The sequence below is a fragment of the Athene noctua genome, chromosome 20, assembly GCF_965140245.1.
Source record: "Athene noctua chromosome 20, bAthNoc1.hap1.1, whole genome shotgun sequence".
In the NCBI taxonomy this organism is placed as follows: Eukaryota; Metazoa; Chordata; class Aves; order Strigiformes; family Strigidae; genus Athene; species Athene noctua.
In genome coordinates, this window is record NC_134056.1 from 2645328 (window position 1) to 2786442 (window position 141115).

Genomic DNA, 141115 nt, shown 5'->3' on the forward strand with positions numbered 1-141115 from the left:
CAGTGTATTGATGTTAGGAAGAGCCTCAGGACTCACTGTGTATGAGAAGGGCAGAAACTTCTGGAGGCAAACTGGTTGTGCTGTGCCAGCCTCATGTTCTGCACTTGCACAGCACTGCTGCATAATTGTCCTTCAGCAAGAAAATACCTTGAAATTGTGCACAACGTCTGAAGGTAGTTGTTGTTAGCTTCAATCACTGCTTTCTGTTCATGAGAAGCTCAGCATGGATCTAATCTTGATTTGTGCAAGACGATTGACTCATACATTCTTTCACCACTTTTAAGATTTGGTCTATGGGTGTGTTGTCCTATCATCCAGGAAAACCACACAACTTGCATGTCTTTGAAAATCCAGCGCTGGTATTTTGCAGCGCTGTTGCTGCAACAGTTTTTGTTTTGGTGCTAAGATATAAACTACTCGCTAAGTGACTCGTACAAGCTTGAATCCAGCATTGAGGGTTAAGCTACAGGAGACCTGAACCAGACATCGGAGTTGAGATGTGATCTCCAAAATACGTCACATAAAGCCAATGCAGCTCAGCTTTATCTTTAGTCAGGATAAAAGGAGTCCTGCTGAGCACTGACCCCTTCAGCTGTGTGTACACTTCTGTATGTACTTGAAAGCCATGCTTGAAAGTTAGCCTTGAAAGGCAGGCAGGCAAGGGGGTATACTTCCATTTTGTATTTCCATTCCCTGGAATATAACATTAATCCAGCTGATCTGCATCTACTTACACCAGAATTACTGTTGGCCCAAATTTTCTTATATTATTAATAAGTTTAATCTGAAGGTTTGAAGGTTGTATAAATGCCAGTGAAAACATGATTTTGGGCTACCTATTTTACAAGAGATGAAGGAACTAAAAAAAGATAAAGAAGGAACTAAAAAAATAATTGACCACAGGGACATTTCTACAGACACCACAAAACTGAAATGGTAAAATATGAAAGAAGAACCTAGCAAGTCAAAATTAAAATACAAGTAAAGACTGATTAGTCATTTCAGACAAATCCAGCGTTAGGTGATCACCTCTTACAGAAGTATATTTCAAAATAGTTCTGTAAAATCCCATGCTTCTTCTTTCTGTAGTCGCCTACATAAACTTGAACAAAGCCAGAAAAAGAAGTTGGGGTTCAGAGGAGGAAGAGAGGCACACAAACCAAGTCTGAACAAACATACCTCACTTCAGCGACCTTTTGTTGACTGTGTCTGTGATGTGATGGTTTAAATTCTGGCAATCTGGTCATTGTTGCTCCTGGGTAACAGATTTTCCTAACTGTTGCTAGTTAATGCTTCCATGCTGCCCTGTAAGTGCAGCAGTGGTTGTTTTCTGTAGCTGTGCTTTATGGATCATTTCTATTACAAGATTTTTGCTGCACTGCACGAAGTAATATTTCCTGTAGGAAAAGCAAACTTGGGTTAGTGATAAGCAATACTGAGAACCTGCATTATGACTTCACAGCAGCTGTCGTGACTGCAGATAAGAATCTAGTGACTATTTGTTGGACATTTGCTTTTACTCTGAGTTGCTGAGCCTGCCTGCCACGCACAGTGTTCCCTAGTTTTTCCACACATACACAACGGTGGAAGGCCTACTTCCTCTGTGACTTCAAATGTATTTTTCTCTACCATTGTTTTCGGTGTTGTTGTCACCCCCTAATATTTTCAGATGCTGATGAACGCGTGAAAATTTCTGGGTTGCAACAGAAAGACAGATGCTCACTAGCTTAACGGGGCCTTGCTGTTATATCTGTGCACATGCACTCTGAACTGTGAAGGAATTGTAGGTCCATAGATACACAAAGTGACCGAGTAAATTAACCACCTCACAGGGACATTAAAAGATCTTTCTCATGGACTTTCTCAAGCTTCTTGTGTGAACAATGTTATAGATGTTTGTGATGTTCTGAAATATTGTTTTCCATTTTCTTTCTGAAAATGTATTTTAATAAGGAAGCTAAAAATTGACTGAGATATAATGATTTGTTTAAAGCAATGGTCCCACCGAAGTGGGAGCGTAGCCAGGGTTTGAACAGGGAGTTGGGAGCCAGAAAGCCTGGCTCCTATTTCTTTTCGGTGTATTTGTGTCCTAGGGCAAGGCCCTCAACCCTACTGGTCTTCAGGTTTTGTATTTGTAGCTTGGGGATTAGAATACTTCCCTTCACAGGAATCTTGTGAGGATTATGTTTTGCTTTGAAAGCACATACTTGGAGTTATGTAATAATAAAACCTATTACTGGCAAAACTATTAATTATAGTGTAATGGGTCAATCCAAATACATTTCATTATATCGAAGGTAGAGAATTTTGAAAATGTAAGAAGTAATGTTATGTTTTCAAAGAGCGTCTGGAACAATACCGGGAAAGGAACCTATTGTAGGATTAAAATAATATAGTGTTGACAGTTTTTACCAGTAGGGATACAATATGTGGAAGAGTTTCACAAAAAGAAATTGGTTGTTTAGAGCATTTTAAAGCAGTTTGTTGCAAAGGAGTCACTGAGCGTTTCTCTTAGGAACAGCTATAAAGCAGCTATTACAGACTCCTGCTCTGAAAGCTTGTAACGTGCTTTCTGCATTTTTCACTGTCCACTGGCCCTTGGGCTGTGTTAAAAAGGAGTGTTAGTCCTGAAGAAAGGCATGGTGACTCTTACGCCTCTGGTCTGCATTTCCTGGGAATGCCAGGAATCCAGGGAGCTGTATTTTGCCCCCCAGTAACTTTAGGAGTAGCAGGATCATACTGAGGTCACTGCCAACAGACCTTGGCGAGGACTGAGTAGACAGGGGGAGGACAAAAAATTCCCAGCTGGAGGTGTCTCTGTCCAAGTGGAGCAGTTAAAGCAAGCCTTTTTTCTGCTGTCTTCAGTAAAAGGGAAGTGTTTTGGATAAAAAATGTCTGCAACGTTCCGTGCTGCTCAATCCAACGTTCTTCATGATTGCTGACATGTAATTTAACCATTATTTAAAAAGTATTTTACAAGGATGCATTCTAAAACAAGGAAGCAGATATTATAGATCATTGTATGTAATTTATTTGAAAAGAACAGAATCCTCAAACCTTCTATCAGCTGTATTAACTCAGAGTCTTTACTTTTCCTGGGGTTTGTGGTAAAAAAATAAATCCAAGAGCAATCCTCATGTGACCAGAAAATTTGGATGCTGTTCTTTCTTGACAGAGACTTCAGAAGGAGACACGTAGAAGAGGCTTTTCAAGAGCAGGCTGTATTGACCTAGCAGAAATCCACAAAGCAGGGTGGGACAATAGGCAGTATTCCATCCTAGCAATTTGGTATTGTTACCAATTTAGTGGGTTTTAATTACTGTTGTTAGGTTCTGTCCAGATGTTCAGAATGAATAGGCTGAAGTCAGCCTTTTCTCAGTAACTGTTGCTGAAAAACTGCTGCAGGCTTTCAAGCACTGGCAAGAATAAAAGAATCAAAGAAGAAATGTAGATGCCGTTACTCAGTCTTCTGTCTTGTTCACATCTTTTGTGTACTTTAAACTTTATAGGAATATTTGATAAAAGCATACAAAACAATTCAACACCAGAAACTTTAAAGCAAATCTGTATTGCCTTTTACCTCATCGGAGAAATGAAGACAGTTTTATATAAAGCATGTTTGGGAGGAGATCACAGAAATACGGGCTTCAGATTAAAAAGACTGATCTTACTCATAGTCAGGTAATGGCTTCTAATTTTCTTTGTTGCAGATAACAGATAACAGTAATTATACTCCAAAACTTCTTTTCATTTGTGTTCAGGATTAAAATACACTCTCTACAACCCAGATTTTGGATTAAAGTGATTTTGAGAAGTGTTGAGTAATCCTGAAGATGTTTCTGTGGCCACTGGAGGGAACAGAGCCATCCTGTTAGCGTCACTGAAGAGGTGCAGTGTTCTGGCCTGGGGAAGCAGTTCTGGACGGGGTGGTGGGGTTACCAAAGCCCAGAGGAAAACCAGCCGCAGTGCGTGTGCCCGCAGCGTGAAAGGGCCAGCACTGCCCGGAATTTTCACTGGAAAAGAAGATCTCTCTCAGACCAGCTCCTTACAGCCTTTGCAGGCTGGGCTGTCTGTGTCCTTTCCAGGGCATCACAGGTAACGGTGATGATTACCTGCCATGAATTCCATCTTGTCAGAACAGCAAAGCTAACACCATTAGACTAAACTCTACGAAGACTGAGCCCTAAACAGAAGTCAATGAATGTTTGTGTGCTATTTTAACAATTTTTAATTTTAAAACCTGTTAAGCAAATGTTATAGTGTCTGTGTTAGCAAAACAATATTTGGGGAAATACCAAGTGCTTAAAGGAACTGTATTTTTTTAAAGACAGTAAACTAGACTGTAACTGGGTCAAAATAGTAGATCATTTTCCATTTAAAGACTCCCTCTTGTGGAAATAATTCTTACTGATTTGTTTTGACCTATTTTTCTAGTAAAAGTCACTCCATATAAGGTATTGCAAAACTTGAAAATGGTTCTGTGGCACGGTGTCATCTGTTTCAAAGTTAGGACCCTGGCAATAACTGACAGTAGTCGTACAAGTCATAGTAGGTTGCTAGCAGATATTATATCTTTCTGCTGAGTCCTTGTTTTTTATTACTCAGATATTTATTTATTATGTAGATGAAGAAAAAAATAATCTAATTGTTTTTTATCTGTGCTTTTCACCCTGTGTAAGAGCCTTCTGCCCAGATGGCGTGGAGCATCCAGTGCCTCCCTGGGAGGGGCTGAGCAATAATTAGGGGGTGGATGATTCATGGAAAGCAGCCTCTGCAGAAATCAGAGGATTCCCTCTACATTGTTACTAAGAAAATGGAATTAGTAATGTCATAGTAATGGAGATGGAAAATGCCCATTCTGGAAATATATTTCCATAGGCATGTTAGTATCAATGGCATGCTGTCTTATGGGAAGGGACAATTTGAATCTTGAACACTGATACACAACAGAATTTGATGGTTTTCATAGCGTGTGGAGCTGAAAAAAATCCTTATTGTCCTCCAGCAGCCTGTTAGGAGAGGAAATTACATTATTTAGATTCAATATCTAATATGTATTTGGGCAGGAAGAACCATTAGCTCTTTTCAATCACACTTAAGCCCTAATCAGTTCTTAATTCTAAAATAAGTAGAATCCCTCCACTTGCTTTAATTAATGCTCTTGGCTTTTGTGGCACTAAAGCTGACAAAGCGTCCTGTTCGTTCTCAAAAGCATAAATCATCCACTGAAAACATGCTGTGTGGCTGCCCTCTAGCAGCTCTTGTGGTAATTTTTCTTTAAATAGAGATGTAACTACCTTTAACAGGTTTGTAGGCCCTAAAGCTTTCAAAAAACCCACCCCACACTAATCTCAAAAAAGTTTTGGTTAAACACAATATAAAACTGAAAATCTGAATATTAATCTGGAATATCAGGGGTCTTAATTTTGAATGTCTGGACTCATTAACTGCTTCTGTAATTTCCATGTTTGTGTTAAGTTTGTATGTTGAGCTCAGAATCTGGGTAAGTCTATTGAATTGGAGATACATAGATTCCTTCGTAATGTTACTTTTATTAATTTTTTTCATCTCCTGAACCACTGAATTTTTTTTTAATCCCGTGAGCTGTGATTTGCGCAGCATCTTGCATTTTTAGGTCTTTAGTACTGCCTGCCACAAGTGATTAAAAAGCCTATTTAAAAGTAAATCAAAGCCCAAATTAACAAACTGCTTAGTTTTTAAACACTCACATTCCAGTAAGGATTAGCAGGAATTCAAACTGTACTCAGATCCTCGTTAGTTAGGTTAGTTATGACAAAGACACCAGATATAATACTAATTTTACTGGAAACGTGAAACAGCACTCCCTGCAGTTCCTTAGAGATTTTGGATACTGGACGACGCTGGAGCCTAAATGTCCCGTGTACCTGCACCTTCTCATGCTGTTGCTGTTTGTATCTTCCCCAGAACAAAGAACCGTACCTCGGTAACGGTCAGATTTCGTCGTTCAAGTGATACTGGCTGTGTGGGGATTCTGAGGCAGGACAGGAAACATGGAAACATCCTTCTAGATAGCGTGTGAAATATCTTGGAGTCTTTGTCTTTACGCTTTATTAATGTTCTTGGTTCTGGAGATTATCTAAAAATAGAAATTGGAAGAAAACTGTAGCGGTTCGGAGGCAGCTGCCGTGGTGACTTCTGAGGCGGGAACAGCGCGGGGCAGAGGACAGCACGGTTTTCTGGCGGGCTGGGGCTTCCGGGCGGATCATTTCCCTTTCCCACCGGGAAAAGCTGGGAAAACCGCGATGTTCCTCACCGCTACGGCGGCCACCGGCGGAGGCGCCCCCCGCGCCCGGCCTGAGGCGGGAAAGCCCCGCGCTGAGGAGCGGGAGGAGGCGGCGCCGCCTGAGGGGGGGGGGGGACGCGCTCCCGCCCCGCCCCGCCCCGCCCCGCCCCGCCCCGCCCCGCCCCGCCGCGTTCCCGCCCGCCCCTCGGCGCGCGCCCAGGCGGCGGGGCGGGGCGTTGCGGGCGCGCGGCCGCCTCGCGCCCCGCCCGGCCCCGCCCCCGCACGCCGGCGAGAGGGGCGGGGCGAGCCCGACCGCGCGCCCTCCGCGATTGGTTGCGGCGCGGCCTCTCGCGCCCACCTTTGTGCAGCCCCGGCGCCCGTCGAGAGTGGGAGGGGAAACCCCGTGCGAGGGGCGCCGCCATCTTGGATAAGGGGGGTGATGGGGGCGCAGTGGAGCCAGCGGAGCTGAGCCTGAGGGAGCCCCGGAGAGAGGCGGAGACCCGGCCCGGCCGTTGCACCCAGCCCGAAGCAGAGCGCTACAGTGCCCGCAGCGGAGGGACCGGGCTGCCGCCGCCGACAGAGCCACGCTGCACAGCCACCCGCTCCCCGAGCCCAGGTACGGAGAGGCCGGGGAGGGTCGCCCCTCCGCCCGGTCGGGCCTAAAGCACTAGGCCCCGCGCCGGTGCCCGGCCGCCGGCGGGGTCCACTGGGGCGGGCGCGCCGCCCTCTCGCCGGCAGGCTGGGGCAGACAACCGGTCGCCACCCGGGCTGGGTGGCGACACTTCCTCCTGCTACTGCCCGGAGCCGAGGCCTAGTCGGGGCCGCGCTCCCCTTCAGTGTGCCGCTGCCCACCTCCGAGGGCGCTGCGGGCTGGCCCCCGGGCTCGGCGGGGCTGGCCGCCCTCGCTCCCGGCGGCGAGCCGAACGGGGAGAGGGCCGCTAGTCCGTCTGGGGCCGAGGAGGGTGAGGCTGCCTGGGCAGGAGCTAGGCCGCTGCTGCACTGTTTGTCGCCACCGCCTCCCATTCCTCCTCTGCACTGCACACTCCCTGTGGAACACGCCACCATCAAGTACTCGCGTACATGCGGTGTATATCTGTGTGTGCGTGTGCCTCTTACTAGTAGTTGCAGTTGCACGTAGGGTGTTTACCGCGTGTGTATGTTGTGCTGTGTGTGTGGCCGATGTGCGGTGTTATCTGTACTTTTCATTCTTACGTTGACGTGTGCTGTCATGAACTTCGACAGGAGAATAATTTCCACGAGGGCTGAGGGGGATGCCACTTCCTAGTCGGGAAAGCAACAAAAGTATTCCAGACCTCTTCTGTGTTCTTTTGTCAGTGCTTATCCGGGCTAAACAGAAGAATGAAGTTCTGTTCTTTCACCTAGTTCTGTATTGCCTGCCTGGCAGTAGCAGAGGTTTCTATAACATCTGGGGATAGTTTTGTCTTGAATTCAAGTTGTACTGAATTATCCTTGCAGTGAAGCCAGGAGAATGTGTTGGTCTGTACTGAGGTCTCTCTGGCAATGGCTTTGTTGCTCAGGAGGTTATTTGATGTGGACTTTGTTTTTTAGATCTCTGAATCAGAGTGGATCTCCGTTGTATGCCATTTTTTCGCAAAGGTACCTCTTTGTGATCAAGTTTTACCCAGGTCATTAATCATTTCAAACCCCAGGTCAGAAGTCTGCATTTCCAGCAGCCAGATGTTATCATATGGAAGGCATTGGTTTTGGGATTGATTTCTATCATGGTTTGGATTAAGGGGCTCTTGTGCTTGGGCATTACTCAGGAATGGGAAGAAAATCCCAACCCTGAGAGACTTAATAACTAAATATCACATAGTTTAGTATGGATTAAAAAGGAATTTACTAGCTTCTTGTAGGGGTTTGAAAATGTCATAAATCTAAGTGGAAGGAAGAAGCTCCTATTCTTTTTTTTATGAATAACAACAAAAAATGTTACTGTGAAGGACAGTGGTTTGAAAACAAACCTGTTATACTGGAGGTACTAGCATTTAAAATGTGAAGAGATCTTTTAAAATGACTTGCTTACTCCAGTGCATTTAATGGAACCTGCTCATGATTGGTTCTCACTCTGCTGTGTCTTTCTGAAACAAAGGAAGTAGACCTTACTTCATCTTGTACTAAAATGTGTTTGTGTTTTCCAAGGTGATGACTCCAGACAGTTACATGTTCTGATTTGATAGACTGACAACAAACCTCTTCTGGTTTCTGTATATACTGTCCCTGAACTTACCTGGTACCTCTGGAACTTGGTTCTCCTGCTACAGATGCGTGCTACAGGTTAGGCTGCTCTATAGGAAGAGAAAAACAGGATAAATTAGGATATACAGATGGATAAAGAGCTATGGCTGAGAGAATGGATGTCAGAGAAAGTGCTGTTGCTAATGAGGACAGGTATGCAGTATTTAATTGAGCTATGGCGCTAGGGTGTGGTAGTAAGAAATGAGGTGTGTGCATATAAATGCAGGAAGTTTAGGAAACAAAATGGAGGAACTTAATGGAGCAGGATGTGAAACCATTAAAAGGCTAACCAACACGATGTGTGCATGGCCGGATAGCTGTTGAGGAAAATCAAAAAGTGAAGCTAGTATGATGTGTAGCGTTGATTTAAAATCAAGTCGGAGTTCTCATGTAGGAGGAGAAGTGCAGGCCTGTGATGAAGTCTTTAGAAATACTAGGCCTCAGGCTGAGTTAAGGTGTTTTACAGGATTAAAAGAATATAGCAAATGCATTTCGGAACAGCTTGAAACAGGGCTCTGCACAGTTGAAGTCTGTTAGTCTGAACCCGGGAGCATGCAGGCCTTGTGTGCTTTCAGAGAAAGTATCACTGGACTTGGCAATAACGAGGAGATGCACAGTGATCTTCAGCAGCAGATCCTAAGAAGTTTGCTGGGTTGTTGTCTGATCAAAGATCAGTTCAGCCACATTTACTGTCTTGTGCTAATCAGATGCTTTAATGAAATCCAAATGGGGAAAGCTGGAGAGGATGACTCGAGGAGCTGAAGAATGAGTAAGGAACTGGCCAGCAACAAGTGATGTTGTCAGATAGATGAGAAAGCATTGGGCTGCTAGCAGGCTGCTAATGAGAATCCTCAGGGATCAGTCTCAGAAGAGAGCTTCATGAAGACAAGCCAGCAAAAATAAGTAAATAGATAAACAGACCAGGGAGGCTGTGGAGCGAAGAAGTTCACATGGTTAGGAAGACCTAAATGTCTTTGCTGTGTGGAAGTCCTAGAACCACAATGAAATTTAATTGTATTATAACTTTATAGCATATTATAGACAACAGACTTATGGGAGTTTGCTGCCTGGGTGTATTGCTTGATAACAAACCTGTTGTTATCTTCCAGCATGGTATGAGGTCTTTTTTACAGAAGACCGCAATTGAAGCAATTAGACTGTATTTCTAGCAGCCTTCTAAAGTAAGGTATCAGTTAGACTGCATTGTCTTGTGTGCTTGACAGAAGTCTTCATCAGGGGAATAGTACAATTACGAATTGAAACAATTCTCCCTCTCCCTAGTTCTTTCCCTCTTATTGATCTCTTCTCTATATATTTACTTAGATGTTAATAAACAATGAACACTGAGAAGAGAAGGAAGACTATGCCCTGGGAAGGAGAATAACTACCAATTCGTTTTGTGTAGAGGTTTAGAAGCTGTTCTAAATGATGGTTATTGGTTGCATACAGTTCCTCTTGTACGCAACGAATATTTTCTTCCAAATGAAAAAACAGTTCATTAAAAGTTGTTTCCATTTATGAAGTGATATGATGGCATTACTTTTTATAGAAGGGAAGTGGACTTCAGCTGTAAGATCCTTTCTTGTTGCATATCCTTGAGGAATGCCCAAAAGAACACGTGGATAGGCAGATGCCTCTTGCTTCAGAGTAACTAAACAGTGGTTCTCTGGCTGCAGTGGTATGTTTTTAAGGGGAACCTGTAATAATGAGAGTCCTGAGGTGGAAGCTGATAGCTGTTTTCAGAGGTATCATCATCTCTGTGTGGACTGGCCAGCTGACTGTATTATCCACATGCAGTGCGTAATAAAACCTGTGCCTGCAGGTTCTAGTCTCTTCTAAGAACATACTGCTTCTTGCTGAGCATAAAGCTGTGAAATTTCTCTATGCAAATGATATCCAGTGAAGAGTTAAAATGGACTATGTCCTTGAGTTGAGCTAGAAGGAGCTGCATGGGTCTCACGAAAGCTGGTATGGATATGATATTTACAGTTATGTTATTCTGATAAAGAACGTTACGGCAGTGTGCCTGGAACAACCTTATCTCAGTTTGTACAGATGTGTGCTGATACTTGAAATAAGGCTTCAGTGAGATGTCAAAATACCTGTGTAGTGCTTGTGAATAGAGGAGGAAATGTGGGTGTACTAGTATCTCATTAAGGTCATCTGTAACTTTTTATTAAAAAAAGCTTCTAAGGGAGAAGTTGATATCTAGAAAATGGATTACGGTGACACTGTTCACTGTAAAATTTTTAGGCCTGACTAATACAGAAATTAATTCTAAAGGCTTTGAAACTAGAAGAAATCTGTGTATAGTGAAGCATGATCGTCTGGCCAGTTGCCATCCCAAAATAATGCTATAAACTCCAGGGGAAGTTTTACCTCTGAAGAGGGAGCCAAAACTTACATTGGCAGACTTTCCCGGAAGAAAGATGGCAGGTAGACCGAGCTTTCAGACTAAACTTCTTTTACTTTCTGTTAGCAGTAAATTTATGGTTGGTTAACTTTGATGTCATATTGTTTAATGTCAGCAGTGGCTGAAGGTGAGTTGCGTATACTTCGGTGCAGTGATCTCAGTCCTGTAGTTCTTGCCCCAGGCGCTCTCAAGAGGAAAATCCCCCCCCCCGTTGGGATTATTAAGATTTTAAGATTCGCGTGCCTGGAACAGAGGGCTGGGAAGTGGAGGTAGAACTCCACTTTCTACAGATGGGTGATGCTATCAACATATATATTAACCTCTAGCATTAACATGTAGCTAATATTTGTGTGTTTACTGAATGCTGTTGTGTGCTGTTCTTGTCTAGACTTCCTTCTTTCATCTGTAGTAAGTGCTGAGATTGTAAATTTTCTGAGGCTGAATTCTCACCATGGCTTCTGTCTTTAGTTTGTTGCATTTATTTTTTCCCTTCAGCACAGAGTCCTTCTGGAATATCAGTTTTATTCCAAGATCTGAGTACAGTTTGAATTCCTGCTAATCCTTACTGGAATTTGAGTGTTTAAAAGTTTATTTGGTTGTGGTCTTTTTTTTAGAGAAGTCATCTGTTCTCCAGAAAAGATTCCTGACCTTTAGTAATAATTTAGAGTATTTCAGAATCTTTTCTGTAACATGACCCTTGGAATAAATGTAATACCAAAGTATTGCTTTATTTTTTCAGTTTAACTCCCCAAATTGTGTTTAAGCTGTGTTTCTGCAAGATATCAGCAGATATGTCTATCAGACAGTGACTTCTTCAGCTGGGACTTGAGAGGGGGTCTAGACTCACCGTAGGAGTGAATTTCTCTATCAGTATTGCTGACTATAGATTAATTGCTGATTGCAGAATAATAATCTGTTTCTTTAAACTGTGGAGGGTGTGTGAGTGCTAGGTCTGGCTTCATGCAGGGGAGCATCTGGTATCTCTCACCTCCTCTAGGGGCCTAATGTCACTGTAAGAATGAAGATGAAGTTTTAACAGTAAGATGTGGCTTGAAGTTAGTTCTCCCCACCCATTTCAGGCTTTGTTGCCAAGCACAGAATTTGGTTTTCTCTCACTTTGAAGTGGGAACTGGTTTTGATGCATATGTTGCAAAGCAGTGACAGTTTCTTTTATATTGAAATGGCATAGTTAGACTTCTTTAAGTAAAGAATATAATGAATATTGACATATCCTGGCAAGCAAAAACAGTCTGTCAAATAAACAGAGATGTATATTTAGCAGAAAAGATTCTAGCTAAGAGATTCCAAACTCAATTTGTGATACAGCCTGCACAGAGTTCCCAGCTTATCCATTCTTTAGAAAAAAAGTCTTCCTCACCTTCCAGGATGCTGCGTACAAGCTTGGATAGTAGGATGTGTTCCCCTCACGTGTTATATACAGCAATATTGCGAAGTCATGTGTTCGGAAACATGAAACTCCTTTGAACATTTCTGAGTACTTGGCATTCCAGAGCCAACTGGTGTTGTGAAGGAAGAGGGGGGTCAGCTAGAACAGATTTCACAACCACACGAGTGGTTCCCTAACTTGAAGTTTACAATGCTGAATTTTTTTTAAAACCAGTGTAAGTTACTAGATACTACCATCCTCAGAACACACCATTGATCCTTCAAACTATCGAACTAGGTGCATATTAGTGCTTTTGGTGTCTTTGCCTTTATTGTGGCTGTAGCACCCACCTGTTTTCTGTAGAAAATAGTACAGTTCGTGCTGTCCTCCTGAAGTACTTGTATGTATCAACCGGCCTTCTCAAGCTTTTTGGTTTTGTACTTACATACCTTACAATCCTACAGTTTAACCTTGTCTGCTATCAAACTAAACTGAGCTGGGACCACAGCCCTCCTGGCTTTACGTAGAAGGCAAAGCACCAAGTGTCCTGTATGAACGAGTGCGTTGGATCAGAAGATGCTCAGTTTGAATGTTGCTGCTATTGGGACGTGCTGGAGGAGAGGAAGAACATAATGTGTAAAGATGTATTCAGAAGACACAAAGCATTGGGTGTTTCCAGTGACACACTAATTTTGAACTCTCTTTGCAGCAGTTACTTGTCTTTATTTGCTGGTGTTGAAAACAATCAGTGCACATACTGAAGCTGATACTGCAGCTCTGGAATCCTCCACTTCCAGGAAATAAGGCAGTAAAGTTGCTGCCTTGCTTGGTGCAGAGCAGTGCATTTCCAGGCATGGATGTGAATTCTTACCCAGTACTACAGCAGAAGTTTCCTCTAAAACTTGCTTGATTGACCTGGCTGTTCTTGGAACACATGCAGCACTTGGTGTGGAGCTCTCTTGCCAACAGATACAGGAGTTGCTGTCCAAAACTGTTGTTTGTTTACTATCTCGGATTAAACTTGGTTTATAGAACAGTGTGCATGTGTATATGTAGGATTTAGCATAGATACTTTGCATACTGCTTGGGATAGAAGGACTTGAGAGTTTCCATATCATGAGCCAAGCATGAATGAAAGGCAAGGTGACTGGCACACAGTAAACCCTTCTTAACTGCCTGTTGGAGTTGTTCCCTCTCCAAGGTCTAGATAAGAGTGTTTGCTCTAAACCTCTGCTGTGTGAAGTGGTTTGTTGGCTGTGTACTGTGAATGAGATTTGTTGTGAGTCACCTTCTTTCTTATACCTACAGTTCACTATTATGGATTAATTGTGGTTGCTTGGGGAAACAGTACTTTGCTTTTGAAAAAGTTACAGGCTTGTAAGCTTTCCTGTGTTTTTATTTCTTTACTGGTTTCATTTGTCATGTGAATGACACATGACTGAATGAAAATCTTTCTAGGCTAAAGCAATGTTCTTTATAAAATGTACCATGTTATTCTAAAGGCTGGCTATCTGCCATGCAGGAGCGGGAAAGGAAATGGTGAATTCCTAGTTGAAATTTTCCACTTGCTTAACTGATCACACTATATCTAGTTTAACTTAAAACCTGGGACGAAAGCAGGCAGTTTGAAGCCTTTATGTTAACAGGCAATATCTATCCTGTGTAGACTTGTAATCCTGGTTAACTGCTGTATTAGTTGGCAAGTCAGCTATTGCTTCGTGCAAGTTTACACAGCTGAAGCCAGCTCGTACATCTAGGAAAGATGGGAGAACTGGAATACTGGAAGTACTTATCTCCGATGTAATTGTGATTATCACTTAAAAAAGAGAAACTGCTAAGCCTTGCTGTAATGCCACTATGCTGACAAAGCCACAGAGATGTTAACTAACTTCCTGAACATCTGATTTGTGGCTTGTACTGCTCTTCTGACATGGACATGTAGCAGTGCAAACCCTAGTTAAAGCCACTGCAGCGTTCCTTTAAGTAATTCTTATCTGTTTGATGCAAGCTGCGCTCTTTCCTTTGTTCCTGTTACCTCACGCTTTTAAGATATGCAATAGTTCCAAATTGCCGGTTTAGTTAAACAGATTTTTCATTTGGAATCAGATTTTATTTTCAGTTCATGTATCAGCTGTTTGGCCAGTGAGTGCTGGTCCACGCGGCGACTGTACAAAACAAGAAGGTGCTGGAGCTTTTCAGCAGCTTTAAGATTTTCTGGATAAAAGTGCATGAGTATCAGTACTACACAGAGCATGCCTCTCCTTAATGACAGGGGTTCAGAGCAAACGGTGTGAGTTTTGTTGAATATCTCTGGCACTAATTCAGCAACCGTGGGGAAGTAACCAACTTGAACTGTGAACGAAAGGATCGTTGTGGGGGAGAAATGGGAAGAGGGTTTATTTGCTTATATGAACTAAATTAGATGAATTGGGTTGAGTTTGGTGAACAAATAGCTGCTCTGATGTGTCCTATTTTTTTTTTTTTAGTGCCACAATGGCAACCGCACCTTACAACTATTCCTACATCTTTAAGTACATCATTATTGGTAAGTACCCCTGGGCACCCACCGGGTCATGGCAGTGGGTCTGTGCACGACAGCCTCCCTGCAGTTGCATGCTACTTGCTCTAGAGTCGTGATTCCCTCACAGATCACCACGCTTGCTCTAAAGCTTTGGCAGCTGACAGTATAAAGGCAAATGCCTTTGGAGGCCACAGAATTAGAGCTGTGTGATTGGTGGCCAGTGAACTGGGAGTGGGGGCGAGTACCAGTGCCTGTATTGAGGTCACTTTATTGTTGAGTTACTGTTAAAAATAACCATTCTTCTTGACATACAGACTTCAGCATTTTTGAATGTCTTAACTGTTAGGGCCATAATGCTTAGCCCTCTGCATAGCACTAGAAAAAAAAGGTATTCTAAAAACGTGCATGCGGTCCTTTTCTTCCAAAATTAAGTTTATATTTAGAAAAATTGCTAAACGCATTGGAAATGGGGAAAAATCTTAATAGGCATCAACACAGCTGGGATGTTGTGTTGATTCAGGTTTGCTATTGCACTTCTCCTCTGCATCATTAGTCCCAAATGTTGTAGAATCTGTTGAAGACACAGGTGCTAATTGGAATCCATTGCTTTAGACGGGCTTGTAAACTTCTGTCAGGCTATAATTCTGTGTTTAAGTGTTGCTTTTAGCTTCAGCTTCCTTGGCTGTTTAGTCAGGGTCATGATTGCATTTATGACTATCCTGGAAGAACAGGTCTTGCTGTTAACTGTTTAATTCTTAATGATCTCGTGTAGGTGTAAGTGATCTGCAATCTTACTGTAAAGGTTTGTAAGCCAGGCTGCTGTGACAGTCACAGCCTGTGGAGAAGTTGGTTCTTAAAAGGTGTTGCTCTTTCTCTCTGTGGGCATTGTGGAAGTGAAGCAGTTTCTTGGTGTGTTCTGGTTGGCTGTCAGTATTTTTGAAGTCCTTACCAGTGATTGCAAGTAAGACAGGAGGAAGACACACACTCAAAAGGTGTATTTTACACTTCAGTTTTACAGGTCTCCTTTTCATAACCTTGTGAAATACAGGTGTAAAATCAGTAATACAGATGAACTTCTCTTTTTGAGTTTGCTGCTCCCCCCTTGCTTGCAACCCTGTACCTGTTACCAGAACTGTAGTGCAAAAGCTGATCCATGTAAGGGCTGTAGCCAGGTGGCTGTAGCCACACTGCCCACTAGGCCCAGGACGGGAGTGGCTGCCTGTCTCTGTACCCTTTGTTGGGAGGATGAAGAAAATGTGCTTGTTGCAACAATGATATGATGTCAGCCTTAACTGTTTTTTCTGTAACAGGGGACATGGGTGTAGGAAAGTCCTGTTTGCTCCATCAGTTTACAGAAAAGAAGTGTGAGTATCTCAGTTCACAATATTCTAGCTGGTGTGCTCCATCCCTCTTTCCTGCCTTTTTGCTTCCGTCATGCATGAGTCTGTGGTGTCTGTCTTAATCTGTACAGGTTTGTTTTGTACGTGGTCACATTTTTGTTTTGACTTCTGCAGATGTATAAACAAAATATTGATGTGGTAGTGGCAAAACTGCTGCTTCAGGCAGTCCTACCTGACTCTGTTTTTACAGCTTTTCTGGGGAATTTTGATACAGAACAAAGTTGAAATTTCTTGCCTGAAATATGCCTGTTTTCAGAATTGGTGTAGCTTGAACACCAGCAGTTGGAGTTTTTTAGTGCTGTTAAGGACTTCAAGGAGAAGAGGATTCATATTTCTTTGACTCTTTGTTTGCAGGCTTAAGTAGCACTGTCACTGTAGCCGCTGTGACGCATGACACTGGCCTGCCCTGCGTGATGGTGTTTAAGGCTTACTGCAGTCTGTCTCAACTAATGCTTTTTCATGTATGCTATCATGGCTAATTAAGAATTAGCTTCAATTCTACTTAATAATGTGCGTTGCATTGGCATTTGCAGTGGTTATTAGCTCTGACTTCCCATGTAGTGCTCACTCCATGGCTGAGTCTGTAGGTGTTCATGAGTACAAAGTTAGTTTTTACCATGTGCTGCTCGAGAAGTGGCAGTAAGTGGGTAGAAGCTACAGTTTAAAATATTTCTGTTTTCTAGTAAAAATAGTACTTTTTTTTTTAATGTTGCTTTTAATTAAAATCCAGTATCAGCCAATGGTTTAAATGCTGCTTTGCCTACAGTTGTATTCTTGTTGAGGATCTGTCTTGTTCTTAGTCTGTCAGCGTTAAGCTGAAGCAGTACAACTGAACAAACTAACATGCCAAACACCCCTACTACAAGACTCTTGCTAACTGTAGATGGCTTGGATATAGGTACTCATCCTTTCTGTATTTTTTTTTTTTAAATTGTTCTTAAAGATGAATTTATTATAACAAAAAAGATGCCTTTTTGGTTTTGATTTGCCATGTTGATAGCTGCTTTTGAAACGAGCTTTTTTCCTGTGGACAGTCATGTTGTTTATCCTGTCTGAAGCAACTTGGGTATTTGTTTTTGAAGCTGTGTTACAGACTTTTAATTGTACCTTGGTAATTTCCTAAAAGTTATCTTTTCCTACTGCATTAAACTAGTTAACCGTTTCTGCAAGGATAGACTGAGAATCAGCTGACTTGATACCTTCTGATATATATGGCCAAACAGCATCAGTGTACATGCATCAGAGAAGGCAAGGAATTTTATAACTGTTTTTAAAACTAACAGCAGTTCAGGAAATACTTCATTTTATTTCTGGTTAAGTGATACAGTTTGGGGTACAGTAGCTGTAAAAATGCTTTCTTAGAGACTGAAAAGCTAGTAAAGATAACTGAAAACTGGTGATAGGAATATCTTTGTAGCAAGCAGACCCTGTACTACTAGAAAGATCTGATCTTTGCTCTTATTTTTTATGACAGTTATGGCAGACTGTCCCCACACAATTGGTGTTGAATTTGGCACAAGAATAATTGAAGTTAGTGGCCAAAAAATTAAACTACAGATTTGGGATACAGCGGGACAAGAGAGATTCAGGGCTGTCACACGAAGCTACTACAGAGGAGCAGCAGGAGCTCTCATGGTCTACGACATCACCAGGTGAGTGCTGCTGGCTGGCGTGGTGTGTCGTGGGTACCACGGCCCCGTCTGTGCAGTCCTGTCTGGCCCCTGGACTTGGATTTAAAGGTCTCTCTCTGGAATGATTTATGTTGTGTTGTGTGCAGCTTACCACACTACTTTAAGTATTTAAAGAGCTGAAAATTAAACACAGGAATTATGTGAGCTGCTTTTCTTGGAACGCTTCACTACTGACAGGCCTGAGGATCTTGCCATTTCAGGTCTTGTCTGCCTGTGTTGAAGTTGTTTAAAGATCTGGCTTTCTCCTTAAAATCTGCTCTTCAGTACCTGGATGTTTCCCTTCCTGAGAGGGATGGATGCTGCTCCTTACTGGCAGGAGCAGGCACAGGACAGAACGTGGCCTCTGTTGCAGTGGGCTGTGAAGACGTGCGCAGTGTAGCAGTCTGACTGCTGGGCCTCTTCACAGGCCTCCCACAAAACGAGCCTGCGTAGAAGCTATCCTGCCTTCCTTTTATAGGTGAAAATTAAAGATGCTGCTAAAAGAATAATTAATCAGATGTGCAACATGAAATACACTTGCTTTCACGTGTCTCCCATCTTCTGGGGCTGTTCTTGATACTCTTCAAGCACCTCTTTTTTTTTTTTTTTTCTGCATATATATTTCCTGTTTGTTTTGACTCAAGATTGAAGCAATCTTATCACTGTTACCAAAGTGCTATTTTACTGTACAGTGTTCTGTAAGTGTTTGACAGGAAATCCTTTAATGTGTTCTGTACAAAACAATACAAATGTTGTCCTTGTGAAGTGTACTAGAAGTGCTAATTGTCTGTCTGTCTGTCTGTCCACCTGCGTTTAAGGGTTGCTCTGGGGGTTTAAAGTTAACTTGTTGAGTCCAGACAGGGTGCTGCTGCTTTGTCTGTCTTGAGGTTGGGGAGAAGAGGGATGGCAGATGTCGGTGTGTTGAATGGATGCTGACTGGGATGTTGGCATCAGGTATTTCAAAAAATACTGTTACTAAAACTGTACTCGCTTAATTCTTTGCAGAAGAAGTACGTATAATCATTTAAGCAGCTGGCTGACAGATGCAAGGAACCTCACCAATCCAAATACTGTAAGTTGGACTTTATTTAGCTTGAAAGCAAGATAGCTCATCTCTAAGCAAGAGGTGGAAGGCTGAGGCCAAAGCATCTGCAGTGGCAGCAGTGTTCTCTTAAATAAGCTGCCTCTGTTTTTTCAGCTCCTTAGCTCCGAGTTACCCCTCTGTCCCCATTTTGCAACACACCAGTGTCTCTTCCCTTACTGCAACTGGAGCAAAAATGGGGGCTCCTGTGCAGGAGAACAGTGGCTGCTTCTAAAAGTCTTGTGCTCTCACCTTTGGAGAGAAAATTGTGATTAACAAAACCTTTTGTCACTGTTTCTTCTTGCTTTGTGGTAGCACTGGGGTGAATGTTACCCTGTCTTAGACTGGAATAATAAATTGGATCTTCAGCAAAAGCTGAGCAGGTCTTCTGGAGGGCTGGGGGAAGAAGGTTCTTCTGTGTCTTTGCACCACAACACTTCTTCAGTCTTTTTCCAAATGCCTCAAAACACTTGAGCACCAAACTCATGGGAAGACTCTGCTGTGGTGAAAGAAAACTTAAGGATTCTGGCTGGAATAGCAGATGATTAAACAAATACAAGAAGCGGTTCAGAGTACAACTCATGAATAAAGAGTAGGACTGCTGCTTTTTAAGACCTCCTCTCATGAGAACAGCCCAGAGCGTCTGCAAGTGACAGTGGAGACTGTGCAGGGGGGCGCTGCCAGGGCAGTGTTCTCCTGAAGATGCATGGCTTTTGCGGTTAAAAACTTTTTCCTGCCTGTTTCCTTTGGGGTTTTTGTCTTTATTAATGATGGGGGTGGTAGTGAAAAAGCTTTTTCCCAGACTGATTTTTCTCTCTTCTGAACTAGGTGATAATCCTCATAGGAAATAAAGCAGATCTGGAAGCACAGAGGGATGTTACATATGAAGAAGCCAAACAATTTGCTGAAGAAAATGGTGTGTTTTTCCTCTTGTTCTTATATTTCCTACAAGATAGTGACGCTCAAGTGAATCCCTAGCATTGATAGCTGCAAGCTTACACTTCCAAAGAGTTGTAATTATATGTACAAGTTTCTCTTGTGCCTCAGTCTGGCTTAACTCTAACTTAGTTCTAGAAACCAGCTTGTGTATTGATGCCTGAACTTAGTCCTAAAATACCATTTAATGCTAAAATAGTGTCTTGCATGTAATCTGAAGGTCATAATGTGACTGATTTGGGGCTATTTAAAGTTTATTATGTGCTGACTGTTAAATCTCTGTTTCTAAACAGGTTTATTGTTCCTTGAAGCAAGTGCAAAAACGTAAGTTACTTTTGTCTGGAGTAATGATTCAGCTGTGATCTGTTTAAGAGGAATATATTGGTTATGACTAAGTACAGCCATAGAGTTCAGGTATAGTAGGGTTTTACAAGCACAAGAAACATTTTTTTGAGTTCTCCTGGAGGGTAAGCTCTGCATCGCAGTTCCAGTTGTGTCAGCTTTGACTTGAAAGCAACTTGGACGTTAGACCCCTTGCTGCATTTCAGGCAAAGACTCGTTGAGTTCCAACAAACTGATCTGGCTTGAAGCCGCTATTTGAGTGTAGAACGTGTGTGTGTGGGGAAGAGCTGTTCCCCGTCACCTGTTCCTTCCCCCAGGTGCTGGGAGCCCTGAGCACCCAGGTGTGGGGTGGCATCGTGCAGGCTCCCACCCCCAGAGTGCTGCTGAGGGTGGTTCCAGCGGGTGCCTGTAATGGAACCTTTGTAATGGAACCTTTGAAGAAAAAGGTTTTGATGAATAGCGGCTCCGCGTGTGGCTCGGTGCCTTAGCCAGTTGTTGCTGTGTGGTGTGTTGGCACGTGTTTCTTGACTTCAGGCTGTAATGGTGAGGGAGTGAGTGGCCCAGGGACAGGGCACCAGGCTTGGCCTGTGTCTGCTGTGGGTGCAGGAGGTTTTTCCCTGCGTGTAAAGCGACAGGGTGGCAGCTGCTGCTGCTCGGGGCCCGCTCGGATCCCAGCCAGGGTGGCTGCCGGCCTGAGGCGCAGCCCCAGTAACTCCTGCTGCTCTCTCGTAGTGGAGAGAACGTTGAGGATGCGTTCCTGGAGGCTGCCAAGAAAATCTACCAGAATATCCAAGACGGAAGCCTGGATCTGAACGCCGCAGAGTCGGGTGTACAGCACAAACCGTCAGCTCCGCAGGGGGGGCGACTAACCAGCGAACCCCAGCCCCAGAGAGAAGGCTGCGGCTGCTAGTGACCTCTGTTTCATGGCTCCATTTCTGACCTTTCACCTCTGTCTGCTGGAAGCGGGGCTTTTGACTGCTTCCCTGTCTTCTGTACATCTTACTGGGTTTAATTAAAACTCTGAGACAAGTTTAACACAGTACTAAACTGCTAAACAACTTTAGATGTAATCAGGTTATCAAAAGCAAGTAGAGTAATAAAACCTCTCCTGCATGGTAAATCTAGAAGTTTTTTTTTTCCTTGATTGTCCTTGTGATAGTGTCACCGATACATAATTTAAACTGAGCACTGATGCTGGACTCATGATTTTACACTTTCGCAGGGCTTTGTCTTGTACGGTTTAATTTTACAGTTCTTTGGCCTTTCTTCCCCACCTCTTAACTGTTTCGAGCTGTCCGTAGTCAAGGATAAGGTTGGGGTTTTTTTTTTTTGCTGTGAAATCTGATGGTAGCAAGGGGCTCTGTAACAATGTGCTTTGTTGAAAGAATTCCCTGTGGTGTGTGTTTGGGGGCCGGGGCGGGCTGGCGCAGGAGCGTACACCTCGCACAGGGAATCAATCCGTTCACTCGCGCGCTCGTAGCTTTACGTCATTTTTTTTTTTTTGCCACTTTTATCCTTTACACTTGTTAACAGAACGTAAATATGTATAAAATTTGAAGGAACTGAGCTAACGGTTAAATACATCCTGTGTATATGATTTTAATGAAGAAAAATGATTACTGGCATTAGAACAGTATATAAGAAAATACCAGTTTGTACAGTATGACCTCTCCGTGCCCCCGCTGCCCCGGCAGAGCGCGATGTGACCGCAGGTCGCTCGCAGAGGCTTAACTCGGCGTCGGCAGCGGCCGGGGCTCTGACCCCGCTGCAGAAGTTAACACTAGTGGAATCTGTCTTTCATCTTCGCCCTGTGGTGTTCGGCTGCCGTTTCATTAACCCCGTTGTGTGCAATCAGCAGCGTGCTAACCCGCTTTTTCTCTTCGGTAAGCGTTTTGCGTTATTGGGCTTCGTCGCCTGCCTTGCCTCCTGTACGAAGGCTGGTTCTCTCGCACATCTTACGCTTTTCTACCTTTAACTTTTTGAATGGTCAGAGGCTGAACTGGACAGTCGAACAATGTGTGTGCTTTCTAGGGATTTTTAACTACTGTTGTATTTTTATTTTTTTTTTAACAGTCTGAGGGTTTAAGACTTGGGCTTTTTCATCAGGCCTCTGAGTATACCCTTGGGGTGACAGAGCCTGTCTGGGCGAGGGGAGGTTTTGTGTGGTGCCCAGGCACACGTGGGGTTGGCTGCAGTGTCCACGGCGGTGCGGGTGGCTCTGCGTGTGGTGCTGCTGCCTTCTGTGTGTAGCTTCACTTGGAAAATGTCATGTGTGGCTTAAAAAGCAAAAGGGGGTGAGTGCTTATCCAGGGTCCAGCTTTAGTCTTGCTGCAGTGTTGGAAATACAAAGTAGTCCTAAAATCCCTCTACTAGACACTAAACCTTATACAATGTTCAGACTTGTAAGTAAACAGTGGTACCAGAGTATTGTACAGTCAATGTTAAATAAAAGCCAAAACTGGAATGTGCAGACAATAGGATTTGGGTAACTTGTGCACTGTCCCTTTGTTTTGTCTGGTTAGTCTCTTTTTTAACTAATACTCTGAAGTAGATGATGTCTGAGATCTGCAGCTACTGCATCCTGCTTAACCAAGGTTGCACCACAAAGGGTTTGCCCAGGGACCACGACCTGCTGCTGACGTGAAGTCCGTGTTCTAACAACTACAGCTTGTTGCGGTGCAATACCTGTACTCCCAGAGTAAGTTACAGTAGGTCTTATTGTTTCTGTCACAGAAAGGATTTGTTTGGACTGCTGTACTCCTCATTTGATGTAACAATGCTATTAATCTAAATATTTGTAAATAAAGTACCTGTATCTAGATAAACTGCGCTGCCTTGTGGTTATTTGCTCAGCCCCCCTCTGCCTGGGGGGTGATGGCTGAGGGCGTTTGTTCCCAGAGCTCTCCAACACCCCTCCGGCTGGTTTTGCTCCGGAGGGGGGAGGCAGTTTCTGCAGCCACAGCTCAGAGCAGCAGCTCCTCACGCCCAGACTGCAGAAGGCCTGGTGGGGGGTGCTTGTGTTGGACCTGCTCCTCTTTAGCCTTTGCCATGGACCTGAAGTGCTACAGCTGTCTCGGCCTTTTCACAAGAGTCTGCCCTGAGCCCAGAACTGCTCTTTAAAAGTGTGAGAGGCCCCGGAACAAAGGGCCAGAGCAGGGTGTTATTCCCAATGAAATGTACCACCTGGGTAGGAAAGATCTGTTTTTATTAATAATGTGGATGAAAAAGGACAAAAGTGGGGCTGATCTTAAGGCCTGGCTGGGGAATAGCCACCAGGCGCCTGCCCTGTGAGGGAGGGTGAGATGTTCCTTAGGACAGGGAGGGGGGTGGTAACAAGTTCTGTGCTCATGGTGCCTCCTGCTGCTGCCCAAAGGCTTTACAAAGTGGCTTTTCTGCTACGAATTAAGAGCAAGTTGCTTTGAACTTTGTTTCTGAAACCATGAAGCAGTCACGTGGTGACACAGCTCAGCCTTCAGGGGGCTGCACCAGTTAAACTCCATAACCACCCACCCTGGACACGTTCCTGCTGCTGGGAGCCAGAGCAGTCAGAGCCTGCTCCTGCCCTGCTTGAGAGCATCTTGAAAAAAGTGGATATGACCAAGGAGGAGTCACTGAGGTTTATTTTAAGGATGTACTCAAAAATAAAACATATGTAAAACATCCACACACTTAACAACAGGTAACTGGACAACTCTGTCCTTGGCACAAGTTTTAACTGGGAACCAACACATACCTCCACTTAAATAGTTGCTTTGCACACCTTGAAATCCACATTTAGAATGTTTTTTTTTTAAAAAAACCCTCCTAACTTATATACATAAAGCTCAGTTACTCAAACGTACCAAAGACTTCACAGTAGGGAGCAGGTGCTGCGGCCGGCTGTTCCGGTGGGGGCCGGGGGCCAGGGAGGTAGAGATGGGCCACGGTGGTGGCTGATGGTGGAGCCGAGTGGCACCTGGAAGAGAGCTGAGGTGAGCAGCTCTGCCCCAGGCTGGGGCCCAGCTGGCTGCTGTGCAGCATTTGCAGCCCTGGAGAGGCTGTGCCTGTCCCCCTGATGGGCTGCAGAACCCCCGGGGGCAGCCCCACCTGCCCCTGGGCTACCGCCACCTCCAACCCACGAGCCTCAACCTTCAGGACACTCAGGGTGGGTGAAGTTCCCATCTCACCTCTGGGCTTCACTGAGAAACTCCTCGGGAGCAGGAACGCAGCGTCTGCGACAGCACTGAAATGCCCACGGGGCTGCCGGGGACAGGCCTGAGCCTTGTCAGAGCAGCCTAGGAGAAGCAGTAAAATTAATAATTGATAATTTAACAAAAATAATAGATTCACGTCTTCAATTAGCAGATGCACTGATCTAAAAAAAAAAAAAAATCTGGATTTTAAAGAACAAAGTTAAAAACCCCAAACCCTCTGAGGAAAATTTGCCCTTTTCAAAGCTGTTTGCTGCTGCCAGTGACAGAGCGCAGCGTTGTCACCCCACCTTCAGGAAAGCCCCTGTGCCCCCAAGCCACTGGGCAGATGCCTGTAGTAACTACCCCTGAGCTCATTATTTAAAAAAACCCACCCAGAATTCCTGAGGAGTAGCGCATTACCTGTGTTTTTGTTAAATTCAGAGCGTCGTGAAGCGTTACGAGACTGGAGCTCTGGGCTAGAAGCAGCGAATCGGAGGCAGCGCTGCTGACGAGGTCGTCCAGCGCGTCCACCTGCCGCTGCAGGCTGTGCAGGGTGCCCTCCGTCTGCTGCTTTCCTCTGATTAACACTTCCACTTGCTTGGACATGCACTGCCGGAGCTGAGCCTAAACAAATTAATTAGTTGTTTCTATCCAGCTAGTGTAGTTTTCAAGACTGTATTTATAAAAAATTTGATGACTTTAAAGTCAAGCCGGAAGGGATGAGATGGGAAAAGTCAAACCACAAGCAGATGGCAATGGGTTTGGGAATTAGTTTTGAACAGTTCACCTCCTCCCCAGTCAGAAATACGCTCCATTTCTAAGACCTTTGTCATGAAATGCTTGAAAAAGCACCAAGTACGTTCTACCTAAACTTGGCCATGACCTGTAGTTAAAGCGGTTTAACTAGTTAAAGCAACGGTGGGTGCTGCTGCACTCCAATTCCTCCCGTTGCTGATACACCCCAGTATGGTGTGAGGGAATCTTGCTGGAATACGCAAAACCCCAATTAACCATTAATTATAAATTATTCATCTTGACAGGGCTGAGCTTTCTGGTCCTGTTCCCACCCAGAGGCCGGAGCCACTCGCTGCGCCCAGGGGGAGGTGCTGGAGGATCCCTGTGCTCCCCGGCTGTTCTGGGGGTGCTCAGAGGGGCCCCGGGGGGGCTGGGGGTGGGGGTGTGGATGTGCCACCTTCAGCCGATCTTCGTGGTGCTGCAGTTTTTCTCGGAGAGCCTCGCCACGCCACTGTTCATCCTGGAAACAAAAGCACATTCAGCAACCGAGCATTACAGCTGGAGGTACCAGCACGGGCAGGCTCAGTGGGAGCACGAGGAGCAGCTACTTTTTAAAAGCATTTTACCGTTAAGAAGACTTTAGAAAAATTCAACTTTTCTTCCAGTGTGAAGAGTCTCTTGTCAGCAGCTGCGAACAGCCCAGGCTCCTGCCCGTTATCAGAGTCACCCTGCAGCCTCCCCTTTACTTCAGAAGACGATTCCCAATCTTCCAGCAGTTCTAGAGAAGATGGGCTTGAAGACGTAAAGCCCTTCCTAATTTCATCTTCAACCTCCAGCTTGAGCGACGTTGCTGCATTCTCTGTTTCCCTTCGGTTCGTGTCCAGGTCCTCTTGAGTTTTAACCTACATCACAGAACAGCCTCAGCACTTTGCATCAGGTTACACATGCAGCATCACCCCAAAGGGATTTTCTGGGGTCACTGAATGAACAAGGCTGATTACTGCAATGTTGCTGTTTTGACTAGTGCAGCCAGGAACCACAACACCTCTGAGCAGATGCAGCCCTGATTCTGACATTAACTTTGCCTGTGAAGCCCCTTGGATGGTGACAGAGGCAACTAAATTTACCAAGACCCAAGTTATTTAACTTAAACCTGCCCACACTCTGACCTTGTACGGCTTCCTCGAATGCTTCCTAGCTGCCAACAATATTCTTCTCTGAAAGACCCTGTTTTTAAAGGACTGAGAAACAATTTATAAAGGATTTATTAAAGGACTAGAAAGAGTCAGACAACCTGAAATCACCTTTTAACTTCCAAGTATCAAAGGAAGAAACTGCTGGCCCAGGTTAGCACTAACACGTTATTAAGTGCCTACTGAGTAGCTTTGAACCTTGATAACATTTAGTGATTTGCATAAAAGTTATGACTTTAGTTATGCCAAGCTCCTATTACCAGACCTTCATGTCGACAGGAGCAGAGTCCCAATTCTTGCCTAAACTGAGCTGACAGCAAACGTTTCAGTACATTTGCCACAGATCTTGGGAGCATCCAAGCCCAATTACTCCTAAGGACTAGCTAGGCCCAGCGCCCTCCACCCCGTGCCCACGGGCTCTTTTTCAGCGACCGTTTCACTGGGCGAGAGGGGCTGATCCGTGTCACTGGGCTAAACAGCACCTGGAATTCTCCGGGATGGGATGGGATGGGCAGGAAACCAGGCAGCTGCACCCCTCTGCCACGGCCTCCCCCACCTGAAGAAGGGACACTGCAGAGCTGGGCAGCCCTACGCTGCCAACTCCACACGTGGCTGCCTGGCTGCAGTTGGTTGGTTTGGTTTTAAACTGGGATTACGGAGCTGCCTGATCCTACGGACTATTAACAAAGCTTAACTTCTCCCAGAATTGGGGGAAAAATAAAAATAAATTTAAAAAAAAAAAAAAATCAAAAAAAAAAAAATCACCCCTCAGTTTTAAGTAGGTCTATTTTGAACTGTGATACAGCAAACAGGCGGAGATTCAAACCCCAGACAACGTAAACTTGTGGGGAAGGCAGAGCTCTCCCTGAAACCCGCCGGCATTTGGCTGCTCGGGTGTACCTGGCTCTGGAGATCCGGGGAGTGCTGCAGGGGCTGGGCAAGGTCCTTCGGAGGGCGCCTGGCCCGTCTGTGGTCACTGTGCGTGGCTTCCTCAGCAGCTGCTCTATCGCTCCGCAAACAGTTATTTTCATGCTTTTGTTCCTAGGAAAATGCAGAAAAAGTGCCTTTTACCGTGAGCAGCCACTGCAGAAAAATGAATCAACACAACGCAATTTCTTCAAGTTAAAAGGCATTAAATAGGAGTAACCAGAGGTGTTCTGCAGCACAAGCTAGAAATACCAGAGTCTGGTTGCCTCAAGTTCTGTCTAGTCATGAAGTTAATGTATTACTTTGTTCCTCCTACGATATAAATGGGTGTTCTATCATGCTGCTGTTTAAAAATAACCCAAATCCCCAAACATTCTCCAGGACTTACAAGCAGTTTTCTTTCAAGCTGCATCCTTTGCATCTTCATCGCTTCTTTCAGACTCAGGATGTGTTTTTCTGCTTTTTTTCTCTCTGATGCTATCTGATCTTGGAGATGGTTTAGCTCACACCTGGAGACTTCCAGCTCTTTTTGAAGAGACTGCATTTCTCTATTTTTCTGTTGTAATTGTAATTCCTTTTCTGAGAGCTGCTGTTCTGTAAATAACATTTTGAAAAAAACAATCCTGATTAGCAGAAACGTTAAGTGTCTTGGCATATTTCACGCACATTAGGTATTTCTCAAACACATTAATCTGCTCAGCAATGGCTTGTAAAAACACTGACACAAGGTGAGAGGGGCCAGAACACCAGTTGGGTCTAGAATGTCAGCTGAGCAAGTCAGTCTAAGGATCGAGTCAGTCCATGTGCCGCATTAGAAACCCAGTGAGATTAACAGAAAAATTTGTTGGTTTCCTTAGACTTAGAACCCACAGATGGTAACAATTTATTTATGTATTTGTGCAATGAATCTTACTGCTTTTTCTGACAGTTTCTTCAAGTGCTGCACATCGGGACTCCTCCTTTTCCAGCTTCCTGAGGTTTTCTTCTGCCAGCTTTACTTTTGCTATTGCCTGCTCCAGTTTCTTTTGTTGATCTGTTAGTTCCTTTTCCAGGAGTATTTTCTGATCTTTCACTTTAGCAGTACATTCTTCCAGTTTTTTTCCTTCACGCTCTGAATTTTGCTTGAGGTTATGAAGAATCTGCCAAAAAACCCACCGCTTTAACCAGTGCCAACTCAATGAGAACAAAGACCATCACCAGAAGACATTACAGAAGTTAAAGCAGTGTAAACTGGAAAGAATTAATAGCCTAATATTCCCTACTAACAAAGAAAGTTGATCAGTTTTTCTTGCTTTTATTTTCAGTACATTTTTCTTTGTTCTTTTCAGTTTTTCTTTTGGTTAACACTTTGTTGAAACTGCTCAGCTGACATAAGTTAATTTTACTATAGGAATATACAATTAAGCCCTGATTTCCATGAAGGGCTGATGGGCTTTGCACAGACAGACCGTAGAAGAGAAGAACAAAAGTTACCTGCCAACAGTGATCCACTCAAAATCAAAAGGGAACTTCAAGATAAAAGCACCCTGGAATTTTTTCTGTTTAGATTTGGAATTACGGAATGCAGCTGGAGTTAAGTTTTGATTAGTTTCACTTGAAATCCACTGTATCACTTCAGGTACTCTACACAGTTTGCTCAAGTCCCAAGAGTGATCAAGAGCATGGGAAGAATTTCTCTGTACTACATCCAGCTGCTGTATCTATCCTGGCAGCTGACAAAATAGAATTACAGAGAATAATCTGTACCAGGCCATCTCCTCACCAGCTCCAGCAGCGCAGACACAGCACGGCAGTGCCCTGCACTGCACTGAGCCCTTCCTGCACTTGGTGCTCAGCACCCACTTTGCAGCAGTTTTATCATCATTTTGGTATAAGATGACCCTGCCAAGAAGGCTCAAGTCCTTTGTTGTGATGCACTACTTTTCCTTAAAATGTAACTCGATGTTGAAGCTTCTTATTTACTCTTATTCCTCTAAAAATGAGGCATTATGCTGCCTCAAATACTATTTGTAAACATGCACCCAAACCATTCTGGCCTGCATTATTATTAGAGGTCAGGAGAAAGCGAGGCACGTCAGAAGACTCGTTACCACTTCTTGCTTGGCCAGTTCTGTTTCCTTCTCTTCAATCTCTTTCTGGAGATGCTGCAATTGGTTCTCCCTCTTTTTCTGTCTCTCCTGGCAATCCTTACGTTTCCTTAAATACTCTAGGATATCTTCTTTCAGGGTTGCCTGCTCTCTAAGCAGTTCCTCCTGATGCCTTGTATTATTTTTTAAATCCTGCAATATAAAATATAAAACCAGGTGACATAACTAGCTGGTAAGAGTAACAGCTCTCTGGTTAAAAGGCTTGCATTTCAAAGAACAGAACTGATTGCCCCTCATCACACCCAAGGTTACCTTCCATTTAAACCAGCCACAGAGTGAATTATCGCAATAGGAGCCACCAGATAAAAAGCTAGTTGTTGTGTGGTTTTTGTTTGTTTTTTTTTTTAAAAAAAGTATCTTCTTCCTTAAAAAAAAACCAATAAACCAGATGACTTTGCCTCTGTGTCTGGATTGTTTTCTAGAAAGAAGATAAATTCCAAACCAAACAAATCCACAGAGAAAAACCCTCAACCCCCCACCAAACTGAACAATCCAAAACCAAAGGCAAAAGCAGCCACAGACTCCAATCTGCCAGTAACAACCTGACTGGAAGAGTCATCCCAGCTGCCCCAGACACAGCAATCCCAGCTGCTGCAGGACCCCCCGTCGTGCCCAGCACCCCAAACTCAGCCAGAACAAGGCAGGGAACGGGCCGAGGTTCATGAGCTCTGAGCTCAGATGAGGAACAGGGGATGGACTGTCAGCTGCTGTGAGAAATGACACCCCTCATTTCTGTGCCACAATCTACTCCCCACATGAAAATAAACAAGTATTTCACCAACACCAACCTGTTCTAGCAATAGCAGCTGTTGCCTGGAGTCATTTAATTCTCCTTTCAGTGTTTCCAGTTCTTCCTTTTTTTCTAGAAAAATATTTGGCAACTGAGATTTTCAGTCAGCAATTTGAAATACCTATACAAATAAATTACTTCTTTTCATAAATGAAGAATGAACAATGGAGAAACAGCTCCATCTTTTCAACATGTTAAATACTTTCTGCCTGTAGATATCTGAGCATGGTGGATATCTAATATCATACAGTACACTTACAGTGTACTTTTAACACAATTTCTCTTCAAATATATTACAGTTTAAAACCAAAAATTGATCTTTACCTTGAAGATCCTTCTGTACAACAATAATGTCTCCATTCAGTGAATTTTTTTGTTTGTTCAATAGATCTACCTCCTGCTGCAGGTTTTTAACATCCAATTCCATTTTCTCTACATTGGACAAGGCAGTTCTGCTGCTGTCTTCAGTAGCAGTTAAGTCTCTGTAAAATGTGAATATATTCTCAGTACGCTGGAAGTACTTGGTGAGGACTAAGAAACAGCTGCATTTCAGTAAAAGTTCTCTCAGCTCAAGGGGATGCTACCTAGCAGTCACGAGAGCAAGACAGCTGTCCTGTTCCAAGACTCGAACATTTTGCTTTTCATAACATTTCTCATCACGTTGCCGTGATACAACAAATGCTGTTGCATTCATCAGCTTCACTGCTGAGTATTTTCTGTAAGTCTGCTGTGGACATGCTTAAAATAAAACCTCCACAGGATATAAGAAATGGCATATTCTGTGTAATTGGGCACCTCAAAGTTACAGCTATATTTTTAATTATGATAAACAGACATTCAAGTCACTTCCCGCCACTTCTGATCTTTGCCGAAAAAAACAAAAAACAAAAACCAAAAAACATTCCCTCCCACCTTCTGGTTTGTGACAACTTCTTTTCCAAACTCTGACAGTCGTCCTCAAGCTTTTCCTTTTCTTTATTCAAAGACTCAATATTATTTTGCAGAGTGCGCATTTGAGAAACCAGATGTTCGTTTTCCTGACGGTCCTTCTCAAGTAGTTGTTCCTGCCAATCTACTTCCCCTTGCTGACACTGAAGTAATCTCTGAATGTTCTCCAATTTTAACTTCTCCTACAAAAGAAGGCATTGTGAACAACACATTTAGATGGTCAAGAAGTAGAACAAGTTATTAACGTCTTTAGCAGCAGCAGTTGAAAAACCTCTCATCCCCAGGGATCACATGCAGGCTAGAGCACCCTCTAACTGCTGCAATATAAACAGGGATAACTGCTTCAAGTGCCAGATTAATTTGAGCGTACTCAGATGAAGGTTATGATGAGTATGAGCATGAGAACTGGAAGACAGAGGTGCAATTCTTTGTTCCATCACAGTTTAACCACCATTTTTCCTCCACCCATAGGAGCAGCACATCTGTTCATCACAGGGGTTTTGAGAGAATGACCCCTTCAAGGGCTGTGAGGCGCTCAGCTGATGTGACAATAGGAACGTACCAAACCACATCAGCCAGGCCCTTTTCCATCCTTCAGAGTACAGAGAGAAGAGGGGAAGTTTTTTAAACCTAAGCAGCAGGTAATACCTGCTTATAAACGCTCTCTTAGCAAACGCATGTCAGATTTTCCATAACTGCAAAACTGAGTAAAGGAGAGCTACCCCCGACTCTGACCTAGGGAGGCTGCTGGAGGGATGCTGCTGATCTCTCTGCCCACTGGTAGAAAAACTGAATGTCCGTCTTTATTCACCAAAAAGAGAAGAGACTAGCTGAGCTAAAATACTTTTTTAATGGTAGAGAAGATCGGCCAGCTGAGTTAGTAAACTGTCTTCCACACTTACTCTTTGCAAGTGAGGACACAGACAGAATCCAGATAAAAAGACCCTGGAAGCTAATGCTAGGGAAACAGTACTCAGTTCTACAGCCACGAAAAGCTTTCTGTCCTTTTCCCCTCTCTCCCTTATATGCACCAAAACAGTCCCATTATTTAAAAGGGCCCAACAAGCCCTTAAGCCTAAAAATCAGGCTTAGGACTTCTTTTGATAAGCTGAAATCAGACTAGAAACTGATTGATTTAAAAGTGTAGGCACTCCATTACCCAGAGTTTAACAGAACCACAGGACATGCAGCTACTGTATTAGCTGTAGAAGAAATACTTACTTCTAGAATTGCAACCTGAATCTTCTCTAACTCATTGACCTTTTGGTCATGTTGTAGCTTCAAACCTTCAAGTTCATCACTTTCAAGCTCCAGCATTTCCACAACATGTTTCAGTTCTAGTAAGATGAAAGAAATAAAAGGTTATTACAAGCACATCAAATGCATTCTATTGGTATCATCCCTGTAAAAACTCTTCACAATTGCTGTGTCAGACACATCAGGCGTTACACCTGATGCTGTTCGACCAGCAAGTTGCAGGCCTGTAGCTCTCCTGCTCTTCCTACTCCCTAGGGAGTTTTCTGGGACAGAATATCTGACTGATAAACAATGAAAGAAAATATTACAGAAAAAGTACAACAGTTGCAAACTGCCACTGCTTATAGTTCCCACGACCTGACAGGATGGAACTGCTTAAAAGGAGATTCCTCCATTTCCCCACACACCCCAGTGTATAATTCTTCTGTGAATGCAGCACAGTTGGCTGACGTCTCCCAAGCACACCAAGCTCACAGTAGGGAACTTACTGATCAGTCCTGACAGTGGATTTGTTCACATTTCTCTCTGGCATGAAAAACTCCTGTCCCAAACGTGAAGCAGCACAAAACATTGCCTCAAGTTAAGCACAGGGTACCTGTCAGCTCTGTGTAAGCTATGAGAATGACAGGAAATTCCTTCTCTGCAGTCATTCACAGTATTTTAAAAGGAGTGAGGAACAGCCTTCTGCTCTGCAGCTCAGAGTGTATTTCTTTCCAATCTGCACAAAATACAACCTAGTAGAGCCAGGGACACACCTATCTTATGCCTGGTAATTTGCCCAAGTACTCCTTGAAGATTTTCTTCCTCTTTTCCAATATCTTTCTTTAAGAAGGAAAGCTGCGCTCTTTTCTCATTGATCTGGACATCCAGTTCTTTCTTCTCAACGTTAAGCTCTTCCAGAAGTAGTTTTATTTCCTGTGGATATGTATCAGTGTTACAAGGAAGGCCATTATTTGTCATTTTAAATAAAAAGTCTTCCTTTTAAATAGAAGTTCTAAATATTTATAAAATTAAAAGAAGCCTGTCAACCGTATTCTGGTCAATTTAATTCCAAAGTTTACAGTTACAGTTAATGGTGTAAACAAACACAAATATATAATATTTAGTTTTAAGTCTTTGAGCTTGTTGACAATGCATAGTAGTAATCTTCCAAAGATTTTGATCTACAAGCCTTAAAACAGGAAGTCAGACAAGACGACCCCACCAAAGAACCCCACAAAATATAATTAACCTTGATACTGTGTTTTTATTTCAGAAAGTACAGAATCCCGTCTCTGTAAACAGGGGTGGAGACAGACAGCTGACTTACACCTGCTTTTTGTGTTTTACACACACTGATCAGACTGATTTGCTTCAGCAGCTGCTTGTCTCAGCAACAGTAAGTCATTCACAGACATCTATTTAATACAATTTAGTTCAAAGGATCAATTCTCTAAGTGTTACTGCAACTAGGGAATTCTAGGAGTTCTATTACTTATTTGTGCATCTGGACCAAGCTCTTGATCACACAAAACTGTGAACTTGCTCTATTTTTCAGTGAGTTTTGGGCAGTTGTAGAAAGCAAAATTGATTTTGTGGAAACTTTATGGGATGTTTTTGATACTTCCTTTCCTGTTTTTCAAAAGATATAATGAATTGAAAACACGTTTTGAAAAGTTACTCTTATCTGGCGTAGTTTTTCATTTGCTTCGGCCTCTCCATCTCGAAGAGCTTCTTTGAGGTCACCTTTCTTTTGAGAAATACAGTCTTGAAGGACATGGAGCTCTTCCTTTCTTTGGCTTAACTGTTGCTCTAGAAACGAGAGCTCTTGTTGCTGAGCACTGATCTACAACATAGAATTAACAGAAGAAGCATCTAAAGACTTCTATTTTTGTAGCTACACACATGCACAAGGACAAGTGCAGTACACTGTTCCCTGACAGAGATTTATTTGTATTGTGTAACGTGCAAGGATCCTCTCAGAGCAATGAGTTTCAATTGCTAAACCTGGGTAATAAAGCCAATACTAAAGACTAAGTTCTGATCTGGACAGTGCAGTCCTGTACCTCAGAGAGTTAAGTTTCTTATTCTGAAATGCAATAAGGATTGTCTCTGCAGAAACACCAGTGAGACTGGGATCATATGAGACAAAACAAAGACAATTCAAATTACCAACATTAAAATAAACCTAAGAATTAAATTCTTCAGACAATGCAGTTCAGAACTTAAGACTCTTCTCAGCTTCCACTTACATCAAAAATAACACTATTGATAGTCCAGAGTTAATAAGATAAAACTTACCTGATCCTTCAGTCTTTCCAGTTCAGTTTTCTTGCCTTGAAGAAGGCTTTCTGCTTCTCTAAGGATTTGGAGGTGATGTTCTTCATTACCTTCTGCAACTTGAATATCTCCTTGAAGCTTCTGAAGACTGACAGTGAGGATAAAAACATGGCTCAGAAGAAACACAAATACCTGAGGCAGTAACTTACTGGAGTAGGACATCTTTATACCATAAACTGTATTCGATAAAATAAAAATACTTACCTTTCAGTTAGCATTTCTATCTTCTGGTTTAAGGACTGGAACTCAGAGTCTCTTGCAGCCACCATTTTGTTAATCTCCTTCAAAACACCTTCTTGTTCCCTCTTGTGCTGTTCTAAATCCCTTGTATCTGCCTGTAATAACCTAAAGAAGCATTTATGCCTTTTCATATTAACATTTTAACAGCTCTCCCTCTCCAAAAGCACACTCTTGGTATTTTAAAGAATCTTGTTCTTCTCCTCATCCCCATTTGATACAAATTCACAAGAACAGTGTACCTTAATTGCTGATCTGCTTTCACAAGTTTAATGGCCATTTCCTGAGCCCTTCGCTCTAGCTCCTCTGCCTCAGTTTCAGTCTGGGTCAAATGCTGTTTGGCATGATTGTACTTTTGAATAGTGTCTTTAGTCTAGAGTAAAAATTGAAGATTACTGAGACAATACATTTCCATCTTATGCTTTCCACATCCATAACCTGCAGGTTAGATGTCTAAAGATGATCTCCTCCTGGATTATATATTCCACCTGAGCCTTCTCCCTCTCTAGACCACAAAGTAGAACCTTTTCTCCTCTCCTGTCCAGAGCAGAAAAGCTTCCTCCTCTTTGGCAAAGACCAAAACATTCTTTAGCGCAGGTTATCCCACGACTTAATTTTCCTATAGAAGCATTTTAAGAAGCATCTGGTTATCCAAGTGAAAAACAAAACTGCTTAGACAATCAAAAATCCTCTGCTTAACAAAAAAAAAAAAAAATCTTACCATGCAAATCCTTCTGCACTCAGAGTTAGGGCTTTACTTACTTTCCCCTGTGTGCTCTCAAGTTCCACTTCAGCTTCTGAAAGCAGCCTGTCGGCCTCTCTAAGCTCTGCTCGTCGTTTCAGAAGAGTCTTCTCTATACACTCAATTTCGTCTGCAATATCTTCATGATGTCTGAGAGACTTTTCTAACTGCAATTCTGCAATGAGGTTGTCAGTACACCCTTCAATAAAGTCCCTAAGAGGTCAGGAAGAAAGACACAGAATTAAAATACAAAATGCCAGAGGCCCGAAGCCTCTTGGAAGTTCTAGTCCATTTACACTAATGGTAAAGAACACAAAACCGACTTTTATCGGAAAACAGTTTAAGTATTTCCCCATGTTTGCTTCCAATGTGTTCTAGTGCAATATTCTTACCTGCGTTTGTTATGTTTTTGAGCTGCTCGTCGTAGCTCTGCTATTTGATCTTCCAACTCTTCTCTTTCATGCAGAAGTTCTTCAACATTTTGATGCAGTTTTTCCACCTCTTTTTTCCATTTATGCTCAGCTGCCTCCGACCATTTATCTTTGTATTTCCGAGACTTTAAATAATACAGAGTGTCTTCTAGCCTTGAGATTTCACTCTCCTACATAGAGAAAACAGAACAAGAAAATTAAGGTCTATTTTCTATTTCAGTCTTCCTGAGACACAAGAGCAGCTACAGATAGCAGAGACTGCACTACTAGCACTGAAGGTAGAGCACTGTTATCAGCAAGCCCACACAGATCCAGAACCCTCCTAGCAGGGATTTTTTAATTTTTTTAAAAAAAACCAACCCTGGACTAATCTATTCTGTGAAAATGCAGGGGGGGGTTGCCTCTTTTTTTGAGAAAGCATATGTTAATTCCTAATCCATTCTTAAAAGTCAGTTGCCCGTGGTTAAACCTGCAGCTTACAGCTCTGTATCTTACCAAATCATGGTGTTCAGGCACGTTGCAGTGAAGCACTCCAACAGGAATGAGTGGGACAGTGAAGTTTGGAGGCAGAGGGCCACAAACGACCTGAGCTCCCACAGGAGGGGGGCCGTAAATAACAGATCCAGGAGCAACTGAACCTCCACCCACTGCTGCAGGAGGAGGGCCATAAACCACAGTCCCCTGAGGTACAGGGGCACCGTCTGGAAGGACTGTGTAAATAACTGTACCAGGGGGTGGGACAAAGGGAGGGTCTTTGGGAACACGAGTTGCTTCATTTCCTTCACTATCTTCTTTCGTTCTTCTACCTTTACCAAAAAAAAAAAAAAAAAAAAAAAAAAAAAAAAAAAAGGATATTTTTAATCACTTTTTCAGTAAGACATTCTTCAAACGCTCATTTTAAATTCTATGTAATGTACAAAAATGTGATAAATGCTGCTTAAGCTGAATGAGTTCAGCAGTAATTAACATTTATAATTCACTCATGCACATCAAAAAAAATTCACTCTGAATTCTAAGCAAGTCCATCTTTAGTACACTCCTAAACATTCTGAGACCACGAGATTGACTTACTTTTACCAGAATTTGTTTTCCACAACCTATTTCTGACTGGTGAATAAACCCAACATCCTCCTTGATGGGGCAAGTCTTCCTTCCTGCACTGCCTGTCCTGACCACACCCTCTCCTGGGTGGGGATGTGCCAGAACACAGTAAACAGACTCCAGAATCTTTTGTGCTGCGGGAAGCAGGAGTTGAACCCTAAAGAAGAACAAAAATCTAGAAATATGTTAATCTAGAAATAACGAGTCACGTAAGTTATTTGTTGTAGACATTCTAAAGTAGTGATTTTTCAAGAACAGGCTATACACACTCTGCCTTCTCTCACTTCCAAGCATCATGCTGCTTTAAAAGAGAGCACTGAATGTATTTATTACAATATTTCTCTGAAATTCAGACAAGTGCTGGTTTGCAGGAAATGTTTGCCTGTAATATCCCCTTTTAACCTTTACCTAAATGAATTTACAGCACTGCGTTTTGAATAGTTGCCTCCAAATTTTACATACACTAGATTCCCATTACTACATAGTAATAAGCTTTTATCAGGGAATATTTGTGAATGTGTTGTTTCAGTATTTCCCTTACACGCCAGCCAGTATTTTTTATCAAGTTACTCCCAGACCTAGCAAGTTTATAGGGGACCTTCCCATATCAAATGGCTTTCCACACAACAAGATTTTTATTTCTGACCTGGGATGATGGCATGTAACACCAGTATCCCCTTCTTTTCAATGGATCTGCTATACTGGTGATGTAATCGTTCTGCTGTGAAAGCACATCTCTGACGGCTGCAATTTCATCTTGTAAATTCTCAATTTCATCTTTGTTACCTGTAAATTAATCATATTTTATAGGCATGTAAGGCAAATGATTAAGTCATAAATATTGCATTCAGCTTTCCCCTCACTGCTAGCCTGTTCATCTGAAATATTAAAAAAATGCATTGCTGAAGGAAACAAACTAAACACTTTCATACAGCATAGACATACGCTGGCCATTGCAAGTTTATAATTTTAAGACTGTAGAAATTTAGGTTCACATACATGTAACTGATGCTTTTTTTTCCTTATATATAGATACCTGACAATGTTCTAGAGCAGTCTAAACTGAAGGCATAGCACAATTACTGTTTTCTAAGTAGTTGCAAAAAGTGTTATTAATACAAACTAATGAAAACTTACAGACTGTCATTCTGATTTTCAAACTAAGGAAAAACTTGGACTAAATTTCCAGAGGATGCCAACTGACAAAGCTAGAAACCTAAAAGGGCTGGTGCCACTGCTGGTCTTTAACCATCCATTTCCTTCATTTTTCGTATTTGAAGAAGCAAAGACCCATATGCTTCACCTAACTGCACTGTGCCTTGCTGTTTGCTTCATATCCACAGATACAGAGGATCCACTGAAGCACAGTGATTTAATGCATCCTGTACAGGAAGCTATCCTGAACAGTTTATTCCCCTAGAATAAACTTGCAGAGCTCTGAACAGCTTCTCAGCTTAAACAGTGAGAAGTATGGAGAAAGTCAAGTCTTCTCATCCATGTTTATCTGCAAGAAATGGAGAAAAAAAAGATTACCTGTCCCAATATTATCCAACAGCCATCTTAAACGGTCAATTTCTGCTTTTTGTTGCTCCATAGCTTCATTTAATTTATCAATTTCAAACTTCTGAGCGCTTGCTCCAACAGTCTTCTCGCCAGCTTTCTCCATTTCACGCTGAAACTATTTAAAATACAAGTTTAGAACAAAGCAAAGCACTTCAGTTTAGATTGAACTGAAACTTTTTCAAACATGCCCATCTGTTCTTACAAAAATGCTCACTCAGCAAAACACACGTACCACCTTGACGTGACAGAATTGTTCTTCCATCCCCTCATATGACCGAGGCTTACAGACAAAAAAGCCATGTAAAGGCACTTAAGTGACAGTTTTACTTAAAAGTCGGCTACTCTAGCCAGGGAGGTTTTCATATTGTTCTCTGGCAGATGTCAGGAGAGGGAAGAACATTGTGACTTGGGAAAACTTGACGAAAAAGGGCAGGGCACACACATCTAAAGATGGCGTTTTCAGAAACTCACCGAACAAATATACCTAAGTATTTTATCCTCTTGATATAATAAAGAGCAAACATCACTGCAACCTACTTGTTCTTCCTTCTCTTTGAGGAGTTGCTGTAACAATTCTATTTCTGCTTCTGCTCTGGCAAGATCCCGGGCTGCACGAGCTGCCTCAGCACAGAACTCTTCAGCTTCCTCAATCTCCTAAAATTGACATTTTAGTTCGAGCTTTAGTTTGCAAGAATACTTCACAAGCTTGCAGATGTCTCACGCAGCTTTGTGAAAAGCTGACTAATAAGAACCATCAGCACTTGTCTGTTCTGGAATTCCAGAAATTGGCAAAGCTTATGTAAAATAATGTTTCTCCTTTAACTTTACAGCTTTTCTACAGAGATGTTTGGATGTAGCCAAAAATGGTTCCCAGAACAAACTGCCGTAGTCCCTTCTGCTTTCCCACCTTAAGTAACAATGTATTATCTATTTGACTTCCAGTTAACAAGAGATTAAACTTGCCTCTCCCTCACCTTCTAACACACAGCAAGAACACCTGTCCATACCCGAATTTACTCTGACGTTCACCTACTATATTTCAGGATGAGACTGTCCAAACCAAGAGCTCCTGTGCAGCAGGACAATTCAGAATAAAGCTCTGAAGCTGAATTTAAAAGACAACACCAGAACTGCTCCCACTATGATGGCATTCAAAAGCACTACTTACATAAAAAACAACTAATTATCAGTGTTGATTTACCTCAGCTCGCTCCTGATTAATTCTGTGAACAGTCCCATGAAGAGCCTTTAGCTGATTTTTAGCAATGGAGAGCTCTGTGGCTGCCAGTTTATCTGAAGTGATGATTGCTCTCTTTAATTCCTTCAGTTCTTTATCCAGACTGACAAATTGCATTTGTGCCCTGGCATCTTCTATTTTTTTCTGAAATGAGGAAAACAATAGGTTTTATAAGTTTTAAGTAAAAAGCAGCACGGAAGACAGGCTTTCTGTTGGTGAGACTTTTTACCCCACAGATATCCCATTTTGTATTGTATGCATAGAAGTAACAGGAAAAAAAAAAACCAAACCCTAAAGCAAGGACAACCAATAAAATTTAAGGAAAAGAAAGATGCTAAATATATAACCTCAATGTTCCTTTCTGTATTTGATCTTAGAAAGCAAAATAATTCAGAAGTTTTTGAACCTTCATGAGCACACACAGTGCACAGACTGGTCCTTATTCCTACCCTTTTCTCTAAATCTTCCAGTTGAGCAAGAATAGTCTCTTTCTCTTCATCTGCTTCTTGGAGCTGTTGATCAGCAAGGCCCTGGATTTCTTCCATGCTCTTTATTTTTTCATGTAAATGTTGAATTTCATTCTCTAACTGATGGACCTTGTTCTTATTCTGCCTGTTTTCAGCTTTAACCTATAAGTGAAGTAAGTTAGAATGAGTAGCCAGAAACGTTATTTTTTTCACCCAAAAGCCACCCCTATTTTAATGATGTAAAGAAACAACTTCGTGGGAGGTGGTTACCAGTATACTTTGTAGCAGAAGAAAAAGGAAAAAAGGAAATTTGCCACTCTATTACATTTCAAACGTGCCCATTTTGATAGTAGTATGTACAGTGATCTTTCAAGGATGTTACTGGCTATGTTTTTCTACCTTAATTGAACTCTTTTTTGCCTCTGAGACATATCATTGAGCCTAAATTCTAATTCACCAAGTAATCAGGCAAAAATCATAAGGACTATTAATAAAAAAAAATAATAAACCAGTTCTGACTCCACTGTTACACAAACACCAAAAGTGGATCTCTCCTCATCATACAGCTAAAATTAGAGATTGCTTGTGGAAGTTTTAATGCACATGAAACCCTTCTCCTCCAAGCAACATTTTTTGCAAGCTTTATAGAATAAAAGCCAACAAGAAGTTGCAAAGGAACACGTGTCCTGTCAAATATACAATTACACACTTATCAAAAGCAAGCAAGAATGGCTGATATGTTTCACTAACCAGAATTTCACAGGGTACACAGCACAGAAGTGGTCACTTATTTGTTTTTCCTATTCAGAAGTTTTTATCTGCTTATACAATTTCTTTATAATGAAAATTACTACATTTATTATTACAATTACACATATTTGTGCACAACAGGAAAAATCAAAACTCTAGTAATGGTTAGTATTCCTATTCCAATCACAAGTGACAGCATCCTGCTCCCATGTGAGCTGTCAGTGTGCTTCTGACAAACAAATGTATTCGTCTACCTTCAGTGAAATTATACTCTTCTGAAAGACGGAGAGTAGCAATGCTGCATCCATAGTGAAACTTGGTCCTTCAGCTGCAAGTTACCTTTTAAACTCTAAGCTGAAATAGTCTTACTCTTGCTTTTGTTGTTTGGATACGTGCCTGTCTATATTTCTCCTGTACTTCTTCCAGTTTTTCCTGCTGGGATACCATTTCTTCCTGCAATTCTCTTTGTCTAGCCCATGCTTTCTCTTTTTCCCTCTGAGCATCAGCAAGGATGTCATTAAATTCTTTCTGCAGGTTTGCAAGGCTTTTCCCTAAAACATCAGCTGAATTCTGACATCTGAAAGAGAAACAATCCAGGTTCCAAGACAGAAAAATAGTGATTTTAATTTGTGGTATCAGATGCTGAAATGAAGAAGCCTAATACAATAGTACAAGTTTAAGAGATCCAGTGTAAATGAATTCAGGTGCAGCACTGACCGCATTACTCTGCACAGACAGACCTCTATACCCCTCTGTCTTTGTTTCTTACCACTCTTTGCTGCTGGGGACAAAGATGGGGAAAGGTTTGCCCCGTCCCTTGCAGTGAAACCCAAGAGGGCTGTGTATTTCCCTCAGTAATATAGTTACTGAGCTCAGGTGATGCTCTCTTAACAACCCCAGGGTGCTGAAGTTCAAGTTTGAACTGCCTCAAGTTGCACTCAGAAGGATACAGCACATGTACCTTGTCGCTCTCATGTCCTTACCACTTTCACATGCACAAATCTAACACTATTTGTACTTTTATTGTACTCACTTAATCTCTCCAACTCCTGTCTGAAGCTTCTGCTTGAGTTCATTTATACGAGCTAAGACTTCCTCAGGATGAATTAAGTTACCAACTGCATGGTTTAGCTGATTCTGAAGATCTTTAAGCTGTTGTTTCAGAAGATTATTGTCTCCCTAAAAAATAAAATAAAATAAAATAAAATAAAATAAAATAAAATAAAATAAAATAAAATAAAATAAAATAAAATAAACACCTGTCCACACAACTAAGTAAACAAAACGCACAAATGTAAAAGCTACAATTTTTAATATCTACATCTGTTTGGGGGTCTTTGTTATTGCTGTTGGGTTTTTGGAGGGTTGGGATTTAAGGCGGTTTTTTTCCTTTGCCTGTTTTTTAAACAAAGAGTCCAAACATTTTTTTCAGCATGGCTTGAACCAATACATAGAACAGTTTATCAATCCCTCTGCAATACAACTGAGCAGCTTTGAAATCGTTTCAAAGGTCAATCTAAATAGCTAAAAAAGACAGGAAAATAGAGACTATGGTGTGGGGTGTCTGGACAAGAAAATTAAAGTCAGAAAAAGTCACAAATAGTACAGAATTTCAAAACAAGATTCACACAGAATCCTTTAAAATTCTTAGCATTTTCCCCTTGGGGGAGTAGGGAAACATACTGCCTATCAGGTAACTTTTTTAAAGCAGCAAATACTTTACCTGCAGTTGTTTGAATTGAGAAAGGAGCTTAAAATTTTGTTGTTCCTTCTCTTCTGCTAGTTGTGCTTTGGCCAGAGCATTCTCTAATGCTTGCCTTTCTTTTTCAAGTTCAGCTTGTAGGGCTGACAGTTCCATCTACAAACACAGAAAACCTTCAGATAACATCCCCGCTCCCAACCCCAACCTGTCACCCACTACACAACAGCTATATTTCTTAAAATAGTAACAATACACCTCCTAAAAAAAACCCAACAAAACAACCCAAACCAACCCATCATCTTACATACATAATAGATGTAATTTCCTAAATCCATCATCATCACCACTTGTACTGTAACTTCTAATCTAGACCTCACCTAAGCCTGTCCTACCCACCAGGTAAGTGACAGGTTTACATTTTATCAGCGTTCTACAGAGAGCTTTCAAGTTTTTCCTGAAACATTAAAACTAGAAGACTTGGAGCAGTTAGGGACAGAACACCACACTTTACTGTTTTGCATTTTCCTTTCTGCCTGCAATCTGACATATGCAGTTGGAATGAGTCTTGCAACAAAACCTCACCATGCTGATTTCTGATGAATGGAAACTGAACCAAAACAGTAGTTTTTGTACATCATCATCATCATCATCATCCACAAATCCAAATAAGGATCCCCAACAGTAAGATACAAAGGGACTGTACAGCATACATTGTTCTTCCCCAGCAGAAAGCTAGTTTTATAATATATTACTTTAAAAAAAAATTGCTGTAAAACTCAATTTTTTACTACAAAGAGCAAAACCAAACTTTGTCTTTCCCCTGCTACTTTTCACAGGACTGCTTCAGTGTTTGATGTGTGCATGGTTATCTCTTTCCAAAAAGATGATTATTGTTTTCCCTTTAAATATGGTAAATATTCCCTACAGGCTCCCCAAATGATCTGCACCTTGCTTAAACACAGAATCATAAATCCTGGCAAACTGATACCACTTTCCACTTGGGGGCACACCTAAACCAACAACCATTCGTAAGTCAACGTTGGAAATGTGGTATGGGTGAAAGTTTGGTTGCCCCTTGTCCTGGGGTAGATGATTCCTTTGGCAGCCCGAGAGCTCTGTTCTTACCTGGCTAAGTTGCTTCAGTCTTTCCAATTCTTCTTTTTGCTGATTAGCTTCTGTGTCTCTGTCTCTTAGCTGGGCTTCCAGTTCAGCCTCATAAGCACTGATGTCCCCTTGTGCATCCCTAAGCGAGTCGTTTATTTCTCGCTGCTCCTGGAGTGCACCTTCTAGCATTGTAATTTCCTGAAATTTTACATTTATTTTAGAATTATGCACACAGGAGAGTCAGGATTTCTTTTGAGTACATTGCCTCTCTTCCTCTGTCACTCTGGATCTCATCATCACTGTGACAGCAGACAGGTCAAACAGACACTAACCCTAAACAGTAAAACTTAAAGCTAGGTGCCACTACTACATACAAAGATCAGGTCAATGATGCTACTGTGACAAAGCTATGCTCAAGTCAGAGACACGTAGCTTAAAGTGATACACATTTGTCCCTGGTATTAAGGTTTACATAAAACTTATCAGGATCCTAAGACAGCTCTCTAAACAACTGGCTGATAGGACAGATGCAGCTAATAATACGCACCTCCTCGGCTAGTATCCAGACACTTTTCACTAATGCAATTCACTGTGGTATCAACTGCAAATCCATTTTTAGGAACGTCTGAAAGGTAAAGCCTGCTTTTCTGAGACATCTTCCATAAAGTACAGCTTTACTGTATGTCTCCTGCAACTGGTTTTAAAGCCCAAATTCTGTTCTTAATGTGCGTGGGAACATCTAATTCAAATTACCATTCGAAAAAATTATTTTATCCAAGACATTGTGCTCTGCTATTCCAAATTTGGTCATTTGCTTTTTTTTTTTTTTTTTAAACTTTAATCTTACGTATCTGCATTTGGGAAGAAAAATAGAATTAAGCCTTACTTTTCTCATATTTTCTGCATCCATAGCAACTATTTCCAGGTTGTTTCTTTCCTCCTCGAGATGTGCCAATCTTTGTAGCAAAGATTCTTTATCCTTCTGCAACTCCTTACATTCATCATTGGCCTGTTTTGCCTGACACTTAACGCTTTGCAGGTATTCCTGTAATCCAGTGATAATACTTTCTAAATCCCTTTTCAGTGCTTCATTTGTTGCTATTTGACCTGCAGAAATGCAAAACAAATTTGAGATACTTAAGAAACCATACTTCTTTATAAAACAAACAAAACTGCCTCTCAATCCTCTTTAAAATGTTCACCTATTGGAATATGTAGTAATAAGTATCTAGAACTCAACCAGAAAATGCCTCTTTTAAAGGCTGGGAGTTCCTATGTTTATGTATTCACCTGACCACTGGAAGAGTTAAAAAGAAATCACACTTTGTGCATTCCTGCCCCTCACCTAAGATAACACTTGCTACCTCACATCAATTTTGTTTGAGTTTTTATACTCGTATTCTTTTCTGGGATATTTACTTTCACATAGATGAGGTATAGTAAATGTATATCTAAATTTTGTTCATTGACTTTATTAAGTCAGTTTCCAAAAGTTCCCCCTCACATTAAGAAAAAAAGAAAAAACAAACCAAAAAATCCTGCAAACTACCTTCCCAATCATGTAAGAGTGAGGTGAATATACTAAAGAAAAAAATTTAAAAAAATAAATTAACTGATCTAAAAGGAGTCTTTAGGTAAGAATAGCTTTTCAACTTTTTCCTAAATGTTTCCTATCTTTTAATTTAAGCAAAGATAAACAAAACTGAATCCCCAATTCAATTGTCATGTCATCCTAAACACAAGCAATACTGTTAAGACAAAAAGAAAAATTTACCATCAGTGAGCTGTTGCTCCAAGTCCTTGATTTCCTCAGTTTCCTTAGCAATCCTAGAGAGCATTTCATCCAGGCGACTCTCAAGCTGTTTGCAGTGTTTGTTCATTACATCAAACTGCTGCTCTTTACTTGCTTTTTGAGCTTTCATGTGAACCTGCATAGTAACAGTTAGAAAGGTAGTGGGAAAACATCAATACAGATTTTAAAAGTCCAATCAATATTTTAGCTCAGTTCTGGAGCGCCTTACTACTGGCAGCAGAAGTCACAAGTGCAGTGTTATGTTGTGGTGCTTTGGGGTTTTTTTGTTATTTTTCCTCCTTACTGTCCCACAAGGAATCCCAAAGAGGCAAGCAATCTGTGTGACGAACAGCATCCTTAGTCTCCCCCTTGCCCAGGCATGATGAATTAAGGTCTGCATTTAGAAATTATTACTCATGGCTACTACCTACCTTCCTGCCTTTACTTTTTATTATACCATTTCCTCTTTCAAGAACAAACATGATTTTCTCCAGAAGCTTTAATCCTGTCATCCTGCATTGCCTTCACAGCAGATGATGCTTTAGAACATGTCAGGTCAGCACCCGAAGGAAAATACTCTGAATAACAAGCAGGTCAGGCCAACTTTAGAGCTAAAATTTACTTAAAACAGTTTTTTTTGGTTGTTTGTTTGGTGTTTTTTTTTTTTTTTACTTAAAACAGTTTTTTGGGGTTTTTTTAATATTTTCTGAGAAATACACTGTATTTCTCTGTAGTGCTCACACAGACTTTGGTCAGCACTCCATGCATTTAGGATGAATTTAGGCGATTGTTTCAGCTGTATACAAAACTCGGTTATCAACGCTATAGTGCTATCTGTTTCTCCCTGGTATGAAATGACTCACAAACAGCTCAAATGCCAGAAGATTTCGAAAAATACATAATTATACTGTCAGGATAAACGACACCTTTTTTCTTACTACTCACAAAAATAAATCGAGCTACCACAGAAATTTTAAAGTTCTCAGAAAAAAAATCACTTCTAAGGTTGCTTCTGTAACAAAAGTAATGGGTAAAAAGTAATGGGTAAGAGCTTTCTGTGGTTTGGTTTTTTTTTTTTGAAATGGATGAAACCGGAAGTTTTTTTTTAACATTGCCGTTAGTACAATTCAACTTGTCACCCTGTGAAGCCAGACCACTATTCGGCTTTCAAAAGTGAAATTTCAACAAGGAAAACGCAGGGAGAGGCGCCGCTGCTGAGTCATTTTGCTGCAGCGTGTCACAGGAGAGCGGTTAGAAAACAAAAAGGGAACACTTACAGCTTTGCCTTTGTCTTTGCTTCCTTCGGTACCACTGGCAGAACGCCCCAGCCCTGAGCTGGAGTTCAGCTGCCTGCAGAACCGATCCCTCCAGCACGGCCAGCCGTTAGGCAGAGTCTCCCATCCTCCCGGCAGGCTGCTGCTCCCGCGGCGGCTCGGCGGGGCCGGGGGGAGCGCAGGGCCCGGACCCCCGGAGCTCCCGGAGCCGCCGCCCGCTGCCCGCCCGCTGCCGAGGGGCCGCCCCGGGGCCGCTCCCTGTGTTGTGATTCGGGGCGGGGGGCGGCCGGCGGGCAGGGCCGGGCCCGGCAGAGGCCTGCCCGGTAGCTCGGGGACCCCGCCGGAAATCGCACAGCCCTCCTCGGGCTTAACAGCTGAGAGGAAAAAATATTTTTTTTTTTTTTTTTTTTTAAAAAGCGCATTTTTTAAAAATCTCTACAGGACTCAGCTGAAAACAGGCGCCAAACACAAACAGTTCCTTTCTGCATTCTTAAAAGCATCAAGCTGGCCTAGAAAGCTCTCATATAAAAAGCCATCAGCTTTTAATTTTTTTTTTTTTTTCAATCGTGTTTAAAAAAAAAAAAAATCTACAAACATTTGCTGTATCTAAACACAACTCCCAAAATGAAAAAAATCTTGCTTCCCTGGAGATAAAAAAAAAAAAAAAAATTCTGGGTGCATCCAGCTTTGCTCCGACCCTGTAACGTGGCCTCTGAGACCTTGAATCTATCTGTAATGACAGGGCTGTATGTGACAGCAGAGGGGGCATCAGTCCCCACAAAAAGGCAGTATAAATCTTTTCAGAATTAAAGCTATTTATTGAAAATTGATTCTCGTTTCAGGATGCTGAACACCAAAGCTGCCACTGCCTCTGCAGCTCACAGGCTGGAATATTAATATAAATTGTCCCCACTTCGACCAGGTCAGCTACATCGGCTACCCCAGACAGGTTTTCTGGGCTGACCTCTCGCAAACAGACTTCTGTGTCAATGCAAGAGCTCTCTGACAAAGCAGGACTTCAGCTGTAGGCCTCCAGCAGTTACACAGACCTTTAAAATTATTTAAGGCCAGATTCGACAAAAAGATGCGTTCAGGATTTCTTAAACAGAAATTCATTTCCAAGGCTCTGCAGAGCATGTTTTTGCAAAGCATAAAGGTCTAGTCCTTAACGTGCTGCACTCCATTAAAAATTAGCTGCCCAAGTGTTTTACCAAAGTAATTTTTTTGTTTGGGCTTTGTTTTTGTTTTGTTTGTTCGTTTTTTTAAATTGTGAGGATTTTTATGTTTTTCAAATGATAACAGCTAAAGAAAATAAACAGCAGAAGTATATGTAACTCATGAAATAGGCACAACTGAATGGCAATCTCTTAAAGTAGCTTTTACTACATTTCTCACTACATGAATATATGCAGCACATAAAAACTTCAGATTTCAGTTTTACTTACATGTCTTGGATCTTCAGGATTTACAGAAGCAAGAGAACTCTCCAAGTCTTCAAGCTCTTTCTGTTTTTTCCCTATTTCTCTTTTCTGTTTCTCCACTTGTTTTTCCAGTTCTAAAGCTTCCTTGTGTAGCTGATGCAGGATATGAATCCTTTCACTCAACTGCTGCTCAAGACCTTCCTTGTTGGCTTGTGATATCTGGAGATAGCATTAGGAGGTTGGCTAAAATAGTTTAATTGGAAATACACATTTTTAAAACTGGTTGCCTAAAAATTATTATTCATCATTTTGAATCTTCTTTATTTTCTTAAGATAACAAAAAACTCACAGGACTTCCTCAGAAAGAGAAAATAGAACAACAGTTTGCTTATGATTTCACATCAGTCTACCATACCAAGAAATGCCAAAACCCTCATTTTGATCATCATCCTGAAGTGTTTTGTTTTCAAACAAGACCTCAAAAGCCTCTTGTATAATTCCTTCCTGTAGTCTTAAGAAGACTATCTGGAACGTCTTTTTTTCCCCTCCCACAGTTATGACTTCTTAAGTTAAAAAATGGAAGATCCTGGTCATCAATTTTAAGGGAAGTTTAAAGACTAAGAAAAGCAATAATTTATGACAGTTGTTGAAGAAATGGAAGATAAAATTTTAGTTTAATGCTGATGTTTTAAAATTAATTCTTGCTGCCAATTATGTAGCTATATTGCTTATTATTAGCTGTACAACTAAACCTACACAGTTACAGTCCTTCCTGAAAGGCCTTTTCTGATAAATAAATAAAGATATACAATCCATACAATTATATCAAGGTTCAGGTAAAACTTCCTTTCTTGTGAACATGTTGTGATGTCACCAGCACTGCTTAGGACGTTGTGCCATTACTCTGTTACTTTCTGCTCTGTCTACTAAGGCTTTAAGGAGCTGTAAGCTTAGAATTACTGGAACTGAGAAGATACATTCAAATTCAAATCCAGGTCTCCTGCTGAGTAATGCAGTGACCCCAAACTGTCCACTTACTGCTGCACTCAAATCATATTTATGTTCTTCCAAAGTGTTCTGGGGAAAGTTAACAATTATCATCAGCATCATATGGAACATGTTTAGATGCAATTAACTGCACTACAACTCTTGACAGCTTATTTGTAAAGAAGCTATCTAAAACCCGTAAGATTTTTCCGATGCATGACAAATGGATTTACATATGTACAATTGTCCCTTTAAAAAAGAACAGGGAGAAAACCAGTTATATTTTTTACATCAACATTGCTTTGAACACTTTCCCTCGTTATTCTCAGAGCAACTTCTTTGCATACTTTTTTCTGAGCCAGAGCATCCTCCAGTTGTTGCAGTTCCCCTGTTACTTTCAAAACTTGTTGCTCTGCATTTCCTACTGCACTTTGCAGTTCTTCTAATCTTCTTTGTGCTGCAGACAGAAAAAACAAACCCCGCAACATACATTTCGATATTCTGTGTAACACTGATATGCATGTTTTCTGTTAACACGTTGATCAGAATGCATTTTCATAGAACAGTGATAATCAAAGCCAAGAGAAACCAGAATGTACGTCTAAAGTTTTTTTAATGAGTCTTATACAATTAAATTAATGCATCAAATAGGAAACCTCCTTAGCATTCTTTTTTCAATAATCTTTTCATCCTGAATTATCTTGAAATAAGAGCAAAAAGAAATTGTGAGTTTTGACCCAAAATGCATCAAGTAGTGTTTAGAAATTACAGCACTTACAGCCTTTGACACACTATTGCTGTTACGTTAAATATGTGTCAACCATTTAATCAGTGGAATAAACTACACTGATATACATATTTTTTATTTTAATTTGATAAAAATTAAGATTTTACCTGAATGAATCTTTTGTTCTTTACCCTTTAGTAGTTCATCTAGAGTTTGGAGCTGCAATTTCAGCTGGGGTTCCCTACAGAAGTCATCTTCATCTAGTTGCATTGTTCCAGTCTCCATCTGCTGAGCTTTGTTGGCAATATAGCCTTCTCTTATAAACATATTTCTTTTATACCTGGCCTTGCCAATGTATGGGCTTTCACCAGTTACATCATCAAGGTCAACATCCTGAAATGTATGAAGCAGTATGTCTTTGTATCCATCTCAGAAGTACGATTTCAATCAACTCATAACATACATTTAACACTCTTAAGCATATAAAGGAAAACCAATTTGATATTAGAATAATTAGAAGAAAACAGACTACACTGGACTTATTTGGTCTTGAACATTCTTGTTATTTTATAATGGAATTAAAAACAAACCAACCTAACCAGGGTATGATCAGTTTATTGCAAGTGGATAAAACAAGTGCATATTTAACCAGAGGATTTTTTCTTAGTATTTTAGACAATAATCATAGAGATTATACTCAGTCCATTACATTGTTGCACTTAAACTTTAAAAAATCATTCCTAGTTAATGATGATTGATCCTTGTATTTCTTGTGTAGACTCTTTTCATTCAGGCATCTCTACAATTTTTTTCCAAGTATGACAAACGTTAGCTCTACTAGGAGAAAAGAAGAACAGAAAAATGACAGAAATTCTAATACTGTCTAACTCAAGAACATTCTGGCTCGTGGAATTTCTCCAAGTGAAAGGCCTTCCAAAATTAAGCCAGAAGAAAGGACTATCATTTGGTTAATAATAAGAAGAAAATGTTCGCTGACTACTTAGCTAAATGTGTAAGTATGTATACTAATAGTCAACACATTAAATGTCACTCAGATTCGGTTTAGTTCAAATCTTGTAACTTGATTTTAAAATGAAATTTGGGTATTTCATAACTAATAACTCTTATTAAAACAGTATCTATTAGAATTACAGAAAAAACTATTCAGTTTTCTGTTTTCCCAGTTGAAAAGCAAGAGAAACAGCAATGAAAAGATCCATGATTTTTAAATTATTACCTCTGATGGAAAATAATTCAACGGCTCAAATTTTGCATCGATCTTATAAAACGCGAGCTCCTGCTCCAATTCATACTGCTTCTGGCAAGCTTGGCTTAGCTCCATTGTCTTCTGTTTTAACTAATAAACCAGTAAATAAAGTAAGTTGTGTGCATTTAAATGTCATCATGATCACATACATTTCAGTTCAGTAGAGAGCAGGGAAAGGCATTAGCTTTGATACAAAGCTCACATCAGAAAGTTAAGATGGTGTATTTTGGATCAAGAATATCACAAAGTGCAACTATATTACAAGAGACAACATGATGACTAAGGGTAGACAAGAACCCCACGATTAATACAACACAAATGATCACATGAAAGGCCTTTTAAGTTTACATGCATCAAAGGTTTGAAAATAAATTTATCACTAACTTAGCATAAAAAGTAATTTGGGTACAATCTTTTAGTAAAATCTACGCCAAATAAATGTATTTAATGCTACTAATGAGCAGTGAGAACTATTAATCATTGTAAAAGAAACAAAGTATCTCAGTGGTCAAGCCTATAGAGCCCGTGCATTTCATTTTAACTTAGCCTTGTGCCAGTCAGCGTTTTGAGTTTTTTTAAATAAAGGTCCATCATGTGATTTCCTTTAAAATCAACTTTTCATGCTGAATACCTGAGGGAGAACATGCAGCAAAATTCCAACGGACAGTGGAAAGCAGGACTAACGAAGGAAAAGAAATAGAACAGACTGGAATAAAGAAAAGGCTTAAAGAAAGATTCTAAAGAACGATATACGTCAAGCAAAAATTAACTGTCTTTTGAAGGAGGAAAAAAAAAAAAAAAGAAAATTGTATCCAAAACCCACAGTGAATATAAAATCTCACTCTAACACTTTATACAAATGTTTCTACTTCAGTACACATGCAAATAAATCCTAGAAATAAAAATAACCATGCAACCCAGGAGCACAGCGGGGCTACCTTTAGTGAGGAATAAAGGCTCTGCGGAAGGGGAACTGTGACAAACCAATACACCAGCTAAAGGAAGAAAGAAGCAAGCACAGTTTGTCACCCAAAGGGTAAGAGTGGGTTAAGTTGCAAAATAATGGCTGCTAAATCTCACTATACTGAAAACTACATTTTAGAAATAGGCTGCTGGTTAGTGTGCGTCTGTTCATAGAAGAAACAGCTATAGAAATATTAGCTACAGAGATTCTGAAGGATAAGATTTTAGAGGACAAGTCGTAAGCAGGTAAAAGCCATCTATTAAGTTCCCATCAGGTCATTCACAACTGAGCACTCTCAAATCAATAGGACTTTCCTTGCGTTTTATAGCTACCAATAAGAGATACTTGTACTTTATTTGCATCATTCTAAAATCTTAGGTTTTATAAGTAAATTAATGGACATTACACAAAATAATAATCAAGAGGTATTACTGACATACAACTTGTAGGCACACCTTGGTTTTGTAAAAACATTTAATATTTTCCCTTACTGCAGCAGCACTTGGAAGTCCAAACAACACAGAAGATTCAGTACTTGGCAATTTAGCAGCTAGAGGATACTTAACCTTTCATTAACTGACAAAATTTTAAGCAAACAAAAAAAAAAATTGCTAGAGACATACAAGTAAGTTACAATGAACTATAAATTACAGGAGTAATACTGACTGTTGGCTCAATATACTTACTTTTTCCACAGAAAGAATACTGAAGAACTGGTCAAAAAATAATCACTCTAGAAGCTGAAGCACCTTAAGTTTTGTTTCTCAATTTTAAACATAAATCTCCATCCATGTGAATCTCACATTGACAACTCTGTTTCTGATAACAAAGTAGTTTTTAGTGCAAGTGATTATCTTACCAATTCATATTTGGTCTCCAGGTCCTTTTGTAGGTCTTCACAGCTTTGCTTCTGTTGCAAAGTCTTTTCTTTTAATGATTTGTTGACCTCATCTTGATGGCGAAGTTGCTCAAGCACTTTGCACTGGTTAAGTTTAAGGTTCTCCATCTCTTTTACCGTGTTTTCCAACTCTCTTTCTAATTTTTCTACCTCTTCTGAAAAAAGAAGTAACAGAAACATTCAAATAGAAATGTTCTCCATCTAAACTTAAATTTGGTGTCATTCACTATAGTTTTAACATGTCACTATTACCTAAATTAAACCTCTGTAGAGCTTCCTGCCTGTCATGATTTGTCACTGGCTGTCCATCCAAGCTTTCCAGTGCTCGCAGGTGGAATATGGTGTACAGGCGGTAGTGAGGCAGATTTACAACTGGATTATCAGCAAGGAATAGAGAAGTCAGATCTTGTAGAGGCTTTAGTTTAGCTATATCATGGAGCTAAATCAAAGACAAACAGAACTATGATTAGACATCCTTCCAAGAACAATTAAACTCCCATTACTGTATTTCTGATTGTATAGAATGTTTTACGTTAGGGTAATCTCAAAGGATCTGTTTTAACCTTTATGCTAAAGTGGAATCTCTAAAAACCTACCAAAATACACAGTACTATACTGAACTAACTTCCTAAAATCCAAGTTGTTTCTTCTATGAAAAAATACCCCTGCAAAGAGGGCAAATTTCATCAAGCTTGACCTTGGAAATTTCAAGATAACAAGGCCTATAGAACCTTGCATTCCCCCAGACTTGTAAGAGGGAACTTTTATCATGAGGAGTACTCGAACAAATCTGGTTCATCTCTCCTCCTAAGTAGCACGACTCCTTCAGGAATTGTATTAAGGGATCTCATTTCATAGACACCCTTTTGTAGCTGCAAAACATGGAAATTAACCTGGACAACAGAAGTAAATCTAGTCACATCCTAAATAAAAAATATAAGACAACATATTATTTACAGGTCTCCAAAACCATGTAATTAACTTATAACAGACACCACCGATAACATGTAAAAGCCTTCACGTTTTCACCAAGTTTTTCCTAAGTTTCCAAAACTTGTGCTATCCTGAACAACACAGTACAGGTTTATGCTTTGAATACCAGGCAGAAAAGGAGAGGTTTTCTGGTAAACAATTACTAGACTCACAACGGCTGTATTTCACAACAGACTTTGTGGAAAGAGAATAAGTCAATCAATGTAAATATACCAGCTCACTTCACGAAAAGATTCTGAACATTATTGTTCCTAACCGTGATCACTTACTGATGATACTTTATTCTGTTTCAAATTAAGGATACGCAGGGATCTCAGTTTCTTTCCTACCCACACAGGAATATGCTCAATCTCATTCCTTGCAAGGTTCAGCTTTTGTAGATTATGCATGTGTTCTATACCTTCAATTTTACTGAAAATAAGAAGAAAACCATCATTTATCACAAAACATCGCAAATTTACCGTGTAACTGAGGTATTATGGATAAGATACAGCAAAATCTGTCTCAATTATCATCCAAGAGATTAGCAAAAACAGTTGTTTACTGCCATGGACTCACAATTCAAGTTAAATGACACCATCTTAAAGTACTACATCAAGACCAAATTTTTAAAAAAAAAAATCACAGCAAGACTTTCTTGCTCACTGTGGCAAAGCTTTACTTTTAAAATATTTTAAATATAAAAATGAAGATATGTAATGTGTGAGAACTCGATTTTAATTTGCAAAATTTGTTCTTTTTCTCCTGAGAATGTTACAGGACACAGATGAACCAAAATTTGGGAGTTTTTCCCCCATACAAAGGAAGGATCAACTGTAAACTGACAACATGCAGAACTAAATTTTTTTAGTGTTTTCATTAAAACAGTAAATAGCTAACGAGGAAAACATACTAATTTTAGTTTATTTGGGCATTTATCTAAAGATATGAGTATTATAATGAAGTAAGTAGAATGTGCTCTTGTGACTGTACTAATTTTTGAGTAGGAACCAACTGTATAGAACTAAAGTCTTAGACCATACAGCAGTAGCTAAAAGCTACTCTGACCTTTTCAATTCCTGTTGAGAGAGGAAGTTGTGTGAATGCAATGTGTAGAAATGCTGGTGTCTTGCTTACTTCCTATTGTTAACTTCTCTGCTGAAATTGCTGCTTCCCTACTGCTGTCTCATGTAAACATCGTAATAAACAGGAATATTAAAGGAAACAAATAATTTTGCTATTGTGTTAACCATTACACTTCAACATTTTTACATCACTCAGACAAGATACCAGACTCTCAAAACAGCAGAAGTGAAAAAGCAATTTAGTGAGTTTATGGCCTGCCTGATCAAGCCCTGAACTATTTATCCCTTTAATATCTAAGAGCTTGTGCATTTTAAGATCTCACCAAAGCCTGTTGGTCTTGACATACAAGTGATGGGAAATTCACCTTAACTGTTCACACCTGTGAGAGAACTCACTGAAACACTAAGAGAATGGCAGCTTCATTGCATCTGGGCTTACCACCACCATTAGTATTTTTGCTTACCTGATTTTGTTGTAAGACAAATTGAGTTCACGCAACTTCATCAGTTTATCCAACTTCTCAATCTTCTCTATTTGGTTGTTACTAAGATTTAGTGTCTCTAGTTTAGAGCACTTCTCCAAATTTTCTATGTACTAAAGAACAGAAAATTAATTCCTCAGCATTGCAGCTTTTTTTTTTTTTTAAGTGAAAGGCAGAATTTTTTTTAAACGACCACCTAGTCACTAAAAAATACACAGTATTCTAACATTTTCTTAATTGCAGTTTCACTGTTGCATTCTAAAACCCTGCTTTAGGTGCAGTCTTCTGTAGTGTCGGAAGAGGAAAACTAGATTTTAAACTTAGACTGGAACAGTCTCATCAAAAAACAACCAAAAAACCAAACCAGCACAATCCAAAAGCTAAAAAGTTACACAAAGGGACTGCGTTCTAAACTTCATTCTAACTGATCCAAAATTTTTCACAAAACATAAAACCAGACCTTTACTAAGAAATAAATCAACATGAATTTTTAATTTTAATTACCAGTTATTTTCAGTAACTTACCTTAAATTTCTTGTCCCCATCCTTTGGGGAAGAAAGATTCAGTGAGATGATACATGCCAAATTTTCTTGTTTTGACAGACCTTTTATAAGGAGTTCGGTTATGTACCTAACTCCTGGACTAACACCATTTTCATCTGAAATTAAACAGAGAAACTACCTTCAGTAGTGAAAGAACTGGTGATTTTTATGTTAGTCTTTTACTTCACACTGAATGCTGCGAAAACATTGAAAATTATTCCCCCCCCCAGGGGATGAGAAGGCACAGCACACCAGAAGCATTTTACAGGAAAAGACCTGTGAAGAGTAAGCGGGTATAGCCTTCTGAAACAGGCACAGTACGCCTCTCCCTTTGCCAGTCCTCCCCCCGGCACAGAATGGGAAGAAGTGAAAGTCTCATTATTCTACACAGCTTTCATTACGATCATTTCCACATCTGAGTACCAAAAGATGAAAGCAAATTTTTCAAGATTCCTTCCAACAGATCATACATCTTTAATCATACAGTTCCCAGAACACTGGCTTTTTATGCTTTTAGTATGTACTTTTATACCAGCAGTTATTTATACAGTACCTTTATGAAACTTGTTAAAAGCACCGTCTGCATTTTCTGCTGTAATATCAAGTTCTTGGTGCCTCTGCTCCATGCTTTTGCAAGCAGATGGAGGTGTCTGTTGGCTCAGAGGAGATGGCGATCTGGTACTAGAAGTGACAGGCGACATAGGACTAGGCGTCCGAGAAGCTGACATCTGTGTTTCTCTACATAATGCTTTTCTTACAGACCCTTTCTTCATTGCCAAAAAAATGCAGAATATCGTATGACCAATATCTGGAAGAATAGAAATAAACATCAGTCTGTACATAAGTCTAAATCTTAATGGTTTGCATGCCCACAAAAGTGCCACAGAAGCATGTTGTTTACGGATATTAGGTGCTTGTTGTCTCAGTATCTATGTGCTTAACAACACAATTTATCACTTCAGAGGTGATATTTGAAAAATTGTCTTTTTAGCATAAGAAAATATTTCCAGCAGTGATGCGGTGCCTAAAAACCCCATCTAAGCCAATTTGGGTGACAGCTTCCAGTTTTCATGGGCTAACACATACTTGGAGGAATGGTATACCAATGTACTTACACCATTCTACAGCACACCATAAACTGGGTAACTTTTGTAACTCATCTTGGTACCTGCCCTGTAATTTATGGTTTGTATTAGGTCTGTGAGGTCTGAAGATACTCTCAACCCACACTAACATAGAGGTCAGAAAGAGAGGACTAGGATCCCAGTTGTTTTTACCAAAGCTAGAAATCAGCCATTTTGCAGATAGAAAAGCAAATACAAGCAAAAAAAATGTAATAGAGAAAAAAAAAAAAAAAAAAGTTAGTTAAAATCAGTCTAGGACTGGCATTCCTTCAGTGTTCCTCATTCTGCAAACCAGTTATTCCGTGACTGCCTGGGAAATTCCAGAGAATGTTAACAGAAACTTCCTCTAGTGATGAATATATTTCCCTAGGGGTAAGGGTAGAAGTCCTGTACGTGTTCTTCTGTGCATCAATGCCCTTGTAGCAACCACCGTGAAGGGACAGTTTTTCACTAAAACCAAGACCCAGTAAACAACAAGCTCAGTTTAAGATATTTAAGATAGAAATGTATGTTTTTAAGGGAACTTTGAGCTAGATTAGTGATTACATTGTGTCTTGAGAGGATTTTTTCATTAAAACGGTTTTCGTGAGTCTTCAAAAAAAAAGAACAAATGAAGGAGCCACCGTCTTCCAGCCAACACTTGGAGGCACAACTCACTCAGGGCCAGGGAAGTGAGACTGGAAGGAGCAGGAGAGGGAGAAAGACGATGGTGAGCTAGTGAAAAGCTACTTTGGGAACTTTTTTTATGTTTTAATCAAGGCAGTTAAGCCATTTTAATGCGGTTTCTGGAGAACGGATTGTGCTTTTGCAATGAAAACCACGACAAAACTCCCTCGTCAGAACAGGAGGAAAGGGGGGAGCGCTGAGCGGAGCTGGCCGCGGAGGTGCGTGCCCTGGGTGTACCCCGCGCCCCGGCGGGCTGCAGGCGGGCCCTCGGTGCTGCCAGCGCCCCGCCTCACCTCCCCGGTTCAGGGCTGCGCACCCGCCGCGGCCGCTCCATCCGTGGGGCCACAGCCGAGCCACCGGCCTCTCCCCGCCGCGGCCGGCCCGCACCTGACAGGATGGCGCCCGCTCCCCGCGCTCGGTGCTGCCGGCTGCGCCGCGGGCAGAGCCGCCCTCCGCAGAGCCGGGCTGCGGGGCAGCGCCGCGCCCGCAGGGAGGCGGCCGGGGAGCGGCGATGCTCGCTGAAGCGGGATCCCGGTTCCCGCCGAGGGCGGTTCCCCTCAGGCCTCCGCTTTGATTACCTGCGTTGACATGGTAACGCCGTTTCACCGCTTCCCGCTCGCCGCCGGGGCAGTGGCGGGCAGGGCGGCCTCCGGGCGACCCCGAGCGAAGGCTCCGGCTCTCAGCGCACCTCTTCCCCCAACCCCTTTCGCTCCACCGAGCGATCGCCGTCTCCACCAGCCGCCAAGGCCCGAGGTGCTGCGGCTCCTTTAAGAGCCCGGCGTGAGGAGCCGAGCCGACGCCATTTTGTGTCGTTCTGGGCCGGCGGCGGGGGAACGAGGAGGGGGCGGGTCCTCGCGAAGCCACGCCCCCCCCCCCGTGACGGAGCTTTCCCGCCGCTGACGGCCCCTCCGGCGCGTGCGCTGCTCTCTCCTCTTCCCGCCACCAGCGGGCGCGTCGCCTCAGCGCAGGGCGGGCACATTCTAACAGGTTTTGTTCTAATTAAAGCCCAACTCAGTGTGTAAATAGCAAAGTCTGCCCTGGCGATAGTTTGTTGTGGTTTTTTCTTCCTTTTTAATCTATGCTTTACGTATCTGTATGTATCGTATATTAGCGTATCCGTGTGAAATCGGGTGGGTTTTACACTGTGCGTTGGAAATACTATTTTTGATCGTGATAAACTCAATGCACTAGGCCTATATTGCCACCCTTTTCACAGAATTGTTCAAATAAATCTTTTTGGAACAGTTTTGGCCTGTGTTAGTTGGAAAACCAAACAGCAACGTGTGCAATATAGGGTTGAAAAATCAGCAGGCGCTATCAGAAACAAGAATGTAGGAAAAGGACACAACTGGGTTCAAAAAGCTTCTCAGAATATTGTTAGACTTGGTTTTTCAATGTTCTTCACTGTTTGATTATTATCGTTTATATACCACTCATGTAAACTTACTTTATGAGTTCTCATTGGTATTTAGCAATAGATATTTGGGCTGTTATTTTTAATAATATTAAGCACCTTACATTTTATAAGACTTTGTTCTCTTTTGCTTCCCTTGTAGCTTATTGCATCTGTTGAGAAACCCAAGTTGCCCTTCTTGTAATTTAATTTTATATTGATCAGAAATAGTTTTGTAAATGTCTTTCCCGTAAAGGTTGGCTTACAGTATTTGCTTAAACTTCTGCAGGTTTGCACAACTTTAGTTTAACTTTACATAAACTTATTTGTTGAGGTCCTATGCTTAGATATCAGGCATACAAAGGTTTTGTTGCCTTTTTTTTTTTTTTTTTTGCAAACGCGGTTTAAAATAATACATGTTGTAGATGTATTGTGCCCTAGTATTTTCATACTGCAGTTTTATTTGTAATGGAAGTGCTCAGAAAGTTGGTATAATCAGGAATGCAAATAGCTAAAAGAAATTTGCAAGTGCAGAGTTATTTCAAAACAAATAAGTGCAAACTTCTGGTCTAAACATATCAGCGCATTATGTTTGATATTCAGATGCTTCTTCTCCTGCAGACACAAATTTTAAATCACTTTGATTTAATTTTTTTTTTTTTCTGATGGAAAAACTGAATTAATTTTCGTTTGGGGTTTTTCTGCTACTTCTGAATTTTTTTACTTTTTTTTTTTATGTAGCCATTAAACAGAGAGAAGGTTAAGACTAACATAGGATTGCTCTGGACATATTCAAAGACTGAAATCCTAAATTTAAAAATTCCTAAGTTTAGCTGTTCTGGCTTCCTGGGGAGGGGGCAATGACATTTTGAAAAGCATGATCTTGAATTAATTATTAACTGAGTGAAATGTGTTGGTGGTATTTCTGTTCACCTACAACAGAAGCCAAACTCAGTTTAACCCAGATTCATTGGCATCTATGGTTTGCTGTTTGTTGTCATAGAAGCTATGACTATTTTAATATGGTTTTTTGTTTCGCTATTTTCTGGAAAAGCTTTTAGCCAAGAGAAAACGTAAGTAAAACATATACAGAATTTGCTGGAAATGTTACTTGATTGTTGTCCTCTGTTTTAGGGAAATAGATACAGAATTTAAGTGGAGCCGATGCAACAGACACTATTGAAATTGATGTGTTTTCACTAGTTTATGTGGGACTAATGCTAGAAAAAGAACTGAAGCTTCTGGAATTGCTCTATTTGCTACCAGAGAAAGAGGTAGAGTCATTATCTTACATGCCACAAAATAAACATGCAAAAAAGTTAAGAAATAAAGCTGGTGCTCATTAGCTTTTCTATAGTGCCTGAAGACAGATAACTTTGCTACAGGTTTGATGAAAGCTCGTACTTAAATGTCTGTTTTACAAATATATTCAGTGGCGGTTTTTTGATTCTTACGTGTTAGCGATGGTATGTAGAAAGCAGCCAACCTAAGTACTTTTGGCATTTCAGAAAAAGAAGGTTCACATATATCAAATGTTTGGTTCAACGGCACTTCGTGTGTATTTTAGATGCGTTGTGTGGTCAGGTACTAAAGCCTGGCTTGTGCTTTTGTGGAGTGATGCATGCTTCAGTTTATAGAGCACTGAAGAAATCGGAGTAATCCTGCAAATATTTATGCACATTTGCCTTTACTGTAAGGTGCCCCATTCATTCCAGTTAGAACTTTACTGTGGGAAAACTACACAAGTGTGCTATTTGGAAGGTTAGTGATTCAGGGTTTGATATGGCAAAAAGAATAATTACTTGCTCATAAATAGCTGGTTGTAGTAGACATGCTTTTGTGTGTCTACCAAATCAAATTCATAAATGCTACCTAAGCTGTTACATTACAGTTTTTGTAAAAATTATTCTGACTGGGGCTCTGCTGTTTTTAACTAGTGTCTTAGAATAACTTAGCCTGATTATCTTGTTTGCTTTAACAGTGTGCACTTAAGTGAATTACAAATGGAAGTAAGAAACCTGAAAGAAATATAGTTCCATTACCCTTTTATTGTTTTATGTTCCATATGCAGATATGTCCTTACAGCACCAAAGATCTTCCGAGTTGGGGCATCTGAGAAAGTTGTAGTTCAAGCTTTTGATTATGAGAAGGAATTTACAGTCAATGTTGCCATAAAAAGCTTTCCAGATAAGCTTGCTGTTTATTCTTCTGGCCATATTTCTTTAACTCCAGCCAACAAATTCCAAGATGCTGTAACTTTAACAGTAAGGAATTCAGAGTTTTGTTGTGGTGTTTTTATTGTCATGTTTTAAGTGTTAAAAAATATTGTAAGTTTTCAGTTGTTTAAACCAAGGAGGGAAGCCTAGCATCCCAATTTCTCACTTTGCCACGTGTAGTTTATTTCATTTGAGTTTGTCTGAAATTGAAATGACATTGGATAAGATTAGTGTAAAGGAATGACACCAAAATGAATCATACCATCAAACTATTTTAGAAACATTATCATAACTGCATGACTTCAAAAAATAAGGGAGGTAATGGAGAAGTGTTGAAAGTAGATATGTGAACTGAGTGTTCAGAGTAAGCCAAAATGTAACTAAACCAAGGTTTGAGAGCTGGTCTTGTTTGTCAGTGGAAAATCTCCAAATTCACCATAAAGCTTTATTTAACTCATTTGCTTGAAGCAAAGGGTGCAGGAAGCTGAATAGATTTTTACTGAAAGCTGATAACCGTGAAGGTTTTACTTGGGGTGATGCCTCCCAGGAGGGGCTTCTCACCCAGTTTTGCTTTTCAGCCAGAATAGCTATTTCACCAGACTATCAACCACAACGGCAACTCTGGCATGGCCAGGGTTCATCACATGTAGAAATGGAAGTCTGATAATTTGTACTCCCATAACCTCGTAACTGGGCTTTGCACTTTGCTATTTTAATTCTGGATGTAAATAAAATGCAAAATTTCAAAATATCTGTTTGTAGCTTAATACTCCAGACTGTCATCTATGGTGTAAGCAAGAATAACACCTTGTAGGTGTTGTTTTTATTTAAAGATAATTAAGAGCAGGATAGTAATTGCTATTCAGATGCTCTTCTCAACAAAAAATACTGTAGGAAAAAATACTTGAAAAGTATTTTAATATTCCTTAAAAATCTTTATTTCATTTGTCCCAGATTCAACCAACTGATTTACCAAGAACAGAGAATTCAGTCAAGTATGTGTATTTGGAAGCTGTTTCTCCACATTTTACAAGATCAAAAAAAATTCCTGTTTCCTATGAGAATGGGTTTATTTTTATTCATACAGACAAACCAGTTTATACTCCTGATCAGTCAGGTAAATAATGCTTATTTCTCTTGGCTTTTATTTCATTTTTAAAGTCTGTTGACTTTGCCAAGAAATTAGGGTTTAAATGTCCTTTAAGCTCTTGGTTATGTTATGTTGCCATCAGCTGCTATTTAATTTTTAATCAGCAGAATGATATTTTGAACTATTTGATCATACTGTAGAAATCAATCACTTCTCCCAATATCCTCTCAGTCCCTGCCCTCTACACCCTAAATGACTAATCTGTGGCACAAAGAATGAAAGATTTTCTTGGGAAGATGTTAAAAATACGGTTTGGACACCATACTGACAGAAAGTCAAAAGCATTCTGTAAATACTAGTAACTTCAAAAATTAGTAGGGATAAAAGGTTATTTTTTGAGGTTTAGGTTTTGTTTTGTTTTTATAAATCTCTATAATGGTATGACTTTGAGATTTATTGTAATAATTCTCATAGTGAAAGTCAGAGTTTACTCTCTGAATGAAGAACTGCAGCCAGCTCGACGAGAAACTGTCCTAACTTTTGTGGTAAGTTTTAACTTAATTTAATATTAATATTCTGTAGATCACAAAACCAGTAAGTGTACTTAGATGATAAATCAGTATTGCAATCAATATTTAGTAAAACTGTTAGATGTTTTTGCAGGTAGCCAGACATCTTTTAAAAGATCTAAAAATGATGTTGAACAGTTGGATAGAGGCTTTCAGGTCCCAAATCTGAAGTTGTTACAGAATGGGAAAGAAGAAAAATATGAATTATCTTTAATATCTGGGAAAAGGATTTTTGAGGGAATTTGAAACAACAGTGTGAAAACCATATATTATTATTTCATTTAACATATAAACACAATCTGTATTTATTACACTACTTTTAGCCTTTAACAATAGGCTTGTTATTACAGTAACCCTTTAGCAATTTTAAGCATTGTGTAGTAACAGCTTTTAATTGTCACAACTGCAATAAAATGTTTTATCAGCATTTCAGGTTGAGTTGTTTCTAAAAATGTTTGTGTTTGCATGCTGTGGAATGGGCAAAACTCTTGGAAAAATCTGTTGCAGCCAGGCTTCCTCTGAAATCACACAGTGAAGATTTTTCTTTTGATAGGAGTGATCTGTAACTGGTGATTCTTTCCTGTTGTAATTTAAAGGATCCTGAAGGAGTAAAAGTGGATATTATAGAAGAAGAAGATTTTACTGGAATAGTTTCTTTTCCTGACTTCAAGATTCCTCCTAATCCTAAGTAGATTTATTTAATACTTTTTGAGTTTATTAACATAATACTGCCTTTTCTTAGAGACTGTCAAAATGTCTTTTGCTTAATACACAGAGTGGGCATGACTTGAAACTTGGAGAGTTCTAATGTTTCACGTAGCATGTCACCATGGTATAAATAAGGAATTTAGGACAAAGTATTCTTCTTATCAGTTGACTTCCAAGCTAACATTTGTCTCCTAAAGCTAAGTGGGAAGCTTACTCTGTGTTTTCAACTAGGTAGCATATGCTCACTCTTAATGAGAGAAAGTGAGGAGATACAGTGTGTGAAAGTACTGCTGATAAAACTGAAATTAAAGAACGGTTTAGTGGTAGGTTTGTCATGCTCAGTTAAAAAGGAAGATTAATAAAAGCTAAAGCTTTCTACTGTAGAGATAGAAACAGTGTCAAAGATGCACTGATTTCAAGGAGGGGAAACATATTTCATACATATATTCATACAAATCACCAGCATTTTTCTAGTAACAGCAGCATAGAAAATAAATATCTCTTCAGTTCTCCTTTTAGTCTTGAGAGGGTGCTGAAGATTCATTGAGTTGGCAGAAGAATGCTAGCAGGTGTTTGAAAAAATAATTTTTGACTGATTTACTTTTCATTAGGAAATTAGCATTAATTTCAGTCTGAGTAAGAAATAAGTTTGTATCCTCCTTGAAACTGTCTGTTAACAGTAGACTTGCATAATTTTTATTGTGGTGCTATAAGGCAGAAAGATTGTAGGAATTGATTTTCTATAAATGATTATGTAAATTGCAGTGGTGCTCTAGTCAGAGAGAGAAGGATCCTGGTAGAAGTCTATGTGAGTCCTTTTGAGCATTTTCTTGGCTAATATATGGAAAGAAGCTAGCAAATAATGTTTTAATGACCTGGTTATATTTGCAGTCTTTGAAATGTGTCACTGCTTGTTACTACTTTAATCAGAATTTTTTGTTATATAGTTATGTAAATAATGACATCTTTTTGAATTTATTTCAATGATCTAACATAAGTTTCAAGTAATTATTGAAATATCAGAATCTTCTCAAAGTATTGAACATGTGCAAAAACTTGGGGCAGAATTTTTCTCTCTCATTAACATGAAATATGGTTAAGTAGTAATATTAATTTTTGGTTTTGACTTTAATTTTCTTCTTAAAAATGTTTGATTGTTGACATTTTGTAGGTATGGAATTTGGCAGATTGAAGCCAAGTATAAGAAGAATTTCATAACCTCAGCTGTTGCAAAATTTGAAGTTAAGGAATATGGTAAGGTGTGCCCAGACTGTGAACCTTCATTTTGGTGGTTTTTTTCAGTGAAATTTCTAGAGGATAGCTATATAACACAGAGGAAGAAAATGCAGGAATGCCTGAGGTAACATTGGCCTGCTTGTACACGGCAGTGGGGTGCAGTGTAACGCCAAGTGGCAATGTCAGATCAAGCTAATCAGTCATAAGACTGGTTAGTGTCTGTATTAATCGTGTATTAATACAACTTGCCTCTCAATAGAGTTATTCTTTAGTATACTGGATCATCCTGACATAGTTGCACTGATGTGGAGTCAGGGCAACTGCAGGTAACTAAGCTGACAGCTGTGTTTTGGGGCTAGAATATTGTAATTCAAATCATTTGAAACCAGCATGATTATTTGATGGCTATACAGAGGTGTCTTTCTGAGTACCTGTGGCTTAATGTATAAGAACACATCTAAGTGGCTTGCTTTTCTATTCAATTTTCAGCAATGCCAAGCTTTTCCATCGTCATAGAACCAGAAAGTAACTTTATTAGCTCTGATAAATTTGAGAACTTCAAGATTGTTGTGAAAGCTAGGTAAGGAAATTTGGCTTTGATTTCTAAATATGTGTGTATCTCATCTTCTTTTACATGAGGATTGATTCTCCCGTGGCCAGAAGTTTCCTCTTACTTCCTCAAGAAGCCCCATCATCACAACCCTTTCTGATCTGTAAAAGAACTGAATGATCCTTTTTAAAAATCTTGCAAAGTGATTATTTTTCTATAGAAGTGTTTAAAGCTACACAGCTACTGTTTTCTATCTCTTGCCTAGGAAATTGCTCTTTTCCAGAAACAAATGCTTTGTTGTAACCATTAAAATAATCTTAAAAGCATTTATATTGTTGCTCTGTTCTCAGCTATTTTTATAATAAAAAGCTTGCAAGTGCTGATGTTTTTTTTCGTTTTGGAGTAATTGAAGAAACTGGAAAAAGGATGATGCCTCATGCAATGCATATAACTAGGGTAAGAAGCATCAAACCTAGTCTGTATAGATTTCATAAGCTTAGTTCAGGACTGATCCAATTCCACTGAAATTATCCCATTAAATTTCATAGAATCACAGAATGGTTTGGGCTGGAAGAGAACTTAAAGATCATCCAGTCCCACCCCCTGCCCTGGGCAGGGCCACCTTCCACTAGCCCAGGTTGCCCAAAGCCCTGTCCAACCTGACCTTGAACCCTTCCAGAGGGCAGCCACAGCTCCTCTGGGCAACCTGTGCCAGGGCCTCACCCCCATCACAGGAAAGAATTTCTTCCTTTTATCTAATCTAAATCTGCCCTCTTTCAGTTTAAAGCTGCTAGCCCTCATCCTATCCCTACACCCCCTGATAGAGTCATTACTCACCTTTCCTGTAGCCCCTTTAAGCACTGGGAGGCCACTCTAAGGTCTCCCCAGAGCCTTCTCTTCTGCAGGCTGAACAACCCCAGCTCCAATTTGATGAGAATGAGTCCCAGCTCTCAGTTTGCACTGACTGTTCAGTGTCAACTTTTCCTGTGTAATACTGTCATCAGGGACATTGAAATGCACTTTAAAATGAAAGCTCGGAGGCAGCATCTGAAGCAATGTCATTTCACTCTGGTTCAATTACTCATTTGAGCAAACTGTGGTTGAAATTTCTATGAAATATTTTTTATGCTATCTCAGAAAAAAAGATTCAAATGGAGACAAAAAAATCAAAATTATATTGATGTATTACGGAGAGTCTGTTCTCCACCAATTATCCCTCCCTTTTTTAGTCTGACCTTTTTGATTTAGTCATTAAAAATGCTAAAAGGCATTACCTTTCCTCGTTCAGTGAAGATATCTCTGTGGTGTTATTCCTGCCTCTTTTGGGGCCTGCATGCAGTCTTTGAAATGTGTGCCAATGTTGATTAATTATCAGTGATTTTATGGAATTAAGAAGTATTCTTTGTTAAAACATCTCCACCTTTGATTTCCTCTGAAAATAGACAATGAACAGAAACATACTGAGTTAGAATTGGGGTAGAGTGTATCTATATATTATTTCTAAATTATTGACTATAAAATGTTGATTTATATTTCATTTCCAGATTGAAAATGGGGTTGCTGAGATCAATTTTAACAGTAAGAAAGCAGTGGGTTTTATAGGGTTTCAAAGTCTAGAAGAATTGGATGGGTCATATTTATATATTGTGGCATCAGTGTTGGAGTCTACAGGTAAGTTGCTTTTTAATTTTTTTTTTTTTTTAATTTTAATATATCTGCCAATGTAAACAGAACTAGAAAGAAAACTTCTATGGATAACTTTCCTAGTATCAGACTTCCTTTAGTATTCAGAAGTCCTTCCAAAAACTTACAAAGACGACCAGCCCATCTATCACTGCAAAAATGTTTAGGGATTCAACTTCTTTTTTTTTATTCTATTTGTTTTCACAACAGTGCTAGGAGTTGACTCTTTAGATACAAGGACTTCACTGTACCCAACAGGTTGTGCTGCCCTTTGAAGGCAAGTGGAGAAAACACAGGCTCTAGGATGTGATTATTAAAAGGGGTGTAATATTTTGTTAGGTGGCCTCAGTGGTGAAGCAGAATTTTCTGGAGTAAGATTTGCTGTATCTCCTTACAAATTGAATTTGATTGCTACTCCTCTCTTTGTGAAGCCTGGACTTCCATTCTTCATTAAGGTTAGTTAACATAAGCAGTATTGTTGCACATTACAACATAAAACCCATAATGCGGAAGCTTTATTCTTTTTTGTATATATTACTGTAGGTCTTAACTTCTAATTTCCATTGACCTTTTACATTTTTTAAATTTGCAATTGTAGAAGCAGCTTAGCAACTTGAAAGTTTTCTTCTTGAAAATGTCACCATACATACAAGAAATGTTATCTATTCTGATGAACAGGTGCAGGTGAAAGATACCGTAGATCACTTTGTTGGAAACGTTCCTATAACTGTCACTGCAAAATCATATAATGAGCAAATGAATGAGGCTGAGTTGATATCAGAGGGTTCAGAGTCTGGGAGAAGAATAACAAGCATGAATGATGGAACTGCTTTGTTTATTGTTAATATCCCATCCAGTAGCAAAATGTTGGAGTTTCAAGTGAGTTAAATCGTTCCATTAATTTATTTCTTCGAGGGTTTAATTCTGTACTTTTATGAATGTACAACACTAAAGGAAATATTTTACACTCGAGTTTATAAACTTAATGAAATGCAGGTGCTATAATGAAACTTTACTTCTCTATTAAAGTCTTTATTAAATTGTCCTGAAACAAAATATCCAAACGTCACATTTATTTCATAATAATTATTAAACAAAAAACCTAAATGAATTGTGTGAAAACAAATCTCTGAGAGTGCTTTCCTCACTATGTAGGGAGACATACCATTAACATTTTTGGCTCTATTTATGTATGTGCTTCTACGCTAACATTTTAAATTTTACTTGGTATTTACAGATCTTATTAAAGAAAATAGAGTTGTGAGTTGGTTTTTAATAATGTCTCTGAATGATATGTTGCAGAATGCTTTTAATATTATAATTATTTGCTTTCTTAGGTATATTTCTGTACTTAAGCTAGTGAGAAGCTGGGACACGGGGGTTTTGTTTCCTCCTTTACTAAAGAGCATTTCAGACATTTTATTGTCTTTTCAGGTAAAAACTGCAGATCCACGTCTTTCAGATGAAAACCAAGCAAGTAAAACCTATGAAGCAAAAGCTTATTCATCGTTAAGTCAGAGTTACCTATATATTGGCTGGGCTTCAAACCACAAAATACTACAAGTAGGGGATTTAATAAATATTAATGTATATCCACATAGTCAGTATATTCATAAAATACATCACTACAGCTATTTGGTAAGTAACAGATGTTTCCACAGAAAACATTGAATTGTGATTTAATGTATGTCCATAGATGAAAAACTTCAACAACCAAGAACCATCCTCAGCATAGAATACATGCAGCTCAGGCAACTGCTCCTTGCGTATGCGAGCTGTCAGTCTTACAGTGAAAAATTAACAGTCTCATGTTTAAATTATATATTAAGTCTCTATTGTTTTGAATTCTCATCTGACGTAGACTGGGATTAAGAACAGGTAATACTAGTCTCAAGAGCTATTTCAGGAGTTGAAATACAGAAGAAGAAAAGATGCACAGAGGCAACACTTCTTTTTAGGGGAGGAGGGAGAGAGCTACTTTCCCTTGAACTGGGACCCACTGGTCCCAAATGCATTTGTGTGTTGGATTATATCTAAATGCAAGTAATTATTACGTAAAAGAAAATATTACATAACAGAAAATATTTAAGTGATTAAATATAAAATTTTACTTTTTTTATTCATCATTTTTCTATTCTAGATCACGTCAAAAGGGAAGATAGTAAGCTTTGGAACTCAGGAGAGAATTAAGGATTTGGAATATGAGCATCTAACTTTTCAGATAACCCAAGAAATGGTCCCTTCAGCACGTCTTATTGTTTACTACATAGTCATGGGAGAAGAAACTGCAGAGTTAGTAGCTGATTCAGTTTGGCTGAATGTGGAACAGAAATGTGGGAATAGTCTTGATGTAAGTAGTGAAATAGGCACTAAAATTTGTGGGTGGGCATTCATTTTATGGTCAGATTTTAACTTGGTCTTGCACAACTTCTTTAACACTTCCTTGACTTATTAAAGTGTCTGCCTTCAGATGGAATTCTTTTGGAACAATGTGCTTTTAAAATATTTGTTTTCAATTTGTAGATTAAGCTGCAATCAAGCAAAGACCTCCTGAAGCCAGCAGAAGTTGTATCGCTTAACATGAAAACACAATTCAGTTCCTTTGTTGCTTTGTCATCTGTTGACAAGGCAGTATATGGCGTCACAGGAAGAGGAAAGAGAGCAATGGAAAAAGTTAAGTAGAAGCCACAAAAGAAAACAAGTTGCTGCTTGTTTCATGTTCATATTCAGAACAGCTATTACATGTCATGCATTCAGTAAGCCTGAAAACAGGCAGAAGAGCAATTCAATCCGGAATAAAAGTTGCTGGTTTAAATCTGACTGTTCAAAATTATTAAAAAAATAAATGTACAATATTTTGATTTCCATTAAAAGTAAATTGTGGTTATGATCTGAATCTGAACTGCCTTATCAGAACTCTTCAGACTTGGCCAAAGCCAGGTTGCAGTGTTACAGAGACTACATTATTCTCCTTAGTGCTTCCTATAATCTTTTCAGGTTATATTTTTAAGGCATATTGGTAGAATGGTATGGCAAATGCTATTATGTTCAGTGGGTTATAGAGGTTTTCAGTCCTTGTAGAATTTTAAATACTTGTGTATGTAAGTAAAACCTACATATATGTCACTGGAAGAACTTCATTCCTGTGACAAAAAAATGGCAGCTTTTTGATACTTCAGAACAGTCAGGTACAAAATACATAGAATAAGGAGAATACTTTTGCACCAACCTTCGATCATATGAATCTGTTTTGTAGCACTATTGAACTGGTTTTAAACAGGCTAGTCTGCGTATCAGAACTGTTATAAACACGTTAGTGGAGCACTCCACCTTGGTTTGTCTGCATGACTGGACTCTGATGTGGGCTACAAAAAAGGGACTGTGCTGGTGCTGGTGCTTGAATTAACTCAACTATTGCTAAATGGTATTCTTCAGTGTGCTCTGAGGACATCTTCCAGACTAAAGTGGCCCTTCTGCAAGTCTCTCTCATTCATTGTATGATATATTCCACATTTAAGTGAGCTCCTAATGTGTTTTTTCCTCAGATAATGCTACATTTGGAAAAGAGTGACCTTGGGTGTGGTGCTGGAGGAGGACGGAATAATGTTGATGTATTCCGAATGGCTGGGCTTACATTTTTAACTAACGCAAATGCTGATGATTCAAATGAAGCAGGTATATTCCTCTGTTTTAAGCATGAAATTGTGGATTTTCTTTTCTGAAATATTCCATTGTGACTCTCAGTTATTATGCTGGAATTTAATTAAGTTAATAGGGAATTCATATACTAATGATTTTTGAGGGAGAAAAACATTATGACTTGTGGATTAAGTTACTGTAGTTGAAATGAAAACACTTTTGTGTAATTAAAATAATAAACAGAAAAAGACTCCCAGATTTGGAATGTGATTTTTATGGAATTATTTTTAAGTGGACTATACTATTATAAAACAGGTCACGTCTTTTGTACTTATTTATTTTTTTAAACAGGTGAAACTTGCAATGAAGTTTTAAGAACCAAACGGTCTGACTTTGAGGATCGGATATACAAAGAAGGTGTTTAAAAAAATCTTTTAAACTGTATAATTATTTAAAAAAAAAATCGCATCCATTAGAAATCAAGAATCGGAGTGTTTGCTTACTACTGTTAATTATTGCTATTAATGTAGTGGAGAGACTGACAAATAGTGGAAGATGACTTTAGAGAGGCCCCCATCTATAAAGCCATATGCTGAATTTGAAGTTGGCAAGGTTTAAGTACACATTGAAAATATAGCATGTCTTTAAGTTCTTTTATTTTTCTGAAGAGATACAGTACTACCATATAGCAGTCTTTCCCAGTGACTACCTGCCAGGGACCAAGCCTGTCAGAAGAACCTTTGTAAAATGTAATACAGTTCCTCTTATCTAATTTATACTTTTAATTCAGGATTTAACTCATCATACTAGTGATTATGTGTGTGTCGCTAGCTTTTGAAAAATGACAAGTTGATGTTCACCCTCAAATCTGTACCTTCACTGAAATTCTGCAAATTTTAAAATACATTCCGTATAGCGAATTAAGATGCTTTTGAAAATAAAAACTTCATCTCAAGGAAGGGAATTATTCTGTTATTATTTCAGCATCCAAATATGTACATCCAGAAATTAGAAAATGCTGCATGGCTGGAGTAAAAGCATATCCAGTCACTGAGACTTGCAGGGAAAGAGCTCAGCGAATTCGGAGTAATGAAAAGTGCATTTCCGCATTCATAAACTGCTGTGAATTTGCAAACAGACTGCGGGAGGAAGAGCCTAATAAGCTTCTAATATTGGCAAGAATGCGTAAGTACGAGAGCTTTAACTCTTCCCCTGGACGTGTGGTGAAATGCTTCCAGCAGAATATGGGTAAATATAGAGGTGATAGCTTTGTTAACGCATTAACCCCTCTCTACTACCTGCCAGGGTTATTCCAGAAAGAATTTTACCAGTCTCTGAAGACCTTGGTTGTATACCCCTGAAGAGGGGGAGGAGAGCAGTTCTTTAGCTGGTTAAGGACTACATTCTATTCAGCCAGATTTAGAACAAGCAACACCATGAGATGAGAGCATCGTTGCCTGTGAAGGCATCACTGAACTTGAATGCTGAATTTGAGTCAGGCCCAAAACAGCCAATGGGTAACATCTCGGGAAAGAGCAGTGGGAGTGTGAAATTTCTTCTTTCCCCATAATTGCTTGTTAACTAGTTAATCTGTCTGGATATTGGACAGGTATTCACATGTGTAGATAGATAAAGTGGGATTAAAACAGGCCTTTGATTTAGGGTATTCACATACCTTTTTTTTTCTTGTATCAAGAGTAACCTGAGGCAAGTAAGCAGAATACAGTATCACAAAAGAAAAATATAATAATTTTTAAGCCTTTGGTGGAAGGCTGTTGACAGGTGTTTCAGTTGTTTGGTTTTGGTTTTTTTACTCACTTTATTTATGTTCTTCAGATTTTGAGGCTTTCTTGGAACTAGATGAGGCAGAAGTTCGTAGCTACTTCCCTGAAAGCTGGTTATGGGAAGTTCACCAAGTTTCCCCAAGGTACTAATTTTCTCAAATCATTTACCAACATTTGACTTAGTCATCACTTTTAGAGAAAGTAAACGCTAAAATTGAGTTAAGCTGGGTATCCTTCCTGGTACCCGAGATGTGTGCTGAAATGCAGTCTTACACAAACAAACAATTCCTGCCATGTTTCCCTCCATGCAGGTGCTGTCTGGTGCCCAGCTTGAGTCAGTTTTCCTTTCATTTCCAACCTCACTAAACACCAGCTTCTTGTAAAGACAGCTGAAACCAAGTTTAGTCGAACAAAATTCCAGAAGTCCTGTTTTCTAAATATGCTGTCATATCTTGTCTTACCCAAGTCTCTCTTAGATACAGGAGTTGCTCTGGGCATGTACTGTCTTTGTGTTGATGAGCTGTTAGTGTTAACAGATAATATATAAATGTGCTAACACTTCTAAACACAGGTCAAAGACTCTGTCTATCACCTTGCCTGATTCGCTGACTACCTGGGAAATACAAGGTGTTGGCATTTCTGATAAAGGTAGGTACTGCAACCTAATTAGATTGTAGCTAAAAAATTAGGGAGCTTTTCTGCTTGTATTTTCCAGAACCTGTCATTGCAGTTCTAAATTGTTCGTTGTGTGTTCTAAAATGTTCATTTTCTGGTTGATAAACAGAAAAAGAAAGCATGAAAATACATATTTTAGGGAAAGGAAATGACTTCATTTCTTCTTATGAATGTAAGTGTCTGGGAAAACAAAGCCTGTCTTGTGTTTGACAGCAGCCCGTAATAAATGACTTAAGAATATTCTAAGAACAAATAGTGAGTGACTTTTCCCTGGCACAACTTCGCCGTGTCCAGCTCAAGGACTTGAGGAGAGGAAGAAACAAATTTTCCGATAGATATGGTAGCCCAGACAGAAAATTTATTTCTGGTTTTGGGGAGAAGGAGAAGCCCAAAGGACTGGTATATCAGCAAGTATTGTGTGAAGAGTGGGAGACAGCAACTTGGGACAGGAAGCAAAAGCCTGGTCACTTTTAAAAAAATTTGGACAATTTCAAAGTACATCTTGCAAAATAAGTCATCAATAAAGGTGGCAAGTACGTGAAGACTTTTTCAAACATGTTTATCAGAAGGGTGGATAAAATCGTCTGCTTTTGTGTTTTTAATTTTCTTAGGCATATGTGTTGCTGCACCGCTGGAAGTGCAAGTTGTGAAAGATATCTTCCTGAGCATTCACGTTCCTTATTCTGTGGTGCGAGGAGAACAAATTGAGTTAAAAGGATCCGTTTATAACTATAGAGCTTCTGCAATTAAGGTAATCTGTGGTTTCACTGAGTTCTATGGAAAGATGAACATAAAAAACTTAAAAAGCATTCCCCCTACGAGTATCCAGTATAAACAGATCCTTGGATCAGATTGCTCCAGTCCTTCAGCTAGCCTTAGGTGTGTTCTACATAACTATGTAACAATGAATTTAATCCTTAATTGTTTCATTTGCAGCCATTCCACTGATTACAGTGTTGTTATGCTCTTGCCTAGCAACTTTCTCCCTGAAAATTAAAATACAATTTTTCTATTGCAATTGTTTGGACTCAGTGTCAAAAAAGTGATGAGATTTTTGGAATGGGCTGTTCCAGAGCTCACAGATTACATTGTCTAGGAATTTAATGTAAAAGGACTATTTTTAAGGAAATAGGTGAAACAGAAGTGCAAAATTACTATTGAAAAAATTTGAGTAAATTATGCAAAGGTATGTGTATGAAGCAGGTATGTGTTTGAAGCCTTGTATAGTAGTTCTCTGGTGTTGCCAATGAACATTTGTTAGTGGGTCTGTAGTGCAAGTAATAGTAATTCCAAAGGTAGTAACACTTGCTTATTGTATGTAGAAAAGTAGTACTACAGTAGTAGAACGTTCATTATAATATTTCAGTGGCTTTAATATTTCTCTGGTCTTGTACCTGTCATGGAGGTGAAACATTTCAAATCTTTCACCATTTCAGTTCTGTGTTAAAATATCAGCTGGAGATGGAATCTGTTCTTTTGGAGATTCTGCAAGTACTGGAGCGAGGATGCGCACTTGTAATTTTAAGAATCTAGATGGAGATTCTTTGTCGCCCGTTACGTTCAAAATACTTCCTTTGGAATTAGGTCTTCACACTATCAACTTTACATTGCTGACAGCCAGGAACAGTGAAGTTGTGGTTAAAACTTTACGTGTAACGGTAAGAAAAGAAATCAAAGTGTTTGTTGCGTTTTGTTCAGTCACAAGCAATAAAAAAATATTAAATCAATATATAAATATTGCTTTATTTTAGTATTGTTATAATCCAAAATATTGCATGATACTGTTGAATTCATAGAGGTGTATGCAGTGCAAAAACGCATGACTTGAATATTTCAATATGCACATTTTTAAACCTTGATTATAAGAATTGTCAAAGATTATGCGTATAATCAGATTACAACTTAGTAAGGAGAATATTCTAAGTTATATAGTTTGGATTTTCAACTGCTTAAGCATGCTTCGCTGAAAGGCACTTTTTTTGTAGTTTTATACTTTCCTAAGCTTTTATTTAAATATTCTGTTAAATTTTCTCAAGAATTTTGCGAGATAGAACGCTAGCTTAAAAATATGTAGAATAGATGTAGAGCAGTTAAGTAAAACTCAGCTACAGAGAAGGATGCAGAAGGCAAATATACTATGGTTTTAAACTGCTGTTCCAGCTAATGTATTTGATTAATCAAAAGTGTTTTCATTTTCTACTTCTTTCCTCTTAACGATTTCAGCCAGAAGGCGTTAAGAAAGAACTTCATGCAGGTTTCACTTTGGATCCACAGGGTGTTTATGGTAAGAGAACTGATCATATATGTCTTTGTTTATTTTTTCATATTCTTGATTGATGACGATAAAGTTTTCTGTAATGTGAAAAAATTGGCACTTCTCCTTCCTGAAATATTTTTCATATGTCCCTTCCAAGGATTTCCTGTCCATTCATTGACTAACAAATCCATTGCAAAATAGCTAGTCTTTCAAAACAATACATGGATTCATTTCTTTAAAAAAACTTTTTATGTGTCTTTTACTATGATACAATACTAAGCTTTCCTCAGTGTGCTTGAAAATCAGTTAGCAGGTGCTTTATTGGTGAAAATAAAATATGTTCTCATTTAACCAGAGATTGATCTGAAACCACAAAGTTTAGATCCAGATCAGATTTTTTCTTAACAAAAAAGGAAAAAAAAAGATTAAAGTGTTTGAACCTGTTATTTTTCAAAGGTTGATACTGTTTGCATGTGCATTTTCTGACTTCTCAGATAGCTGTAACTTTTAAATCTGGCTGTTACATCTGAATCATCTGTTGGTTTAGATTATGCAGTATGATACATAGACTTTTTTAATTACAGGCTCACTGAAGAGGCGACAAGAATTTCGATACAAAATCCCACTAAATCTGGTCCCTAAAACAAAAATTGATAGAAATGTCAGTGTAAAAGGTAAATTGAACTGAAACTTTTAGTCTACTCTATATATACTTTCTGTATATACGTTCCTTTTCTGCTATTTCTTATTCCTTTGTTTAAATTTATCTGAATTTACTCCTAGGTTCTCCTTTTGAGAAAAGGCTTTGCAATCACCTTTTTTTTTTGTGTAAAATTTTAAATACTTCATATAGAACAATTGCTTATAAGTATCAGTCAGATTTTGCCCTTGGATTCACTTTCATGATCTCTCATTTAAATAAATATTGGGTTTTCTTCTTTCTACAGGACATATTATGGGTGAAGTGATTGCCACAGTCCTCAATCCTAGTGGTCTTAGTGTTCTTACTAATCTGCCAAAAGGCAGTGCAGAGGCAGAGTTGATGAGTATTGCCCCAATATTTTATGTATTTCGCTACTTGGAAGAGTCAAATAACTGGCATTTACTGGGTCCCGAAACCTTAACTTCAAGAACTCAAATGAGGAGGAAGATGAAAGAAGGTAGAAAAATATAGCTTCTTCTCTTGCTTCAGAATTGTAGAGGTGGATAAACTTTGCTGAATGAGAAAAAGAATATATCTGAGCAAATGCAATGTTAATACAAATCTTGTTTCATAACTTATTTTCTGCCTAATATATCCCTTAGGAATTGTGAGCATCCTGTCATTCAGAAATTCTGACTTCTCCTACAGCATGTGGAAGAATGGGCAAGCTAGCACGTGGTGAGCTAAAAAGGACTTTTTATTAGAATGGATGAAAAAGCCTTGTTTAACTCCTTTGCTTCCATATTATAACTGATTTTTAAAGGGTGATAGTTTCTAGTAAGCATGAGAAGTGAGCTCAATGGTAGAGCTCAATGGTGCTTACAACTTTGAATAATATCTTTTGATTCCTTGCTTTCACTTGCTAAAGCTTATGTCCATAGTTCACGCCATTACAACTAAGCTGGGCCAATGGTTAGGAGCAGACATACCTGAGATAATTTGTAAGATTTTGCTCAGTTCTGAAACTTGTTCTTTGGGCTTGGAATTTTATAAGAGGACTGTGCTAGACCTTGTTTCCCTGCAGAAGTCAAAAGCTCAGGCAAAGTTTGCACCCCAACTTTGTGAAGAAGGAAAGCTAAGTACAGGGACTGAGCAGGGGCAAGATAGACATACCTCTTCTTCACACAAATATGGTATTTAAAGGCTATCAAACCGAAGGGGTGGTACTGTTCATGGAAAATAGAATCTGCTGTTGAAAGTCAGGCAAAATACAGTCACTGTCTTGCCTTTCAGAATGGCAAATGCAGCTGGCTTATAGAAGGAAGGAAGAAGATTCTTCAAAGGCATCTTGCTTAGGTTCTGTTCCTATGAAAAAGTAATCTTTTGGGGATGTAATGGCTTCATATCCTGATTCATGGAAATTGAGCCTAGTTTTAAATTATCTGAGTAATTATTGCCCATTTATTAAGTTAAATTTAAAATTCATCTGCCATACTTCTTTGAACTGTGAGAGTGTGTAGCATACCTAAATCATAAATAGTGCAAATTTGTGTTTAACCTCTAGGAATGTGGGTATCTGCCTATTAAAACAAATATAATCTGTTTGATTTCGTTTGCAGGTTGACAGCTTTTGCTTTAAGGGTTCTTGGAGAAGTTAATCAATATATAAATCTTGATCAAATTTCTATTTGTAATTCACTTCTGTGGTTGATTGATAACTGTCAAATGCCAGATGGGTCATTCAGTGAATTTTCAAATTACCAACCAGTGAAACTACAGGTATGAACTCCAAATGTTTTCTGTGCATATACAGTAAAAACTGAAGTCCCCGGGAGGTAATGTGTTTTAGGAATGCAAGATATTTTAGGCTGCATTTCACCAGAACACCTATTCAAGACAATTTTGCTAGATTGGTCTTTTTCTAAATTCATTTAAAGAACAGCACAATCTTGCAAACCTTTCTGTTTTCCCACTAAAAGTAGTTGCATGCCACTTCTTAATATTTAGAAAAAAAATGATGTAGGTTGATTTTACAATATAATAGTCCTGGCTTGCCAATAATGTTATATAATTTGGTCTCTTTTTTTACAAATGAGCAATTATCTTCAAAAGACTCAACATATTTTCAGGTAAAACCAAATTAATATTTCTTACAGGAATTTCTATTTGTTTTCTCACCTAAACTGTAAAAAGTTCTATTTATTTAAAATAACTGTTGTTTCTATTTAATTATATTTTCATATTTGATTTTGTAGGGTACATTACCTAGAGAAGCTAAAGAAAAATCTTTGTATCTCACAGCATTTTCTGTTATCGGAATTGAGAAGTCAATTAAAATATGTCCTACTCAGGTAAATGATTATTTTTATTCCTGCCAGCAGTCGTGTTAGGGGATTCTAATTTCTTCCATTTTCTTTAACATTTGTTCAAGGAAATCAAGGGACTTTTTTCAATGTCAAAATTAAGATTTATTTGCTTTGTTAGTCTTTGTCTTTCAAAATCAGTAAAAGAACAATGATGAAATTCTGGATCATTTCGTTATAAGATACATTGTAGAAGATGATATATAAACTTATATTGTCTTCATAGATGTGTTTCTTTAAAAATAAGCCTAAGAGATGTAAGTTCTAGCCTGTTGATCTTTTCAGAAAATCCATGATGCTAAAAACAAAGCAGGAGATTACCTGATGAAAAACGTGCAGTCTGCTCAAAGCCCCTTTACCATGGCAATAACTTCATATGCTTTAGCTCTTGTGGATTTGAACCATGACTCTGCACGATCGGCGTTCTCTGCACTGAAGAAGGAAGCATCTGTCATAGGTATTATTAAATTCTCTGAGTCTGTACTGTAGTGGGCTCTCAGGCTCCCCTTTTAGTATTTTTAAATTCTCTAATGTGATGGCACTATTTGGAGAGCATAAGTGAATTTTTAGTCTTGTGTGGCCTAGTATTTTTGCTAGATTGAATCCTGCCTTCAGCTTTTCACTGCTGAGGAAAGTGCACTGTTGTACAAGTCAGCCAGGGGCTTGTCATTCCCCACTGTACCCAGTTTGTTCTAGCTATAGGCTTTCCTTTCATGCAGCTGTCCACAGTGGATTACTTTTGTCTGCCTCATCCTTATGATGTGTCCACTCTCTTCCTTGGCTCGGAGTGGAATTTTTCCCAGTATTTGCCAGTGCCCTTACTTTGTGTTTGGTTTCCTTCTTAATTTCTCACTGGTTGATGAGGGACTTTGTTGCCTCTCGTACATGCTGTTCCTTTTTAGTGTATTTTGTCACAGGCAGGGGACTCAGATTGTTCTCTGCCAAGTAACAATTTCTACTGGAATAGAAAAGTTTTGTCCAATCTGTTGAAAGTGGCTTAAAAAAAAAAAAACAAACAAAAAACCAAATTAAAATCTGTATTCTGTTTGTTTGGTCACTCTATCCCTGTTCAGGACCTGCGATATTTGGATATGCATCAGAGGCTTTGCATCAGGTCTGTTTATCATCAGTTTCTAATATATGTCAGACTTACTAGTTCAAGAGAAGTGTATCTTCTTCTGTTAAATGCAGAGTGAGTTCCTCCTTTTCTCCTTCACTTCAGCAGGACGTACTTCACCTTGTAGTCTGGAGAGAGCTGTTGCTACGTTTCAATCTGAAACCTTCCTTTTATACTTTTGTAGGTAACCCTCCTATTTATCGTTTCTGGAAAGATACTTTCAAAACAGTAGACCAACACACTCCCAGCTCTGCTACTGCACAAATGGTTGAAACTACAGCATATGCCTTGCTGACTACTTTGCTAAGAGGGGACAAAAATTATGCTAATCCAATCATCAAGTGGTTGTCTGAAGAACAAAGATATGGTGGAGGATTTTACTCAACTCAGGTCAGCCTTTAAACATTTTGTTCTCTTTTTCAAGCACCAAAATCTAAGACATCTTAAGAGGGGCAATATCATTAGATGACCACATTGAAGTTGTCAATGTTTTATGTATGGGGTTAGTATCAAATCACTCTTGACATGATGTTCTTTGTCTCTGGGAAATACAATTTCTCTTCATGAAGTCTATTACAAATAGAAATTTGCAAGCTGATTCCACTGACTTCAGGTCTTCTGAATGAAAATAATCAAGTTTTTTATTAAATAGAGTATTTAATTTCATGACATGATGTTTGTTCTTGTTTTCCACAAAAATGGAACACGGTGTAAGAAGGTATGCATTTTTTCATTGTAAAAACTGTGTTAGTATGTAGGAATAGACTAAAAGTCAAGTGAAAGTTGCCAGATCTCTAATACACTATCAACTACTAATACTACCTAGAATTTTCCAATTCTTGCAACATCCTTTTTTAAAAATTATTTAAAATCTGTGAGGAAACTGATGACTGTTTGTTTATTGCTATTTCCTTGCTTCCTTTTTAGTACTTGCATGCATTATTTTAAATTGCACAAATACGTCTATGAGCATAGAATTAAACACGTTACCACCATGTTAAGTACTGTTGAGACACTGCTAGGCTGTTTAGCTAGTAATGGTTACCATTATTTGTAAACATGTGTAGGTGGAAGAAAATAAATTGCTTTGTAATACGTTTTCACTTCTTTTTAATTTCTGGAATTAATTCCTTATAATTGATTTCTCTCAGGACACAATTAATGCCCTTGAGGCCTTCACTGAATATGCCCTTCTTGTCAAACGGCTTAATTTGGACATGGATGTTAAGGTAGCATACAAAAACCATGGAGACCTTCAAGTGTTTAAACTGACAGAAGATAATTTCCTGGGAAGAACGATGACAGTAAGTGAAGTGTCGCTTTTGCAAAGTGAAAACAGAATCTTAGCAACTTGTTAAATAATTATTTGAACTTTAAAATCGCTACTAAAGCAGGTTTTTCTTTCAATAAACTGGTAGTAATTTGGTATAGCAGATGTTTAAGGACTTTGCTTATCTGCTAAATTTAATGCATTTGAATATTCATTTAAATTCAGTATCTCTGCTTGTTCCTACAAAGCTTTTTTATAGAATCTGTTTGTAGCATCAGGCCTTAATATGTATTTAAAAGATAGAAGAGACAAACAGATCATCTGACCTGAATTGTAGCTAACAGCACTACCTTTTACTTTTTGTTTAACATCAATCCTCTAGATACCTTTGGATGATGACATATATGTAAGCACTGGAAGCAGCACTGGCATAGCTACAGTAAATGTAAGCACACAACCAATTTTATAAAATGGAATCTCTGATTTTTTGAGGAGTTGCGGAAAAAGAAACTGAAATTTCTCATTAACTGTTCCATTTGTTGCCCTCACTTTTAGACTGAAGTGATAGGGATGTCATTATGGCTATATTTTAGATTAAGTCCAAGCCATTGTATGGCTTGTGGCTAAAACCTTTTCATTGGAGGTTTTCTGTTCCATAAATCTAAATAGATGATGAACTTCGTTTTACCGCTCATCAATTATTAGTCTCTGCTTAGACAGCCAAACAGGGAAGACCCAAATCAGTGATCAATTTTGAGAAATTGCTCGATTCTCTATTATTCTGGTGTCTACTCTTTGTTTATTAAGCAATGTCATTGAAAAGCTGTTTTCCTGCAATATTTAAAGGAATGCTTTTTGTGTAACTAAATGTTAAGCTGTTGCCATGATATATTTCTTCTGATCTTTCCTAGCCTCTTCTAGCATCAAACTTACTAACATCTGAAATGTACATATTCTTGTGTACCAGTGTTTATATTCATAAAATATCAGGAGTTGTTAGGATAATATTTTTAGTCTTGTAAAAGAGTAGTTTGGTTTTGTTCAAGAATTCCCAATTCCTTCTGTGCTGATCGTTTATTTACTCTGTTTTTTTGTCCATCGAAACTAGTCATGCTGTACAGACTTGTTTTTACTGGTATTATATTCTCCACATTATGAGTTTTCCTTTTTTTTTTTTTTTTTTTTTGCCAGTTTTGAGGATTGCTTACGGCTTCTGTTTGTCTAATTTATTTGTATGTGTGTAGGTGAGGACAGTGTATAGTACAATCGGTACTTCTGAAGAGTCATGTAACTTTGAATTGAAGATTGTTCCAAAGAGAGATGATGGTAAAGGGTTAATATGGGTTTGAATATTACTACTGTAATACACTCAGTGCAAGGAAGGGAGGAAAAAACACCTTACTTTATTTAACAAAGTTTCTTGTTAAGAATGAAACTGTAATAAATTCTGCCACTTTCTAAATGCAAAAGCTGGAAAAGAAATTGCTAGAAGTCTTTTTAGCCCTTCTTGAAATGATTGCCTTTCTGTGAATAGAATTATTTTGTAATTTCTCTTAGGTGCATTTTTACTCATTCATAGAAGAGTTTTTGCAGTTGAGGGAGTGAGGAGTACAAACTTCCAGCAGAAGAAAAGAATTATGAGGGGGAATGGGTGGGGTTACAGTGAGCTCTACCTCTGCAAGGTACTGAGAGTTTTAGTCCAGTCCCAACAGGGTATATAATCACATTCTGAGCTTTTGCCATGAAGTACTTTTAATAACACAAGCACACAATAAACTACATTAAGCATTAAAGCTGTCATTTCACTTAAATTATAAAAGTAGTATAATGTTACTTGTTTGTGGCTAGACAATGAGTCTCTATAAAAGTAACCACCAAAACAATATAAAGAGTTATCTTTCAATTATGAAAATGCTTTATGAGAATTTTGGATTGCTGCTTCTGAAGAGTTACAGAATTACTTATATGATTCTACCTGATATGAACAGGCTACAGAAGAGAAGAGGGGGAACCACTTGGGCGCTTAGAGGCTTGTGCAAAGTAAGTACAGCTGATGTTGGCTGGTGGGTTGCCTTTTTTCCCCACTCATTGAGCCAGTGTTTTACATTTAAAGGCTTCATTTAACTAAATGCTGGTTCTAAATGTCCTGGATTTCCTAATGTTCAAAGTTCCTCCTCGCAAAGGTGGAATTCCCAGCTGACACGTTAAGGAAACGGAGCAGTGCAAAGCAAATGCACTTTGGGTCTACGTATGCATTATGTAATTAATCCAAGAATGTTACAGAGGCTTTCTGGTCACATCTTTACATTACATTTATTTTCTTTTTCAAGAGATTAAAAAGGTTTTGTTTGTAATAATGGCACCTGGTCTTCTAATCTTCTTTTCTTCCTATTTCTTTGCTTTTATTCACGTGTGTAAGCAGAATTAGAGCCAAAGATCATGATCTATTTGGGAGGGAGTTTTTCTTAAATTTATATATGGGTTCTCCTGAAACATAACTACTAAGAAAAGCTTCTTTATGCATGATATTGGCATAAATCTGAAATTATTCATTTGACTATTTTGGGTGTACTGTGGTCTAAATGTTGATACAATTTTTTCTTAGGTTTTTCTGGGATCACATTTGAAGATTTCTTTTTAATTTCAGTTATATTTAACTAATATTATTTTAAATCTATATTAGGTACAGACCCAGCATGAGAGAGCCACGGTCAGGGTCTGCTCATGCTGTGATGGACATAGGTCTGGTTAGTGGATTGGAAGCAAACACAGAAGACTTATCTACTGTATGTATTAGAGAACTTTTTTCTTTACTGAAATTTTTTTTTTTGGACAGAACTATAATACTTACTGTTCATCCTTTTCTGTTAGAGTAGTAGTGCGGATTTATATTAGATCCTCATTGCTTCTAAACACTTCTCATACTACTGAGAATAATCTACTTAAGTCTAGATTATGGATTTTTGATGGAGCTAGAAGCTAGAATTCTAAAGTTTGACATCTAGGCTCCCTCTGTTGTTAGTGGAAAGACAAGAGCAGAGAGAGAGAGTTGTTGTCTGTGTTAGGGTAGTGTGAATCAACCTCTGGAGATGCTGTATCTGCTAACCCTAAGGGGAACACACCTAACTGTAAGGTGGCTAGAGTTTGTGAACTGAATCTTAACTGCAGTGCTTGTGTTCATCCAGCTCCTATTGACAAGCATGCGAGTTTTAGTTAAAGGCAATTAGTTACACCTACAGGATTTAAATAGGATACTATACATGGGCTTAAGTATTCTTTTAAGGATAATTAGCTCTTTAATTCTTTATTATTTTCATGGAATGAGTAAAAGCGTAATCTCCTTAAAGAAAACAAAAAAACCCCAAGTAAGAATATGAGCATTATTAAGAGGCAACCCTAAAATGAGTTTTACATCTTGGTATTATGTTAAAGATATTGATTACAAAATCTTCAAGATCATCCAAAACTGTTTAACTTGTATAAAAGATTTTTCTTTGTTTTTTTTCCCCTACAGCTTGCAAGTGGAGTTGATCAGTTGATAGCAGACTATGAGATAAAAGATGGGCATGTTATTCTGCAGATAGACTCTGTATGTTACCCTTTTCCTAACTCTAAGCACTACTTCAACTCTTTGGAATAATTTTGTTTCCTTCAGAGCTCCTTAATTCATGTGTCTTTCACCTAGGTGCCAGCTAATAATTTTCTCTGTGTTGGGTTTCGGATAAGTGAGCTTTTCAAGGTTGGAATGCTAAATCCTGCCACATTCACTGTATATGAATATCATGCACCTGGTATGTGTTCCATGTCTTCAAATTCATGTTTGTTTCTTAACACTTTATTCCTCCTTAAAGACTATATTTTTCTTCAACAGCTTTTTAATCCTTGTTATTTTAAGCTCATGTAAATTCTGACTCACAAAGTTTCAGTGATGACTTCTTGGACTTTGATAGTCTTACATATTTATTATTTCTTTTTGGATCTTCTAGATAAAAGGTGCACTATGCTTTATAACCCCTATGGAAATGAAAAACTTGTGAGATTGTGTGAAGGAGATGAGTGCAAATGCATGGAAGGTAAACTTTTTTTAATACGTTTTCCCATTTTACTTGGTGGGAAAATGCAGCATAGTGCTTTGGACAAAACCACACTAAACACAAGGAAAAGAAATCCCCGTAGAACACAGCTGTTGTCCTCTCTGAATTTTACATTTAAGAAAAAAAATAATCTAAAAATGTGTGTGGTATGATCATGGATGTCGTTGACTGGATTAAGTTCAGGTGATTGAGGGTGTTATTTTGTATTTTATATATTCATTGTACCAGCATGCAACCCCTTAATTACTATTTTCAGTTACAGTAGGTTATCCCAGACAGGTAGATGTTCATGATGTTTTATTTGAGGACATGTGATGACATTGTCTTAACACTGGCTTTTTAATTTCTCAATGTAGTTGAGTGTAGTAAAGTACAAAGGAGACTGGATTGGTCAATAACTGCTGAGAGCCGGAGAGAAGCTGCATGCCAGAATGATATTGCATATGGTAATATGTGAATTGTCATCCCTAATTTCATGTGCTCTGACTGAAATGTTTATTACTGCTGCAAAACATTTCGTTCCAATTAGATCTGTAGTGATTAAAATATTCAGTAGGCTTGCCAGTGGCATACAGTGTGAGAAGGTGAGGTGTTGGAGCAGAGAGGAGTAGGCGCTGCCCATACCCTCTACTGAATTCAAGTCACACAACCAGGGTTAGTGCACCAGTGAGCCTGACCTGATCAGTTCTGCTAATAAGCACTGTGCTTCTTGTGCTTGCTACCCTTCTAACATCATCACATGGCTTTGGGGTTGGAGAAGGTTGTGGGGTGTCAGATGGGAGCACAGGTAGAGCTTCCATCAGGTTAGATAAGCATGGGTAGAACTTGTTGATGTTTCTTAGCCCTACAGTGTATAGCTATAGCTATTGTTTTCCCAGAAATTAGTGCTGTAAAGAGACATTTTATTCTCCATCGGAGCATCTGTAAGACATTTAGTATGTATTGCAGGAGTAAGGAGTAACAAAAAGTTTGTTTTGTGTTGTTCTGCAGTTTATAAAGTGAACATCTTATCTCGCAGTGAAGAAGGTTATTTTGTAAAGTATTCTGCAGTTCTTCTGGATCTCTATAAAAGAGGTGAATGTCCTTTTCTTAATCCTTTTAACAATTTCTTTAGAGTAAAAGCTGTCTGGTTGAGATCACTGAAGCAGCTGACAAAAATCAGCAGTCAAACCTACTCATTTCACAAGAGTAGAAATCCAAAGTCCCAAATACAGCCTCTGAGAATTCTTTTATGCCCTGAGAAGGGCAGTCTTTGTTTGATGTTTTTAAACAACTTTTCTTACTATAGCTGTTGTTAGCAAATGTAAACTGTAATCAGTTAAATGTCTTCTGTGTGACAAAACAAGGTGAACATATTCCATAATCAATTAATACAGTTGTGAGCTGTTGTCTCGTTCATTCCACAGAATGCTTTCCTTACTGTATATACAGTGGTTGAAGTGGGGTAGTATGCGAGGATATGCCATGCCTTAACTTTTCTCAGATTTTTGTAGGTTGGGTGTGTTTCTGCTTCTGGGAGAAGGGACTTTAGAATGTTCTTACAGGTTCATTCTCTTACCTTTGGGAGAGATAGCTGCTTGTAGGTTCTGTGGAACTGAAGCTGATATTCACACATTTTTTCCTCTAAGCACTCGGTATGTCCTTATAATTTCTATAATAAAAAAATTAATGTGCACAAGGCTTATTTACCATTTGGATTTAATTTTAAAAATCTTTTACAAGAAACATGCTTTATATCCTCAAATTTTCTTGTTATATAACTAGTGGCAAATAGATACCTTGGCTGTGCTGTACTGTAGAACATTTTGGTGTTTTCTGTCTAATATATGAGTTACTGGAAATTCTCTTTACAAAATTTTCCAATTCTTGACATTCTACTTCAGGGCAGGCTTTTGCTCAAAAAAATAACGAAATAACCTTTGTTAAAAAGAAGAGCTGTACAGATGTTGAATTGATCCCAGGAGAGCAGTATTTGATCATGGGAAAAGAAGCCTTAAAGATAAGTGTTGGTTACAATTTCAAGTAAGTAATTTACCATCAGAATATGCCAAGATTTAATCTTAAAGTGTGCTGTGAAGTGGCAAGTGTTTGAATGTAATAATTCTTACATGATGTATAACTGACTTAATTTTCTAAATTAAGTATTAGTTCAACCAGTAGTTACACAATGTGTTTTCAGATGTTTCAGGATTATGAACACAAAGCAAGCAATTTCATATTGTAATTCTCTTTCTGTTTGACATTTTCATCCTCAAATCTTAGCAGCAAATGATCATTTTCTGTTGTCTTCTTAGATTCCAGTACCCTTTGGACTCCAGCACTTGGATTGAGTGGTGGCCTTCAAACACAGCATGTGCATTTTGTCAGAAGTTTTTAAACACAATGGAAGATTTTGCCGAAGATCTCATCATCAGTGGCTGTTGATTTACCTGGAGAATTTTAAAATTGAAAATATAGATCAAATCCCATATAAAGAAAAATAATCCTCGCCTATTCAGTAATTCTTTCCCAAACTTAACATTGTTTAATAGTCATCTTGAAAAATAGTCTTTGCTTGTATTTCCTAGCCACGTTCTTACAACATAGTAATGTTCAAGATACGATTTTTAAGCTTGGATGGGAGAATAATGCGGAATACTGCAAAGACATTTGAAGTCAGATGAAGTGGATCAGCTGTAAAAACCAACACAGAAAGTAGTCTTATGCCAGAATAACACTTAGAAGCATTAAAAATCTGATGACTTATTAAAACATAACCCTTCCTTCATTAAAAAAAAAATAAAAGGAGAAATAAAATTGTTTATCAAATATTTTTTTGTTACAACTTTAATTTTCAAGCAAATTTAAAAAAAAAAAAAATCTATCTAACCTAGCACAATAGCATCCAAGTATTTAGGACAAAAACCTTACTGTAGCCCCAGTTGCTTTATAGTGACTATTTTAAATGTTCAGTTTCCAACTTTGAAGTACTGTAAGAATGATGGAAGACAACTCCTAAAGCTATTTTAGATTATGCCAAGAGCTGTACTGAAGCCAGGTGCTCCTGACCCCACTGTGCTTTTTTTAGTCCCCTTAGACCCGCAGATGACAAAATCTTGCTCTTTTTACCCAAGCTAGTATCCAGGCATTTATTTTAACATATTGAGTAACATTTTTAATTCAACGCGCAGTTGGAGTAATACATTTTAAAATCAAACAGTCCTGAAGATTTACTAAGTTTTAAAAAATTAATTTCTTCCAGTCTACATCTGAAATGCAAACATTGACTTTAACTTGGAACACTGTGATGTGTCTGAAACAACCCTCAGCCCTTGCAATTGAAGTGAAACATCTTGGAAACTTATGGTTCATATTCTATAGGTTGAAACTGTTATGGGCAACTTAACTCATTACTTTTTATAAAATGGGCAACTTAACTCATTACTTTTTATAAATACATAAACGGGTTTTGTGATGTTAAAAAACAGTCAGGAAGACCTTAACTATACCTGGTGACATTTCATTTATGAAGTGATGCTCATATGTGTTGAAGATACTTTCATTTGCAAAGCATTTTGTCATGGAAAGTTCTCCAGATGAGTAAAGCATTCAGTAAGAAGCTTTTTAAAATCTTATTTGTGTATGAAAGAGAGAACTTCCATTACAAGTTTTTGAATCTGCACAGGCAGTTATTATTTGTGAATTGGCAGTAGAATATTCAGAGGATTAATGGTGTTTTCTAAGGAATTTTTTTGAGAAGAGCCAACAGTATGATTTGGACATACCTTGACAGTTTGTTGAGACAAAAAGCGTTTTTCTGAAGTGCTGCACAGGTATGCTGCAAAAGCAAAGCTATTTTTCATTAAAACTGTGATATTTTACAAATAATGATAAATTTCAAAATACAACTTTCCACTTATCTCAAACTTAGGAAGATCTTAAGGGGTGTGTTGATTGACTTAAGAATTTTTTTGCAAAGTTTGTTACATTTATTAAAACAAGTTGGGCAGTCTGCTACCTTGTCTTCCTTGCTTATGTTAGATACAAAAGTGCTGATTGTTTTGCTTATATGTCATCTTCAAATCAGGCCTGTTATGATGAAAAAAATGCTTAAGAGGTATTTTTTAATTAATACCAATATTCAGAGTACAATAACTAGTCTGTAATTTCCGTGTTCACAAGGTGGAACTGCCTGTGATGTATTTCTCTGCAAAAGCATTATCAAAAAACCTTAAATCTTCTCTTGATTTTTAGATTTCAAAAGTAGAAATTATACACTCTTGCACCTGATTCAGTCTCTTAGTATGAGAAAAAATCCTTACACTAATGTAAATTTTGTTACTCTAAGGTTAAAAGAAGGCAGGGTTAAACCAAGTATTAAAAAGAAAATGTAGTCATGCTACTGCAATGAAAAACACAAGCACGCGATACAGGGGAATCCCACTTTGAGAGAGATTAAATCTAGAGTTTCCCCTTGGTGCTGATGTACTAAGAATTTCAGTCGTTAACCAGTTTGGTAAGTCCTCTTTCCAGACATTAATTATTATTTGTTATGTGAGATATTTCAGCCAATTTTAAATACCTTTGATAGTCTTGCATTAGATGTTTCTTCTGATAGTGTTGGTATGTCATCCATCTGTGTAGAGAAAATAGACTTTTAAAACTATTAGTAAGTTTCTCACTGCTTGTATTTTAGAAAGACCCTATTTGGATATTAACCCTGCAGTCTTCATAAAAGTTGTTTGAACAATTGTGATAGTAAATAACAAGAGCATAATTTAAATGACAATAATATTCAGAACTCAATGTGGAATTGTGTTTTGTTAGTATTCTTAATGGATCAGACTTTTATGTTAATTTAAAGACAGCCCAGGTATGTCAGTGGTATAGTAGCATGCATAAAAGCCTGCTTTCCAGATAGATAATGCTTTTTATTCTTAATTTTTACACGCTGCTTCTTAATTTATGAAAATTCTTTTGTCAGGAGAAACGACTCCCCTTTTTATTTCGGCATAAGTATTTCTTACTGCATATAAAGGAATATACACAACTGTTGAAACACTTCCAGTTTTCCACTGCCACAGAAACAGCAGAGGGAGCACAAGAACACCATTTTCATATAGGTCCTATAAATATTAGTACTTTGGTCCCTGCCCCCCCCTAACCCAAAAAGCTTTAAAAAGACATTTTTCAAAAGGTTAGCTACTGAAAATGCTGCACTCATTTGTTTAGGGGATGGAAAAAAAAAAAGTATTTTCCTGTGTAGTGCCATAATATTAACGTCATGTCTGCTGGGAAATTTTTTTTTTTTTCATATACCCCAATTTTTTGTCAAAGAAATTCTCCTGCAAGACAGTAACCACCCCACAGTCTCTGAGATTCTTGGACAAATTTCAGATTTACCAGATGGTATCATAGTGTGATAAAATATGGGCAGAGGATGCAAAGTCTTTTCTGATTAGTCTGAGATTTCTGAGCATAAGCTAGGTGGCAGGCAGTGAATCTACCAGGTCAGGGTGCAGTACTCATTTTAAGAATCACAAAATTGCCCCATTTCTGTCCATGGAGAAATGTGGTATTTGAGAACTCAGAATGGGAAATGTACCTCAGTGCTGCTTCCTGCCTTTTACAGTGATAATGTAGTCTAAAAGCAGCTTAAACCCACAGAAATAAGGAAATTCAGCCTAACAAAGCCTCATTTTTTTGAATTAACCTGGGCATTTTTTGGCAAGTGCATCACATACCTGGTGGCAGGTAGTGAGTGACACTTAAGCTACATGTTAAAACATGTTCTATGAAACATAAGATGTTTTCATTTTAGAATTTCCTGGAGTTTGTGGTTTTAGCCACTTGCTATTTCAGCAGACTGGGTTACTCAGTGGTTGAATTTTATATGGTCAGCTCACTTCCAAAGCTTATCACTGTGTAGTGGTGCTGAGAATGACACTGTGAGTTTCTCAGAATCGTTAGTCTGGCAGTTAAAGACATGGATCTAGAAGCACAAGTAGGGATACTTAATGTAATTCCTTTGCATGGAGAAATCTTGCAATGCTAACAAGTATTGGTAGCAAAATATGCACAGTAGCAGTCCAGAAAAACAACATGCAACCTAATAAAACTGGTATGAAATAGCTATGAGGAACAGAAATTAGGGAAATGAAAAACAATAAAACAACATCTAGAACCATAGAAGGGCAACTAGTTTCTAAATTTGTAAGAGCTAACCATAGTAGTCTTTGGTTTGCAATGTTGTCTTTTCACTCTTACGCTCCTTCAGCCTGTCTCTTCTGTCTTGAAATCTCTACTCCTGTAAGCCTGTAGCACTGGAGGAGGATTTACCAGAAAAAGATTTCTGAGGCAGCTCCCCTGAGGCTCCATTTTTAGGGCAACATATGGATTGATGCCTATTAGAGAATCCCAATTATTGCTTTTTTCATCTTTCCTCTTAATGTGATTCATGTCTTCACATTCAGATTTGTCTGGTTTGGGAATGAACGAGTTGTTATTTTTCCAGCCTTCTCATTGGTTTGGTTAAATAAATTCCTACTGCAGTCCTTAAATTTCTGATTTCTGTATTTAGGTATGGTGTTAGTGCATGTTGATTGACTGGCAGTTCATTTTAGTGTATGCCCAGTGCTAAATCTTTTTCTTCTTTTTTTTCTTTTTTCTTCAGGATTATCTTAACATCTGCAGTTTAACAACAAGTGTAACAGCACAATCCAGTGACTAAAGTTTTGAGTTTCTCTTCAGCAGAGAACGTAGTACAGCACCTCTGTGTATGGAAGATCTGGTGTCTACCATCAGTGCATAAGCCATGAGTAGCTCACGTGCTTCTGAAGAACCTATGGAAAAGTACACAAATAATGCTTCTTCCATATACATTTGTCCTCTGTGCAAAATGTTTCTGCAGAATCCAGCACAGATACCATGTGGGCACAGTTACTGTATGTCCTGTGTCATCTGGTTATTAAGGTAATTCTGTTATACAAAACAATGGTATTAAGTATTTTCAGTATTCATTAGCCACTGCAAACAAAGCTGTGCTGTGCCTTGCTGGGATGTTTATGCAGTATTTGTAAAGCTTGCATTGTTGAAGGGCTCTAACCTTATGGCTAGTGGCTATTCTGCATTGTAGTGGCCACCTTATGCTCAGTCCTAGTGGAGGAGCTGGAGGTTAAAACAGGTGTGAAGAGAGTCTTGCTCTTCTGCTAGTATGGATAATCTTTGCCTCCTGGTATAAAATTGTGTTTGTACAGCTTTGTAAATACATGCAGTCCCTTCAGTATGCTCTCTGTGAAAGAAACTGTTTTATTCCATAGGTTTTTCTTTTGTACTCTTTTTGGATTCCTGCATTTCCTGACACTAACTGATGCTATTTTTATGCTCTGCTTTCTTGTTTAAAGTTCCTAAATAATATGCATGCCATTCACTATTTGTATTTTAAGACACAGTAGGCTGAATCAATGTCTACTGTAACTTAGGTAGATTTACAACAAAATGTAACTTTGGCATTTGATGACTGGATTTGACAGTTAAAAAGCTTGTTTTGCCTCCAGGAAAGTGGCAGATGAAGGGCCAAATTTCCTTCTCACAGCTTCTGGCACAAATCAACTTGGTTCCCAGTAGAACTAAGAAGAGAGTTTGATACAAAGTACAGTTGCACGTATTTTTATTTTTATTGAATAGTTGCCCAAAAGCAGCACGTCCAAGAACTTTAAAATTACTGTTTTCCATCTCTCTTAGGAATATCCTTGATCCAGAGTGTTTAATATGTGGAAAGAAGATAGTCACGGATGATGCAATTTTAAATTTTGGCTCTGTAAGTATTTTTATTTTTTTTTTAATCCTCCAAACTTTTTTAAGCATCATAAGAAGATAACACTGTATCCAATAGTAACTGGATATAAACTCAAATTGCAGAGAGAAGTAAACTTAAATGCTTAGTGAGGTTGTCTGGGCAGTCCACCTGTAAACATTTCTACTTCTGAACTGTACAGTATTGTTGTGAGGGTATATTATGAGACCTAATTATCTCTCAAGAGTGATACATCTTCTCAATACCTCCTGGTTTTTTTGCATCTGATTATAAATGCATCGATATTAACTCCATTATCCCTGCTAAGGTGGAACCTGGACATTTCTTTATAGCACAGTGTCACTGTATGAAGATGATCAAATTATATTCAGATGTCATAGCCATGGGTCACACTACGAAGATATCACTTAGTTAAAATAATTCCTGTTCTTACTGCATGGAGTAGCTAAGATAGCCTTTAAGAACTTCAATTTAAATTCTGCCTATATCATTAATATTCATTTGCTCTGGCTGTGGTTACTAGTGTTTACAAGATTTGTATCAATCTGTTTACCAATTTGTATTCACACTATGTGCTAGATAAAAGCAGATGCAACCAAGAGTAAGGAGATTGAAAGAATCATAGCCAAGGGTATGAACAAGAATTTTCTTCATTCGGGTCAGTCAGATCTATATAAGGTAAGTCATAGCTGACTTCTAGAAGGACAATGTAAGAAATAATATTTAATCTGTATGGGTTGTAAGTAATTAATTTCCAGGAAAATAACTCTGTTATAAGCCTTAACCTTAATCCCTGTATGTCTAGCAGGGCCAATTCTGCATTGTGTGGGAAAACTTCCTAAAACAGGTGGGACTAAATCATCCCACAAGGCCGTTGATGGTTTCTGTTGCAGCTTTAAGGGTTCAAGGATTTTCCTTGCCTCCTCCAGCTGACTACTCTAGAGCACCCTGAATATCAACCTGGTACACAGTATAACACTGCGTAAAAGGACAGTGTTTTATCTCTCCATCTTCTGTGCAGGAGGGTTGGATTATTTTGTTTTGCATAAGCAACATTTGACCTGAAAAAAAAGCTTAAAATATTCCAATGTTCAAATGACTGGTATATCTCAAAGGGCTTTATAAGGACTAAACCAGAATTGTCAGTACTGTCATGCATATAGTACTTAGAAATACAAAACTAAAACCAAAAAAAATAACAAAAAAGAACTTGCAGTCGATTCATTTTAGGAACTCAAAGCAGTGAATTATAGATGAGGAAACTATATTACCAAGAGCAGTCACATGAGTTTCTCAAGGCTACAGACAAGGCCTGTTGCAGAACTGGGACATTGACTGAAGTATCCTGGCATTCAGTGTGAGTTTATCAGACCACAGTAACTCCAGAAAGAAAAGAAAGAGAATACAACAAAGGAGATGGCTACATAAGCAAAATAAACATGTTCTGCTGTTTCCTCTCCGTGTCAAAGAGGCTCAAATGAGTGTCGAGTAATATTTTAAGATCAGGCACCAAAATAGATTTTCCTATTAACTGCTAATGGCAAAACAAAGACATCAGAAAGAATTATCAAGCAGTCTTAAAAATAGATGAAATGACAAAGACAGATATGATCTTCATGGGTTGTGCAAAAGAAACCTTGGGTCCTGTTAGCTTATTCAGAAGGGCAATTTTTGGAAAGAAGATCACACTAAAAACTTTAAATGACAAGAAGCGTGTCTTATTTTCACAGGTGACTTGTGAAATTTAAGTTCTATTGATTTTCCGTGAGACAGACTACAAAAGGGCTGTATTGCTCCTGAAGACCTAGGCACCTAATTTTAAAATTTCATATAAAAATGCTACACTTAAGTATCAAATTGACAGTCATTAGTTTCAAAAATGTATTTAATCATATTTGTTGTGTTTCTGTTTCTAGCCAGAATTATCTATCCAATGTCACTGATATCAGTAAAATATTTTAAATATATGTATTTTATATGTATATCTAGCCAGGGGTGGTATAGAGATGTGTATATATACCTGTGTAGGAAGATTTACCTTCCTTATGTGGCATGGCATGATTTTCATATGAAAACCACGTGGGGGAAAGGTATATCTGTCTTCATCCGTTTCACACATGCAAATTATATTAGCAGATTTCCATCAGATCTAGTTAGTAAGACAAGAGAAGATGGAAATTACATGAGATTGATTTTTAGAATCTACTGCTGTGCTAAGCTTAGTGACTTGTAGTTGGAGAGTTCTGAGGTACTAAACTACTCACAGGATTAATCTCAGCAAATATGGAAGTTCTTGGAATAATCACTGCTTAGATGACTCATCTGTATTATGAAATGGAAACGGTTTCAAAACACATTCTGTACTTCCATGCTTACTGGGGTTTCTGGACATCAGAGAGGTTCTTTTATCTCTGAATTGTACACAGTGTTTTTCTATTCCTTGGCTGTTTATATACATGGTGTGCAAGTCTCCCAATGTTCCAGGCTTTGAATCACCAGCTAATAGCTTTAGTGGTTCCAGAAAAACATGCATTTGAGTGCTACACTTTTGTAGTCTCCCCAAAGGCCAGCCAGCCTCTGTATGTGGGATTACTGGTCTGCCTACATATTAATGCACTTGCCCAGAAAGCTGTGTACTTTAGTCCAAATTTATTCTCTCATCTCCTAGAATAGAGATGACTGGCCTCGGCTGTCAGTTCTGGCAAGATGCCAGGGGCCATGTATAAGCAGAATTTTTATTGTCATTTATTGAGATAATAGCACATCATAGTCAACGTAGCCTCCAGAGTGAACTTCAGAGGTGCTCCTAGCGATACACACAGATAATCTCTGAAAGCAGGACCCACTAAAGTCAGTTAAATGAGTTTGGTCGTAATACTTTTATTCCTTTTTAATATATTTCCCAGATTAGCCTTTGAATGAGAAAATTCGCTAGATGCCATTCTAATGTGATTCTCCCTGAATACTCTTGGCAGATATATAAGACCTGAATTGGTTGAATTCCTGAGATAACAACAATTCTAAGGGTTAATACTACATAAGCCTTTTAGGTCTTTTAAAAAATATAGATCTTTCTACACGTTTCCTTTTGTATTTTACTGATTTTTAGATAGCTAAGTCTCACAAAATGAACTGATTTTTCTCTTCACTTCATTGCAACCAGAAATTAATCTAATTGATCCAAGCTAGTAAGTGACTTGAATAGACCAAATTCCACTCTATTATGCATAGTGACACATGAAACTCACACTCTTTTGGTCTGGTCGTGAAAGCTGCCGGGCTGCATCTAACTACTGTGACTAATTTAGGAAGAGAGCCAAGTAGTGCCATTCTCTGGCCATTGTTCTACTGGCAGTGCAGAAATGATTTTGTGCATCTAATCTTTCAGGGTATGCCACAAGCTCTAAGTAGCCTTAGCCAGATGAGTGCTCTGTCAAAAAATGGTTTTGAATTAGGAATACCCTACAATTGTAAAACAGGAATGTTAAATCCCTGTAGCTTTTACTACCTCAATACCTTTAAGTGACTGTCTTAATTCTTTCTTGGCTGACCTGAAAAATATATTGTATTAAATACTAGGTGAAAAATTGCTTACATGAGCTAGTAGGATGCAAGTCCAAGTTACCACATCATTTTTATTTTATTATGATGGTACGCTCAGAATCTGAAATCATCTGGAAGAGGAAAAATACTTAATCACACCGAATTGTTTATTCAGTGTATTTGGGCAATGTAAAGCCAGAATATCACACTGTAATTATTTTCTATCTTTGTCTAGCAATGCAAATGCTCAATACAAGCACAGGCTCACTTCTGAGTCAGCAGGTGGGATCCTGCATTGGGTAGAGCAATACGAAACCCTAGAACTGAATCCTTAGTAAGATTTCTTTCAAGTTCAAAATCTTTTTTCATAAATAATCTCAGAGTCCCATTTCCACAAAGAGTTGTGGAATCTACTGGCAGGGGTCAGTAGAATCATTTATAGTAGGGGTGTGGAAAAGATGAGTGAAACCATACTAAGGAAATCCATTTTTTCTTTTGAGTGAATATTTTATAATTTTAAAAAATCACTCTTTCTCTGAGAGCTGCCAATTTGGTGTTCATCCATCATGAGTTGTCTCATTTGACCCTACCTACAGAGGCTTATTTTCAGTCTATGTAAATGTTAATGTTTATGCATGTCTCCTAGCAAAATGTGTTCTTAATCTCCTGCTGAATTCTTACATCAGAACACACTGAAATTTGGCATGGCCATCAGTTATTTTCCAGTAAAAAACCACCTTATAGGACTTACATATGCTTTCAATTTTTAAGATATTTAATAATGTTTTCACCTCTAATTAGGAGAAATATCTGTGTTTGGCTCTTTCATTCTCCTGGGAACTAAAATTGGTTTTGCCAATTGCTGGGTCATTACGAAATTCCATTCCTCATGTTAAATTTTGCTTTTCACGTTCTGAATGAACTTGGAATTTGGATACATGTTAAAACAACAACTGATTTCCTGGAAAATACTAAACTGGATTAAACACCACAACATAAAGAGTCATAAAAAGAACACTCAACTTTAAAAAACAATAGCAGAGAAATCTTAAGATTGCTGTATTCAACCCTTTATTTTATATCCCAAGAAATATTTGTTACGTACAGGTGGTTATTTATAAAATAGTTATATTTACCCATATTCATAGCTAGAAGTCACAAAACGCAGGTTATTCCTAAAGTGGTTCAGATTATATTTCCTTTATTTGCTACTTGACAACTAAAATGGCAGTGGCTTGTGAAGTAAAGCAAACAAAAAGTTATATTTGATGCACTTTGAATCAGATGAGATATTAAACCACAAAAATTGGGGTTTACAATGGAAAAATCAATTTTCTCTTAATGACTGGCGCCAGTTAAAAGTACTCCAAAAGAAACAGAGAGGTTCAGAGTCTGGGTTTAGTACACTGCAAGCTGGTTTCAGGGAGCCCTGTTGTGGACTTGCATTGTCTAATTTGGCTGCACAAGACTAACCTCAACAGTGCATTCTTTCCACTGGCTATTTTATGTTCTCTGCAGTTTATACTGTGAGGCCGTGGAGCACATCCTCAGCTAATGCAGATCACTGTTATTCCAATTACGTTGGAGGAGCTAAACTTTTTTATACTTGATATCTAGATCTGTAGATACAGTATTTCTTTAACTGAATCACAAAAAGTAAATGTGAAAATTTCCTTCCAAAGAGAAAATTATTTTATAAACATCTGGCACACTCACACACAAAATGATTCACATTCCCCTATGCCAGTTTATACCTGCTGAAATGTGATTTACAATATATAGACGTAAACACTAGTGGTGGTGACAGGTTGGGCATAAAACTGCAGCTGTAACTGAAGACTTGCACTTACTATGTGGCTGCATTGTCTGTCTCTGCCAGAGTCTGATTAGCCTGTTTTCCTTCATTATTTATAAAAAGCAATAAGCCATAAAAACGTCATTTTCGCGGCCCAATTCATAAAGTTTTCCATAAAAGCCTACTGCTGTAAGGTCCTACAGAATATTCATCCCCAGGCTCTGACAGCTAGGTAGAGATGGGTATTAGTTTCCACCATTAGAGTAACTCCAAAAATTTCAAGTCACCAGTCTGCAATATTAAAAGGCGTTTTGTTTCTAGCCCCAGTTAGTTGGGACATGTTAAAACAGTCTGTATTGAATACTTGCTTTAAGTAATGTTTGCAGTTGCTGTTGGCACAAGGGAGCGTAGTCCAGAGATAGTTACAGAACTGGAAGTCAGGAGATCTGGTTTGCTCCCTATTTTCACTAAACTTTCCCCACACATCCTTTATGCCATGTTCAACAGTAGTTTTGGGAGAACAGCACTAATCCTCAGTGTCAGACAAGAGCTTTCAAGCAGCCAATAAAAGGCATTACCTTGGTGAAATTTGGAACAGGGTGCAAGGACTCTTGTGAAGGCCTCTACTCCCACTGACAGGAGAAGTCTGGAGATATATTTGTGGCAAATATTTCAATTCCTGGGATGAATCTCTTTGTACATAGTGAATGAAAAGGCAGCACTTCTTTTTTTTTTTTTTTTTTTCTGCACCAAATAGCTACACATAGAGATGTGTTTTCACGCTAAAGCTTCAAACTCCATGAAATTTGCCCAGCTTGTGGTTATGCACAATTACTCAACCTAGGCTGACAGGGGAATCTTCTTTATGTCCCTGGTGTCATTTGTGGCTTCCTATCAAAGCTAAATAACTTCACCATTTCACAGTTTCCATATGACACTGAAGAAGCCTAGCAGGATCAGCTAAACTGCTGTTCTGGTCAGGAATCTCAAAACCAAGCTAGGATCAAAAACCACCCATGGAAACATGAGGGGTCAGATTAATCTGTGACGTAATTTAACAGGATTCCATGGATTTATACCAGCAATTGGGGGAACACATCTAAACCCACATGAGTTCCAAGCAAATTCTTAGAAAGCCACGCTCCTGTGTATGCTCTATCCACGTCCACCGGCCCCATGTCCACAGCAGCCCTGCCCATCTCCTTGCCCAGTTCTGATCAGCCCCGGCAGAGGGCCCAGAAATGCTTCCCAGGGCCCTGCCTGGCAGTCCCTGGGCTTTGAAGCAAAAGATTTGTGATAAGAAAGAGCATTAGATGTGATTTAGATAACCAGATTAAAAATGCTGAATTTCCTTCCTCCGCAGATCATGCCACAAAGAAAATACAACCTTAGCTTGTGAAAACTTGCCACAGTTCTGAACTGTTGCACTACAATGCCAGTCTGTATTTTGATTTCTTCCAGGATGACCCATTGTTACGGAACCTGAACAGATGGGAACATTCATTTCCTAAGCACTTTGTGCCCCGTTCACTTGCTTTGGGGTTTCAACATCCAATTTGTGATGCAGATGTTCAACGTGGAGCTACAAGGTTTGTTTTCTTGGCTGAATTCCAAGACCGCTGCTGGGAACTTGTATGTGATGATGTGCTTTTGGAGTCCCATCACTGGCAAAGCTGCCAAGATACTTGGCCTCATGAGAGGACTCTTTCTCTCTGGGAATTTAAACACTAAGTCTGCTTGCTGCTGTTCAGAATATAGCCCTATCTTTCTCTTGCTGTCTTTCTCCCACTTTCAACTTTACTTTTTCATCCAGGCTTCTCCTGTGTTTAAAATGTATTTTCCTTTCTCCTTCAGACTCCTCCTTAAAAACATCTCAGTATGTGAATGCTTAGGAGGTTTTTTTTCTGTAGCAGTGTTTTGAGGGGCGCTTTGGTTTTCTTTACAGTACCACTTTCCTCCTGTGAAACCTTGGATAACACATGAAACTTCTGTGTTCCCTGGGTTTGTTGTCCATGAAATACAGGTACAAGTAGACACTGTCAGTGGTGGTGTGGAAATTATTCAGATTTATGAACCATGCTGAAAAATATTATTGGAAAGATAAGCCAAATGCCTTTAGTACTCTACAATAGCAAACTGAATTATATTCTTAGTGGAAGAGAGATGCAAATTAGCAAGTTAGTGCATAGTCAGTCTCTTTCTGCTTTCATCACATATAAAAGAACATCTTCTAAATATCTCTTCTTTTTTTTGCTCTTATTAACAAAATAAGTAGCTTCTGAAAGGGTTAGTGGAGATTTACCATAGCCTTTGCTCTCCTCTCAGTTCTTGCATTAATGAGAATTAATGAAGACATTATTAAAGAAACCTGTTGTTTCCTTTTTCTGTTTCCACTAATCAGTCCTACTCAAATATACTGAGTTTTCTGATAATTGTACAGTATGCTATAGAAACCTATACAAGTGACCTGAGCTATCGATGGAATATCCATATTTTGCCAGCTGTTTTATAGTCAAAAGATGTTGAATCTGGACTTGTTTTTTCATGTTACATCCAGAGCTTTGGAAGAGTGTTTTGGCAGGCTTCCCAGTGGGCACAGCTCCCGTTCCCAGAGTTCTCTCCAAAGCATTAAGAATGGAAATAAGCAGCTAAGAATTTTCCAGTTTAGATCAAGCTCTGTGTACTTTAAGAGAAACAGAAGCATAACCACAAGTACCAGCATAAGCCCTTAATGTAGATAGGCTGCGACAGAAAGCAGAGCTTAATCTGGTGAAACTGCCATAAACTGGTCTGTGTCAGCTTCACACATCTGGACCCCGTGTTTGTCCTGATACGGAGACACAGTGACCAAGGCAGGTAAACCAAGAAGCTTCTTAATGGAAAGAAGGTCTGCCTAGTTAGGTTGCCTAAAATCAGAGGCAGGCTCAGTAATCTCTGAATGTAATCTCAGTAATGATGTTTTACTCTTAAGTAGTGTTGCTTATAGGAAACTATCAAAGCCACTATGACAGGGAGAAACGCTTTAGTTTTCTCTAGTCTCTTCTCTTCAAGGCGATTCCTTGGCTTGTGTTGTGGAAACTGCTTTAGTGAGTGACTGAAAGAAGATAAATGGTATATAGCGTCCATTTTGTGGGTGCTTTTTTTTCTGACAAATGCTGAAGAGGTGCTCCAGAACATCTATTATTTGGGGGGGGAAAAAAAAAAAAATTACTAGGAAGCTGAGGATAATACTACATTACAGAGAATATGATCTGGAAAAAATCTTGAGGCGGAGTGGGGATGAAGAAAAAAAATTGATTCCTGATGTCTCTTTGAGGATTACAGTCCAACTCTTATGGAAGTTAGTGGGAAACTTTCCATCTCCTGTAATAAGAGTTGGGCTGGGTCCTCGGGATATCACCGTAACAAAGCAGAGCTACAACTGGTAATAGACACAGGCAGATATATCTAAAACATTGCAAAAGATTTTATTGTAGACAAGAGATTGAACTGTGGCAAAGCTGTCAAGTTTGCTGAGGATAACAATCTATCAGATTTCATGATCCTTCCGGGGTTTTTTTTAATCTTGAAGATGAATTGATGAAATCTCACATCTGCTCTGCTGCACTCCTATTTCATGGGTAGCTTAAGGCAGAAAAGAAGGAATAGCATAGAGGTTAAAGACCTACTTAGCATCAGAGCTATGGACAGGCAGGAATCTTGCCTTGGAGCACTCGGCTCCAGTTCCTAGAAGTATTGCATCTCATGGGGACTGGATCTTCCTTTACTAACAAGTTCTCCTTCCTATGTTTTACCAGTTTTTCAAGGTTTCCTAGAAGATGTGCACATTTCCAGATAATTTATACTAACTGAGAATTATGCTTTCATAGAATGAGACATCCCTATCTCGAGCATCAATCTGAAATGAGATTCTCAGCCCTAGCAATACTGTTTGCACTTTGACTATGGTCTTTAAAGCACTTAGCATCTGAGCCTAAATTCCATTTTTAAATATACTAAGAAACAGATTTCATTAAAAATCTCAAACTTTTGGATTATTAAAAAAAGATCATACTCATATTAAATATATTCCCTTATGAGCTTTTTTTCTTGGATATAAAAAATGATCATTCATCTTAAATAGTAACACAGTGCCCTGCAATGCTAAGCATGGTAGAATGGCTCTCCAACAAAGTTAAGATTTCAAATTTTAATCTCTCTCTAAGCCACATCCTGTTTTCAGTTAACTGATCTCATATGGGGGAAATTTACCAGAGGAAATATCTCTAGTTTGGAAAGTACCAAAAACTTATCTTTAGTTTCTTTGTGTAATTCAGCACCTTTTAAGACAGAGGTGTAATACTTTCAAGAAGTCTCAAAGCAAAAGAAAAGGAGCAAGCTAACAGCACAGAAAGGAGGCATATAGGTGCCCCTTCATCCCGAAACAGAAACTGACCCATTGGTGTAACACTGATCTTTCTGTAATTATTAACTTACACCTTTTTATATTCCGAAAGCTTAAAAAGCCACATCCAGAAATATTTTTAAAACTTTTTCAGAAACTAACTCTCATCCCGGCAGAAACTGCCTGTGCCAGATTAACTTGCCATGACTTTTTACGACCCTAATCATTAAACAGTGAAAGCAAATTTTTCAGGCCTGAGACTGTATCACGCTTTCCTCATAGACTTCTATCTTTAGTTAATACATGGCCCTGCTGACTCTGCACTTAGAGCATCTAAAAATACGCTTACAGCACAGAGAAGTAGAGAGAAGGAAGTGGAAATGAAGAGACATTCCATGTGATTCTGCAAGTGTTAGTAGGGAAAGTCTTCTCACTCACAGAGGTGGGTGTTGGCATTTAAACTGGAAGCTTTAAAAATAAAATAACTGACATCTTTTTGCTCTTCCATAATTTCATCCCCAAATCTTATTAACATCCCGGCTCTTAAAAAAGGTTACACATGCAGGTATACGATCAGGTAATTGCATGCCCACATTGCTTAAATTAGTCATTTTCTTGTGCTGTGACAGCATTACTGAAGTGCATATGATGCTTTTCATCTGGTGAGATCTGTTTCACAAAAAGAAGCAAATGTTACTGCCTCTGTACAGAGGGAGGTGGAAGCATTTACTAGGCTAGTGGTTTATCCAACAACACTCCAGTGATGTATGGCCGTAAGCCAGATGGATACCTTCAACTGACTCTGCGATTGGCTCCATCAGACTGATGTTTAATTCCCTCTATAACAACAATTCCCTTTGCATCATTATTTTTAAACTGTTAAAGCCTTCAAAAACAAAATACCACTTGTCGAAAGGCTGTCTAATCGAAGGGAAAAGTAAAAGATTTTCTGACAAAGTGAAGGATCAAAGCCTCCTTTTGGAAAGTCTTGCATCCTGATTCCTGTGGGACTACAGGGTGGAACTGAAAACAGCATTTGGCCCATAGGTGAATTTTTAATAAAACGGTTAAAGAAATGGTGGACATAAACGCAGGAAGCATTTTGGAGAAACTGCTTGCAAGAATGGGACCTTTATTATTAAAAATCCTTGCCACCAGAAGATGGTCATTATTTATCTCCAAGGCCCATGACTGAACTAGGGTACAGCTGTGAAAAGCCACCGCCACGCAGAGAGTGGGGGAATTGTGTTTTGGCACAGACAGCAGAGCCTGAAAGGGTAGTGAAAACCCAGCAGCTCTCTGCCTTCAAGAGACCAGGTACATTCTTATGGCATTCTGAGGATATCTTTAATACTTCTTGTTATTTTCAATTTACTGCACAGATGATTGAAATTTGCAATCTCAATTATTTTGTATAAACATTTTTCATCCTGTTTTTTTCTAATACTACGGGTTTCTTTAGCCTCTATTCTGCACACAGTGCCAGGCTTGGTACTTACAATATCCTCACAGTACTGTATACTTGCAAGATTATTTTTTCCTGTGTGTACACAGACTTCCAGTATATTGGCTCTATAAAGGATAAATTTATATCCTACCCTTGGACCTGGCTATCTTTAGAGTTTTTTTTTTCATTAGATGTATTTGGTTTTAAACTAAACTGCCCTATTGAAGGCTAGAAAAATGTTTTGTTTATTCTCGCTTTGACATTATCCTTTTGAGACAAAAAGGTAGAAATTTAGTGGAATTCAGTAAACACAGTATGTGTGTAGCAGGAATGCATGAAAAGGAATAATGATGTTCTATCATACAGGCAAACATAGGGGCTGAGTCAAACCACTGGTGAGCAGAGTTTATGGATATTCTTTGCTTCTTCACGTAAACATCAACACAGCTGTTGATAACAATGTGAGGAGGAAATAGTTCCAGAATTAATTCCAATATTTCTCTTAGCAATGCAACAAAGCACTACAGCATATACTTCACTTACCTGAAGAAGGGCTGTGTTTTGACCCCAGAAGCTGCCCTCCTTCCATCTATTTTTAAGCATAGCTATAGTGTGTTTGCTAGCGTGTCTGTAATCATGTCAGGGGGGCAGTCACCCAGGGCAGCTGTTCCAGATGGGGAACTATATATTGTCTGTGCACACACAACAGAGGAAGGTGTCAGACTTCAGGTACCTGGATGTGAACACTGCTGTAAATGCAGCAGAGTTACAAGCCAAGTGAAGCATCTAGAGAACCCCCTCTGCTTTTTATTTTTAATTTTCAGCTAGGACTCACCCCCAGTGGTATTCCCCAGGTTTCTTTCACAAGGAAGGCCTCACAGATTTGCATCTGCAACTTTCTCTTCTGACCAAATCCCTATCGCAGCATGTGATTTCATAGTCAACTTTGTCAGGGGAAAAGAGGACTTTCTGATAGTGAAACTTTCCTTTGTAGAAACCTTTCCTGCGCTGCGAGCATCTGAAAAGGATTTGCATACATTACTTAACTTGCCTTGTGTTAGCCTGGTGTTTTAAATATTATCAGCATTTCAGAGCGCCTGTAGGGTGAGGCAGAGTGAGGTTGGCTGGAGGTTTCCCAACGAGGTTCAGAAGGAAATCCAAGTCTCCTGCTCCCCTCCTCGGGGCAGCAGGGTTCCCCCGAGCCGACAGAGGTCTGGCAAGGGCATCTTTCACTGTCATCCCGCTCTGGGTAGGCAGCAGCTTCTGCCTGATTTACGGGGCCGGGTCGCCGCGCCACATACCCACAGTCACGGCAGTTTCAGGAACCAGCTACGCGCACAGATTCTCCATTTCAGCTGTCCTGGGGACTCGCCCCCTCGGGCCTTTCCGTAGTCCCTTCCCCATCCCCGTCCCTGCGGGTCGGTGCCGGTCAGCCTTGCCGGGGGGGAGGCTGGGGGAGCCCCGCCGTGCCCCGGGGAGCCGGGCCGCGCTCCCTCCGCCCGGGGCATACCCGCTTCTCCCCGGCCGCCCCGCCGCCTTTCGCGTTTCCCGCTCCTCCCGGCCTCAGCGAGGCAGCAGTCGCCGAAATTTTCAGCGGAGCCGCCCGGCTGCGTTTCCTCTGCCTGCGGCACGGGCGGCCTCCGCCGCGGTGAGCACCGGCACCGCCCCGCCCGGCCCGGCCGCCCGCTCCGCGCTGCGGGGCCCGGCGCGGCCTCGGCCGCCTGCGGGGCCGGCGGGCTCAGGTAAGGGCAGCGGCCGGGCGGGCGGGGGGGAGAGCGGGCCCCGCCTCAGGCACCCGCGGCCTGGGCGCTTCCCGCCCGCCGCCGCCGCGCCGAGGGGAAACCGGCCGCGGCCTCTCGGCCTCCCCGGGCGCAGGGGCCTCGTCCCCGCAGCGCGCCCCAGGGAGCACCGGCAGGGCACGGGGAGGGGGAACCTGCCCGGCCCCCGAGGCTGCCCCGGGCATCCCGGCCTCCCTCGCTGCTGCCTACGAAGCCGCCGGCCTCCCGCCCTGCTGAGCCGGGGATGGGGATGGAGGGGGAGCCACTCCCTGCCCTAGGGTGCCGTTTTACCGGGCGTTACCGATATAAACCCCCCGCGGGGGTGGGCTTCCAGCCCCCCGGCACCCAGGGGCTCTGTTGGCACAGCCAGCACTCTGCAGAGGCCGTGGGCGCTCGTCCGCCCCGTCCTCCCCTGGCTACCAACCCACCAGGCCTCCGACACCGCCTCGCTGGCTTGCAGGGGCACATTTACCATCGCCGGGTTTAATTTATGGTTCTTGGCAGACTGGGCAGCCTCTGTGTTTGTTGCTAAGCTCCTCATCAAACGCCTGAAGAGGCCAAGGGAATTGCCTAAGCCAAGCAAGAGAAAACGCTGTTCGGTCAAAGAAAAGCTTTTTAAATCCAGGGCATGCCCTATCCGCTGCACAGCGGTCGCACCGTGCTTTCTGTGCCGTGTCTGGCCTGGCCTAGGCAGTCTTGCTTCGGTTTTTTCAGACACTTCTTAGTCAGTGTTACTTCTGATAATACTGAGATAGGTTATTGTGTGTCAGTACCATTATGGGAAGAAAATAAATTTATAAAGGCATTATGCTCAAAATGTACCAGGTCCCTGGGTAAAAACCTTTCTTGAATGTTCCAAGTGACTGAAGAAACCCCAGAATGAGTTTTGGTTGCATTTCCTAAAATGCTTCAACTAAACAGCTCTTGTTAACCAAAACCAATGCTGAACACACATGACAGCTTGGCATGGTAAGAGCACAAGCATTAAGTGTCTTGTGGACTTGAGATTTTAATTTTGCCACTAGTTTTATGACTTCATGAAAGTCACTGTAAACACATCAGTGGCTCAGTTTCTGCCTCTCTGACGTGTAATCACGAATCTTGGCTGCTGGGCATTGAAGGGGGTTGGGGATTTACTCTACGAGAAATAATTCTGTGTAATATGGACCGATGGGATTGTAGCTTTAAAGACATGGCAATATTTACTTCATCTTTCTACAGGCTAAAAAACTCTGGAAAAAAATCCCCAGCCCTTCATTTTGATATATTGTCCATTTCCATATTGTGTTTAAGGGAAATTTTAGATCTGTACTGTAATTTCCTGCTGGTACCTAGTCAAGCCCCACTGTGACATTTAGTCACACGTGTTAGCTACAGACTCAGTTAAACAGATCACTGGATTACTGCACAGGTTTGGGGCTGCTCGTGGGCTTCAATGCCTGATATATTCTCTCACATCAAAGCGAGCGTGTGTCTGCTTGTTTGAGCACCTATCTTTTTTCCTTATCTCTGACAATAGTTTACCTCAGATGGGTGAGAAAACAACCAGAGGCCTACAGCATGTTCCTGGCTCTTCTCCTGATGAAAATGAATTTCCTTTCGGATATCCCACTAACATTTGTGAAGATGTGCCTGATCAGAAGTACCTGTGCAGCAACTGCAATAACATCCTGAAGAAAGCCCTGCAGACGCTCTGTGGGCATAGGTACTGCTCAGCCTGCCTCTCCTGGATTGTGCGGTAGGTCCTTGCTGCAGAGGCTCACATCATATTCTGTGGCTGCAGGCGCTCCCGAGAGCTGCGTCACCCCGCTGTGCTCAGCAGATGAGTCTGTGGCTGGCCCGCAGGCATTTTACTGTCTGGAAGTACTTACCTTCGGTGGACTGCAGGGAACTCTCTAACTCCTTCATGCTTCCAGTGTGGAAGTCTGGGATGGGGAAGGCTGGGTTACTGGGCTTGTCAGATAGCAGTTTTTCTATCTGTAAGTGTGAGGTGATTCTCATTTAACCCTGAAGAACGAGTAATGCTTCCGTGGGACTTTACAGTCCTTTGACAAGTGATGTTAGGGGATTTTAATAGATGTTATCTTAGAGTTTTATTTCTAATAACTCAGCTGGGTCACTACATGTTAAAGTGCTGCTGCCGTTAGTGACAAATAATGACAGCCATAGCCCTGGAGAACCTGACAGCCAGGAGCTGGGTGGGGATTTGCTTGGAGGGATTAGCTGCTTCTGTCCTGCTTTTTCATTCCATGATGACACCTTGATCCAGAGCCTGGAGAAAGGGTATGTCTGCCCTGCAGGTGAGAGGTGAGATTGCAGCACAATTCCATGAATATGAGCTGACTTTAGCATTGGTGTTCTGTAAAACAGCAGCTGTCAGGATTCAGCGACTGGGCTTTAGTGCTGGCTGAGTAAGTCTAAAGCCTGTTACTGAGCTTCCTCACAGATGTTAGGAGTGAGCTAGTTTGTGTGTGCAAGAGTGAGCTAGTTTGTGTTCATGCAGTCCCAGCTCTGATCACAGCATGGGGCACCTGGAAAGCTGAGTCAAGGCACTGGCCACATGTGGTCTGAAGATCAACGTATAACAACATAAAAATGTGTTGAAATTAATGTATTTGACCAATTTACATAAATCCATTACTGTAAGTCTAGAAAAAAAGCCCCTTAATGAAGCAACATAAACCGTAAATTCAGAAAACTGTCAACAGAACATAACTGGAATTCTAGTGTCTTCCCGCTAGAGTCTTACAGCACATAACGGGAAACTGATAAGCTAATTAGTACACTTTGACATCAGTTATGCTCTGGGTGGGTAGATGCTTTTCTGATGAGCTTCTCAGTCTGTGTTAGTTCATTATTTGCTTGGATGCTAAACAGCCCTGGCAATGAAATACATTTCTTGTAAAGTTTTATTTTTCGCTTTTCTTATATAAAACTTTATGCTAAATATTTTGAGAGTAGATCAGAAGCTTTTTTAGCTGCTGTAGGGTGTTAACTCTAGAACTCGATTCTACACCGGTTCTACTATGTCTTTAACTTGAAGTCTATATGTATTTTTATCTGGGGAAAATGGGGTATTTCTGTGTTTTGAAAGATTCTTGTTCTCATGTTACCTTTCTTACATGGCGTCTTTGCATAATTCATGAGATAAATATGTTCCCATCTTTATGATCCAGGCTGCTCTGATTTTGGTGAAATACACATAAGATTATGAGCCCAGTTCTAGTCTCAAGGAATAGAACAGAGCAGGGTTTTTGTGATGTCACTGTATTCAAGCATTGGCCCTTTAATGAACAAGGACTATGGACTCTGGAAACTACAATTTCCATGTTTTTATTTATGTCAGTGTCTATCCAAAGGCTTCCTAAACTACAGTACACCAACTGATAATTATTTCGTTCTTCTTTCTTTGTTCCAGAAACAATAAAAATGTGATTTGCCAGAAATGTAAAGAGGAAGATCCAAGCACTTTAAGTGAGGGAAGCCTGTTGGCAGAAGAAAGGGTAAGTTGTAGTTCACAGTTCATTAATTTATCATATGTCGCTCTCTGGGCTACTCTAATCATCATTGGTCTATAGTTTAGGAGGGAGTAGTATAAAATGTGATAGCAACTGATATTACACATTTTAACTTATGCTTTAGTCATTTGGATTTCACACATTTTGTTGTTTGAAAAAGTATTGTGGCAGTCTTAGGACTTTCCAAGTCCATCAGATTCTGCAACATAAAATCCCTTCTATATAATTAACTTTTTATTGTCTCAAAGTAACCGGTGCTTTCCTACTTGCAATATGTATGTCTTAGCTGTTACTTACTATCCTTAGTAAGGATCCTAGTGGATTTTCCAATCTCATGGTTCTCTGTACCCTTCAAACATGTTACCTAAATTACAGGTGGAGCATCCCTAAGAAAAAAGCTAGAGGGTCAGCTAGTTGGCTGTATTGCCTAGAAAGTATTTTGGCAGACAGGGTATCTGGAGGAAATAGTGGAAAACAGAGAGCTGAACATAATAATTAATAAAAACTATGTGCTGGCAGATGTTTAATCTGTAATTTCACGGTGCAGATCTCTTTTGCTGTTGTGTGATTTTCCAGGCAGACCGCTGCACTATTCTATATCCTGAGTACGAACTGGGCCATAGGGCTCAGTTCCAGCTTGTCTTTTTCTCTCCTTTCTGATTACGTGCAGGAATACCGGGAGACACACATTCTGTCTGAATTTTTTAGGGAAAAATGAAACCCAGTAGGCAGCTGGCAGTGAAGTAAAAGATGAAGTTTAGGAAGTGGCTGCAGCAAAATAATGAATCTGCAGTTAATGCCGAACTTGGTAATATCTCAGAAAAAAATCCTCAATTCTGCAATGAATTTCCCAGTAACAGAATTTCATGCATCATGTAACCACAGATAGGTACAGCTAAACCCTCATGAACTTCTTGCTCTATGCTGACTGTCAGTTCTCTTACAACTCTGGCATTTCTCTGCTGTGGGATTCTCACTATGTCTGCTGGGACTTTCTGCAAAATCTGTGCGTGGGTTGTTGTAAATAGGGCCCCACGCTTGCAAGCTGATCCGCCTGGGCAGATTGTTCTGCCTGTTGAGAGTCCAGATGAAGTCAATCACCACAAAGGCGTAAGGATCTGCCTGTATAGATCAACTTACAATGGTCAGAGTTTGTAAACAACACGAATAATGAAGATCATTGAGCAGGTTTGTTCTTTATATTTATTCCTGATAAGCTCTGATTTATCTTTTGCTGTGGTTTTGCTTAATGTTATTTTCCTATGCTGTTTATGTGTTTATATGTTAAATAAGATACCTACACAAGGCAAAGAAAAGCCCTATCAGGATGTGTATTTGCCTTAGCTTATCTCATGAGCGATTCCTGTGGTAACTCCCATCCCTTCCCTGTTACACTTTTAATTTATGATCCTTTCCTATGCAACATACACTTCAAGCCTTACCATGGTGCTGCTCATCAGTATCAGTTACTGAGCATCTGCATCTGTCACTGAAATGAGAAGAGTGGGAGCATCCTCCCAAGCCTCTGCTCACGCCCTGTCTGCTGTCATTCATGGGCCTGGCTCAGGGGACAGTTCTCTGCTCTGAACTGAACACAAATCACTTTGTGGCTCTCCCCTCTCTGGCTGCGTTAGAATGACTGAAGGTCCTGGTTCAGCTGCAGAAGGCCAGCCTTAGCTGGAGAGAAAAAAACCCGCTGGATTTATCCTGGATAGCTTTGGTTCAGGTTGATCTGTTCATTAAACTTGTTGCTAACTGAGGTTCCTGACACATGAGCTGCAGAGCAGAGTCCTCCCATAACTAGAAGATACATGTTGTGAGGGTCAGAGGGCCAAGCAGAGTGCATCTGGCCGTGGCTTTTGGACAGCTCGTCACAGGGGACCTCCACTTGTGTCCCAGCCAGCCCTGGGACAGACGCGTCCTGGCAGGTCCGGGCGCCACGACAGCCACCCGTGATGGACATCAGCAGCCCCTGCACCAACATTTCCTTTGAAATAGCTAAAATGAAAGAGAGGAGATACGCAACCACAGTATATCAAATCAGAAAAATACTTTCTGTTTCCTTCCGGTTGACCCAGAGCACTTTTAATGTCAGTGAGAGTCATCTCATTTACTGTATGAGGGTCTGACTCAGGTCCCTAAAGAAGTTCTGTGCAAACTCAAGTTCCCAGATAAGAGGACAGAGGTTCAGGTGAGTATTTTGAAGCAGTGACCAGTGCAGATAAAAGAAGAGATGAGGATTTCCTGCCTTGTTTTTTACCTGAGTAGTGTCCATAATGATTTTGCAACTGCAAATGTGAAACAAAAAGCACAGGGCATGCACATAGCAGTAAGAAACTCATGCACTGCTGGGACTGTCCCTGTAGTTAAATATATTTTAAATGATCTATTTTGTAATGTCAGGAAATTCCTTGAGTTTTTCTCTTATGACACGGGGGGGGGGAAAAGTCCCCATGCGCTTGATAACTTGAATTTCTTCTCTTTGATTTTGCTCACAAATTAAACTAAAACGTTTTAGAGGGTGGGGCTGGTATGCTTTCACTAATTGTACATTGATTGCTAGCTTATTACTTAAACTCTTCCATATATGCAGATGGAGCCATACATGGTTTTGTACAACCTGCATGATTACTTTTAAATTCCTTGTATGTGAAGTTGTTTGCAACTTGTCTGCAAAGTTCTGGACTTTGCTTGCAGGTTTTGGTTAGGAAATGAGTTTCTATGAGACTCTGTATATAGAAATATATCTCATGGTTACCATTCAGCTGTGCTTCTTGTGTGATTTAATATGGCAAAGGTAGGTAAGTACAAACATCTTGTATCTAGATTAAAAAATCCCAATCAGGAATGTTGATTCTCATAATTTTGTTAGCTCTTTTTTTAATCTTGTTTTGTAGGATTTCAGTAACGTTATTGAAATGTGCACATCATTTGTAAATACTTTCCTCCCTCTATTTTTAAAGCCCCCCCCTTAGTTCTTGCCTTGCTCTGTGTTGTTACACGGGAAATCTGCAGTCCTCTGTGTTGTGTACTTACCAACAGAGTATCTAAAAACCTGTAGCAGGGCTTGTTTTGGTGTCAGTGTACCTATTTTGATTGTGCAAGATGTAATATTAAAAGTGTGTAGTGATTCATAATTTACATAATAATTGTACAATTTTTCATGGTTAACATCACAAAAAAAAATCTACGTAGTGCAAAAAAAAAAAAAAAACACTCACATATGGTTTACATTTCTTTAGTACACAGTGCCATACTAAATGGAAACAGCCATGGTCTGAGAAATGTACTCTCACTGCAAAGCAGTCTCAAGTCCTCTCTTCAGCACGTTTAGGAGGTGTTAATGACCCCAATAATGAAATGCATTCATTAAGAGTGGCACTAGGCAGCACTCTGTAGTTGGGGTCCTGTCAGCACATGTATTGCATGTGACATATTTCAGGCTTCTGTGAAAAGAAACTTAAAATAATAGCTGTAGTTGGCTAGGCATATTTTCAGTAAATTTATATCACATCAGATAGTTACTTTAGGAACCACAAGAAATAAATTATTTAATAATTATTTGGGCTTCTACTACACTAAGATTAACTTGCTAGGTTAGAGAGTCTTGCAGTAGTAGAGTAAATTTAAAAAAAAAAATAAGGGATTCATCTGAAATTTTGACACAGTCACCTTATTCCTATGTCAGAAATGTGTGCTGGAGTACTTTCTGACCAGTGTTTTTTTTCCTTAATGTGTTTACTTTCCAGGCTTTTGGTGATGCTGCCATTAATAAAGAGATTTCTGAACTCAAAGTACACTGTGCGACCCTTGGATGCAGTTGGTCTGGTATCATGAAAAATTTTGAAGTATGTTTAAAGGCAATTTATTTAAATTAACATGCGCTCTTACTTGAATGAGGACAGAAAGACAATGAAACTAGGTTCTCAGCAAACAGAAATTAATGCAACATCATTAGAATCAGTGAAGGTATCATGATTTATACCAACAGAGTATCTAAAATCTTGCCAGTAACTTTAGTAGGGCTTTAACCAAATCCAGAATATCCTGAATGATTGTGAAATTAATGTTGCACAAATTTTGCATCAACTATGATGATTTTTTTTCCCAGTGGGTTTACTTATTATTTAAATGCAAGGATGCTACAGGCAGGTTTTGACAGACCAGACCAGAATACTCCAGTCTCCAGGACATTGTTATGGGCAATATCCTTAGTATGTTTTTATAAGAGAAATAATTTCCTCCCGCATAAATGACTCCTATTGATTGGATGTGTTCATCATTCTTTTCAGACTGATATGAAATGCCCTAAGAAATGGGGAAGATTTGTGAATCTGCCATGCACATTAGAACTGTGAAAAAAATGCAGATAATTCTGATACTAAAGCAGTTCCTTTGGTCCCCTGGTGCAGGAACAGAGGGTCTTTCTGCATCTATAACAGGCACTCTGCCCTGTGCCATGTACCACTGCGTATCTGATAAGCATCTGAGGTGCTGCTGCCTTTTCTTTGCTAATTTTACACAAATTTTCTATTTGAGTATTTTCCTCTTTAAGAAAAAATCTACCCAGTTTGCTTAGCTTCATAGTTTGGAGAACTGGAGCCCCTCTCAGCATGAATACGTGGCAAAATTAATTTGAGAGTTGGGCGTGTGATTGAAATTGGCATTTCTGAGGCTGTTCTGTAGGGGACAGCCATCTCCCTTGAAAGACAAAATCAGTTGTGACACAGGGCCTACAGAAGCTTCGGTAAAAGAGGTCAGAGTAAATGGTTTTTATTGAAATACTGTGTTTTTAAGAATCGGAAAGTAGACCTGTTGGATGTAGTTGTGAAAGAAGTAATGCTGATATTTTTCCTTGTTGAGATGAGAGAATTCAAATAGTGAAAAGAAACTTTTAAAAATCAGTTCAAACGCAGGAAAAGGTTGTGTCCTAATTGTTGCATAGAAGGTGTCCGATGTCCATTCTTCTCTGCTATGCAGAGATGTCAGCAGACTAACCATATTCATCCTACCACTTAGAGCAGGATGGCCTCAGTGCTCAAAAACCCCCCCACAAAACCCCATAAAAACCAAAAAACTCAACCCCAAAAATCCCCAGGCTAAAAGTTGAGGAACCTCTAATACAAAGAAAAAAGCTGGGTCTGGGATCACGTTATATTCAAACAAAAGCACTAGAGAGACACAGTTCAAGGGATACCCTATGTTTGAATTTATCAACATTTGTTTGCTGCTTTTTTTAAAAAAGTTAAGAATTAACAAAAAAGCCCCAGCGAAGTTGGCGAATTTTTCACCATAATCTCAGTGGGACTTTACCCAAGCTCAGAAGAAATGCAAAGGTCTAGGCTAGCGGAATGGAGACTATTTATAGATAAAGGTGTATCTGCAGTTTACATTTTGGTTTATAACTTTTTACTTCCAGGAGCATCAGAGCTTATGTGAATATGCTTTAATTCCTTGTCACACTGGTTGTGGACACATGGTGATGAGAAAGAAACTTGCGGATCATTTGGAAAATGGATGTGTTAATAATGTGACAATGTGTCAGAAGTGTAAGCGGAGCTTATCCAGTAGTGAATACCAAGTAAGAACATTTCTCTGTTTCAGATGAGGGCTTTATATTAATGGCTTGAATAATCTGTTGTGACATTTTTCATCCTGATTTCATGACTGCTAGTGCACTTGGAGAATATTTAATTTTCCTGAGTCTGCTAATTTTTCCATGCATGTGTTGGAGGGAAAAATGAGCTGTATTTGAGCTGCTTGTGATGTTACAACAGAGAGGGAAATATCTGTGTGCTCATCCAGGGCTTGGGCAGCCTGTGTTTTAGCTCCTGTCTCAAAGCTCGTGCCCCAGTGTGAGGTAGGTCAGAAGCAGAAGAACACAGACAGTGACAGGGAAGAGGTCTTGAAAGTGGCTGGACTTTTATTCAAACTAAAACTGCCCACAAATCCATAAGGCAGGCTTTTGTCAGATACTATTTCTATTAGATATGATGAGGTATAATTCTCCAAATTGGCAGCCATGTCCATATAGACCAGGAAAAGCATGCTCTGAATCTGCCAGAAACTTCTCAGTAACTATTTAAACGTATTTATATTTTTTATATTTCATTTGTGTTTCCCACTGTTGTGACAGGGACTTGCAAAATATATGTGTATATTCCCTATATGTATACAGGATAACACTAGTCTGTCCCCAGCATTTGCTCCAAATCCTCTTTAAAACAACTTTTTTTTTAGACAAGAATGTAGTTGATCATCAAACTTCTACGTTTGTGTTACCAAACCTATTCCATTCTTTCCTGAAAGTAATGATTTTCTCAGTTGATGCTCAAAGTTATGATAGCAGGACAACGTTATGTTACTGACTTGCAGATTTTTATCTTAAATAAGAGGGGCTCTTTATTTTTACCTATTTTTGTAGATGCAGCACAGTACAAATTCTGGGAGTGGTCTGAGGGCATAAAGTGAACTAACAGAAACTCCTCTGAGCTGCTGGAGGAGGAAATGGTGTGGTAGGGCAGATCAAAAGTGATAGAAAATGATCTAATATGAAGAGATTGTCAAGGAAATGATCTGTTCTTACATGAAGAGATTGTCGAAGATACAGCTTCAGTGGCACACTGCTCAGCCTTGTGATGGAAGTGCATCATCTGTTGTTTAGGAGGTTTTGTAATTAAAAAACTCCTGGAGCAAAGCAATAGCGGCATCAATGAGAGATGCCCCACGTCTGCTAACACTGCTTTGTGTGTTTTGATTTGAAAACTCTGAAAACGTTCTCATTCCAACCCCACCTCATTTCTGATCCTGTGGGCTCTGTTAGCACAGAAAATGGTGCTGGAGCAACGCTCTTTTGGGGTGTAACATAATGAATTCTTTTCCCTCCAGATGATTTAAAGAGAATAATTACCAGCCTTAAAGTTTTGCCCTGGAATGGGGGCATAGTGATGTAAGACCTACGTGGCAGGAGGGTGAATATCTCAAAAATGTAGCCTCACATAAATATCAGTGGACAGCTCTGCATGCCCTAACTGTCACAAATTTCTGCCTTTCCAAATACTGAGCTCTAGGATTTACTCAGCATGGAGGTAACAGTCCCTCTGGGAGAAGAATAAAGTGCTCTTGGTAAAACATGCTTCTTGGGAAGCTTCTGTGTGTGCTCTTCGTCTCTTACTCTTTAGAGGGAGAGAAGATCTGGACGCAGGCACATTTTACCAATGCTAAATCCAGTGTACGTTTCAGAGAGACAGTAAATACCAGAAGGTGGCAACACTTAATCCCTTTCAGCCTTCTGTAAGTGCAGTAGACAGGCTGGAGGAGGAAACCTGAGCTGCGTAAGTGTTCCCTGAGCACCTTTCTCTTTCCAGAGGTTTGTGATACCGCAGATCCACCTCAGAGGGCTTCATTTTCCTGCAACAAAGAACTGTTTTCCTTCCACTCATTCCGGTTAGCTATCATCTAATTAATTTTTTTGTTAGGAAACCTTGGCAACCAAGCAGGGGATTGACCTTGAGATGTTGATTTTTCTCTGCCTGCCTTAGTTAGTGTTTGTGAAATTGGAATTTTGCTGGTTACATGATGGGCTTTATTAAATTTGCAGTTACGTGGCGTAAGAATTTTAATTATTTGTGTGTATTCCTTGTATCCACAGTCCTCTGGGAGAAAATAGTAAGTTTTGGGCAGTGTTCTCACTGTCTCCATCTTAGCCAGCTATTGGTCTTGTGATTTTTGCATTTCCCTATTTTAAAGAAACTTCTCACCAGCCCCTCTCCCTCTCAAGAAATCAATGACCTGAAGGAGTTAAATAGCAGAAAGGAGGAAAATAAAGGCATACTTTGTGCAATAGCTAAGACACAGATTATTAAAAAATGAGTTAGAGAGTGAGAAAAACCTATGGCTGTATTTCTGAGGATCGAAAGAGAAACCTCAGGACTCTTTGCAGGGGAGACTTGAAGGTTGCTGGAATGGCTTTATCAAAAAATTTCTAGACTGCTATAGGAAATGTACTGGCGTGCAAAGGCGTTCATAAAGATTAAAGACAGTCCCCCTGAACAGTATGAATTGAAAGCCGACAGTTGCATACACGTATTACAGTTGTATGAACGAGTGGCAGGAGGATTACTTTACCCTTCTCGGAGCCAGAAATGGCAGGAAGTCTCGTGTTAGTGGTAATGCATTTTGCATTAGCACATCATGATGGAAAATTTGGATTCCAGCCTTCAAAATATTAATAAGAAGGATGCAAAAAGGGTCTGCACATTAAGCAAACTATATGAAGTCAATGCAAGAAGGGTTTATGTCTGGGTTTCCTGTATATTTGCTTTCTGTTCTGTAGTCCATCTGCATGTCATTGCATGTATCTGTGTGTGTACCTGTATGTGTATGCACATAACTACGGGTTGAACTGCCAAGATGTGCACATTGCCAGTCTTGTATCAAATTTCCCAGGGTGACCTTGCAAAGCATCTGTAAGTAGTTTCCAAAAGCTCTGGGCCCCCTAAGCAAAAGATCCCGCTTTGTACTTCCACTTAACAGGTATTGATTGCATCTGGAGATCTGTCGCTGAGCACGCCTGCTAGGCTGAGCAGAGGAGTAGTCAGCTTGAGAAACCTCCTGAGTCTGCCGTTCCTTGTACAGGGGACAGCAGCACCCGCTTTTAGCAGATGTGCTTTACTCCCAAATTTCTGAACGTTATTTCCTCTAAAAAGAAGCCAGAGAACTCCGCAGCCTGTCGCGTAGTGAGGTGCAGAGCGGGCACTCTCTGGACAGGGGTACAGGATTTTGTACCGTGTGTTGTGGAGCTTGTAGTGCTCCTGGGGAAGTTACCCTTCCTTCCTCTACTCCTCCTTAAATCTTCCAGGAAGAAAGGAAGAAACTTGTAACCTTTTTCTGCCATAATACAGAATTTCTTGTAGAAAAGCCTCCCAAATCCCCAAGTTTCTGTACAGTGGGAATAGCATTCCCAAACACAAGCCTTGTTTCAAAGACTCCTACATAAAGATGCGTGATGATTTTAGTAATGTACTGAATTCTTCTTGTAATGACAGGAACATTCATGTGAAGGCAGTTTATGTAAGGAACAAAACCATGTGCAAACAGACACACCATCAAAAGAGAAGGTAGGTAAAAGATGAGTGAATGCCATACAGCTTTATTTAAATTAATAAAAGCATCACTTGTTCATATAGATTAAATGAATGTCTGAGAACATCTTCAGGTACAGTGGTGTATCTGGGCACTTTTTACATCTCAACATAGCTCTGCTGACAACCTCTTCCCCGCTCCCACAGCTAACCTTATTAAATTAATTCTCAATTAATCTTACAAAAATGAGGAAATGTTTTTTTTCCTTTCAAAGACTCAGGAAGACCCACAGGAACAAAAGAAGAATGTGCTGTATAACAGCATATTTGAAGAGACATGCTTTTGGCTGTGAAGGGGACTAAGTCTGAATGTCAGTCAGAGGTTTTGGCCCGATAGATCCGTTCATTCCCAGGACGTGCTGTACGACACAGCTGCTCTGTGTGTTCTGGAAGAGCGGGAGGAAGGTTGGAGGGGCTGTGTGCAGGGTGTTCACTGCTGTGGTGGGCCACTTGGCTTGTTGGCATCTTATTTATAAAAAGTTGTCACTAGGGGATCACTGTGGTTTGTTAAATTATGTTACATCATTATGGAGTCTTAGATGAACACTTAACGACCAGGCTGCGTGCAAGAAACTTGCAGTCAACCACACTCTTGATTGATTTACCAATAAATTTTTAAAGCTGGACACCCTAAGCTGCGGTAATGCCTTGAACTAACCTGATTTATAGCTGCTGGTATTGCAGCCTAGTTGTTTGTAGGTAAATAAAAGAATCTGTTTCAATTGGTATTTTATTCTTTTACTTCCTTTTTTTTTTTTTTTTCAGCAGAACCACTCTACACCCTTAATCAGCAAGGATGGATGTCGCTTTTCTGAAGTCGGCTGTTCCTTCAGGGTGAGTGAAACAGCTGCCTGCAGGATGCTCTCAAATGTTGTGGAGCTCACCACTGTGTCTTTGGTCTAGGCAGCCTTTGTATTCAAGGTAGTATGCCTTGATTTAAACCCATCTTTAAGAAAAGAGAGAAAGTCTACCCACTTTTAGTAGCCCAGCGGAGGTGATGTTGGGACTGCCATGGTTACACTGTGTAAGGTGCAGTTCATCCAGTGATGTTCTGTATCCTGCACTGTGCCTTCACTTCAGGTAAAAATAGATGTTTATTGCAGTTCTGCTGGTTTATCAGATCCACTGTTCTACTCTGGTTTGGATATTCCTTTCAGCCTCTTAAGACAGTAACGAGTCTTCTTTGCATTTAGTTTGCATTTGTTATCTTGCCTCGTCTCTTGTGCACAGTATATGTATTAAATATTGGCTTATTTGAGAATCTTGCTGGGACTCTGCCTGGCATCCTGTTTAATACAGAATTTGTAGACCATTGTTTTCTTTTGATGTAGTATGTGTACACATGTGAACACATAGCCTAAACTGATCACTGGAGGGCTTGCTGGTTTTCCTCTCTCCGCATCTCCTCTCAGAGTCGGCTCCTGTGTGGCTGGACGTGTATCTTGCAGTTCTTCCACTTCTGTCTCTCCCAAGAAGTTAAAGGGATCATTGCTTGGTCTGGCCCCAGGCCACTTATGGTGGTTGTACCGAGTGTATTGACGATGTCATCTTCTTACAGGGAAGTAAAGAGAAGATAAAGGAGCATGAAAAAGCTGCAGTTGGGGCCCACATGCTGCTTTTGCTGCAGCACATAAAGCAACTGAAGGCAAGCTTGTGCACTGCTGCCAAAGCTGCAAATGGTTCCATCCCACACTCAGAGCTGAATGTGAATGGTGCAGGAAAAAGCATCTCTGATCTGCAGATCCCAGGGGGGCTGGAAGTCAGTGGGGATCTGGAAGTAGACTGTTTTCCTGGATCTTCTGTTTCTGAAGATGAATCTGTTCTGCAACAACTTGTGAGGGAGAAAGTGATTTCTGAGCTAGAAAATAAGCTACATGTATTTGAGAATATTGTGTCAGTGCTCAATAAAGAGGTGGAGACCTCTAACTTGGAAATCACAGCCTTTCGGAGACAGAGTGAACTCGATCAAAATATAATACGAGGCCTTGAACTGAAGGTAAATAGTTACAATAAGCATTGTCTGTGTGCTTGTTCTATTGATGACAAATATTTAACACATGTCAGAGAGAGGTGGTGTAGAGATCAGGACAGGGATGGACACAGGAATTTGAATGAGGTACCTAGATAGTACTGAGAGTTTTGAATGTTCCGAATTCGCCATGATCAGACCGTGAGCAAGCAAGACAGTCGTTTGATCCTCTTAAAGCAGCATTATGCCCAGAGGACCAAACAGCCATCTATCCAGTTGTTTGCCTTCTGTGTTGACACATAACTGTCACTTCAAAAGAAATCAAAGGAGATCCTCCAGAACATGAGGTCTCCAGAACGATTCTGCTTCTTCTGCAGCACAGCAGCCCAGAGAGGGGGGTTGATTGAGAACTGATTTGCTTTTTCTAGATTGCAGAGTTGCACCGGTGCCTGACGCAGAAGGATGCAGGCCTGAGCAGTCTTCATAAGAGTCTTCTGTTCTCTGAGCAAGCTTCCTATGATGGGGTCTTTCTGTGGAAAATAACAGATGTTGGCAGGAAGTTACAAGACTCTGTGACTGGAAGAACAGTCAGTTTGTATTCACCGGGTAAAACACATGGCGTATATGTGTGTTAGGAAAACCCAGTCCTCTAGAAAACCCACTGATTTCTCTAGAACGGTGCTTCTTTCTGCTCGTGTTTAAAATAGCTCCTTAAGCTAAGACGCTGTTTCTGCAAAGCCCTCATGCTCTCCTGCCTGTAATTCAGGGCAGCCGTGATGTGCTCTTCCAGAGTTGTGTTCTGTTCTGGGCTTTCATTTAGCACTTTCCCCTCGGCCGCAGCTCCGTGCATGGACATCTGCTGGATCCTCGTCTAACCCGCAGCTTGGTGCCTGACAGTACCGACTGGCTTTCCGCAGCAGTTATTTCCCTTGTGAAAAGTAATTTGTTTAGGTAAAATAACGCTTGTGTGGCTAATAACAGGTAATTTTCACCAAGGCATGAGGCACTAAAAGGATTCCAACCGCTGGATTTTCATTGCTTGTAATCTCCAGGGTGTACTGATTTGTCTGTTCTCATCTCTGTGATAGCAAAACATGTCATGCGCTGTCTTCTCCCATACGCCAGAGCGCTCATTATGTCTTATTTTTCAGAGGAGGCTTTACTAATGAAGAGTTCTGATTTTCAGCTTTCTACACGGCAAAGTATGGCTACAAGGTCTGTCTGAGGGTTTATCTGAACGGGGATGGGACAGGAAAAGGAACCCACGTGTCCCTCTTCTTTGTTGTCATGAAGGGAGACTACGATGCTTTGCTGCCGTGGCCTTTCAGACACAAGGTAAGAAGGGCCACCTCTTCATACCCGATCCTGGCACAAACCCACTGCTTCTCCCAGTGAACACAGGGGCACTTTTTCTCAGGAGTTTAGTGGAATTTGGAGCGCTTTCCCGTTTTCCTCTCCGATGGCTACTAGCCACGCTGTTATCTTAGGTAATAATTTGTCTCTGGGAAGGCTGCTCCTACCGAGACTCCATACTTTGCCTTGGAGGATTTTCAGCCACCACAATTCTGGTGTTTGATATATCCCAACCTGTATCCAGCTGGGCTAAAGCCAGAGACACATTTTTCCTGGCTATACATAAATAGTATCAGTTTATGAAGGAACTGTGATTCGCCGCCTGAAGCACAGGTGTCAGAAATGTGAGGTTAGAGTTCTACTCACCAACGTGCCATAGATGTCTGATGTGATCCGGATCTTATTTTTTCTCATTTTGTAAGTGCAATCTGATAATGGCAACAATGATTAGAAAAGCAGTGAAAGTGTGCACAGAGTTCTGATCTCTGCTGTAGCACTTGCCTTCACGTGGTAATAATTCTGTGAGCCTTTCATATAAATAGCCTTACTACCATTTAGCAGCCAAAAATAATAGAGATCAAAGTCCCCAATCCTCAACTGTATTAAAAAATGATTACATACATTTCACCATTATTACATACATTTCATTTAAAGCTAAAGAACAGTGAGTTAATAAAAGTGGTAATGAGATGGGGAGATTCTATACTGATATTTAGGTTGTGTCTTTTACATATTTGCATACAGGCAACTGAGCTGTTTCTTTTGATTCCAAACCACAATAACAGAATGAATGTAATGACTGTAACCAAACTTGGGGTTTGTTTAACTTGTCAGGAGAGAGAGGAAAAGTCTTTGGACTGTGCAATTCTCTACCAAGAAATAATTCCCTCCTTTATTTTATTTAATTTTATTTTACAGGTGGCAAAGTTTAAACGCTTCATGTGGGAACCATTACAGTCTCTCTTGTTCACATTAACTGACCTTGCAGGTTGCGAAACATTCATTCCAATTTGTATTTAATTATTGATAGAGCATCCAGCTGCTTTTGCAGCGTGTTTGTGCTTCTCTCTGATATTTCCTGGTTTATTTTTTCAGTTCAATAACTCGGTGTTGCCACGTTCTGTTTTTCAGGTTACGTTTATGTTGCTTGACCAAAACAACAGGGAACATATTATTGATGCGTTTCGCCCAGACTTGACTTCTGCTTCGTTTCAGAGACCAGTGAATGACATGAATGTTGCAAGTGGCTGCCCCATGTTCCTCCCTTTGTCCAAATTACAGTCGCCTAAATACGCCTACGTGAAAGAAGACACACTTTTCCTTAAATGCATTATAGAAACAAATTAGTAAATCTTGAAATATGGGTGTCTGGTAAATCACACGCTGAATTTCATTTGTTTACAAGATTTTTGTGGGGTGTAGCTGAGCTTCCCCTGCCTCTGCAGCCCCGAGGGGGCTCTGGCTGCTCCCCACCAGGGATGAGGGCAGATTCCTTCCCCCAGGCACCGATTGGGTGTCTCTGTGCTTACGGATGACCTGGAAAGCAGTGAGTTGTGGCTACCATTTGTGGCTTGCGTTCTTTGTACTGGATGATTTGTTTCTTGCTATTTATTTTAGACCTATATTTATGTGCTCTGGAAAGAGATGTTCTGTTGCGTCAGCAATCGGTGACCAGCTTACACTGTGCCTCGGGATAATTACCTCTTGTACTTCCAAAGGAGCCCTTTCACTTTCCCAGTTCAGGAGCTCTGAAACTCTGTTAACCCCCGGGAAGCCCAGAGCTGCTGCTCCCAGCAGTGGTGAAGACCCCTCAGGAGCTTTGTTTTAAAGTGTTCAGTCACTTCTTGAACCTTCAAGGCAAGTGACTTACCAGAAAGTATTGATCTTTTTTATTATTGCTTAATTCTTTTTACGTGCTCTAATATTTAAGTCTTTCACATGCTAAAATAGAAGTAACTACTAGAAATGTTTTTGTCTTTTTTTAAATAGAGGTAAGGAATGATTAATTTTTTTTTTTTATAAACAAGCCAAGCTTGGAGATGTCTGGCTGTGTGAAAAATTCAACTGCTACACCTTATTCCCAAAAAGCAGCAAACCTCACCCTTTTCATTCCCTGTTTAACAACGGTCTGACAGAATCAGTGGGGCTGAGCTGGGGTTTGGTACAGCAGTCTCTGAACTTCCAGTGAACTCGTGCCACAGCACGGTGTGTTTTTCCAGGACTGGCCGTGCCGTGGGACCATGGGGCAGGCTACAAACCCGGGGCCTGGTCTTGCAGAGGCAGGGCCGTGCACATCAGTGAAGGGCCTTTATGCAATCACTTCATTCATTTTTCCTTTGCAATATTTCCCGTGTCTCAGTTGAATTGACAAAGCCGACAGACAGTATTGTGCCCACTGCGTGAGGAGGGAAAGGAGAAACTGTTTGTCCACTTAAATTTTGCAAACCGTGGAAACTGCGGCCGCCTGGCAGAGCTGGTGAAATGCCATGGGCTCTGCCTAACCTCCAGCCTGGCTGCCGGCGTAGGAAGAGATTTTTCAAATCTCTTCATTTCTATCTCAACAGCATCCTTTAAAATAATTAACTGTGATTGAAGTAATCAACTTTCAAAAAAACCCACCCCATAAACAAGTATCAAAGTTTGTTTGGGAAGGAACTGGATATTCTTTGCCGTCACACACACACAGAGTCTCTCTGTCTTTTTCTCCTGTGTTTAAAACCTTCTTTTAGGGTCAGAAAATTATTTTGCCAGTAATTTGCCAGCCCCTGTAATCACACTGGAGTAATATGCCTCAAAATATTATGCTGTTTGTGGCTGTGTAATTTTGTCAAGTGCTGTATTTATTACAATCATTTGTATTTTCTTATAATTTTATTTATTTCCTAAATAAAGCTTGCTAACTTAAAGTAAGGGTTGTGTGTTATTTTTGCTGTAAAATAGGGACTTGAGCCACTCGGGGATGTGATGATAGCTGTTTGCTGTAGAACAGCTGAGCAGAGCTGCAGCTCCCACTGATCTCTGCGGTAGCAGCACCCACCAAATAACCAGCCCCTGTCCCCCGGAGCCGACGCTGCTGCCAGCCAGCGCTCAGGGAGGTGGGGAGAAATCTGGGGGATGCACCTCTGCTCAGGTCAGTGCTGTAACAGAAGTCAGGGTTTGTACGGAAGGTGGAGCACCCGATACGTGGGGTTTTGACCTGGAAAATTAAATAAAGGGTTGTCCAAACCTGACCCCAGGTGTCTGCAGCCAGAGCCAAGCGGGAGGGAGGCAGCAGCGGATCTGACAAGAATTAACAGCAGATTAAGATAGTGGTTGGCTCTGCCTGGATGCCCGGGGACTCGGAGCTGCTCCACACACCTGCGAGCTTGCCCCAGCCCTCGCTGGCCGGGAGCTGCTTTTCCAGGGGGGTTTTATCACACTGGGCATTGACTTCCCAGGGCGGCTTGGCTGCCTCTTTGCTTCGCTGTTAGTATTTTGTGCAAAATCCTTTTCCACGTAGAGCTTTTATTCCTTAAAAATAATTAAGAGGGTTTTCCTTGTGTGCGAGAGACAGAGAAGGTGGGGGAAAACGAGTAAAACCGCGTGTGGGTGAGAGCTGGGGTAAGAGAGAAAGTGTGTGGGAGAGAAGATGTGAGTATGTCTGTGGGAGAGAGAATATTTATGTGTCTGTGTCCGCACCGAGGGAAGTAAAATGTGCGTGTGTGCAGGCTGAGAGATACATCCAGCAGAGAGTGAATGACCTGACACCTCTGTGCTTTTCTCTAGTGTTACTCCACCAGGAACAATTACACCGATTTTCCTCAAATCCAGTGCACAGGCAGGATTTCGGTGGTGGCAGGAGCCCGATGTCGCTGCAGGTGGGAGGTCAAATCACACCGAAGCAGCAGGAGCTGCAGGGGAGCAGAAGCTTCCACGCTGGCTGAATAAATACCCCGGAGAAAGGACACGATGGAGCAGAGCTCTGCCCGAAGTAAAACAGGAGGAAAGCTGCAAGGCTGCAGAGTTCTTGCAGGAGCCTGTGCTCATCGTCCTGCAGCGCAGGGCTGGGGCAGAGGTGGGATTTTGGCAGGAAATCACTGGAGGATCATTGCATGGAGCCAGCTTTTGGGGTGACTCAGGCCTGGACAGCAAATATCTGCAAAGGGAGGAAATTCATTACCAGCTGTACCCGTGGGGCAGACAGCTCAGTGGTGTAAAACTGTTCCCGGGACGGGACGTGGATGAAGCGTTGCTCATGTCCAGCAGGTAAGAGCCAGCCTTGCGGGAAGCAGAGGCAAGCTGAACTGCTGTGAAACATGGGAAAGCAGCAGGTTTATTGTGGGCTCTGTGTGACTGATGGAAAGAAAGGTCTTGAGGTTACTCAAGGCCCAAAAAGCAGTGGGGTACCCACGGGAGTGAGCCACGGGATGGAGCCCATGAAAGAGCATCATGGGCTGGACGAGCAGGACTGGCTCTGGGGCTCACCTCGGCTCCTCCAGAGATAAAGAACAGAGATGGAGCCTGTCCTTTCCATGCTGCAGGCTGGGGTGTGGGTTGGGGAAGGGGGAGCAAAATCCCCAAGGCAAGCAAGGGGCTACCAGAGCCACCCAGGGAGCCATGCCCTGGACTCAGGGGGTGGCTGGTGGCACTGGAGGTCCCTGCCTGCACAGCACCGCACCTCAAAGACACAGCCCAAATTCCTCTTGAGCACTGATAATTACAGTTGCACTAACCGGCATTTGCTTTCTGCAGTTTTGTAGCTGGGTAAGCAGTGCAACCATCCCCCAGGAAACACAGATCTTCATTCTCCATTTTTCACTTTTCCCCAGAAACAAAATGGGCCTTTCTCTCTTTCTTTCTTTCTTTCTTTCTTTCTTTCTTTCTTTCTTTCTTTCTTTCTTTCTTTCTTTCTTTCTCTCTCTTTCTCTCTTTCTCTCTTTCTCTCTTTCTCTCTTTCTCTCTTTCTCTCTCTCTTTCTCTCTTTCTTTCTCTTTCTTTCTTTCTTTCTTTCTTTCTTTCTTTCTCTCTCTCTTTCTTTCTCTCTTTCTCTCTCTCTTTCTCTCTTTCTCTCTTGATGTCTGTCTTTCTTGATGTCTTTTCTGAGCCATGCTCAGGAACTGCGTACATAACACATCTATGTCAAAATTATGTAAGGGCTCCATTAATATAAAACTTGCACAGCTGTAAGAACACTTACAAGCTCTTCATGTCTTATGCAATTGCATAGAAGCATGCAAAGAAAGTTAAGTTTAAAAAAAAAAAAAAAAAGGATATGGGTTAAATTCATGCAAAACAAACACACAAAGACATGAAACCCATGCCTAAATGTACTTCCTTTTAAAGGCACAGCTGGCTTAAAACAGCTGAACGTCAGATTTAGCTGCTCTGATTGTAATGACAACCATACCTTTGTGTGAATATGCCCTTTGCTGTATCACTTTGCTCCGAAAGGGCTCGAACCAGAGCTGACTCCCCCTGTGCCGCGGTGCACGGGGCGCTGCCGGAGCATGACCGTGTCCGTGTGGAATGCGCTGAGCCGCGGCGCTTTCCAAACACGGGGCTCTGCTCCGGGCTCTGCCCTTCCTGGAACAGGCTCCTGATTTTCATCTCCAAGACCTTCAGCCACAAACCATCCTGATAAGGAAACGGATGACACTTACCGGGAAAGAAACTGAAATTGAGGCGATATCAAGAGTTCTCCAATCCAGCAAATCACTTCTGTTGTGGAAATGAGCAGCCAAAGTGATTTTTTTGGTCTGGACTGAATCGAATGATGCAGAAAAATCAAAGAGTTATAGTGAGCTAAGTCAGGACCAGTTGCTCCATGTTTAATAGCTGAGTTGGCAAAGAGTCATAGTGCTTCTGTAGCTACGATGGTCTAAAATAATCAAGGACAAGGTTTGTAGGAAAGATAATTTTTTTTTTTTTGACTAATGCTGGAAAAAACCAGACAAACTTTTAGGCTTATAAGCCCTTCTTCCGGACAGGGAAAGAACTCAAAACCTTGTGCAAATTTGCTTTGAGTTTAACTTGGTTGTGTTGGTCAATCAGATGGTTTCAGTGAAAAGGTGGTTGAGATCTGTGGAGCAGGGGGAAGCGTTGGCCGAGGGAGAGAACTATGTCCATAGCCTCAAGCTACTGTGGTTGTAGCTACTTTTATTGGCACGGATGTGTCCTTTTTTACCAGCTGAATCTCCAGATGGAGATGGCACTTGAGAATTGCTTTGAACAGCATCCGAGAGCTGCGCCGGGTCTCGCGGTCTCGGCACCGCAGCCTCGCATCGCGCGGCCGCAGGAGGTTCTGGAGCGGCTGCAGCCGGCGCTGAGGCGTTGCTGCAGATCCTGTCTCCACACCAGGCCCGTAGTTCATAGGCAGCTTCGTGTTTGGGTTTCCATTCAATATTCCTCGGCTTCGGTTTCCAAGACTACAAGCCAACATACAACCCCTCCTCCCACTCCTGTTTTCAAAGAAAGAAAAACACTGTGAAAAGAAGCTACCCGATTTCTTGGCAGTTTTCAAAGCAGAAAGAAAGGCAGCACCGGGAGCTGCTCGCCCCGTGCACGCCGCAGGCTCTGCTCTGGCCAGAGCTCCCGCCCGGGCTGAGCCACGATTCTCCAGCTGCTCCATCCTCGTGCGAGCAGGAAAGCACCTTCCCCACCTTTTCAAGTGCAGGGTGTGGAGGAGCAACAAAAAGTTTTTGAGGACAAAATGGGGGTGTTGGAGTAGTTAACTACCCTGGGCTTCATTCACATCGTTTTGCAAATGCTGGATTTGTTTGGAAATTCAATAGTGGGGAAGGAGCAAGAGTGACATGCCCTGGGAGTCAGCGCTGGCCCCGCTGCCTGGCCGAGGACTCATTAATTTCTGCTCATTTGCTTATGGAATAGTCTGCTCCTAACAGCTGATGTAAACGGGGGCTTCCTTGCTTAGCTGGCGCGGGGAGCAGGTCAGCACCTTGTGCCGGCTCTGCTCGCCACGGCACTGAGGTCTCTTCAGCTGGGGATGTGAGCGTGGCGTGGAAATATTCCCATCGGCGTGGGCCCGGGTGGGTCCTCCTTCCCCGGTGGAGTGTGTCAGGCATCCCTGGAGCCCCACTGGTGTGAAACCAGTCACTCAGCTGTGGCTGACCAGTGTGCCCGCTCCAGGGGCAGCCGGCAGACCCCATCAGCATCTGCCAGGGGCCACGAGCCTTCACACGGTGCCAGAGAAACAGGATCTCCAGCGGCTCCCCCGACTGCCCAGGGGTGTGCCGAAAATCCCAGGTGGGTGTGCAGAAGGGGAGGAGGAGGAGAGCAGCACCCAGAAGCTCACCGCAGCAGGAACTTGAGGCCAGGCTCGTTGGGGACAGTGTGGCAGCAGCACCTGCAAAGAAACCCGACTTAAATGTGACTGCGTGGCTTCATCCATGCTTGGAAATAGAGGATGCATCTCAAATTCCTTTTTTTCCCGTTTTGTTTAGGACTGTTGTTCTCGGGCAATGTCACCGTGCTCTTTCCATTGGCAGGGACCAGGTTTGGGGTGCCCTCTCCGTGCCAGAGGGTTTTCAGTGAGGTTATCCCCGCTTACACCCCCGGGGAACTGGATCCCATGTTTGATCGACGTGCCACATCATCCGCACTTCCAGGGCCAGCGACCAAGATGCTGCAAACACCAACCACGGTGCCTGGGGAGGAGGGCGTGAGGACGTCCCCATCTGCTGCTCCGCCAGCACGGCGCGGGGACGGGCTGGGACGGGAGCGCAGCAGCCGGACGCGCTTTCAGTCCGACCCCACACCACCACGTGCAGCGAAGCGAGCAGCGGTGTTTGTCCAGGGGGAGAGCTATGGTGCAAGAGTTATTTTAATCCTGCGGTGACTCACGGCTCGCACATCGTGACTCACTGCAGTTTGGTTGTTTGACTGTTTTGAAGATGCGTCAGGTTCCCCGTGAAGGCGAAGGATGGTCGTTTCAAGCTGCCATTTTTTTCGGTTGCCTAAACCTCGGCAAACACGGGCCCAGCAGTTGGGTGTGGGCACGGCGCGGCGCAGCCCCCGCCTGCCACCGCTGCCTTACACACAGAGCGAAGGGGAGAAGGGCCCTGCCCTACCCAACGCTCGGGGAAACGCGGTTCCCCTCGGGGTCGCACACGCGGCAGCGCTCGCCCGCTGCCAAGGGGCAGCACGGGGAGCGCTCAGACACCCACGTTTCATGGGAAAGTTTGATTTTAAAAAATCATTTCTAAGACGACAGAATTACAGAAGGGTCTTTAAAAAGGTGTTTCAGCCCTGTGCCGGTCACTCCTGACACCCAGGGGAGCTGCTCACTTGCAGCACGAGGATTTTTTTTGCTGCGAACCCCAGCATGGGGAACCCCCCCCAGAGTGCTGCGTGGGGCTCATCGATTCCAGGCAATAAAATTCGTATCGGCTCTGCTTGTGCTTGGTGCAGACCCTACACCAGGAATCAGCTCCTCGGCTGCCTGAGCAGGCCTGAAAACGTTTCTTTTTTGGCAGCGCTTCCCAACAAACAGCAAATCCCTCAGATTTCTTCTTGGCACTGACCGAAGCATTTTTGCAGCGATTGGTTTTCTCTGCGGAGATTCAGAGAAAGGCTCCCCCCGCTTCTAGGAATCCCGACCGGCACAGGTTGTTCCCTCGCGCGGGACAACGCCGTGTGCGCCCCAGCCCGCGCCCCGACCGGGGGGACCGGGGGATGTGGGGAGCAGGGGGGGCACGCGGGGAGATCCCCGGCGTGGGGCAGGAGGTGATGGTCCCCACTCCTCGGGGAGTGGGTGCGTGGCTGACCCTGCCTGCCCCCCCTCTCCCTGGGGCTGTGCGGGTGCAGCGAGAGGGTGGGTGGGGTGATGTGGGGTGCCCTGGAGGGGCTCGGGGGGGGTGATGGTGCCAGCGGGGGGGCAGCAGCAGGTACCCCACGGGGGGGGGGGTGGTGGTGCAGCTACCCCATGGGAGAAGGAGGCAAATACTCCACGGAGAATGGGGGGGAGCAGATACCCCACGAAAAAGGGGGGGTCCCACGAAGAAGGGGGAGTAGAATGTACCCCACAAGGGGGAGCAGGTACCTCCTGAGAGAAGGGGGCAAATACCCCACGAAGAAGGGGGGGGGGAAGCAGGTACCCCATGGCGGGGGGGAGGCACCTCATGGAGAAGGGGGGGGAGCAGGTACCCCACGGAGAAGGGGGGAGTAGAATGTACCCCCTGGGGGGGAGCAGGTACCTCCCGGGAGAAGGGGGCAAACAGGTACCCCACGGAGAAGGGGGGGGGAAGCAGGTACCCCATGGCGGGGGGGAGGCACCTCATGGAGAAGGGGGGGGAGTAGCAGATACCTCACGGGGGGGGAGCAGGTACCTCCCGGGAGAAGGGGGCAAATACCGCACGGAGAGGGGGGGTATCAGGTACCCCTCGGGGGGGGCAGGTACCCCTCGGAGCTGGGGGGCTGTCGCAGGTACCCCACGGCCCCGCGCGGGCTCTGCCCTTGCCGGGGGGGGTGTGTGCGTTACTCCGCGCCGGGCCCCGCGGGAGGCGGCCCCGCGCTAATTGCATAAGCGGGGACGTCAATGCCGGCGGGAGGGGAGGGCCGGGGGGAAGCGCGGGAAGATGGCGCCCCGCGCCCTGCCCCCGCCGCCGCGCGCTGCCGCCGCCGCCGCTCCCCGCCGCGGGCCCCGGGCGGGCGGGCGCTGACCCGGCCCGGCGGCGGCTGAGGGGCGGCGCGGCCGCAGCGGTAAGGGCAGCGTGCGGGAAAGGCGGGGAGGGGGGCAACCGTTTGGGTTCGTTGGGGTTTATTTTTTAATTTTTTTTAATTTTTTTTTTTTTTTTTTTTTAAAGGGGGGGTGGGGGGGGTCAGAGCCCGGCGGGAAGCGCCCGGGGCGGCGGGGCCGGGGCGCGGCGGCGGCTTTGAATGAGCCAATGGCGGCGGGGCCCGGGGCTGCCCGCGCTGCTCCCGCCCGGCAGGTGCCACCGGGCCCCGCGGGGAGCGGGGGGGGACACCGGCTCCGTGCCCCCCCCGCTCCGCTTGCCCCGCTGCCCGGCGTGGGAGCTCCCACCCGTGACCGGGCAGCGGCGGGAGCGCTGTGTCCCCGTCCCCCCCCGCAGCTCCCCGCCCGCCGCCGGGCGCTCCCCGGGGCTTGCGGGAGCCGGGGGGGGCAGCGCGGAGCTTCCCCCGGTGCTCCCCACGCGTAAATCCGCGCAGGCTGCGCGGGGACATGTCACAGCTCGCTGCGGCGGCTCCTGCCAGCCCCCGGCTCGCAGAAGCTCGCTTTTTTTTTTTGCATTTAAAAAAAATTTTTTTTTTTTCCTTTTTTTAACAAACTTTTTTTCCCGGTCGCCCCCGGTTTACCGTAAGTTTACTCGCTGCCGCCCACCGAGGCTGCTGGCGGGGTAGCGGGAGCGTTATCAGCAGCGGGGGTTTGCGTGGCGAGGTTTCGCGTCGTGATCCGCGGCGCGAGGTCACGCGTGTTGCCGTGACGGGAGCGTAAAGGCATGTCGGGGGGGTGCAAAGTCACTTTGCGGTTGTTTTATGGTTTTTTTTTTTAAGTTGGGTGAGCGATGCCTGGTGGCCATCGCGGCGCGGGCTGCCGGCCCCTTCACCGGGAAACTCGGCGGCTCGGTTCCGCTCGCCGCGCTGCGGGGCTGCCGCTTCCCCCCTCGTGCGGCCGCCCCGTCGGTTTGGGAGCTTGTGAACAGGGAGGAAACCGTGAATTACGGACCACGTTAAATTTAAAGCAGTTATCCCCCACGTGCCCCTTCCCGAGGCTGAGCCTCTGCAGGCCTTGGCGTGTTTCCGTGCCCCGCGGTGAGGTGGCTCCGTGCTGTGGGAGCCGGGGCGGTTGGGGGCTTCGTTCCCTCTTGCTCAACAGCAGCAGAAATTCTGGCTGCTCCATAATCAAACCTGGCTCATCAGTGCTTGTTTCGCGGGTCCTGAGCACCCGCTGGTGGGGCTGAACCAGCCCCGGGCTCGGTGCTCCCAGGTAAAACCTTCCGGGACCCCGCGCTCGGCTGATGGGTGCGTTGTGTCGCGGTGCGAGGGCAGGGTGACAGGTGCCTGCGTCCCCTCCAGGCTCTGCTGATGGAGACCGCCAAGCTCAACCCCATCATCCGGGATGTCTACGGGGCCGCTGGCCGTGTCCAGCAAACGCCGGCCGCCGCCTCGGCGCGGAGGAGCAGCGGCTGCCGAGAGCTCATGGTCAAGCTGACGGAGGGGCAGTACGTGCTGTGCCGCTGGACCGATGGGCTCTATTACCTTGGAAAGATCAAAAGGGTAAGGTGGGCACCTAGAAAGGGTAAAGTGGGCATCTAAAGAGGGTAAGGTGGGCACCTGGAAGGGTAAGGTGGGCACCTAGAAAGGGTAAAGTGGGCATCTAAAGAGGGTAAGGTGGGCACCCAAAGTGTAGCTAGTGCTGTTCCAGTGTTGGCTCGCAGCTCAGAGGGGTGCTGGCCTGGGCTGCAGCGTGTCTTTGGTCACTGGGGTATTTTGGGTTGATGTCCCGCCCTTGGGGATCTCACCCCAACCTGACTTCCCGCAGCCCCGAGAGGCAGGGCCGGTCACCAGGGAGAAGAGGGAGGCGCTGGGGATGGGACCTGACGCCCGGCGGTTCCTCCCGCTCTCTCCCCGCAGGTGAGCGGCTCCAAGCAGAGCTGCCTCGTCACGTTTGAGGACAACTCCAAGTACTGGGTCCTCTGGAAGGACATCCAGCATGGTGAGTGCTGCCCCGTCCTCCCTTCCCACCGCCGTGCCGGGGGGGGTCCTTTCTGGTGCCACAGAGACCCGTGGCTGTGCCTCGTGTGTCTCTGACTCTGCCACCCCCGTCTCACAGCCGGTGTCCCCGGGGAGGAGCCCAAGTGCAACATCTGCCTGGGGAAGACGTCGGGTCCCATGAACGAAATCCTCATCTGCGGGAAGTGCGGGCTGGGTGAGTGCAGGCATCTCGCCCCGGGGATGGATGGCGGGGGGGGGGTCCGGCCGGCGCGGCGGCGCTGACGCCGAGCCCTCGCGCAGGTTATCACCAGCAGTGCCACGTCCCGGTGGCGAGCGGCGGCGAGGGCCCGTTGGGGACACCGTGGTTCTGCCGCCGTTGCATTTTCGCCCTGGCCGTGCGGGTGAGTGGGGCTGCCCCGGGGTTACCGGCTCCGTGTCCCGCCTGCCCTTGGCGCAGTGGGGCAGGATGCGGCCCCCCCCGGGGGGGCTGTGCTGACCCCCGTCCCGCTGGCTCCTGCAGAAGGGGGGTGCCCTGAAGAAGGGGGCCATCGCCAAGACGCTGCAAGCCGTCAAGATGGTGCTGTCCTACAACCCCGACCTGCTCGAGTGGGACTCCCCGCACCGGACCAACCAGCAGCAGTGTTACTGCTACTGCGGGGGCCCTGGCGAGTAAGCCCCTGCCTGCTGGGAGCCGGGGGGGAGTTTGGTTTTGTGGGGTAAAGCATTTGCCAAGGTGGTTGGGATCAGGGTGGGGAGTGTTTTCTTCCCCTAGAAGGAAGTCCTCAGCTTGCAGGGTCTCTGCTCGCTCACAGAGGCTGTAGAAAATACTGGTTAGGGCCAAACTTTCTCACCCTGGCTGGGGGGGTCTGTGCCTGGGAGGGGGCCGGGTCAGTGGCTGCCCTCACCATCGCCCTCCTCCTCTCCCTCCCCAGGTGGTACCTGAAGATGCTGCAGTGCTACCGCTGCCGGCAGTGGTTCCACGAAGCCTGCACCCAGTGCCTCAGCGACCCCATGATGTTTGGAGACCGGTACGTCCCTTCTGGACTTTGCAGCTCTGGGGCTGGGCATCAGAGCTGGCTCCCCGGGGTGGGGGCTCACGCACGGGCACATCCCCAGTCTGTATCTCCACGACCTGGCTGTGGCCCTGGTGTGGATCAGCCGCCCCGAGGGCCGGCGGGTGGCCCGGTCCCCGCTCCTGGCTCTGCTGTCCCTGTTGGCACCCAGAGCACTGTCCTCTGTGATGACCCCCCACCCCCAGCGCTCTCCCTCCCCGCTCTTTTCCAGGTTCTATGTGTTTTTCTGCTCCGTATGCAACCAGGGACCTGAATACATCAAGCGCCTGCCCTTGAGATGGTAAGAAATGCCCTCGGCTCCTTTGGGACGGGACGGGGTGGCCGTGGGGCACCTCCTGCCCATCCCAGCCAGGCCCTGAGCGGGAGCCTTTGCTCAGTGCCCGGTGTGCAGCTCCTCCTGCCCAGCCCCGGGGGGCTGTTTTCCAGGGAGGCTGTTTCTCAATCTGCCCCAAACCTCCTGTTTGTCCAGGAGCCAAGGTACACATTTGGCAGAAGATAACAGCGAAAAGCAATTGGGTGACAAGTCATCAAACTGTGTGATTAAATACAAGTTTACAAGTGGTTCTGTTTAGCGTACCTTGACAGTCTGAAAGCACTTTATAAAGTATATTAACAGTGCCAGCAGCCCAGCTTTTCCCTGCTGTTCTCCTTGTGCTCGCCGTGTCAGACGTGTTCCTGCTGCTGACGGGCTGCTGGGACGCGGCTGCCTCGGGGACGTTGCACCGAGCAGGCAGCAGGCTGGGAGGAGAAGGGAAATCCTCCAGGAATATGTTGCTTGGCTTTCATTTTCAGAGATGCAAGTGTAAAATCCCACCGGATAGGCTGAGTTGTTAAAATAGTCTATTTTCATGTGAATAAGAGCTGTCCTACTCCTGTACCTAACTGCAGCAAGAGCACACAGCTGGGGCTTATTAAAAAGCTGGAAAACTGGGCATTCATCCTGGGAATGGCATGTTCTCCAGCTCCTGGGCTTGGGGGTCTTGGTGTTTGGGCTCCTCACAGCTGTGGGCAGCGTCCCACCCTTCCCCGGAGCTCAAGGGATGCTGTCCTGCCTGTGGCATCCCCTGGGCTGTGCCTCTGGGCTGAGCTGCTTCCCGTGGGGTGTGGGAATGGTCCCAGCTTCCAGCGGGTGGGTTTTGGGAGAACCGTGCTGGGGGCTGAGCGTGAGCAGCGCTGGCAGAGCAGAGCAGCGTGGTGGGCACCGTCCTGCCGGGGAGAGGGCGGCTGCTGACGCTCCCCCGCTTCGCTCCCGCAGGGTGGATGTCGTCCATCTCGCCCTCTACAACCTGGGCGTGCAGAGCAAGAAGAAGTACTTTGACTTTGAGGAGATCTTGGCCTTCGTGAACCAGCACTGGGATCCGCTGCAGCTTGGGAAGGTAAAAACACGCAGCCCGGGCTGGAGAGTAGCTGCAGGGAGGGAGAGGGGCTGCTGGGGATGAAGTCATGGCTGGTTGTCCCCAAAAGCCCTGGCTCGGAGGATCTTGGACCCTTCTTCCCTGCAGTGGCCGAGCCCCTGAGGCGGGGGCAGGTTGGCCAGTGAAGGGCAGTGGTCGTGGTGAAATGGTTCTGCCCCTTGTTTGGGTTGTTTTCCCCTCTCAGGGCTGCTGACCCCCAGGTGTGGGTTGGAGCTTTGGGAGCGCCTGTTCACCGTGACCCGAGCCGGCTGGTCCTTGGCCAGTCTCCTGTGGGGAAGGAGCTTTAAAACACATGCCAGGTTTCAGTGGGTGGGCAGGAGCACCCAGCCTGGGCTGTTTGAACCTGCTGGCAACACCCGGCAGCTCCCGCGAGCTGTTCACCCACCCCGGGGTTGGTGTCCCAGCAGGGTGTCCCTGGTGACAGGGTGCTGCTCCCTGCGCCGGGCAGCGGTGCCGAGCCCCGGGCACGGGCCCTGGGCAGAGCTGAGGGACCCTTCCTGGGGCTGGGGGGCAGCTGGGGCAGTCGGGGGGTGAATAGTGAAGGGGATGTGCCCGTGTGTGCCACCGTGCCAACAGCCCCGACGAGCTTGGGCATCTCTGCAGAATCCCGTCGGTGCAGCGCTCGGCGCAGGCAGCTCCTGCTCAGACCGAGCTGAGTGACCGGCCTCTGTGCCGGGGTTTCCCTCCGTCGGGGTGTTGGACCCGACGAGGCCGGGGCCGGAGCTGGGAGAAGCGCTAAAGCCGAGGCGTGTTGGAAACGTGTCGGGGTGCCGGGACAGCTCGGCCCCGCAGACACCTCCCTCCCCTGCACCGGGGGCGGCCGGTGCCAAGCGCGGGCGGCTCCGGCGTCCCCGGCTCCCTGACCCGGGGCAGGAGCCGAAACCCGGAGTGCGGGTTCCCCCGTCTGTTTGGATTTTGCATAACGGCAGCGGGCGCCCAGCCCTGCCTGTGACCTCGCCTCTCTCCGCAGCTGACAGGCACCCCCATCTCCGAGCGCGGCCCCCACCTCCTCAACGCTCTTAACAGCTATAAAAGCAGGTGAGCCCCGGGACGGGGACAGGGTGGGATGCAGGGTGCTCCTGTGGCACCCTGCTCTGGCCTGAGGGCTGTTTCCTTCCCTCTGCCACCCAGGTTTTTGTGTGGGAAGGAAATCAAAAAGAAGAAATGCATCTTTCGCCTGCGGATCCGTGTCCCGCCGAACCCCCCCAGCAAGGTGCTGCCAGAGAAAGCCCCCGGCGTGGGTGAGAGCGGCTCCTGTGAGCTGAAAAAGAAGGGAAAAAGCAAATATGTCCATAAAGACAGGTGAGTGGCCAAATTCGCATGGGTACCCCCCGTTGCCACAGCACCTCGCGTTCCCCTGGGGCGGCCCGGCGGCCTCACCCCCCCCTTGCTTTGCAGCCTGCTGCCGCGGCAGCTCCAGCAGCAGAAGCGGCGAGCGGCACGGCGCAAGAGGGCCAAGTTCCTGCTGGAGGACGCCATTCCCAGCGTGAGTCCTTCGCCCCCTCCTCTGCGCGACCACACCGGGGTTTGGCAGCCAAGTGGGACCCCCCCAGCCCCATCCCTGGGGCTCCCCGTGAGGTTGTGCCCCACTGCTGCGGGCAGGGAGAGCCGGGGCAGAGGGGGCCGGGGCCACGGGCAGCACCGCCCTGGTCGGCAGTGACGAGTGAGCTTGTTTTTGCGGTGCAGAGTGACTTCACCTCCGCCTGGAGCACCAACCACCACCTGGCCAGCATCTTTGACTTCACACTGGATGAAATTCAGAGCCTGAAAAGGTCCGTGCGGCCGGGTCCGGGGGGTGTGGGTGGCAAAGGAGGGGGGTGGTGGGGGGTTGCTGTGCCCCTTGTGCCAGGCTGGGGCTGACGCTGCGTCCCATCCCCAGTGCCAGCTCGGGACAGACGTTCCTATCGGACGTGGACTCCACGGATGCCGCCAGCACCTCGGGCTCGGCCACCACAAGCCTCTCCTACGAGTCCAGGTGAGGGCTGTGCCCCTTGAGCCCTTCCAGAGGGGTCCCGGTGGCACGGCCAGGGCAGGGGGGGCGAGGGGCTGCCCCTCTTCCCCCGCAGCGCCCTCGTGTCCCACCACAGGGGTGTCCCGCATCGGGGGGCCTGTCCTCCCTGCCTCCCCAAACGGGCCGATGGTCCCAGAGCGGCGCTGGGTGTGCAGGATCGGGGCCGTCAGGCCGCGCTGGGCTCACCCGCCTTCCCAGCCTGCTCCCTCCGGGCTCGTGGGGTGGTGGGCGCAGCCAGCATGGTGGGGGGCATTTTTTGGGTGCTGCCCTCACCCCTCCTCTGTCCCCTCCCTCGCAGCCGGAGGACCGTGGGCAGCCGCAAGCGCAAGCTGGCAGCTCCGGCCTACGCCTCGGCCGGGGCGAAGAGGAGAGGCGGGGAGATGGGCGGGCGCCCGTGCGGGGGCACCCCCGAGGGCAGCGAGGCAGCCTGCGGCCCCGACCGCCCGGACGACGGCATCGACAGCCACACCTTCGAGAGCATCAGCGAGGACGACTCCTCGCTCTCCCACCTCAAGTCCTCCATCAGCAGCTACTTCGGGGCGGCGGGCAGGCTGGTCTGCGGCGAGAAGTACCAAGTGCTGGCGCGGCGGGTGACGCTGGAGGGGAAGGTGCAGTACCTGGTGGAGTGGGAAGGCACGACCCCATACTGAGCCCCGCCAGGCCCTAAACCTCTCCTGGAGCCACACCGGAGGAGATCGGGATGGTGGGGAGACCCTCGCCGTGAAGCAGAGGAGGGGTGCTGGCCTGCGGGGAGGGCTGGGACCCCGCCACGCTGGGGGTCCCGGCTGGGCCGGCTCCACGGGAACCTCCACGGGTGGAGGCAGCGCCCAAGCCGGTGCTGTCAGGGGTGAAACCTGCAGCCTTGCCGCTGGATTTTTTTTCTATTTTAACTATTGTTATTTTATTGGCTGTGTATATGCAAAGAGCGTGGCCCAGCTGCGCTTTCCTGCTGGAGCCTTTGGCTGAGCCCGAGGCACCATCGCAGTGGTGGTAAGAGCAGTGAGGTCTGGCCTTTCCAGGAGGGTTCCCCCGGCACAGCTGGGCACCCCCTGGGGAAGCCCCTTTGGGGGGAACCCCACAACGTGCTCACGCAGACGGATGTCGTGCCGGTGGCCAGCACAGCCTGACTTATCCCCACGTCCAAGCCTTACAGAGCAGACTCGAGGGGGTCCTGCTGCTAAAGCAAGAAACACCTCGCTCACCCGTGCTTTCACAGCCCGTCCCTGTGCCCGTAGGAAACGTTGGGCGACTCTCTCCAGAGCCGGTGTATGGCCTTTTCCTCCTCCTCATAAATCCTTTCGTTAAGGGAATGTGGTTTGTTTTAAATGAGGGGAAAATGCCCCATAAACAGCCCACATGTGGCCAGCTTTTGTGGCCACGGGGCAGATGTATGCGGTTGCTCTCGTCCGGCGACCTGGACTGTGTGTGATGATGCACCAGCTTCACTTCCCTGTTCTGACAATCACGGTCTTGGAAGAGATCGGCCTGAAGATACGCCCTTGCCTTAAAACCACCGTGGGCATTTCACAGACCGGAGCCCGAGGCCTTTGTTCCCACAGGAATCTTCGTCTTGAATGTGCCAAACGATCAGACAAACCAAAAAAAGGCCGAAGAGGACAGCGGGGACAGGGGGAGGGGGTTGTCCTGGGGTCCCTGTGGCCATCCCCGTGGCCTCGTGGCTGCGCCTCGCTGCAGAGCGGCCGCGCTCCCTGGTACTGGCGTAGCCTCGGTGTTTGTGAGCGCGGGGGGTCGGTTTGTGTGTGGAAGAGAAGGAGCAGCCCCCTTCTTTGACTAAAGCAATACTGCCAGGTTATTCAGGAGCAAAGCAGCTCTTTTTAAAAAAAATTCTAATATCATCAGACATATTTGGTAGATTTTTTTTTTTTCTAAGAGAGAGAGATATATATATTTTTAATGTTGTCCTCCTCGTCTCTCCCCCATCGCCACTGTGGCTGTCCCATGGGGACAGAGGGTGGGCGATGCCGGGGGGGCTGCCTGGCCCTGCTCTGTCAGCACACCCTGTCCCTCCAGCCCCCTCGCAGGATCTGCCGACCCCAGGGCGAATTGAAAAGGTTGTTTTATTGCGAAAGTACTTAAGGAAAATTCACTGGTGTAATTGGCACGAGGGAGCAGGTGTCGTTTGCAAACCAGAGGCCAAAGTGTGGCCCTTAAAAATAAACTGCTCCAGCTACCGCTAAAATAACATCGTGGGACACCCGGGAAGGGGGTTACCAGATGTTTAAACTCCTCCAGCAGGCACCAGGCCCCTGCGAGGTGCCAGCGCCTCACATGGGCCGTGGTTTGGGCCGGGTGTGAGCTGCTTCCCTGCCCGCGCTAGGAGCAGGAATATTTGTCTCGGCGTGTGCCCGGTGGCCCGCTCGGGGGAGAAGCTGTTGGCGGAGAGGAGGCTCCGTCCAGCTCCAGCCACGAGATGGTTTGAGCCGAGCGGGGTCAGATGTGCCTTGGGGAGAGGTGCTTGGCCCCCTCGGGGTCTGCATCTCGGCTCGTCCGGAGGGGAGAACCGCCGGGGGGGCCCCGTCCTTTTGGGAGACGTGCTGCCAGGCCCCCCCTGTCCCTGCAGGGAGGGAGGGGTGCAGCTCCTGCAGCCAGCCGGGTTGCTCCCCGTCCCGCCTTGG

General features: G+C 42.0%; 5 protein-coding genes across 11 annotated transcripts in view; 4 read left to right on the top strand and 1 right to left on the bottom strand.

Annotated features, from left to right (window-relative positions):
- Window positions 1–6679: 6679 nt before the first annotated feature.
- Window positions 6680–23099, top strand: RAB14 (RAB14, member RAS oncogene family). Its single transcript, XM_074923663.1, has 8 exons — window positions 6680–6881; window positions 14811–14869; window positions 16156–16209; window positions 17720–17897; window positions 18921–18987; window positions 19825–19912; window positions 20226–20256; window positions 21007–23099. Exons 2-8 carry the CDS (start codon window positions 14818–14820, stop codon window positions 21182–21184), a joined length of 648 nt encoding a protein of 215 aa, XP_074779764.1. The 5' UTR covers window positions 6680–6881; window positions 14811–14817; the 3' UTR covers window positions 21185–23099.
- Window positions 23100–23882: 783 nt separating this feature from the next.
- CNTRL (centriolin) lies at window positions 23883–59102 on the bottom strand. Its single transcript, XM_074923761.1, has 45 exons — window positions 58877–59102; window positions 57062–57316; window positions 56491–56624; window positions 55948–56078; window positions 54689–54830; window positions 53679–53865; window positions 53388–53581; window positions 52503–52559; window positions 51535–51654; window positions 50465–50690; window positions 49918–50027; window positions 48608–48802; window positions 45871–46024; window positions 44983–45203; window positions 44118–44294; window positions 43014–43148; window positions 42324–42469; window positions 41660–41867; window positions 40523–40702; window positions 40038–40217; window positions 39374–39490; window positions 38807–38951; window positions 37920–38059; window positions 37244–37430; window positions 36668–36978; window positions 36134–36342; window positions 35762–35954; window positions 35242–35372; window positions 34967–35107; window positions 34724–34850; window positions 34104–34268; window positions 33199–33358; window positions 32408–32523; window positions 31151–31368; window positions 30563–30720; window positions 30237–30310; window positions 29392–29580; window positions 28215–28440; window positions 27690–27895; window positions 27275–27415; window positions 25808–26083; window positions 25639–25701; window positions 24867–25070; window positions 24441–24548; window positions 23883–24229 (listed from the first exon to the last, which is right to left on the bottom strand). Exons 2-44 carry the CDS (start codon window positions 57279–57281, stop codon window positions 24450–24452), a joined length of 7113 nt encoding a protein of 2370 aa, XP_074779862.1. The 5' UTR covers window positions 57282–57316; window positions 58877–59102; the 3' UTR covers window positions 23883–24229; window positions 24441–24449.
- A 1597-nt stretch (window positions 59103–60699) lies between these two features.
- C5 (complement C5) lies at window positions 60700–88566 on the top strand. 2 transcript variants are annotated; one of them, XM_074923575.1, is made up of 41 exons: window positions 60700–60764; window positions 61763–61955; window positions 62862–63024; window positions 63472–63542; window positions 64163–64254; window positions 65446–65528; window positions 66000–66090; window positions 66411–66516; window positions 67605–67731; window positions 68083–68198; window positions 68422–68622; window positions 69178–69381; window positions 69884–70093; window positions 70267–70416; window positions 71289–71418; window positions 71734–71799; window positions 72367–72567; window positions 73219–73309; window positions 73738–73814; window positions 74453–74592; window positions 75278–75499; window positions 76065–76125; window positions 76683–76772; window positions 77046–77258; window positions 77404–77479; window positions 78361–78520; window positions 78997–79092; window positions 79390–79561; window positions 80406–80611; window positions 81373–81525; window positions 81874–81936; window positions 82736–82824; window positions 83487–83531; window positions 84175–84277; window positions 85006–85080; window positions 85177–85282; window positions 85478–85564; window positions 85942–86031; window positions 86576–86659; window positions 87469–87607; window positions 87880–88566. In XM_074923575.1, exons 1-41 carry the CDS (start codon window positions 60700–60702, stop codon window positions 88007–88009), a joined length of 5037 nt encoding a protein of 1678 aa, XP_074779676.1. In that variant the 3' UTR covers window positions 88010–88566. The 2 variants fall into 2 exon arrangements, with proteins under 2 accessions (XP_074779676.1, XP_074779675.1); XM_074923574.1 differs by having other exon boundaries at window positions 82736–82817; window positions 83480–83531.
- An 11703-nt stretch (window positions 88567–100269) lies between these two features.
- On the top strand, window positions 100270–125264 carry TRAF1 (TNF receptor associated factor 1). 6 transcript variants are annotated; one of them, XM_074923902.1, is made up of 11 exons: window positions 100270–100307; window positions 107847–108065; window positions 109746–109830; window positions 113595–113693; window positions 115265–115426; window positions 118893–118964; window positions 119754–119822; window positions 120547–120984; window positions 121386–121563; window positions 122144–122292; window positions 123442–125264. In XM_074923902.1, the coding sequence occupies exons 2-11, from the start codon at window positions 107857–107859 to the stop codon at window positions 123655–123657; spliced, it is 1677 nt and encodes a 558-aa protein (XP_074780003.1). In that variant the 5' UTR covers window positions 100270–100307; window positions 107847–107856; the 3' UTR covers window positions 123658–125264. The 6 variants fall into 6 exon arrangements, with proteins under 6 accessions (XP_074780003.1, XP_074780002.1, XP_074780000.1 ...); XM_074923901.1 differs by lacking the exon at window positions 100270–100307 and adding an exon at window positions 106022–106291; XM_074923899.1 differs by lacking the exon at window positions 100270–100307 and adding an exon at window positions 107227–107296.
- Window positions 125265–131939: 6675 nt separating this feature from the next.
- Window positions 131940–141115, top strand: part of PHF19 (PHD finger protein 19) — a 9588-nt gene continuing 412 nt past the window's right edge. Inside the window, exons 1-15 of the mRNA XM_074924094.1 lie at window positions 131940–132006; window positions 133342–133542; window positions 133900–133981; window positions 134099–134194; window positions 134281–134381; window positions 134501–134649; window positions 134913–135008; window positions 135265–135333; window positions 136309–136429; window positions 137439–137506; window positions 137600–137770; window positions 137867–137954; window positions 138155–138240; window positions 138348–138443; window positions 138778–141115. The exon at window positions 138778–141115 is cut by the window's right edge and continues 412 nt beyond it. Of these exons, the coding sequence (XP_074780195.1) occupies window positions 133351–133542; window positions 133900–133981; window positions 134099–134194; window positions 134281–134381; window positions 134501–134649; window positions 134913–135008; window positions 135265–135333; window positions 136309–136429; window positions 137439–137506; window positions 137600–137770; window positions 137867–137954; window positions 138155–138240; window positions 138348–138443; window positions 138778–139129 (1767 nt within the window). The 5' untranslated portion in view covers window positions 131940–132006; window positions 133342–133350 and the 3' untranslated portion in view covers window positions 139130–141115. The remainder of the gene's footprint in view (window positions 132007–133341; window positions 133543–133899; window positions 133982–134098; window positions 134195–134280; window positions 134382–134500; window positions 134650–134912; window positions 135009–135264; window positions 135334–136308; window positions 136430–137438; window positions 137507–137599; window positions 137771–137866; window positions 137955–138154; window positions 138241–138347; window positions 138444–138777) is intronic.

Coding starts and splice junctions, on each gene's coding strand:
- RAB14 (XM_074923663.1), top strand. CDS start 14,818: ATGGCAACCGCACCTTACAACTATTCCTACATCTTTAAGTACATCATT. Junction 16,210..17,719: donor TCAGTTTACAGAAAAGAAGT/GTGAGTATCTCA, acceptor TTTTTATGACAG/TTATGGCAGACTGTCCCCAC. Junction 20,257..21,006: donor CTTGAAGCAAGTGCAAAAAC/GTAAGTTACTTT, acceptor GCTCTCTCGTAG/TGGAGAGAACGTTGAGGATG.
- CNTRL (XM_074923761.1), bottom strand. CDS start 57,281: ATGAAGAAAGGGTCTGTAAGAAAAGCATTATGTAGAGAAACACAGATG. Junction 53,582..53,678: donor TCTACAGAGGTTTAATTTAG/GTAATAGTGACA, acceptor TTCTTTTTTCAG/AAGAGGTAGAAAAATTAGAA. Junction 35,955..36,133: donor CAAAAACATAACAAACGCAG/GTAAGAATATTG, acceptor CTGACCTCTTAG/GGACTTTATTGAAGGGTGTA.
- C5 (XM_074923575.1), top strand. CDS start 60,700: ATGACTATTTTAATATGGTTTTTTGTTTCGCTATTTTCTGGAAAAGCT. Junction 63,543..64,162: donor AAACTGTCCTAACTTTTGTG/GTAAGTTTTAAC, acceptor TGTAATTTAAAG/GATCCTGAAGGAGTAAAAGT. Junction 75,500..76,064: donor TTAAAACTTTACGTGTAACG/GTAAGAAAAGAA, acceptor TAACGATTTCAG/CCAGAAGGCGTTAAGAAAGA.
- TRAF1 (XM_074923899.1), top strand. CDS start 107,268: ATGCTGAACACACATGACAGCTTGGCATG. Junction 108,066..109,745: donor TGCCTCTCCTGGATTGTGCG/GTAGGTCCTTGC, acceptor TCTTTGTTCCAG/AAACAATAAAAATGTGATTT. Junction 119,823..120,546: donor AAGTCGGCTGTTCCTTCAGG/GTGAGTGAAACA, acceptor ATCTTCTTACAG/GGAAGTAAAGAGAAGATAAA.